This window comes from Erinaceus europaeus, chromosome 5 (genome assembly GCF_950295315.1).
Source record: "Erinaceus europaeus chromosome 5, mEriEur2.1, whole genome shotgun sequence".
Lineage (NCBI taxonomy): Eukaryota > Metazoa > Chordata > Mammalia > Eulipotyphla > Erinaceidae > Erinaceus > Erinaceus europaeus.
In genome coordinates this window covers 111,026,293-111,170,471 of record NC_080166.1, presented here as the reverse complement: position 1 = coordinate 111,170,471, position 144,179 = coordinate 111,026,293, and the positions used below count along the sequence as shown (strand labels likewise).

The 144,179-nt window shown below is 36.8% G+C and overlaps 1 non-coding gene and 1 pseudogene across 1 annotated transcript; one reads left to right on the top strand and one right to left on the bottom strand.

Annotated features, from left to right (window-relative positions):
- Positions 1-14,124: 14,124 nt before the first annotated feature.
- On the top strand, positions 14,125-14,231 carry LOC132538798 (U6 spliceosomal RNA). The gene has a single exon (XR_009550121.1). It is a non-coding gene; the product is annotated as a U6 spliceosomal RNA (small nuclear RNA).
- Positions 14,232-32,926: 18,695 nt separating this feature from the next.
- LOC103118780 (DNA-directed RNA polymerase II subunit RPB11-a-like) lies at positions 32,927-139,415 on the bottom strand (annotated as a pseudogene).
- Between the last annotated feature and the right edge of the window lie 4,764 nt (positions 139,416-144,179).

Here is a 144,179-nt window from a genome sequence, read left to right as displayed (position 1 = left end):
CACAATAGTGTAGTGAAACATCTGTCACATCATAAACTCTTTAGTAGCCTTATCAAACCACCAAAACACACTCTGTTGCCAGTTGGCAGCTTCCTCGGTTTCCCGTTTATTAATATGATGCAAACATTTCTAGTCTTTTTTGCAGCTTTAGATGAATTTCCCCAATGACCAGTGAAATAGAACTGGGCAAACTGCATTTTAAATGCCTGTATATTACCTAGTGATGGACAAATTTGCTTGCCACACAAAAAATCTGTTAAAAGCAGCATTGTTTCTTTGGAGAGGTTGCCTCTAAATAAAGTTATTGTATTCGTGGCACTGGAAAACAGGGCTCTTTTTCTTAATAGCAGTGAGCCTAACTGATTTCCTAAAATAAACCAGACATAGCATTGCCTTTGAATAGGATACTGCGCAGGGAAGCATTTACATTCCTAAGTTTAACTTTACCTTTAGCAACATTTTACATGTCCTTTTTGCTTTCTTTTGAATGCTCCCCTCTTCATTCTTTCTCTTTCTCTCAAATACCTTTGCTTTCTGTAGAGAATCTAGTACAGAGAACTATCATGTCATTGTTGATAAGCAAAAACTGCTATCGTTTGGTGATAAAGTATGTACAGTGTTTTGGGAAAAATACTGAAACTGCCTCTCCTGCAAAAGAAGCAGCCACCAAGTACTGATCATTGCTGAACTTCCTTCTGTTCAGCTTTGAAACCTTAAGCAGCTCTTCCACAGAGAATTCCTCAGTCCTCGTTTTATATGCATATAACAGTTTTACATCTCTCCTCATGTGCTTAACATAATGACTGGGAATCATTGGTGTGCGCATCTCCCTTTTTGCTAGATGATAAATCCCTCAAAGGCAAAGACTGATTTTTTTTTTTTTTCATATTTGTACCTAGAAAATCTCTGGGCACCTAGCAGCCCAGACAAGGTCCAATAGATGACAAAGATTATTGATTGCACTGAAGACAATATAAACTATGGATTCAAGAGTTTCTTTGCACTTATTATGAAAAACATCAATGTTGTTCTGTGTTCTTTAAAGCCAGTTTTACACACGCCAGCTGCTGTTCTAAGTGACATTATCTCATTTCATTGTGTTGACAACCTGTGGGGCAGGTGCTATGATGACCCGCATTGCAGAGTCAAGGAACGGAGATGCAGAAACTGAAGACCTCACTCAGGGTCACACAGCTCGTGAGCAGTAGGGCTCAGAAGTTATGGCTCCAATGACCATTTTCACTTATTTACTTATATTGCTGGGGTTTCACTGCTTTGAGTTTTTGTTTATTTGTTTGTTTTTGGGTTTTTGTTTGTTTGTTTCCAAAGAGAGAGAAAGAGACATGGGATGAAAGATACTGTAGCACCTAAGTTTGCTCTAGTGTTATTTATGGTGGCTAGGCTTGAACCTGGGTCGTATGCATGACAAAGCCAGTACACTATTCCAAATGAGTGGTCTTGCCTAGTCCCAGAGTCCCTGTTCTTAAGTCTTACACTGTATTTACTCTGTCTTCAGCAGATAATCTGCTCTCCAGTTAACTGTAGATAACTGTCATACCACCTGATCAGCTAGAGACTGCAAACCTAGCTTCCTGTTTGGCCCTATTCATTCACTAGATTGTTTTGCCAGGTTCAGCACTGCCTTTTAATATTACACATAATGGTCCACTTTCTATGTGTATAGAGGAAGTTCAAGATTTATTTCCTATTTATTTATACTTGAAAAATCATTTACAACTGTCATCCTTTCTTCACAAACTTTAAAACATGTTCCTTCTAAAAAGTCATAGATATTAGACTCTTCTGTAAATGTACACCTGGAATACACCAAATCATCAAGTTATTTTCTGGAGAACATTAGTTAGAATAACTTTTTACTATCCTGGTTTGGATTTAGTGCCAATGATCCAGAAATCAAAGATACTATAGAACATTTCACATCCACTAAGATAATAATTCTCTGAATCCATAAAGATTGAGGCTAAAGGAAAATTTGTTCATGTCTGTTGTCTTTTCATAGAATATATATGTTATAGTTGTATTTATCAAAAAATTTAAACTATGTATTTAACAGGTTAGGTATTCATTTTAGAATATCTCAACATAGTGCATAGTTATGTGAACTATACTTGGCCTATTTAAAAAATTATAAAATTCAGAAGAACCAGATTTAGGCATAGCAGTGGAACTGAATGGAAATTGCTATCATAATATATTGGAGGAGATGGTTCATCTTCATGGTTAATGCCACTGGCATGACATAGTATAAACTTGGGGCTCAACTTAGAAATAGTGCTACAGTATACATAGATGTACACTTGTACACATAGTCTTCAGATATATTCCCAGGAATGGAAATGCCACAGTATGTGACATGAATTTTGGGTTTGTTTTTTGTTTGTTTGTTTTAGAAAATAGTATACCTTTTTCCATAGGAGCTGAACCAGTTTACATTCCCACTAACAGTATGTAAGAAATTTATTTATTTATTTATATTGCCAGGGCTCAAGTGCCTGCACTAAGAATTTTTCACTCCTGGTGGCCATTTTTCCCTTTACTTTGTTCTTTTTCTAATTTTTTTTTTATTAGTCAGGACAAAGAGAAATTCAGAGGGGACGGGTAGAGAGAGAGAGGGAGAAAAAGACACCTGCAGATCTGCTTCACCATTTGTGAAGCAGACCCTTGCAGGTGGGAAGCTGAGTCAAATCTGGGTCCTTGTATTAGGTTATATGTGCGCTTTAACGGTTACACTACCACCCAGACTCCTGTAAGAATTTTCTTTCTCCACAACCTCACCAGAATTTGTATCTCAGTGATGTCTTGATTCAAATTTCCCTGATAGTAAGTGATAATGAGAATTTTTCATGTGCCTATTGGCTACCTGTATGTCCTCATTGCTGAAGCATCTGTTTTGCTTGTCTCCTAACTTTCTGATAGTTTTTGTTGTTGTCATTGAATATTGTGAGTTCTTTGTAAATCTTGGATCTTAGCCGTTGTCAGATCTATGTTGTGTGAACGTTTTCTTCTATTCAGTAGGATGTCTTTTTGTTTTGATGATTTTCACAAAGTCCAAGAGGCAGTTAGGTTTCCATTTTTTCCAAGTTTCTATGCTTTAGTTAACTATAGCCCACATGTTAGTGAAATCATCCAGTAGTTGTTCTAATACATCTCTACTTATTTCATTTAGCATAATTACTTCAAGTTCCATTCATTTTTGTTTCACATAATACAATGTCATCTTTTTCTGATTTCAGAGCAGTATTTCACTGAATATATATTCCATAGCTTCTTTATCTAGTCTGTCATTGGGTATTTATATTTCTTCCATATTCTGCTTTGTCATGCATAAATCCAGGCTATAACCTAGCCAGCCTCCACTGGAGGATGCTTTGGTGATTGGCTATCTTTCCTTCTCTTTCTTTGTTTCTCTATCTGAAAAAGAGGAGTCTGGGAGTGGTGACAACCAAGTGATGACAAACAAAGCAAAGGAAAGACAAAGTGGAACATAAACTCTCAATCTATGTTGTCAATATCAGGTTACTAAGGAGAACATGAGAAGGAGACTAAAAAGTAAAAAAGGGCCCCAAAATATAGGCATTTTGGTGATTATTGAAATGTGTTCATACTTAAGAAAGTATGAAATTTTACTCCTGTGATATCAACAATCATAATACAACATTTTAATTAAAAAAAAGTAAGTTAATTAGGGATGGCAAGCTAGCTCAGCTGGGAAGGTACCTGGAAATGAGATGGTAAATTTCATATTTCTTTTACCACAATTAAAATTTATTTTTAAATTTAGACAAGTTTTCTTTCTTAATAAGTGAGTGGGTGACCTTTGGCAAGTCACCTCCATAAATCCCAGCTTCTATACAACTCTCTAACAGGTATGTATGGCAGCTGTATCTGTCATAATGGACTAGTGTACGGGTGAGGTACTTGGCATAGTAGTAGTTATTATAAGTGAAGGTTACCTAGTGCTTGTATCACTGCAGGTGTCCAGATACTAATCTATTATTCATCAGCATGTCAAAAAATAATGCAGATGAGGACCAAGGAATTCAAAGTCAATATTTTAACTTATCTCACTGTTTTACATTTAGAACTATATTCAGTCTTGAGATAGTCTTGTATATGGGATCTTCAGAAGTACTTTCAATCAAAAAGCTCAAAACACTTGAAATAAACAAACAAACAAAAAAGCTATCTCTGTAAGAGAACCAAAACAGTGGAGAATTTTATTCTGATGGTTACGTGGTAAATGATTCTCATAAATTCCAAGAAGTAGAAGACATAAAATAATGGGTGACAGATGTTCCATAAAGAAGCATTCCTGTTAAGGTCAAGGAATTTCCCCTTATGAGATGCCTAAAAAGCAACAGAATGTGACTATTTAATGAGATATAGGCTGGGTGCCAGAGATTGTTGATGAGGATAGTGTAGGTAGCTCATTCAGAAGAGGAGGTGCTGCCAGGACCTACACCATCTGAGAAAATGAGATGAAGCTGAATTTGAAAGATTTGCACAGTAGAGATAAAGAGCTGGGTGGTGGGAAGAGAACATCTTCTGACTCCTACAATCCTTCTAATCAGTATAGTTTGCTCATTCAAAGCAGAGGCTGCCAGGATGCACACAGCTGTCCATTTTTGCATAATAATTCTTCTCATACAAATTCAAGGTAGAAGGTAGGGGAGATAGCATAATGGTTATGCAAAAGGACTTTCATGCCTATGGCTCCAAAGTTCCAAGTTCAGTTTCCCATACTAACTTAAACCAGAGCTGAAAAGTGCTCTGGTAAAATAAATAAATCAATAAACAAGCCATAAGCAAATCCGAGGTGGATGTACATGGAGGGAGGAATAGGAGAAAATAATGTAAGCAGGATCTACTAGTGCCAGGCCTCTTCAATGCTTAGTTATCCTGTGGCCTGAATTAATAGCTTGATGCTCAAGCCTCTGGAAATAGTCCAGAGGAGATTACCTTCTGAAAGCTCAGTTGGTCATGAAACATTTATGACTGTATAGAATTTGGAGAAAATGTTTTTCTCCTCTCTTATCCTTGAGTTATGGACATTTGGAGAAGAGACAGACTAATACAGTCCTATTCTTGTAAAGGTAATTGTTTTGTCATCTATTTCATTTAAAACACTATCTTTCCTTTTTGTTGAAATAATGGTAGTTTACAAGGCTTAGATTTTTACAGGTAGCATTTCAAAATGCATGTAACCACACTATGCCCCATCACACAATCAAAATTCACACATCTCAGACTGAAAATATAGTCACATACCAGAAAGTATGTGGCAGAGTAAGGAAGCAGCATGAAAACAATATTTATAAAGAAGAGATGAGCCTGGAGAGATGTAAAGAGTTCTAGGGCATTCTTGAGTTCCTGGGCTTGATCCTTGGCCCCATTTATGATGAGTGATGCTCTAGTCTCTCTCATTCCTTACTCATACTCATCCCCCTACTATAAAAAGAAAAGAAAAGAAAAGAAAAGAAAAGAAAATGAGAGAGAGAGAGAAAGAGAGAGAGAAAGGAGGGAGGGAGGAAGGAAGGAAGAAAGAAAGGAAGGAAAAGTAAAGAAAACAGGAGAGAGATGAGGACCTGTATCTAGGATTTGACCTGAACCATGAATGACTAGATGAAGCTGGAATTCATAAAGACTTCCCAGGTGAAACACATTAAGCACAATGCAAAGTGCTGTCTCTGATGGACATGATGGAGTAACCAAGCCAGATATACCATTTATCTGTTCACTCAATGACCACTTTGTGGTTAGCATCTGCATTAGGCAGAAGAGAAACAACCACCTCTGGATATGTGTGCTAGGTTTCTTCCTATATTGTTAAAATCTCAATGGAGGGGGTTAGAGTTAGATTCCAAAGGGGCATGAATGCCAACACAAGAAACCTACATATAGTTTGCTCTGTTTTTGTAACTGTCTCCCATTTCTTGATGTGAAGAACGGCATTACCAGATGTGTGTTTTGAAAGGTAACTATCAAAAATTCAAAGTAAAAGTGAGAACTTTGGTAAGACAGTTTGGGAAGCAGGAGAAAGCTTAGTTTTTATTAAATGTATAGAATCCAACTGGTGAGTAGTTATTGTAGGCAGATATACTGAAGGTAATGATATTTTAGTACAAGTCTTCATCTGAGCAAGCAGATGGCTTGACATTCCCCATTTCACATAATCATACCTCAATACACAACAGCAAGTACCTGAGGAGATAAGAAGCCATTTTTAGGGGAGTCGGGCTGTAGCGCAGCGGGTTAAGCGCAGGTGGCGCAAAGCACAAGGACCAGCATAAGGATCCCGGTTCGAGCCCCGGCTCCCCACCTGCAGGGGAGTCGCTTCACAGGCGGTGAAGCAGGTCTGCAGGTGTCTGTCTTTCTCTCCTCCTCTCTGTCTTCCCCTCCTCTCTCCATTTCTCTCTGTCCTATCCAACAATGACAACAATAATAACTATAACAATAAAACAACAAGGACAACAAAGGGAATAAATAAATAAAATAAATATATTTAAAAAAAAAAAAGAAGCCATTTTTAGGTTGATACATCATCAAATCTGTGGTATGTCTGAACTTCCTGAAGGTCAGGACATTATTGGTGAACTGGAGAAGCTCTAATCAGCCAGTAATTCTTCTGTGTCTGGGCACTGAGGTGGGACTTTCAGAGGGCTCTAGGTTTAGGGTGATGGAGGCCGCTAATGCCATGCTAACTCCCAAATGATCTTTTGGAGGTCTCTGAGAAACATACTCTTCCCACTTACTCTAGCCAAAAGTGCGGCTTTAAATATTTCCTACCTTTAACTCAAGCTGTTTTATCCAATTTTGAACCCAACAAAGATGGGAACATCTTCATTTTTCTTTATGATCTACCATACTGTTATAATAATCACATACCATCCTTTAATACCATCATTAAGTATTCTCCTCAGTCTTCACTTCTCTACAGATAATAATTTCAGAATTCAGAATTTATTGCTGTCTTCATCAGCACTACTTAAAAATCTTAGCGCTAGCTTTAAGATTTTTTTTTTTTCTCTAAAAATCTTGACTTTTGCAGCCTAATCATCCTCTCTGGAAAGTATGTTCTTAGGTAGCTTCTTGAACTAGAGCCAGAAAATCATGGCTTTCATTTAAATATATGGCAAATTGGTGGAAAGAGAAGGCAGGTTATTTATAACAATACACAATGTGTTATAATTTTTCCAGACATAAAATATAGATAAAAAATATTTGTCCACCTCATAAGGGACTGCAACATATTGAAACATGTTTCCGAAAGCAGCTACTATTATTAAATGTAATGCACTTAAAGAAATGATGATATTAATGTAATAGCTCTTACACTTCAAGAAGTGGATTTCAGGAATCTTTTTTCTTTCTTCCAGGAGATACCACTCCTTCTCTCCACCAGATTCTGCCAGACTCTTGACAGAATCTGACAAGAATAAAAGAGGAAGGATTCATTTTTTTATCCTCAGCAAAATATCTGATTAGCACCTACAATGTGCAAACATTATTCTAGATGTTTCAACTCTTCATTTAGGGAAATGTTGGATAATGATAGCTCATACATAGTATTTTTAATTGTTGCCTTATCATAAGGTTAGTTATGTTACAAAGTCAAAAAAAGACAGCAACTTAGAGCATGTTCATATGTATTTTCTTTATTTGAAAACCTTTAGAAAAGAAATCTACATTTTGCCAATACCAATTTTAGAAGAAATGGTTATTTTATCTATAATCTAAAATACATTCATTTTGTTGAAAGTTCATCTTTCCTAAACTCCACTCGGTGTAGGACGGAAATAGAGAAAAGAAAGCAATATTCTTGAGTAACAAATTTGTCTTAGGTATTTCTAACTTACTATGTGTACCTCAAATCTATTGTGGGTCTCCTGGTTATTACCTCTGCCATGAAGTTTGCAATGGATCAAACGCAGTGGTTGGTCTTTTCCTGTTGTGTTACTTAAAAAAAAAAATACCTTGACATGTGAATTAATCTATCATTGAATCCAGTGGAGAGAGGATGTTGTTATGAAAAGCTGGCAATATGTATGTTTTCCCCAGTGAACTAACTCTATGGGTATAGTTTCCCAGAAAGGCCAACTTGCAAATAAAGTACAAGAATTTCCATTTCTCTTTTACTCCTAAAATATTTGGGGGGGGGTTCTGCCACTTACTTTCTCTACCTTCATTTTACCCCTGGTTTCAGGAGGTCTTCCATTCCACCCTACCAAAACTTTCTTCAGTTGTTAGTTCTAAAAATTAAGCCCACTAGGGTTTTTATGGGACTCAATTCCGCCGCTCCTGTTTGATTTTTTTTTTTCCAGATAAAGGGGGAGAGACAGAAGGAGTAGCATCACAGCACTTCTCCACCACTTAGGGTATAGTGTTCCCATGTACTGAGCAGGCAGTAGAACCTGGACCCTTGCATATGTTAAAGTGTACACTCTTCCAGTGAGCTATCTCCCAACCTCAGACTCCAGATTTGACAATTACACCATACTCAGAGGTTTAAAATTTCTGACATACCTTAAGCTTAATTATAAGCTTTCCATCTGCAATACCATTTCAAGGCATGAAATCCATTGGCAGTACTATGAAAGATATAACTAGCACTTACTGAATAATTTACTGAATACTGTGGTAATCATGGCTTTAGTATTATTCCATGACTCTCAGCTTTGGTTAGGAGTGTACAAGATGGTTTGCATGCATTCTTTTTTCCTTTTTTTTGTCTCCAGTGTTATCGCTGGGGCTTGGTGCCTATACTATGAATCCTCTGCTCCTGGAAGCCAATTATTCCCCCATTTTAATTGCCCTTTTTGTTATGATTATTATTACTATTGGATAAGACAGAGAGAAATTGAGAGAGGAGCAGAATACATAGGGAGAGAGAATGATAGATACCTGCAGACCTGCTTCATTGCTTGTGAAGCGACCCCACCCACTCCCTGCAGGTGGGGAGCCCCTGGCTCAAACAGAGATTCTTCTTCTGCCCGTCCTTGTGCTTTGCGCCATGTGCACTTAACCCACTGTGCTACCGCCCAGCCCCCGGTTTGCATTCTTTTCCCATTTGTTTTGGGAGCGGTCACCACCACTGCGTTCTTTTTAGAAGCCAGGCATCATATATGGGAAATCCTAAGAATTTCCTTGTTTTCTGAAATCTTCAAAAGTACTTAATGAACCGTTACAATGTACTAGGTCCTATTTTTATACTGAGGATAATGCAATTATTTATAGGGGTCCCTGCCCTCATGAAACACACCTAATAACAGAGGAAGACATTTTAAAAAATCCTCTTTTGGGAGAAAAATAATAGTTTACAAAGCAGTTACTGTTATATAAGTAGGTTTTTTTTTCTCTCTCCTCATGTTAAGTTTCTGCCTGCGTATAACTCCCGCCATCACGGACACAGCCCTAGTTATCCTCTTTCCCCTATTAGAGTCCTGAGCTCTACTGCAGAGTGCAGCCAGTTTAAGTTTCACCTTGAGTTCTTTCATTTTTTTTTCCTCTTCTTTTTTCTCTCCACCTATGAGTGAGATTGTATTCTATCCTTCTTCTCCCTTCTGGGGAAATCTCATTTAACATAATTCTTTTTAAGTTCCAAATGTAAGAAAAGAAATGATTTCATAATTCCTTATTGAAGAATAGTATTCCACTGTGTATCTATAAATAGTATTCCATTGTATGTATACCACAACTTTCTTACCCACTCATCTGTCATTAGGCACTTGGGTTGTTTCCAAAGTTAAGTTATTAACAGTGCAGCTATGAACATAGGTGTACATATATGGATGAAATACACAATTTTATGTTCTTTGGATAAATCCTTAGGAGAGAACTTGTGAGATCACACAATAAGTAGAAAGCTGATCTCCAAGTTGTTTTCCACATAGGGTGAACAAATTTATATTCCCACTAATCATGTATATTCTCACCAGCATTTGTATCCTTTCTAAACTATGACATTATTGGAGGACTGAGGTGGTATCTTGTTGTAGTCTTAATTTTCACTTCTCTGAGTGTGACTTCGAGCATTTTTCTCATATCTGTTGATTGTTGAATATGTATTTTGGCAAATATTCTGTCCATGTCCTTTCTTAATTTTAATGTTTTTTGTTGCTGCTGAATTTTGGGAGATTTTTATATACTTAAGTTATCAGCCCTTTGTCTGACATACAGTGAATAAAGATGTTCTCCTACTCAGTAGTATATCTTTTAGTGTTGGTGATGGTTCCTTTGAATGTATAGAAGCTTTTCAGCTTGAATATAGACCCCCTGGGTTATTTGTGCTTTTGTTTTCCCTGCTACTAGATTCAAATCTTTGACAGCATTTTGAAGCAGACATTGTGGAATGTTCTGTATATGTTACTTTTGTATATTTTTAGGTTTCTGGTCTAACATTCATGTGTTTCATCCATCTGGAGTTGACTTTTTGCATGGTGACATGTGGTAGTCACTCTTCACATTTCAACACAATTTTCCCCACCACCATTTACTTTTTTTTTCTTTAATAGTTAACAGCTTATTTTACCCTCTATTTCCTAGGAAGTATCAACTTTTTTCCTCCTGTGGTGTTCCTCCTCTTGCCCACATAGGAGGTCTCAAATACATATTACTGCCGTGTATGATGACTAGAAGCTGGATCACCAAAAACAACAACAAAAACAAATGTTCTTTATCAACACCTCTTCCACAATTCTCTAGACGTGAATCTGTATCTTAGCTTGTTTTTAGTATTGTTTATGCTTTTGTTGGGAAATGAAGGAAACAGAGAGCTAACAACAGTCATTATATATAAAAAGTGTGTGCAAAACATTTAGCACAGACCTGAAGCATCAAAGCTGTGTACTAAATGAGAACTATTATTATTCAAAATTATCATTTTTAGCTCCACTGGATGCTCCTGGCTACTTTCTGATTTCACTACTTTTCACAGTGTTGGTCCCTTTTCCTGAAACATTTAGAAAAAAAATTACCGTATTAGATTAACATAATTATACAGATAAATCAGTTAATTTTTGGTAGCCAGCATTGACGGGCTGGTCAAAAAACCAGGGAGTAATTCATTGTGCTGCCCTATACTGAGATGATTCAACATGTGCCAGACATTCTGCTCTAACAAAGTCAGCTTGACACCTTTTCTGGCCCTCCTGAGTCTCCCAATCTGGCAAGAGAATAGAAGTTGAATGAAATAAATGTAATTCAAAATGCCACTAATTGCATATAGCAGAATGCAGTTGAAGACTAGTGTAATCAATTATGTCTTATAGTGGGTGGTGGGAGAAGAAAGATCAGGAAAGGTTACACAAAGAAGTGGAACTTGAGAGGATTTTGAAATATGACCAAAGGACAAATAATGGGTGGGAGACTCTGGCTAGAGGGAAACAGCATATGTCATCCATTTACTAGAGAAACACTAAAGTCAATGGCCCCAAAGACTAATAACAATGTGAGTAGCTTCATTACTCAAATAGAATTTTGAGGGTCAGTGATTTATATTACAGTTGTTGATACAATTTCTCATCTCCCCATAATAAGTATCTGCAGAACACACTCATCCCCAGCTTGGGCCTTTTCCATTCTCATGCACCAGGACCTCACATCATTTATTATACTTTCCTTCATTTTGTTGAGATATAGTTGACGTATCACATTATAATATCCTTAGGTATATAACATTAGTGGTTTCATATATGTATATACTGCACAGTACTATGATAACTATTCAATATATTATTACAAAATACTGTTAATCATAGCCACCAAGATGCATGTCCCTAGTATTTACTGATAACTTGAAGTGTGTACTTTCTGACTACCCTGGAAATTTTATTTCCATTCAGCAATGCAAATTAGAGTACCAGTGTCACTAAGTAGGTTGATACTGAAGTATTTTTCAATGGGCTACTTACTCATCATACTTAATTGACATGATATTAAAGGAAAATAAATTCGTGCACTGAAAATCTGGCAAATATTAGACTTGGGAAAATTGAAGAGCTTTCTTAAGTGTAGTATAACTCAGAGTGTTAATATGTCAAGAGAAAAGCTAGGAGGAAGAGATAGTACTCCAAGTTTTGAAATATATTTGATCATAAAATTATTTTTTCCACTAATCATCCAGAAATTATGTTCTAAAAAGCAGATATTCAAAACACAATAGAACCAAACAAGTTGCTTTTTTAAATAACTAATTAATTTAACTTCTAGCTCTTTTTGAGTCTTACATGTGGTTACTGAAAAGTAAACCTAGAGGTACATTCCTTCAACTTCACTCTCACAGTTGCCATAACAATCCATAATTTAAAAAAATATTCTTATTTATTTTATTTTAATGAGAAAGAGTATATGCAGAGGGAAAGATACTGAGAGAAAGAGCCCAGAACACTGCTCAGTTCTGGCTTATGATGGTGCTAGGGATTGAACCTGGGACCTCAGAGCCTCAGGCTTGAAAGGCTTTTGCATAACCATTATGCTGTCTCCCTAGCCCTATCCATCATTTTGTACTGTTACTGAACAGATTATCCAAGGAAAAAGACTAGGTAGTACTTCTTCACAGATGGGCTAACTAGTCCTGTGTATTAGTTGGAGAAGCTAGAAGTCAAAGATCAAGTGTTGGTTGGACTGATTTCTTCTAAGGTCCCTTTCCATGACCTCATCCCTGTGTTTTCACGATTGTCCCTCAGTGTATGTCTGTCTTACTTATTTATTACTGCCGCCATGGTTATGCTGGAGCTTGATGCCTATATGATGAGCCGCTACACCTGGCAGCCATTTCTTTTCTTTTCTTTTCTTTTCTTTTCTTTTCTTTTCTTTTCTTTTCTTTTCTTTCTTTCTTTTTTTTTTTTTTTTTATAGAGAGGGAGACACCTGCAGCACTGTTTCACTATTCTTGAAGCTTCTCCCCTGCAGGTGGGGACTAGGGGCTTGTTCAGGTCTTTGCACATGGTAAGGTGTACACTCCTGGGTGTACCACCACTTACTCCTGTCTGCTTCTTATCATCTTCTGTTAGGGATGCAGCAAATCATAAGAAATTAGGTCTCAGGCTGGTGACTTCTTTAAAGATATACCGAATAGTCAAAATGAAGGAAGTAAGGATTAGGACTTTAACATATGAATTTAGGGAATATACTGGTTGAGAGAACTACAAACTCATGAATTTTAGTTACACATTTGATTAGCATTTGTCACTTTCCAGTTAGAACGCTATATTCATTTCATTCAATCAATATTGAACTTCTTGGTGTATCATCATGTATGCTAGATGCAGAGATTCTAAGGCTATTAATACAAATGCACAAAAAGTTAAATAGCTATATCAGACAGAGTCCAGTTGTTGAATGCTGAGGGGCTATTACATCCACTAGGAATATCTGATAACTGGGCCATACATGCTTCTCTGCTGTGCAACCCAGAAATAATGCTGAGTTAACATTGATCTTTCTGGATTTTATCCATAGGCTTATTAGCTAACTTATCAGTAAGTTTACATATCTTATCACCTTAGTAGTAATAAGTATCTCTTACACCAAGATACTTCTACAGATACCTATTCAACACATTTTTGTTGATCTTTTATTACTTTAGTTATTAGATGGTGGTCATTCCTATAATCCCGAATTATATAGTTGATACATATTTATTTTCCAAAAATACTACTCATATATGTGTTTGTGTGTGAGAGAGAGAAAGAGAGAGAGGAAGACAGAGGGGAGAGAGGAAGGGAGAGATAATGGTTAAATTTAACTAATACTATTAAACTAATCATCCCAAAATCAATAAGGATTTTTTTTTCTTTTTATTGCCACCAGGCTTATCACTGAGGCTCAATACCAGCACTATAAACTCATGGCTCCTGGCAGCCTTTATTTCCATTTTTATTTATTTTATTTTATTTGACAGGGTAGACAGAATTTCGAGGGGAAGGTTGATAGAGAAGGAGAGAGAAAGACACCTGTAGACCAGCTTCACTGCTTATAAAGTGTGGGGAGCTGGGGCTTGAACCTGGATCCTTATGCATGGCGATATGTATGTTTAACTGAGTGCACACCACTGTCTGGCTCTAAGGATTTTTTTTCAGACTGTAAATTAAGGAAATAAAAGAGAGTGCTCGCTTCGGTAGCACATATACTAAAATTGGAACAATACAGAGAAGACTAGCATGGGCCCTGCACAAGGATGGCATGCAAATTCATGAAGCCTTCCATATTTTTGAGAAAATTAAAAAAAAAAAAAAAGAGAGAGAGAGAAAGAAAATTGATTCAATAGGATTGTTTCAGCACTTAGAAATGTACTTTGGTCACATCTTATCCTTCATACTACCAAATCTCACTTCCAGTTGTAACTATCCATATATTTTGGGCCTCTTTACTGCTTAGACCCAACATTAACCCCAAAGTATAGCCACCAGACAGCCTGGTTTTTCTGAGATTGCAGATACTATGGGTGTAGGGACCTTATCACTAAAATCAAGGAAGTCCTGGGGAAATTGGGAGGATTTGGTCATCCTACAAATATGCTGCATCCAAATGCCAAGGACAAGCAAGTAATTCTGCCTCAAATGCAGGCTAGGCCCCACCCCATTTTCTTCATGGCCTTTGTGACAGCTCAATTGTAATTTATTTTATATTTTCTATCTCACTTCCCCATCCCTAGTCAATTGCATCATTAAGGTCTCACGTGTCTTTTGCATTCGCATTCTGTTTATCTACACCCTTGGTTTCTTTCTCACAAGGTAAGATTTTCAGTGGAATTAACATACCTTATTCATATAAATCGCTTCAGTTGCCATCCAAGGCTTGACATATTAACGTTTACTTATACTGATGAATAAGAAAAGCTCTTTCTTAAACCTCTAAGCTTATTAAAATCACAAAAAACCTGGGCCAGAGAGATAGTTCATCAGGTAGGGTTTGTAGCCCAGATTCAAGCACATGGGAGGAGATGGAGGAAACTAATGCTCTTATCTACTTGAATGAAAAAACAGCCTGAGAGCAGTGAAATCATACATGCACAAGCCCTGGCTCCATGAAAATGAGTCTAGTCAATAAAGCATACACATATCTGTCTATCTATGTATGTATCTATATTAAAAATAACCGTAAAGATAATCGAATCCGGCAGCTTAACAGTGATTTAATCAGTAGATCAGGGCTCCTAGTCTCTTCCTTATTTCTTGAGCCTGCATAAACAAGTAATTTAGCCCCAGTAAGTCCATTTACTTGTTAGAAAAATTCCAATCATTTTTTTCCTCAAGATGCTGGAAACACCAAATGAAATAAAATTTTTAAATAGAGGAAAAATTTAGGGCACTAGACATGTGTCAGCCATTGTAATCATTACTATGACTATTATTTTCATTACTAGGTGAAGAAATACTGTAAATCTATAAAATAATCTTCAAGTAACCATACATCTTTTTCTAGAGTACATTCTGTCTGAATGAGAAACTCGTTCCATTCCTTCAACTGTTTCTCACAAAACACAGTCTCACTCTTCTCTAAATAGTACCTAGTATTTTGGGTCTCTCAGGCCCAGAATTGAGTGCAATAGTTCAGATGTGATCGGCATGGTAATATCCCCTCTTAAGAGTCTAGACTCCATACATCTATTAACTGAATCTAGATCCCATTAGCTGTCTTAGCAGTAGTTATATGACATTACTAACAACTCTGAGCCCTAACCAAAGAAAATAGTATCACCCTTTTAATTATTCTTTCTGGTACTCAGTGTCCTTGAGCTGTCTTTTCCTCTTCTTAAGCAATTTTAGAGCTAGTGAATGGAAAACCGTACAAAAATAAGACAGTAGTTCTTTGCCTTCTCCAATGCCAAGAGTAGAGGCTGAGTAAATGTTCTTTGCATTTCCCACATATGATTGGCAATACTAAGATTCACTTCCTTCACATGCTTGTTTTGAATGTACAAGTTTATCTGGCTTTAGGTTTGGAACACTCACTAATGCTTTGATGCACTGAGACACAGTTCTCACTGGAAAAGCTTTTATTACATGGACAGCTAGGATGTCACCGGCAAGATATTTGCACAGTACATTAATTTAGAGAGGAAAAGGTTTCTGTGTAACTTAACCAGCCTGAACAGCCATTTCCACTTTACCTGAATAAAGTATTTTCATGTTTTATCACACTAGTTTGCAACTGCAGAAGCTTCACCCAGTTTTTAAGAGGAGCTATGAACTGTCAGGATATATTATTTGGAATGAAGCCTGACAGCTCAAAGCTTGAAAGTAAAATACATTTTATTGCTTAAAAGCATTTCTCTGCCACCTCACCTCCATCCTCCTTCCCAAGCCCCACCCACTCCATAGCCCCAGATAAGCCTCCTCCACCCCATTGAAATGAGATTCACTTGAAATGGTTTAATCCTCATTAAATAACACTGCATGAAGGACAATCCTAAGGGGGTGGGGCATTTTCTTATTCTGAAATGAATAATAAGAATGAGAACAATGTGGTCTTGTGTGTATGAGAGGAACAGATTGCAGGGGAGACCTGGCACACATTGTAGTGTTGTAACAACAAAAAAGCCCTTGCTCAGTTAATATCCTGAGAAGGATTATTATCCCCCAAACTACATGATGCACCCTTGGTGTTTGGAATTTCCATAAGCCCTCTAGCCTGACAGCCCATCAGAAAAAGGCAGCACAGGGGAATCATTCTCTTTATAACACTAAGTTGTGGGACCCTCTAGTTTTTGAAATAATCTCTGTCAGGTCCCAGATTCTAAGGTTTGTGGATGAGAAAATTCAGTTTGCCAGAAAAGAGTTTGTAGGATCTTTGAAATCACAGTGAAACTCACACAAAACATCATTTATCTCTCTCACATTCTGAAGACCTATATTCTAGGCAAAAGCAGGAGATGGGATTTTTTTTTTTTTGATCAATGGCTGTTCTCTCAGAAATTGACTTCCTCCTTCCTTTTACTGTACTATCCCCATGAATGAGAAGAGGCAGACTTCTATTCCTAGAATTCATGACCGAAAAAAATTTATCTCACAAATGAAAATCTTTTGTTGTTAATGATATTTTGTAATAGAAGCCTAATCTCCTATGTGTATTATCATCTGGCAAACTAGTTACACATTTAATAAGATTTTTCTGTATAAATTATAAATGAAATAAACAATTCTGTCACCATGGTGTGCAATGAATACACCACATGTTATATGTAAATATATTAATCACTTGCCTTTTGTTTATGTGCCACTGAAATTCATTTTCTTTATGGTGAATTTGCTATTCCCAGTGGGTTCCAACCAAAGTCGTTTCAACCATACACATATCGGCCTTTAAAGTGGAATTATGTTGTTATTGTCATTTTTCTGCCCAGTTTTAATAACACCTGCTCTTGTGCCAGTTTCATTTACTGCTGCAAATTGTAATTCAACAAAGAACAACAACAAAAACAGAAAAAGAAAAAAAAAACACTCTAAGAGCAAACGTGACTCCAGAAAGGAGCTGTGTGATATATTGACACAATAGAGAAAACATATTGAAACAATTTTTATTCTCATTATTTTTCTGTAAAATTAAATATGCCACATAAAGCAAGTTTATGTATTTTGCGTAGCTGCCCCCACTCCAAGCTAAGCTCAGACATTTGTCTTTTAATGAAATAATTAAAAAAAAAAAAAAAAAACAGAATCAAGTGTTCAGCCTTTCTTTCCAGTGGTGGCATTTTTATTTTACTCTGAGAAGCATAAATGTATGAAGGATGCAAATATGGACTCTTTCTATGGCTCACCATAGCGTGACAGCTGTGGACAGGATGAAGACAAAAGCGGTGAGTGCTCCAAGAAAATGATGGCTTAGGCATCTCGAGCCCAATCAATAATCTGGCATGTTGAGGTCAACCACTTCATGGCCATATTCAGTTCAAGCCAGTCAAAGATTATTAGATTGACACCCAGAGGCTATTGCTTTCTAATGTGGATGGCAGAGAGAGTCTGTGCATCTCTTTAGAGCCAAATGGAGAAAAATCTATCTATTTATAACAACAAAAGTAGCAGACATTCTATATGTGTTAGGAATGATACTCTACTGTTTTTTCCATGTTGAGTAAGTCTTCTGAAAGTGTCACTAAACTAATTCTGTGTTTTATCCATTCAAAAAAAAAAAGCTCTTAAGCTCCTGCTATGCTTCAGGCCCTGATTTAGGGCATGAGGACACGAGGAAAAAATTTCTTTATATCTTATGGAATATATATCTTCTGAAAAGAAGATTCTTCAAAAGTGTTAATGCCTACCTTTTACCCCCAACCTTTACATCCCCATCCTTCTAATTTCACTTCTTCCAAATTTCCCACATGCAGTATTTATAAACATGTACTGAGGGGAGGGGGGCATTATTTCAAAATATTTATGGTCAACAGTATCCTGATTTGGGTAACCAGGTGATGGCACATGTGGTTGAGTGCACGTTACAATACGCAAGAATCCAGGTTTAAGCCCTTGGCTTCCACCTGCAGAGGGGAAGCTTCATCAGCAGTGAAGCACTGCCATAGGTGTTTCTCTCCCTATTTCTCTCTTCCCTCAATTTCTCTCTACCTCCAGTAAATAATAAATAATAAACATATATACATATTTTAAAAGTATCCTGATTTGGTCAAAAAGAATGGTTTCAAGTGATTCCTATAAAGCATCTTCACACTTGATAAGCTGCCAAGTGGGCACGAGAAGGGATGCTATTTCTTACTGGTCCCTAGCAATGAAATACACATTTGTTCTCCTACTGGAAAGTTCGCTTAAAGGTAGGGCCCACGGGAGTATATAGACCAGAGCCCTAGCTATCTGGTAGTTTACTGGTTATGTTTTACTGTTTCTCCTGAATAACATGCCATAGTGTAATACATCTCAGTTTGTTTATATTCTGTATCTGTATTTGCACTTTGGTGATTATATTTGAATTCATGCAAGATTCTTTTTTTTTAAGAACTCAAGTATAATCTTCTCATTAATCCTGTCCTGTTTGTCTGTTATTAATAGGCCACTGTACAATGTATTCTGCTGCAAAACTCCACCAGGCATGACTAATTCAGATAATTAATTTGCTAGAACATTAACACCATCAAATGAGCCTGCTAAACCGGTAAATTTAAAGTAAATTAAACTTAATTTGCAGGTTATTGCAATTAAGTCTGCCTTGTCTTTCTGAGGGATTTCAACATCCTCAGTATTTAAGAGGCAATCATAATGCATGCAAGTGGGCGGGCTTTTTGGCTAATTAACACGCGTCTAATCTGCTTTTCAATTAGGGTGGATGTTTATAATGTGCTGGTGACAGTGTTGCGATTCAGTGCAGCATAACAGGAGTGCATGGCATAATTATAGCTGAAAAGAAAAGCTCATGCCGGGCCTTTTTAGGGGTTAATGAGACATTGGCAGCTTCCAGCTGAGGAGATCGAGCCAGTTTAGTGTAGCTTCAAGAGGAAACCACCCATAGGGGTTTCCTTTGAAGTGTCAAAAGGTCCCCTTGTTCTGGGTGGCTTATGTTTCATTTGTCTGAGTGGCATATCAAAAATTGATGAGCTGCCAGCAGCAGTCCCTATGACATTAATTCACCAATTGTGTTTCTAATAGTTTCATCCTTAAATAAATTTGGGTGATGAGAATGGTAAAGTCAAGGTTCTGAAAACAATGAGGAGGGCCCCGCCAGTCACTGCAAAGAGTTTATCCAGCACAGACAAATGTAGCAGCAGCAAATGTTAAAGGCATGCCTGACCTCCTACACTCTGGGTTATTAGCTGGAGGAAGACAAAGATGTATTGTGCCTGTGCCTTCTGTTGAACAACAGTTGCTTGAACAGTGATAAAAATGTGACACTTGGCTGATACTCTGTATTGGAGAGGAATCTTAGACTGAAACTTCTGAAGGTGAAGCTTTCCCAAAGGTGAAAGAAAAAAAAAAACCCTTAATTAAATCGCCTTGACTCCTGCATTTGAGGTAAGGAAATAATACCACTGTCTTCATGCCTATCTGTAGGCACAAAACCAAGGAGGTGGTTTGAGACTTACTTTGAAACTGAGTTGTTGCAGGATATTGTGGAGAAGCCCTCTTCTAATATCTTTATGATTTAACTCACCAAGGTCATATGAAGTCATTGTACTTTGTAGCTTTGAAAGTTCTGCAGGTATATGAGGAAAATAAAATCTGGAAATGCAATGCTGTTTCTAGGATGAACACTATATATATGGTGTGTCCAAAAGTTATGTGGGTTGGGAGATCAATGTCACACTCTTCAAATATTTAAGTAAAGAGATGGAAAGGAATAACGTCAAAATCTATCAAACAGAAAAGTTCTCAGTATCCTGGCACTACATATTTTATGATTAAATTATTTGATGATTATAAATAACAGTAAAAGGAAGCCCATCAGGTTTCCAAGTCATATGCATTCTATAAGTTATACACTATTTCACAGATGTGAATAAAGCAGTCAAACTACTCCAGCTACTTGAAGAAAGATTATTCAAGTGAATGGAAAAACTCTCTCAAATAAGTAGCTATGAAGATAAACCCAAAGAAAGTCAAACGATAGTGAGTGCATAAGTGCTGCTAAATAGATGGATTACTTGCAGCCAGGAAGAGAGAACACTGAGCTTTAGCAACCTAGGAGGCCCCAGATTTAATCCCTCGCTACAAGACAGGCCAGACCTGAGCAGTGCTCTGCTCAAACAAAATAGGAAAACAAACAAACAAAATTCCTCCCTTCATTCCTTCCTTGAATCCATATCATATGTATGACATTATGCATAAGGTTAAGGCAATAAACTAAATATACAATGTTCCTATATTCATGGAATATATATACATAAATAAACATGAAACCAGCTATTGCTAAGTGCAGTGATGACAATAAAGCATGACAATGTGACAGATTTGTGTGTTGCTTTCAATTGAGATTAAAAAGATACTGAAAAGTTTGAGACAAATTTAAAAATTTAAAGACAGTCTAATTTAAAGTTTTAAAATTAATCTAAAATTTCAAAACATCAGTTTGCTATTTGGAAAACAGAAATAGACTGGTATGGCATTGTCTTAGAGATTGCTGATATGCTCCAGCCTGTTGATATAAAATATGGTTTAGAGGGGACTAGGCAGTAGTGCACTGGGTTAAGCTCACATGGTGGGAAGCTCAAGGGCCTGGCACAAAGATCCTGGTTTGAGCCCCTGGCTCCCCACCCTCAGGGAGGTTGCTTCACAAGTGGTGAAACAGGTCTGCAGGTGTCTATCTTTCTCTCTCTCTCTCTCTCTCTCTGTCTTCCCCTCCTCTCTCGATTTCTCTCTGTTCTATCCAACAACAGCAAGGACAACAATAACAATAAATACAACAAGGGCAACAAAAATGGAAAAAAAAATGGCCTCTAGGAGCAGTAGATTCATAGTACAGGCACCAAGCACCAACAATAACCCTGGAGGCAAAATAAATAAATAAATAAATAAATAAATAAATAAATAAATAAAGGTTTAGATATAGATTTTACAATTCACACTGTATTAAACACTGAAATTTTGAATAAATGATTAGACATTTAAGAGGCAATGTCAAGTTGAAATGTGAGTCTAGAAATGGAGACATTATAACTAAAGAAAAATAGGGAGGCACCATGCTTAGATAAGAGGGTTCCCAGGATTAAACTGCACTGGAAAAGCCAGCAAAGGAGGCAGACACTGGTAAAAAGAAGAAAATGTGTCAAGCACAATGGAACCAACAATAATATAGCTTAAATGCAATGTTAAAGAGGTAAATAGTTGGATTTAGCATTATAAAGGTCAGTCATCACCTTAATGGAGCCATTTCAGGCATGCATAGGGTTGGAAGGAAGGCCCTGTTGAGATGTGTTAAGTATAGAGCCCAGTCTATAGTGAATTACTAGGAAGTTTGATTCTAATGATAAAAGAAAAATGGAATTGTGACCAAAGAGGGAACTTAAGATCCAGGAAGATATTTTTAAATATAGGAGATAGCATGTATGCGTGTTGACAGCAATAAACTAAGAAATAATCAAGTTACAAAAACGTATGGGAATCAGTGCACATGAGGGAAACCTGGCCCTTGGTGCAAATAGATACTTTGAAAATGGAAGGAGAATTTTGATTGATTTGACTTCACATAGCATAATGTCTGTCCTCAAGCTTTAACTGTTATCTTACATTTGGCAGGAATTTCTTTATAAAGGCTAAATAGTACTCCTTTACATATGAATATTCCATTTTCTTTATCCACTCATCTGTCTGTGAACAGTTAGGTTGCTTCCCTCTTGTTTGCTACTGTGAATAATGGTTGAATAGGGATGTTAATATTTCTTTGAGATTAAAAATCTCAGCTACCTTCACTAAATACCCCAAAGTAGGATTGCTGAATTATATTGTAATTAATTAATTGTAATCAGTTTTTAATATATTTTTTAGTTTCCTTATTGGGGGATTAATAGTTTACATTTGACAGTAAAATACAATAGTTTGAACATGTGTAACATTTCCCAGTTTTCCACATAACAGTTCAGCCCCCACTAGGTCCTACTCTGCCATCATGTTCCAGAGCCTGAACCCTCCCCCTCTCCCACTTTGGTGCAATACACCGACTCCAGTCCAAGTTCTGCTTTGTGTTTTCCCTTCTGATCTTGTTTTCTTTTTGTTTTTTTTTCTCCAGGGTTATTGCTGGGTCTCAGTGCCTGCACTACAAATCCACTACTCCTGGAGGCTATTTTTCCCTTTTGTTGCCCTTGTTATCATTTTTGTAGTTATTATTATTGTTGCTATTGCTGTCGTTGTTGGATAGGACAGAGAGAAATCGAGAGAGGATGGGAAGACAGAGAGGGGGAGAGAAAAATAGACACCTGCAGACCTGCTTCACTGCTTGTGAAGTGACCCCCTGCAAGTGGGGAGCCTAGGGCTCAAACTGGGATCTTGCACTTTGCACCACGTGCGCTTAACCTACTGCGCTAGCACCCATCCCCTCTGTTCTTGTTTTTTAATTTCTGCCTATGAGTGAGGCCATCTCATATTCATCCTTTTGTTTCTGACTTTATTTTTAATAGTTTAAGAAACTTTTGTACTGCTAAAGCATACACTTGAAAATTGTAGATCTCATACTAAGTGACAAAATGAAGTTTAAATAAATAAATCAGAAACTTGAAGGAGAATCCAAGTGTAGGGAGAGACGTAGACAGGGATAACTTGTATCGAAGTCCATTGAGAGCCCAAAGAAACCAGTAACAGACTCAGTGTTAAACTTCAAATGTGCTTATTATGATGTGCTTATTACAAATATATTAAATATATTTGAATATATTCAAATGTGCTTATTACGAATATATTTTTATTAAAGAAAACTAAAAATACAGAAAATTGAAAGGAACAATTGCCCATAACCTGTAAGACATTACAGTGGCCCGATATTAATAATAAAAGGAAATAGGAGTGGTGAACTTACTTTTTACAATAACATGATGATATTTTTAAATCATGAATTTAAATGCCCCATAGTGACCATATTTAGGACACATTCAGACTAAGTTTATTTATAGAGTGTCTTTGATCACAAGTTACATGAGTTTCTATAATTTGTTTTAAACTCTTATTGTCTTTAGTGGGTCTCTATTACTTAGTGAGTTCTGTCTTCTTTATTTCCTTAGTTTTCAAACCTTCTCATAATTATATAAGTAGTGTGTGTGTAACATAGAGGTTTTAATCCTATTTTAAGAATGACATGTTTATAATAGTGCGTTTTAGGGTATTTTTTGTTTATTTTTTTTTCAAGATTGCAATGGGGAAACAGAATACCACCAAGGCTGGGGAAAGTTGAGTGCCTATGGTCCAACATCTAAGGAGAAGCCCAGTCTTGAGGTATAAAAGTGAGAACTAGCAGTCCTTATAAGTTGAGCCCTAGACAAACTCACCTTACCTTAGCCTAACCCTGATAGGCAGTTTCAGGCAGTTTCTCTCACCCACAAACTTTCTTTTGAAGTCACTGTTGAGATAGCTGTGATGGGTCACATAGAGCAGAAATGAGTGTTGGCATATTATTTTTTTCCTTTTAAATATTACTATATTTTTATTTATTTATATAGTGCTAGATTTATTATTCATTTATATAGTGCTAGAGATAAAAACTAGGACCTTATACAGTCATTCTGCTACTGAATTACCTCCTGGTCCAATTCTTCACTTTGTATTTTAATAAAATAAAGAAAGAAAGAAGGGGAGAGACATTGAAATATTGTTCCACCTTCCACTAATCTCCATCTGTCCATCCTTGGTACTCTTATGTGGTGATAAATGATACTTAGTTTCACATAAGACATATGTTTCTGTTTGAGAAAGATACCAACAAGAGCACAAACCTTGGAATCAGTTAGGCTAGTGTTTCTAGTCCATAGCTTTCCCTGTAATACTTTGTAAGTGACTTAATTTCTGAGAACATAGATCTATCTATCTGTGAAATGTAGACAGGATTGATAAAATCCTATACTACAAAATTGTATTGAGGATTAATGCTGTCATAGGTATTCAAGTACTTTTTAAGTTATAAAATCCTGTACACATGGTAGAAATTGTCATTATTAATATTAATGTGAGCAAGGAAGTAATAACCTTGAAGCAATTAGCAGCAGTTAATATACTAGACTGGATTTGCTTGTCCTAATGAACTATAGAATAGCTTTATTTAAAGGGCAAAGGCAATTGTTAATTTATTCAAGCATCCATTAAGCTCATGGTATGTAGAAGTTGCTATGCCAGTTGCAATATACAATGCAAGCAAAAAAAAATTAAAAATAGCTTCTGTCCTCAACAGTACTACCAGTAACAAGCTAAAATAAGACTACATTCTATGACAAAACCAAAAAAGAATCAGAATCCTATAAGATATTTAAACATGAAAAATGTACTTGCAACAAGAAAAGTTAGGAAATATTTTACTCAGGAGCAGGCAGAGGTAGAGCACAGAAGTTACTGTTTATAACACCCAAGCCCCCAGTCACCAGCTACAGGGAGGAAGCTTTGTGAGTAGTGAAGCAATGCTAAAGGTGTCTCTCTATCTCCCTCTTCCCTCTCAGTTTCTCTCTGTCTCTATCAACAAAAGAAAAGAATGAATGTCAAGAGTAGATTCTTCATATATGCACTAAGCCCCATCAATAGCTCTGGTGGCAATAAAGATTAATAAAAAAAAAAAAAAAGAATGATTGCACTAGAGGCTAGGTGATGGCACACCTGGTTAAGTGCTCACATTACAATGTGCAGGGAACCAAGTTCAAAGTCCCTGGTCCCCACCTACAAGCAGAAAGCTTCACGAGTGATGAAGCAGGACTGTAGGTGTATATCTCTCTCCTTCTCTACTTCCCCCTGCCCTCTCAATTTATCTGTCTCTATCCAATTATAATAAAAAGTAAAAAACATTTAAAAAAGCAACGTGAATGGACCCAGGTTCAAGTTCTCAGTCCCCACCTGCAGGAGAAAATTGCTACAAGTGATGAAGGAGGGCTGTAAGTGTCTCTCTCCCTGTCTATCTCCCTCTACCCTCTCAATTTCTCTGTCGTCTCTATCCAATGATAAATAAATAAATAACTAAAATGAATATAATGTTTTTAAAAAATGACTGCACTCAGGTGGTGGAAACTGAGGACAACTATGGAGTAAGGTTTCAACCAGAGAGTAATCGTAAGTGAAAGTATACCACTATTTAAATGAAAAGTCAACCCTTACTAGCTTTGCAATAGCCACACTAACTTCTAAACTTGCAGGACTGTAGTGAGGAATTCGAAGTCAAATGTAAGGGTGTGGGTCTGCACTGCAGATTCTTTTTTTTTTTTTTTAGATGCAAATTTTTTTTTTTTTAAGAAAGGATTAATTAACAAAACCATAGGGTAGGAGGGGTACAACTCCACATAATTCCCACCACCCAATCTCCATATCCCACCCCCTCCCCTGATAGCTTTCCCACTCTCTATCCCTCTGGGAGCATGGACCCAGGGTCATTGTGGGTTGTAGAAGGTAGAAGGTCTGGCTTCTGTAATTGCTTCCCCAGTGAACATGGGCATTGACTGGTCGGTCCATACTCCCAGTCTGCCTCTCTCTTTCCCTAGTAGGGTGTGTCTCTGGGGAAGCTGAGCTCCAGGACATATTGGTGGGGTCTTCAGTCCAGGGAAGCCTGGCTGGCATCCTGATGACATCTGGAACCTGGTGACTGAAAAGAGAGTTAACATACAAAGCCAAACAAATTGTTGAGCAATCATGGACCCAAAGCTTGAAATAGTGGAGAGGAAGTGTTAGGGAGGTACTCACTGCAAACTCTAGTGTACTTATGCTTTCAGGTATATATTTTTCAGTAGTTTATGGATATGTGTGAACATATGCTCTCTCTCACAGAAACTGGTGTATATCTAGGTTTTGGGACTCTGTTAGAAAGTGAACCACCTGAGATGAAATTAGAGTATATTATGAAAGGAAAGGTCTCACCCGAGTAATGAAGCTGAAGGGTTGTCATTCCACACATGAAGTCTCTGGACACAGTCTGAAGTGAAGCATGTTGACACACACTCAAGATAGTGGAGTCTATATATAGCAAACCTACAGCCAACATCATACTCAATGGACAGAAGCTGAAAGCATTCCCCCTCAGATCGGGGACTAGACAGGGCTGTCCACTGTCACCGTTACTCTTCAACATAGTATTGGAAGTTCTTGCCATAGCAATCAGGCAAGAGAAAGAAATCAAAGGAATACAGATTGGAAGGGAAGAAGTCAAGCTCTCACTATTTGCAGATGATATGATAGTATACATAGAAAAACCTAAAGAATCCAGCAGAAAACTACTGGAAGTTATTAGGCAATATAGCTAGGTATCAGGCTACAAAATCAATGTACAAAAATCAGTGGCATTTCTTTATGCAAACACTAAATCTGAAGAAGAAGACATCCAGAAATCACTCCCATTTACTGTTTCAGCAAAATCAATTAAATACCTAGGAATAAAGTTGACCAAAGAAGTGAAAGACTTGTATACTGAAAACTGAGTCGCTACTCAAGGAAATAGAAACTGATACCAAGAAATGGAAAGATATCCCCTGTTCATGGATTGGAAGAATAAATATCATCAAAATGAATATTCTCCCCAGAGCCATATACAAATTTAATGCAACACACATCAAAGTTCCACCAAGCTTCTTTACGAGAATAGAACAAACACTACAGTCATTTATCTGGAACCTGAAAACACCTAGGATTGCCAAAACCATCTTGAGGAAAAGAAACAAAAATGGAGGCATCACACTCCCAGACCTTAAACTATATTATAAAGCCATCATCATCAAAACAGCATGGTACTGGAACAAAAATAGACACACAGACCAGTGGAACAGAATTGAAAGCCCAGAAATAAATCCCCACACCTATGGACATCTAATCTTTGATAAGGGGGCCCAAAGGATTAAATGGAAGAAGGAGGCTCTCTTCAATAAATGGTGCTGCGAAAACTGGGTTGTAACATGCAGAAGAATGAAATTGAACCACTTTATCTCATCAGAAACAAAAATCAACTCCAAATGGATCAAAGACCTGCACTGCAGATTCTAATGCTGTAGGTCAGGGCAGAGTTAGAGATTCTACTCTTCTACGGGGCTCCCAGGTGACACTTATATAGTTGATCCCTGAACTGCATTTGAGAAGCAGGATGTAAATCCCTTTATACAGTAGCATAATACTGTCTGTTCAACAAATGATCCCACATCACGGACTGGTATAAGGCAAAATCTAAATATAAAAGTAAAATTATAGTATCTGTTCATTAAAGTTTTCCTTTAGATTTTTCATATCATATTTCTTTAAAATGAACAAATGATAACTCCTAATATCTTAAAGTATTTAATAACAGGGTCTTTGATATGGACTATAAATATTGTACATACAGTAATCAATACCATTCTTATTTAAATGATTAGCTCTTTAAGTCATAACAATCATTTGAATTTCTGTTTCATCTGAGTTTTAAACTATTTGAGAATAAAAATGTCAACAATAAAAATAAATTATATAACAAATTCATTAAAAATGAATTACTTTCTTAGATTCTAAGTAATACCAATTTTAAGTGAAAAGAATTTTATTTGGGGGGGTAGACGGTAATGCAGTGGGTTAAGCGCATATGGCACAAAGTGCAGGGACTGGCACAGATCCTGGTTCCAGCCCCTGGCTTCCCACCTGCAGGGGGGTCACTTCACAAGCGGTGAAACAGGTCTGCAGGTATCTGTCTTTCTCTCTCCCTCTCTGTCTTTCTCTTATCTCTCGATAAGCAAGGAGGGCAACAAGGGAGGGGGGTGATGGCCTCCAGGAGCAGTGGATTTGTATTGCAGGCACCAAGCCCCAGTAATAATAACCTTGGAGGCAAAAAAAAATATATATATATATATATATATATATATATATATATATATATATAGTGTTTGCTTTCCTATAACATTGCCCATTCTTATAACTACCATGTAACACTTAGGTTTCAAACATATTAAGATAGTCTCTGTGTTACTTCTAAAATATGTGCATATGCTTACTGTTGCAGTTGCTATAGAATATTACACTGATAAGCACATCTCTCTATACTTTCAGCACTTGAAGTATCTGGCACATAGTCACATAATAAGAGATTTCACACACTAGCCAGGTGGTATCCCCAATAAACTTGGACATTTTGGCTGACTTTATATGCATTCTTCAAAGCTGATATTTAATTATTTGCTTAGATACAGGAACTTGATGCTCTTATGTTATAAGAAAGAGAAAGTTAGCTTTCAAAAAGTGGCTGTCCCCCTCAGGCCCCACCCACAGGGGAAAAGCTTCAAAAATGGTGAAGCAGTGCTGCAGGTGTCTATTTTTCTCTCTGTTTGTATCCAATGAGTACATAAATAAACTGGTTCTAAAAAGTAGAATTAAATGGAGAGCTATATACAAGGAGAAATTCTATCATCATATCTTAACTAACTGAATGAGCATCAAATCCCTGATATGATAGTGTTTAATCAAAGAATGTTTTCCATAGCAATGCATCCTCTGTAATCCAAGAATAACAGGCATGGCCATCATAACACCTGCATATAGACGCTCTGTTGTAATGTGGGAGCTAAAATAGTTCTCAGAATCATGTTATGCAGATACAGGTCAAGATCACATAAAACTCCCTAGTCTAAATAATCAGCAACCCTGTTCCAGTCTCACTTTCCAAACATATTTTTCCTGAAATAGGTCCTAAATTATTTTTAAATGCTGCTATTTATAGAGAGCCTATTACAGTTATGAAGATGAAAATGATAAAAAGAATGTGATACGTACCTGAAAAACATAAAGCTACATAGGTTTTCCCATCCAACTGATTATAAGTTAGATGACTGAGAAAACAAACACATCAGTGTAACAGAGAAAATATTTAAGGTGTTCATGAAAGCATAACAATCGAGGTTTGAGGCTATTTACATTACAGTGTCATATGTTCCTTTGTTTTATGAGACAAGCTTTTAAATCTCAAAGAGAAATAACAATTTGGAAATTTAAAAAATCTCTAATATTTGGTGCATATTTTAGTAATTTTCTTTATTTTCTTCCTGAAAAAGCATGGTGTGAAGAATCTCCTAGAATACAAATCACCATAAATTCTGGCCTAGAAATAAATGACTAATCCTATTGTAGGCACAGAGGGTCATTTGCTAATCCTCTCACTAGAGCTCTGCACTAAACGATTTGCTCAGAGAGCAGTTGATGCCCCTAGAAAACTTTGAAAAATGTTCTAGTTAGAAACAACTTTGTCCATGTCACGTATTTTCTGTTTTTATCTCCATCATTTTTATTCTTTAGGACATTCAGATGAAAATTGCATTTATTTTGCTTTAGGGTTCATGTGCTCCTGCTTAGTCCTCACCTGAAACTGTGAGCTCACGGTGACAGCAAGGGATGCCAAATTAGGTGTCATGGATCACTGTACAGGACTCCACCCCACAGCCACAACGAATACGAGAAAAAAGGAAAAGAAAGGCCAGTAATCTGTCTTCAGAACATGAAACCCATTACTTATAAATTATTGTTAATTATATATTGAGATAAATATAGAATCATCATTCTACTGGCCTTGGAAATAGACAAGCCCTTAAAAATTTATTGGTGTCCTTAAGATTTGGGTGATATAAAACTATACATCACTGCGCAGCCATTTGATGTCTTCAAAAAAATGACTGCAGAATTACAAATACCAAACTTCTGACTGTGACTATAGCAGCAGCTCTATTCAGCTCTCCCTTATCTATTCCAGTGGGGAGGAAACATCCTTGTAAATAGTACAGAAACACTGTGCTTCCTCACTGCACTTTGCCTTACCCGTCACCCACCGGCAGCTCAACCTGCCCAGAAACCTCAAAGTCCAGTGTCTAATACTCTCATATTTTAGAGCATTACTGAATTCATATCTTTTAAAAACGACAAATATAATGAGTTGCGTCAAGATGGTGAAAAAAATGTTATGTAGAGATAAGCAAAATGGAATCTGTAAATGAGAAAAGCAATACAATTTGAAGTGAGTTCACAAGTAAGTTTTTAAATTGCCACCAGGGTTATTGCTGGGAATTGGAGCCTGCACAATAAATCCACCGCTCCCCATGGCCATTATTCCCTTTGTATTTGATAGCATGGAGGAGGTACACAAGGAGAAAGGGACATGCCTGTAGCACTGCTTCACTACTTGTCAAGCTCCACCCACCCTCCCACCTCCCACACAGGTAGAGACCAGTGGTTTGAATCCGCTTCTTGTACATGGTAACATATGCACTCAACCAGGTGTGCTACTTCCCAGGCCTCTACAAGTAATTTTGGAATGCCTTTAACATAGTTAAGAGGCTAAGGAGTAGTTCATCAGATAGCGTGTGTGCCTTGCCATGCAGGCAGCCTAGGTTTGAGCCCCAGCACCAAGAGAAGTTCTTATGTTGCAATGTAGTCATACATGTGCAAAGCCCTAGTTCTAAAAAAACATATCACTAAGATTATTAATGAGCAATATATAAGTATCATGCCATACTGGTAAAGGGGATAAATAATAGGAACTCATTACCATCTGACCTTCATCACAGTTTATTTCATATTGGCTGGATTTTCTTAAAATCTCAGTATACCAGGCAACATCACTTTGTAGATCTTTTTATTTTCAAAGGGGTGAAGGTGGAGGGCACCAGGGTTGTTGCTAGGGCTCTGCGCTTATATGATTCCTCTGCTTCCAGTGGACTTTTCTGGGTTTTTTTAGAAAGAGGGTAAGAGTCAGAGATAAGGTGAGACACTGTATTAATGCTCCATTATTCATAAAGCTTCCCTGTACAGACATTCCCATGTAGGGACTTGAACCCAGGTCCTGATGCAAGGGACAGTGTGAGCACTATCAGGTTAAACATGTCTTGATCTAAAAAACGAGTGAGAATATTAAAGCCAAAAAAGAATTTTTGCTACAATTCAGCTTTAACTATTGCCATCAGGGTTTCAGCTCCAGCACCACACAGGAATGCCAGAGAAACCAAGAAGCTCCAGAGACAATGGAGCAATGTTGAGGTCAGCCCCCTCCCTCTTAATATATATGTTAAGCTTAATTGGTTTTATTCTCACAACAATTATATTTTATTTTAAAGTTCAAGATATCAAGGCTCAGAGACTAGAGGACTCTACTTGGAAGCAGAGGAAACATACAGGTACATACCCCCAGCAATAACTCTGGTGCCCTCTACCCTCACCACTTTGAAAATAATATATATATATATATTGTGTGTATGACATGAACAAATCATCCCATAAACAGCAGAACTGCATATAACAAGGTCCCATAACCAGAAAAAAATAGACTGCTGTCATTATATAGACAGCAAGACCCTATATGGAGAATAGTATCCATACCTACACATACAAAGAATGGAACTTGGTCCTCCCCAGAAGGGCTGATGACCCTACTGGTGTAGATGACAGCAGTGTACATTAAGCAGTTGGATAACAGTTACTGTTGATAGGAAATCTATACTTAGAGCTGATACATGAAATTTGCTGTTAGTGATAAGTTTCATATATATAGAAAGAGAAAGTAGGGGAGTACCAGGAGCTTTGGAGATGACAAGACTTTGTTGGTATATCAGATCAATTACTAGCTGTGTTAGATTGAATAGTTTGTCTAAATTCTCTGAGCCTTGATTTCTTGAACACTAAAATGCTATTATTAATACATAGTAAATAATTGTTGTGAGAATAAAACCAGATAATGAAGCTTAATGCTTAGCACACCATATGGAATTTTATTCTGATGGATCAAAGATACAGGCCCTGTTGTCTAGAAGCTTACAAACTGATTAGGAAGATGAAACAATGCCTCTAGAGATGAAATAATACTGTGACAATGAAAGTGGCAATGAATCATGTACTGGGACCTACAGAATTAAGCAAGAGGGAGAATTTAAAGGTGGTATCATCATGGAAGAGTTTCCAAATAGAAGACAGAACTTGAGTGGTTATGGATGAGTTGTTATCAAGTAGAAAGATAAAGATAGGGCAGGAGATCCCAAAGTTAATTTCCTTCTTTCTTTTCTTTCTTTCTTCCTTTCTTTTCTTTCTTTTTTCCTTTCTTCCTTCCATCCTTCCTTCCTTCCTTACATCCTTCCTTCCTCCCTTCCTTCCTTTCTTCCTTTCTTTCTTCTTTTTTTTCAGACAGGGACAGGTTTTATTAAACTTTAAAATTTCTCACGAAGAGCCTGAAGTGCAGTTTGTGCGAAGGGTTTCCAGCTGCCCTGGATGGACAGGGGACCCCATGGGGCCATGGGGCGTCTGTGCCAGCTCAGTCTTGTACGGGGCACTGGCCCTAGGGTGGGTGACTCGACCGGGAGACCCCGTGGCCCGCTACTCGATGCTTTCCTGCTTGTCCTTGATGGCCACTTGGAAGCGCTCCTCCTGCAGCGAGAGGTCGCTTATGAGGTCCATGATGGCGTTGGTGAAGGCCTCCTGGGGGGTGTAGTCGGGGTGATCTGCACGTGGATGATGATCTTGTGATCCAGGAGGTGGGGGACCTTGCAGGCTGCAAACGGCACCTGTGGGTCCTTCAGCAGCTGCGACTTGATAATGTTGCCCAGCGTATGGTCTTCCTTGTTGATGGTGAACAAACAGGCATTGGGGACCTTGGTGTCCTTGTTAATGGTGTTGATCTTCTCACCCTTTAAGAGCAAGAATGATTCGAAGGCCGGAGGCGAGTTTATTCCGGCGATGCAGCGGTGTCCACACTAGCAACTGCTGCCGCCGCCGCAGCCACTCCGGACGCCCCCCAAAGTTAATTTCTTAATTAGTAGGTTTGATACATGTAGTCATGAGAGAAAGGGCTGAAGACAATGGCATGGAAGGTCAAGTGGAGATTAGGACAGTGTGAAATAACAGGATTTCTTGAATGAAAAAATGATTTATCAAAGAAGTGATTTATAAAATAATTCAATAATACAGACTGTGTGTGCATTTTTGTTTTCTTCCTAGTTAACCATAATTTTCTAAATCAAAAGAACTACACTTTAGTTTTTTTTGGCTAGCACAAGGATATCAATTAGGATAACAATAGTATGGTATATATTGTTTCCTGTTCTACTGAATAAAGGAGTCATTTATTTGTCTTGATTTTTACAAAACATTTATACTATACTTAACTGCAATAAGTAACATGTGTTGCTATTACAGTATAAGTTCAGGCTATATTCATATCCAAAAGACCTGACTTGCTAATGAATGTTATCATAAATTATATCAAATGTATAAATTTCACTAGTCTAACTCTTGCCTGATACCTTCCTATTCATTTGCATTAAAATTCCACTGTGAGTTGAGGAAATCCAGGGAGTTTCTGAGTACTCTGAAGACACATGATGGCTTGCTTATTCAATGATTTACCTTTTCTTCTCAGACATTAATGGGACCTCATAAATGTCCAGGGAAAACAAAAACTATCTTTAAATAATTCTGAATGGAATTTTATAGATTCCATTTTACCCTATATTTATCCATAAGTTATAATAAAGTTTTGGTAGTGGAAAAAGACCACAGAAAATTTTCAAGTTACTTGTCACCTTGAGGGCAAAATCAATTGTCCTTTCCTTAGAAGTCCCCTGCTACACAACTTCCAACCCAATAGTACAGTGTTCCAAGATGGAAGGTATAAAATAATAGTTATTAGCACAGTTCCTAGCACATGATAAGCACCGATTAAAAGTCTGTCACCCGACCTGCCAACACCCATGTTCAGCAAAGAAGCAATTACAGAAGCCAGACCTTCCACCTTCTGCACCCGACAATGATCCTGGGCCAGACTCCCAGAGGGGTAAAGAATAGGACAGCTGTCAAGGGAGGGGATTGGATATGGAGCTCTGGGGGTGGGCACTGTGTGGAAAGGTACCCCTTCTATTCTATAGTCTTGTTAATATTTTCATTTTATAAATAAATTTTTTTATTTTATTTAAGAAAGGATTAATTAACAAACCATAGGGTAGGAGGGGTACAACTCCACACAATTCCCACCACCCAATCTCCATATCCCACCCCCTCCCCTGATAGCTTTCCCATTCTCTATCCCTCTGGGAGCATGGACCCAGGGTCATTGTGGGTTGCAGAAGGTAGAAGGTCTGGCTTCTGTAATTGCTTCCCCGCTGAACATGGGCGTTGACTGGTCGGTCCATACTCCCAGTCTGCCTCTCTCTTTCCCTAGTAGGGTGGGTCTCTGGGGAAGCAGAGCTCCAGGACATATTGGTGGGGTCTTCAATCCAGGGAAGCCTGGCCCGGCATCCTGATGGCATCTGGAATCTGGTGACTGAAAAGAGAGTTAACATATGAAGCCAAACAAATTGTTGAGCAATCATGGACCCAAAGCTTGGAATAGTGGAGAGGAAGTGTTAGGGAGGTACTCACTGCAAACTCTAGTGTACTTCTGCTTTCAGGTATATATTTTGCAGTAGTTTATGGATATGTGTGAACATATGCCCTCTCTCACAGAAACTGGTGTATATCTAGGTTTTGGGACTTTGTTAGAAAGTGAACCACCTGAGATGAAATTAGAGTATACTATGAAAGGAAAGGTCTCACCCGAGTAATGAAGCTGAAGGGTTGTCATTCCACACGTGAAGTCTCTGGACACAGTCTGAAGTGAAGCATGTTGAGGTGGCAATCATTGCATTGGTTAGGTTGTGATCGGCGGATGCAATATTTTTTGATATGGATTGGGAGAGGCATACGGGAAAGTGGGCCTTATCCAAGGGTTCCAGGACTGAGGGAAGTAGGGGCTCTATAGTGGAGATGTGAGGTTCCTGCTGTCTTAGGGTTCAAAAAGACAATAGATAGTTAATGTTATCATCACATTATTTGGTAATTGGGTTAACTTTGAAAAGTCCTTTTGTTATGGTTTGCTGTACAGTACCCAGTATCTTGTATATAGCTGTGCTATTGGATGCTTCTGATCTACTTGGTCTAGGCTTTTGAGAGAGTCCGCATATCAAATACACACCCTATACATTAAAAAGATTCAGTTTGTGTTTTGAAAAACTTTGAGACATACAATTGATTTTCCCCCTCTCATATTAATTAACTAATGATTTATATGACTACATTTTGCTAGGAGTGTACATAAACACCATTCCCACCACCAAAAGACCGTGACCCATCCCTCCCACCCACTCCCACCCCCCACTGGCCCAGGAAGCTGCATGTCTACCCCTCACCACAGGGTTTTTACTTTGGTACCCTACTTACAATTTGGTCAGGTCCTGCTTTTAGTTTCCCTTTCAGATCTTCTTAGTCAACTTCTGTTGATGAGTGGGATCATCCCATACTCATCTTTATCTTTCTGACTTAGCTCACTTAACATAATTCCTTCTAGCTCTGTCCAAGGTGGGTCAGAGAAGGTAGGTTCACTGTTCTTGATAGCTGCATAGTATTCCATTGTGTATATATACCACAGCTTTCTCAGCCACTCATCTGTTGTTGGGCACCTGGGTTGCTTCCAGGTTTTAGCTATTATGAATTGTGCTGCTATGAACATAGGAGTACACACCTCTTTTTGGTTGGGTGTTATGGAGTCCTTGGGGTATAAGCCCAGGAGAGGAATTACTGGATCATATGGAAGGTCCATGTCTAGCCTTCTGAGAGTTTTCCAGACTGCTCTCCACAGAGGCTGTGCCAATTTACATTCTTTGATCCATTTGGAGTTGATTTTTGTTTCTGGTGAGATAAAGTCAGTTATCGTCAGTATTACTATTGAAACAAATTAGACTTTTTATCATAAATTTGCAAAGTAGGAAAAAAACCACATTCTTGTGAGGAACTACAACAGTGGAAAACTAAAAATATATATATTTATTTATTGCTGCCAAAATTACCTGGGGCTTTATGCTGGAAGGAAAAATCTAACCCTCTCTGTAGCCATTTTTTCCCTTTTTTTTTCCCCTTCTTTTATTTTCTTTGATAGGCCAAGGAGAGAAAGATTGATACCTACAGACCTGCTTCACTGCTCATGAAGCATCCCCTTTGCAGGTGGGGAGTGAGACCTGAAACTGGGTCCTTGAGTACAGAAATATATATATATATATATATATATATATATATATAAATATATATATATATTTATATATATATATATATATATTTGAGCAGGAGTACCACCACCTGCCCTTCCCCACCAAAAAAAGAGAGAGAATTATTTACAGAAATAAAAATATGTCTTTATCAAAACATTGCTCAGCTTTGGGTTATGATGGTAGCAGGACAGAGCCTGGGGCTTCAGGCATGAAAGTCGGTTGCACTAAAAATGTGACTATCTCCCTGCACTGATATTTTTATAGTGATTAACATGAAAGTAAAATTTATTCAGCAAAGCTTCACATTGAGTACTTTGTTCCCACCCACCAAAGTAGATACAAAGTACCCAATGATTAGCAAGACCAACTCCTTGCCCTCTGGAGTCTCACAGTCAATTGAGAGACAAATAAAAAGATATAAATGAAATCCAAGTAAGCAGATGCTATACTATAAAGAAGTTATATTCAAAGTGTCAGGTAGACTGAACATGATCTCAGAGGAGGACCTAGTGGGGGTTGAACTGTTGTGTGGAAAACTGGGAAATGTTACACATGTACAAACTATTGTATTTTACTGTAGAATGTAAGCTACTAACCCCCAATAAATTTTTTTTTAAAGTGTCAGGTAGAAAATGAACAGCATGGGGTGGGGAGTTGAGGGCTAATGCAGCGGGTTAAGTGTAAGTGGCACAAAGTGCAAGGACCAGGTTAAGGACCCTGGTTCGAATCCCTGGGTCCCCACCTGCAGGGGAGTCACTTCACAGGCAGTGAAGCAGGTCTTCAGGTGTCTATCTTTCTCTCCCCTCTCTGTCTTCCCCTCCTCTCTCCATTTCTCTCTGTCCTATCCAACAACAACCACATCAACAACAACAACAATAATAACTACAACAACAATAAAAAAACAAGGGCAACAAAAGGGAAAATTTTAAAAAAGGAAAATGAACAGCATGGTAAAGAAAATTTTATTTGTTTAAGGCAACAATAAGGCATAAAATATCTTAAATGAAAGTTTTATAGAATCAGATCTGTTATTTTCAAAAGAAAAATAATGAGCAATGTGTAGAAGAGACTAGGGATAGGTAAAAGTGAAAGCAAAAAAGGCCTTCAGGATGATATTTAATAGACCAATCAAAAAAGAGTGATAATCTGAATTATAACAGTGAAAACAGGGATAAATTCAAGGGATATTGTTTGATGATGAGTAAGAAATGGAACAAAAACTTCTTTGGAGAAACTCATTGCATTCTAATGAGCAAAAGTGCATGGACACTCAGGAAAAATGTATTAGACTCATTTGTCTAACTGCTAATAACAGTCACTTTTAAAATTTCAATAATTTGATAACTTGAAATGGGGTAGGATCACTGTACTTTACAAATTCACTGAGCAATTCAGACTTCCTCCATCTATGGTCTAGCCATACCCTGGGGTCATATAATTCTCTACTGGGAGGAAGACAGGGACAGAGAATGAAAGGTGACTGTAGATTTTTACCAGTCAGTCCTAGAACTATGCACATATTATTCATAAATATGTAACTAATCAGACTGTCACATGAATATATCTGGTTGCAAAAAGATTGGGAAGTGGAGTAAGAGGGATAGCATAATGGTTATGCAAATAGACTCTCATGCCTATGGTTCTAAGAGTCAATCCCCCATACCACCATAAGCCAAACCTGAGCAGTGCTGTGGTTTAAAAAAAAATTGGAATTGATGGCTCAGTGTATAACTAAGAGCAAGAAGAAAAAGAAGTAACCCAGTAATAAACTAGCCAATATCTGATATAAGATACGTAAGTCCAGAAAACAGGTTAATCTCTAGAATTCAAGAGAAGTCCTGATAGGAAACACAGAATTAGAAATCATAAGTATGGGGGTTCAGATGTTGGTGTACCTGATAGGGCACACATGTTACAATGTTTAAGGATTTAGGTTAAACCCCCTGGTCCTCACCTGAAGAGTGAAAGCTTCACTTTACCTCAAGGGGTAAAGCAGTGCTGCAGGAGGTCTCTGTCTCTGTCTCTCTGTCTCTGTTTCTCTCTCCCCACCCCATCTATATGTGTGTGTCCAATAAATAAATTATAAAAATATCATAAGTATGCAGAAGGAATATACAGCATAGTTAGGAGTTATAAGGAGCTACTATTACAAAAGTATCTACCACATAGACTGAATGTGAAAATTAAATACAACGATTAAATATGACAATTCTCTATCCTTTCTTCAGGGTCATAGCCTTTTGGAAAGCAAAGTAATATGATCATATTAGGTCGTAGATGTGTGAGAGTGTGTATATGTTCCTCTCATTAGTCCATCTACCTACCTATATATACACTTACATGTTGAATATTTGACATGGGAAAGACAGTTGGGATCTTATCGAAAAACCATGCTGGGATTCTTCAGATACAGAGAGTAGGGTCCTGTTTGTGTCTCAGGGTTGAGAAATGACCTTCACTATGCCGACGGTAATGAGAGGAAAGAGTGCACATGGAGTATCAGACATGCAGTGTTCATCTCACAGTGAAGTTCTGCCAAGTTATCTCTGCTGAATATGTCCCAAAGAATCTTTGTGCCTAGTCTCCTGCACAGGTTCACTGTCCCCTCTATTTACTAGGTATGTGTGCATATAGCTATGTCAAGTATGAACATCTTAAGGGTATACTTAGACATCATCAAGATATGCATAACTGAATAATCTCTCTCATGGTATGTAGACCACTCTATATCAGACTTGCTAACTCTAACTCTAATGATTACATCAGATTCTATGTTTATTCTAAAAATCCTGACCTCACCCTAAAGATCTAGGCATAATTCACAGATATCCAATAAGGCAGTTCATGTAAGCCTGAAGACCACTAGCTCTGTTTACTGATGTAGCCAAAACACTCTTGGGGACTATAAACAGAATTACAGAAATAACAATGAATTTTTTACGTGTCTGGTATAATACATAGTTGGTATTTAATAAAAATATTCACCAAGAAATAACAGACATTATAATTCAAGGGTCTATCAGGAAATCAAGGGTTCTCCAACAGGATCTAGCTGTGAACATAGACCTTGAGGAACAATTTAATTGTGATGAAAGGAACAAATCATAAACGCAGGATGAGGCAAGAATATAAATGGGTCTATGAACTTGTCTACATTGAACAGAGAGATTTGTTGAAAATTTTCATGTAGGTCACAGAGATAAACACAGTATAAACTCCACATATGAAGATATTGGTCCATACTTCCAGAGGGATAAAGAATAGGGAAACTTCCAATGGAGGGGATGGGATATAGAACTCTGGTGCTGGAAATTATATGGAATTGTACCCTCCTATCCCACAATCTTGTTGATCATTATTAAATCACTACTAAATTTAAATATACATATATATATGTATAAACCACTGGCAGACCCACCAAGAAAGTGTGAGAGAAAACTATAATTAAAAAAAAAAAGAATACAGAATTTGAGCTCAGACCTACAAGAATACAGAGGTTACATAGGCTCTTATGCTGAATATGGGCCCCAGATCAAATCGATGGGGTTTACAGTCAACAATATTTATATACTTTCCCCATATTGGGGAGCTACTCTTCCCTGATCCAGCTTTCTAACCCTTTTTCCAGCCATGACATCATCTCCCTAAACAATAACTTGGGTCTGCCTGTATATCAGAAGCCAGGCTCAGGAAAAAACTAGTAAAGCCATGGGCCCCTTGGAATATACCTAAAATAGACCTACTAGCTATTTCCAAAATAGAGATCCCAAATCTTCATCTGCAATATTCTTGGATTTAGGTTCATAATTAGTCAACAATTTGTTTGGCCTTATATGGTAACTTTTTTCAGCCACCAGGTTCCAGATGCTAATATGATGCCAACTGGACTTCCCTGGGCAAACAAACCCACCAATGTGTCCTAGAGGCCCGCTTCCCCAGAACCCTGCCCCACTATGGAAAGAGAGAGATAGGCTGGGAGTATGGATCGACCTGTCAACACCCATGTTCAGCTGGGAAGCAATTACAGAAGTCACACTTTCTACCTTCTGCATCCCACAATGACCTTGGGTCCATACTCCCAGAAGAATAAAGAATAGGAAAGCTATCAGGGGAGGGTATAGGATACAGAGTTCTGGTGGTGGGAATTGTATGGAATTGTACCCTTCTTATCCTATGGTCTTGTCAGTGTTTCCATTTTATAAATAAAAATTAAAATTAAAAAAAATAAGAAAACACACAAAAAATCAGTCAGAAATAAAGTGAAATTACAACTGATGATACAGAAATACAAAATATCATAGAAGACTATTATGAGTTTCTATTTATAAATAAATAGAACACATAGTTAATAGTCATACCACCTGCCAACCTGACCCAACCGGAAGCAGACAGCCTAAAGACGTCAATCATTACTTCAGAAATTGAATCAGTAAGCCAAAGTCTTCCCAAGAATAAAATCCCAGGTCCAGATGACTTCACTAATGAGTTCCATAAGACTTTCAAAAGACCCATCTTCCTCAATCTCTTTTAAAAATGAAATAAGAGAAAAAAATTTAAAAATGAAATAAGAGGAACACTCTAGGCATTCTGCAAGACTACTAACACTGATTGCCCAAAGCAGGAAATGAGTCTACCAAAAGAAAAGAAAAAAAATGTAAATAGACCTATGAGCATTAATGCAAAAATTCTCAATAACATTTTTGGCAAATCAAATTCCACTAAGATGAAGTGGAATTCATCCAAGGGTAGCAGGAATTGTTCATCATTTGCTAATCAATCAATCAAACATATGGTTATATCAACTGATGCTTAAAAAGTATTTGGCAAGATTCAATACCCATATATGATAAAGACATATTATTCAATGGAAAAAAAACTGAAAGTTTGTCCCTAAAATCTGGAACAAGGCAAGGATGTGCACACTCACCATTACTATTCAACATAGTCCTTACCAATACAGTCATGTTAGAAAGATATATTAAAGGAATCTGAATTGGAAAGGAATAAATTAAACTACCAAGACTTACTATTATAAGATCATATACAGATATTCCTATAAATGCCACACACACACATAAAATCACTGAAAACTGGCAATAAGTTTAGTGAAGTAGCATGATACAAAATCAATATACATAAATCTGTGGTATTTCTATGTACAAATGATGAGTCAGAGGAAAAAGTAATGAAAGAAGCAACCCTACTTATAAAGGAGGTCTTGAAACTTTACATCAGGCTCAACCTGACGCTGTTGACTGGCTACGGAAGAAGGGCAAACGCTAGAAGAAGAAGACTGAACCAAAAGAATGAAAGAACAAGGGAGTCAGGCGGTAGCACAGTGGGTTAAGTGTACATGGCTCAAATCGCAAGGACTGGTGTTAAGGATCCCAGTTCCAGCCCCTGGCTCCCCACCTGCAAGGGAGTCACTTCACAGGCAGTGAACCAAGTCTGCAGGTGTCTCTCTTTCTCTCCCCCTCTCTGTCTTCCCCTCCTCTCTCCATTTCTCTCTGTCCTATCCAACGACATCAATAATAAGTATAACAATAAAACAACTAGGGCAACAAAAGGAAATAAATATTTTTTAAAAAAGAATGAAAGAACAAATATTATTAACATGGCCATCTTACCAAAAGTAACTGAGGGACTCAGTGTAATCTCTATCTAAATCCCAATGACAATTTTCAAGGAAACTGAATAACTTATCCAAAACTTGCTGTGGGTTTGCAAAATCCAACAAATATCCGAAGCACTCCCAGAAAAAATAAGGCATCACATTTCCCAACTTCAGTTTATACTACAAAACAATAGTAATTAAAACAGTGTGATACTGGAACAAAAACATGCACTCAGACCAACAAAACAGGGTAAAATGCCCAGAAATAAACCCACACATATAAGGACATCTAATAGAAGAAGATATAGGGGGTCAAAAACATTCAATGGTAAAAAGAAGGCCTCTTCAACAAATGTCGAGAAAACTGGAGAGCAACATGTAGAAAAATGAAACTAGACCATCACTTAAACACTACACACCAAAATTAACTCAGAATGGAGCAAAGAATTAGATATAAGACCTGAAACTATAAATTATTTAGAAGAAAACATCATTGAAACATTTTGGGACCTTAACATCAAAGACATATTTGGAGATTCAACTTCTAAGACAAAGGAAACTAAAACAAGAATAAAGAAATGGGACTAAATCAAAATAAAAAGCTTCTACACACTGAAAAAAACTATACTACAATAAAAAAGAAAACCTAGAAATTTGGAAAAGATATTTGCACATCACACATCTGACAAATGATTGATAACAAACATATAAAAAACTACACAGTTCAATTGCAAAAAGATAAATAAAAGTGGACAAGAAATCTAAATTACTTTTCTATATATGTACATATGATCCACACCTTTGAGAATGGCCTCCATTAGTAAATCTAGAGATGATGAAAAGTATTAGAGAGGACGTAGAAAAAAATGTAACTGTATTGAAAATGTAAATGTATTGATATGCAATACAAACTTGTACAGGTCCTGAGGAAAATAGTATGGATTGTCTTAAAAAAAGAAAAATGGAAATAGCTCATGATCCAGCAACACCACTTGTAGGCATATATCCAAATGACATGAAAACACTAATTTGAAGGGACATGTTTACCCCCATGTTCATAGCTGCATTATTTACAATAGTCAAGGAGTGGAAGCAACCGACATGCCCATTGACAGATGACTGAGTAAAGGAGTTATAGGATATATATTCAATGAACTATTACTCTGCAATTAAAATTATGATATTGTATCCTTTGGGGCAGAACAGATGGAACAGGGGATGATTATATATTAGTGAAGTTAGGAGGTGAAAACAATTATCAGACAGCTTTACTCACTTGTGTAGTATAATTGAAACACATGAACTTTAAAAAAAAAAAAAAAAAAAAAGAGTATAGCCAAACTGTCTCTAAGACTTTGTGAGAACTATAGAGGTCATCTGAGATGGAGGGGTAGCATGATGACAGAACTTTGGTGTTGGGTACATTGTGAATTACACTCATGTAATTTTTTAAATTGCTACCAGGGTTATTGCTGATGTTCAGTGTCTGCACAGTGAATCTACTGCTCCCAGTGGCCATTTGCTCTACCACCCCACCCCCCACTTTCTTCTATTTGACAGGATTGAGAGGAAAGGAGTAAATGGAGGGAGGAGAAAAAGAGCTACCTACTTCTCAACTTGTGAAGCTTCCTATATGCAGGTAGGAGCCAGGGTGTTGAACCTGGTTCCTTGTACCTAGTAACATGTGCACTCTACATGTTGTACCACCATCTGACTCAGTATATTCCTATAGTTTTGTAAACTATTATTAAATTACTAATAAAAATGAAAGAAATGATGAAGGAAATATATTATATATTTAGATAAAGAATTACACATGCGAGGATTAAAAATGTCCAAATGAAAACACTAGCCTACTATGAACACAATGTGGTGTTAAATTTAAAGGGAAAAAAAGAGGTTTGGTCCTAACACCTAACAGTCTTTGATTTATAATAAATACTTTTATTCCTCTGAAGCTACTACCACTGTTTGAATGAATTTTGTCCATTGTCTTTCTTTCATGGTCACTGCCAATGATTCAATTCACACAGTACCTATTTTGGAAATAATAAAAGCAGGACTTGTTTCCTAAAGAGAAGTGACATAATGGCAAGCATATACTAGAGGTCCGGTGCAGTGCTAGGTACTGCCATGTCACACTATATACATGTTATCTTGGCCTAACAGACTTTATATTTGCACAAACTGTGAACTGGCAGTTGGTATTTATATCCAGTCTGTCCCCCAGGGATGACCCATGGGCATGCGAGTCTTCCAGAACTGGCAGCTCTCTATGAATGCTGATTGTGTAATGTATTTTTATAGAAACATAGCCTAATGTGTGTTTCAAACTTGGAGCTATCCGTCTATGTATTCTTCTTTTAAAATAAAACACAAAGATGTTTAGCTGTGCAAATAGCAAAGGTGTTTCCAAATAGGTTTCAACTTGGGCCACTCTTCATAAATCTCTTCTGATTTCTCTGCTTTCTGTTTTCAAGAGGGAATAAAAAACTACAGCAGTACTAGTATATTAGAGTTTTTGTTGGTTATTCAGAGTGTGAAATGAGTACCACTAAATAAAGCAACAGTTAGATAAATGCATTCTGGTTACAAAGAAAGCCCTCTGTATAACTAAAATCTAAATCTAATTAAGGAATTTCTAAATGCCATGTCTTTGAAACCTTCCAACAACAACAAAAATACATTTCATCTGGGACCTGTGAATCTCTGGCTTTAGACATAAAAGAAATAGCTTGTCCTAAAGCTGATCTTGAGTAAGTTAATATAAGTGAAAACTTCTCTGCTAAAACCTTTGCTTAGTAACATCTGTGAGCACTTGTCACTGCCAGTGAGTGGGCTTCCTCTAAGGGCTTAAATAAATATCATGCACATTCTGAAGCCATTGTGTTGCTTTCTATGATCAAAATCTTGTTTGTCACAGAAACTGGTTTCAATGTGTGTAACTAGGAGATGTAGACTCAAAAAGATATTTCAGCAAATGCTAGGTATACACATTTTCTAAATTTAAGATGGAAATCAGGCTGAAACTAGGACAACAAAGAAAGCTTCTCTGTGCTGTTGTGGAAAAGAAGAATCTTAGTATGTTTCTGCTTAACCAAAGAGCTGATATTTCTTTTCTCATTTTTCCCATTCTCTATTTTAAAAGACATAAAGAGAGAAGAACATTTTGCGACATTTCATATTAGTTAAAAATGCCCTCTGTTAAGAAAAACTGTTTAAATGAATATATTTCTTTTCAGAAATTTTAAGCTACGTATCTTTATATTCTCAGATGACAACAACAAACTGAAATATCCAAATGGGGTAAAAATAATTCCATTTACTCTATACTTGATTCACAAAAGGGTGAGACTATCTGGCATTCATAAAGCAACATAAACAAATACCACTAATTTCCTTTCCAACCACTTTATCACATAACAATAACTTAATAAAGATGCAATACTCTAGGACCTGCTTCTTTTACAATGAGTTTTACAACAATAGTTTCCATATTTCATAAGGAAAATTGGTTTGAGCTCTTGATGAGCTTGTGTGAATATACATGAAGTAAAACCTCAACTTTTAAAGATCATCAAGAATTAAATCTGAAGACTTAATATATTTTAAATTTTCTTTCCTTTCATATTACAATTCTAAATTTATTAAAATGTCACAGAATTTTATTTTACCAATTATTATATTTTACAATTTCAAACTACTATGCATATGTTATTTTTTGACAAGTGAAGAAAGTAGAAGACTTTGCTACTTACATTTAGCAATTGTCATGAACTTATGTCCATATAGATTGTATAGAGATTGATTCATGTGTGCAGTATAATAGACATGTATACTTGTTAAGATTATCTGGGAAAATATACACCTACAAACATACACAGGTTTACAGATAAGCACACATTCATACATGTGCGTTGAGGTCATGTGATCAGTAGTGAATATACTAGCTTGACCTTTTTTTTTTTTTTCTTTTTAAACAAAGAGCCAGATTTGCCTCTGGCCACACTACGCACTCTGTAGAACATACATAAAACTTCAAAAGGACCATGTAAGCGATGGGTTTTTGAAGCCAGGCGGAAAGCATATGTCTACATGCCTTAAGGCACAAGAAGGTCAGTGAATGCCCTTATGGTCACACAAAAGGTACATCTCTGTGATCTAACTAGTACAAAAGAGTCTCAAACTACTCAATCACATATAAGTGCTAATTTTAAGAAAAAAGAATCATGATGTTCCCTGTAAGACATTGTCTCCTGTAATAGCAGTTCATAGAATAAGCAAATGGTTTATGGAGTTCAGTTCTAATAGCAGTTCATAGCAGTTGGTCTTGAATAGATGTATACAGTAACCAGACACTCTTATTTTATATGCCCTTAATCCTTATGTGATAATGCTATTATTTTACTATTTGTTGATTTTTATATATTCAGTGTTGTCATATTTCTCTGAAACATGTATTAACATTATTCTAATGTATAGATAATGAAATCAATGCTTAGAAAAGTAATTTGTCAGAGTCACATAACCAATGAATGGCAAAATTAGGATTGGAGCCTAGGTTTTTGTATCTCCAAAGCTTATTCCTAAACAAATTTTAAATGATTATCATTTATTGAACACTTAAAAATGTGCCCAGCACTTACTAAACATTTGACTTCGATCATCTCTCTGGCACTAATAGCACACTATAAAGTCTAGATTACCATTGTTCTTATATCAAAGATGAAGAAGTTCACCCTTGGTATGAATCACCTGCCAATGCCCATGTCCAGTGGAGAAGCAATTACAGAAGCCAAATCTCCCACCTTCTGCACCCAGAATAGAATTTTGGCCCTTACTCCCAGTTGGGGAGGAGTGATAGGGGAAATGGCCTGAGGGCTCTGAATTCCAACTCCATCTGTACCTAGGCAGAGAAGAGGAAAAACGAAGGGACATTCAGAAGTAGTAGTCAATGTATGTGTGACATGGAAAGGAAGAGAAAACAGGACCATGGGGAAAAAAAACTGTCAAACAGTAGGGAAAGATAGAATCAGGCTGGGGGTATGGACTGACCTACCAAAGTCCATGTCTAGTGGAAAAGCAATTACAGAAGCCAGACCTTCCACCTTCTGCACTCCAAAAAGAATTTTTGGTCTATACTTCCAGAGGGATAAAGAACAGGGAAGCTTCCAATGGAGGGGGTGGGACACTGAACTCTGATGGTGGGAACTGTATGGAATCGTACCACTGTTATTTTATAATCTTGTCAATTATTATTAAATCACTAGAAAAAAGGAAAAGAAAGAAATGGGAAATATATACAAATATATACAGTGGTAGATATAATATTTAACTTATATCTGCAACCTAGGGACAACTACTGCTGTCTCCAATGGAGGGAACAGGGATACGGAGCTCTGGTGGTGGGAACAATGTGGAATTATACCTTTGTTGTCTTATAATTTTGTAAATCAGTATTGAACCTCAAAATATTTAAAGCAAAAAAGAGAGAAATTCACCCTTGAAGTGATTTTGATTCTCCATGTTTCCATGTTCTGCATCTACCATAGAATCTGTCTGCAATATTCTCATATGTGCTGGATACAAGAACAGAAAGCCCATTATAAGGTAGAATTAGAACCCAACCCATAAATTTCTGTTGAATCATTATTTCCCCAGGTCCTTTAATGAGAACTATTGGCAATTCACATTTAATCATCTTAAACCCTCAGCAAGAATTAAGGGTGAGATCTCAACTCCAGATCATCTTTCATAATCAACATATGAATGTACTTCACAACACTGCTGCTCCCATAAGCCCAGGCTTCCTGCTGTATGCACCTTAATCATGTCTGTGGCTAAAAATACAAACTGGAATAATCTCTTCCCAGGCTAGCCCTTCAAGGACCAAGTGCTCAGGTGCATACAAGTACTTTAGCTCAATATCTGGCACTTGAAGGATGCAAACTTTTGCATCTTTTACTGCATTCAAAAACCAATTTATCCTTAACACCATATGCTCCCTCTTAAAAGAATATGTTGAGAGCCACAGTGCTAATGTAGGAGGCAGCCTCTTTGTGTGCAATTATGCTGTCATCCCTCCAAACTCCACTTGAAAAAGTTGCCAAAGCTGTTCAACCCATCCTGTGTACAGCTTGTGGAGCCCATGGCATTCTCGGCACTGTCTGTTTAGTGTTGTTCCAGTCACCTGCCGGCTTTTCCCCACACAGTCAAGCTGTAGTCAGGTTTGGGATAACTGCTGCCCAAATTGCAGCAGGCTGGGCTCACACCCTTGCCCACTGCCAAGGCCTGGGGCTTCCCTGAGCTGAGTCCTTTAGTCAAGCCCCAGCAGAACACCTCCCTAGGGCTCTAGAGCTACAGCTGGAGTGCAGCACTGTACATTGCAGCACTGCAGAGAGAGGAAAACCATCCTTCTAGCAAGAGAGATGTCTGTGACAGTACAATTGGGATTGGCTTCACTTACCTATCCATGAAATATAGCCATATCAATTAGCCACACAGTGTATCAAAACTGGAGTCCAGAAAAAAAAAATGCTTCTCTCAGTGCTTTGCCTGCCCAAAGAAAGTAGTCCGCTATTTTTTTTTAATTTTCTTCTGCTATGATTCTTAAATGTCCATTGTTATGTTGACTAGCTATCCAAGTTTCATTAGTTATTACTAAAACCAGATGAAACACATCTCCCTCCTCTCTTTCACAAACTCCCATCACACAAAATAAACACTATATTTTACTTTTCCCTTGATACAGTACTGACATGTTGAAAATCACTAAGACCTTTTTGTCCACTGTAGGAAAAAATATTTTTAAATGTTTGTTTTTTATGACAGATAAGCCAACAGAGATCAGAGCACCTCTGAGGCCTGACAGATGTCCATGATGGAGCTTGAATATGGGACCTTTGGGACCCCAGGCATGCAAATCCTGTTCTCCCCAGCCTTATAATAGATTTCTTTTGTTGCCCTTGTTGTCCATCTTTGTTGTCATTATTATTATTATTGTTGTCATTGTTGTCACTGTTGCTGGACAGGACAGAGAGAAATGGAGAGAGGAGGGGAAGGCAGAGCAGGGAGAGAGAAAGATAGACACTTTCAGACCTGTTTCACCACCTGTGAAGCAACGCCCTTGCAGGTGGGGAGCCGAGGCTAGAACCGGGATCCTCAGGCCGGTCCTTGTGCTTTGCGCCATGTGCACTTCACCCGCTGTGCTACCGCCCAATTCCCCCCTTTTTTTTCCTTAATATGATAATTAATACTGGTTACAGTGAGCCCTCTTCATGATATATATTATTACACCTTAATCCAAGCAAGACTAGAACTACTTTTTTTTTTCTGTTGTTCATACTAGGGCTACTGAAGCTTTCTCAGTGTGGTAGAGGCCAATATTGAGCCCGGGTTGTGAACTTGGCAAAACAAGTACACTATCCAGGTATGCTATTCTGCCGGCCCAGGTTAGGGCCTCTTGGTTACACTGTTCTGAGTTGCTATCAAGTGAATAAACATTCATTAGAAATTCATTCAATTACTGATTTGCTTGACTCATGAGAAACAAAGATGGCATATACATGGTTCTAGCATTTGGATTTCAAAGCCTGAAAATAATATATGCAACATGGAAAAAAAAATAGCTCCCTTTTACTGAGATTTTAATGTGACAGACACCCCAACATAGATTATCAGATTCAATTTTCGCAAACTACAAAAGCAGATAGTCATGGTCTCATTTAGAAAGTAAGAAATTGAGGCTCAGAAAGATTACGTAACTTTTACCCAAGGTCACTCAGCTAGAGAGTAGCAACATCCACCTCCAGGCTCACACTTGTCCTGATGACCGCCAAGGCCAATGGTGGAGGTGGATGTGCTGTCCTGTGGGTACTGATATATGCGATAGTTAGAACAAGCTCTTAACTGTTCTGCTCACCTACTTTCCTCCCATGATTCCAAGCATTCTGAGATCACACCTTCCCTCCAGCACTTCCAATGGAAAATTTAGTGAAAGTCCTTTGATAAATAAACTCAAACTGAATGATCTATAGTTCTGCCAGCTTCTTATCCCACTAAAGTGAAACAAATAGGTAAAGCCTGCTGACAAAAAACTAAGGGAACATCCTTTTAGCACTGACCAATAATGCTATTGCTACTGAAAACCAATGAGGCAGGGTGAGGCAAACAATGTGGGGCTGGTGTGGTGAGGGATAACTGCAACTACACATTATTTCTGTGACAAGTAGGGCAGAGGCCCATACCCACTGGTGCATCAAATACTGTAGACTCTAAGAGCAACACTGATAGTTCAAGTTCAAAGATAAAAAAGATGGGAAAGAATAAAATCGGTAATGACACAAATATCATTGTTTGGCTGTTTCAGAGAATGGGCTCACTCATCTGGGTTTCTATGGCTATCAGGCAACTATGGTTCCTTTTTCAGTTTCAAATATCTATTAATAAAAATTTTAAAAAGGGAGTCGGGCAGTAGCGCAGCAGGTTAAGCACACCTGGTACAAAGCGTAAGGACCCGCATAAGGATCTGGGTTCAAGTCCCCGGCTCCCCACCTGCAGGGGAGTCTCTTCACAAGCGCTGAAGCAGGTCTGCAGGTGTCTTTCTCTCCCCCTCTCTGTCTTCCCCTGCCCTCTCCATTTCTTTCTGTCCTATCCAACAACAACAACATCAATAACAACAATAATAACTACACAATAAAACAACAAGGGCAACAAAAGAAAATAAATAAATAAAAATCTTTAAAAACAAAATTAAAAAAAAAACAACCTCTCAATCTTAATCTGCACAGCTACAGTTACTTTCTGTGTAAGTCCTTTCTGTCTTTGGGACCTACAAATTACATCAATAAAATAGATAAGTTAACAATTTTTTTATTTATTTAAAAGCAATCCTGACAACATAATCCTCATTAGGACACTAAGCATACTCCTTTGTCTGGGCCATGGCATATTTATTTGACTATACATTGACATCCAGTGATTTAAATGTTTAGTTCCTCATTTTTAGCACCTGAATGACTAAGGGTAAAAGATTTCACCCAACTTGGTCTCAGTTTTTCTACCTGTAAAAAAATAGAAAAATTATTTTTAAAAAAAGTAGCCAGATGGTTACTTAAAGGGAAAGATATGGGCTGGGGAGATAGATATTACTAATGCAAATAAATATTTAAAAATTAAATAAATAAAAATCAAAAGATAATCATAGTGTCTTACAACTTGGCCTAAATAAATGAGATAAAAATATAATAAAATATAATAAAAAATAAAATGATATGAAGTGGGTTTTGGGTTCAATTTCTGGTATGGAAAAAAAATGTAGTATGATCAAACTACGAATACTGCTCTTTCTTACGTTTCAGATAATGTGACATGAGTACAATATCTCCCTGTGATAGGTGTCTGCAATTAGGTTTGTCTGCTCAAGAAACATGCTCAGATCTTAATGACATTTTAAAAAATAATTTATCTGGGGATTGCATAAATATTAGAAACTTGATATAATTTCTGGTTCACATGCCATCTTTTCAGGCCTAATAATTTAGGAAGTAAACTAACTGCAGTGAACATTTTTTGTATAATCATAATTTAATTAAGTAACTAATGATAGTGTGTTTCAGATACCAAGAGCTATATAAAATATTAGTAAAGTGAAACTCCGGTACCCAACAAAAATACATTCCTGAAAATTGACATCTTCTCTTCTCTTATTTATATTAAATAAGTAGAGAGACCAGTACTGAATGATCCCTTATAGTCGGAACTTGGGAAATGAGCACAGTAAAGAAAATATTAAGGTGAAACTAAGACTGGGCGTGGTGTATTGCACTAAAGTGAAGGATGGAAAGGGACAGGATGAAGGGACACTGGGATCCTGTTGGGTCTCCTAGACACCTATCAAGAGGAGATGAGAGTTGAGCTTATATGTTAAAGACTATGCTGTAAACCATTAAATCCCTTGACTCCCCCCCAAAAAAAGTAGGAAAAACATACAAGAAAAAAAATGTTGAATATAGTCTTTTCCAAGTCTGAATTTCTTTATCTTCCCTAACACAAAAATTTGCAATACTGTCTTTACTACTATTACACTTCTACCTGATACTAAGCAAAGTTAGCTAAGCTATTTCTTGATCTCTTAGTCACAAATTATACTTAATGCACACCAGTGAAAGGACATAGTTTATATGAGGTTATCTACAGACATTGCAAATTTTGAACTGAGGATCCCTTGACAAAATGTATATATGGGCTGTGCCTACTGAGTTTGATATAAAACTGCAGAAGATAGAGGTCATAACTTCTAAAGAGAAAACTTTCTTTTTTTTTTTAACCAATATATCAAACCAAAGTTAGTATAGTACTTAATGTTCAAAATGCTAAAAGGTAAGGCAAAGATAAGATGCTTTTGTTTTTTTGTTTATTTTGTTTCTAATTTACAAAGCCAGGGCTAAAATCAAATGTGAAAACAATTCAGTTAGTACTAAATGCAGCTTTACTCTGGTGAGTACTAAGTACAGAGCATGTGGTTTTTACCATAAATATGCAAGTTATATAGCTATTTTTTTAATTGCCACCAGGGTTATCGATGGGGCTCAGTGCTGGCACAAAAAATCAACCACTCCTGGTAGCCTTTTTTCTTTTTCTTTTTCTTTCTATTATACTTGATAGGACAGAGAGAAATTGAGAGGGGAGGGGAAATGAGAGAGAGAGAGACAGCTGCAGATCTGCTTCACTGAAACAGATCCCGTGTAGGTGAGAAGCAGGGACTCGAACCTGGGTCCTTATTGATAATATATGTATTTAATCTGGGACTCTACCACCTAGTCCCCTTATATAACTATTTTAACAGTTCAAAGAATAATGAACTCTTCCTAGTATTATATGATCTTCACTGTATTTCACAAAGGCAGTCATATTTCTGCTGCTGGCAATATAGGTTGATGAGCCAATTTATTCATCTTGTTTGGTTTCTAATGACAGCTTTTAAATTAAGACACAGTTTTAAAGGATAATAAATAAATAAGGAAGCCCCAGTGAATAGAAAGGGTGTTACTCAAGATCCCAGCATGAAAAGCTCTCCTTGACTTCTGCAAAAGCAGTATGAAACAATTTTTAAAGTATACCCAAATCCTACTTTTCCTGAACTAAAGCCTAGTTTATTCCAATAAATGGGATGATGTGAACACGCCCTGGAGAGATATCCTAGTAGGTAGCCTGCAAGATTTGTGAATTTGAGGACCCAATTTTGATCCCCAGCATAACAGAGGGGTATTCTGCATGCTAGTACTCACACGCTATTGTTCTCGCCCCCTCTCTCCCTCTCTCCTCTCCCTCTCTCCCTCTTTCTGTCTCTGTCTCTGTCTCTCTCTCTCTCTCTCTCTCTCTCTCTCACACACACACACACAAACACACACACATCAAATAATTATATAATTTTTGTCATCACCAGGGGATAAATTATATCTCATTGCTTGGGATAAATGTTTAAGACAGATGTAGAGGGAGGAAAAGGCACCACTGTGCTGTAGCTTCCTCCACTGCAGTAGAGGTCAGACTCAAAGTAGGGCACTTTGCAAAGCAGGAGCACTATCTAGGTGAGCCATTTTTCAGCCCAGGAATTTTTTTGTCTTTATTGGGGGATTAATGTTTTACAGTCGACAGTAAATACAATAATTTGTACATGTATAACATTTCTCAGTTTTCCACATAACAATACAACCCCTACTAGGTTCCTCTGCCATTATGTTCCAAGAACTGAACCCTCCCATCCCAGGAAATTTTTAACAAGAAAAGAGTATCAAAGTGTCTGGAAAGTGACCATCTGGTAGAGAACTAATTACCATGCATGAAGACTTGGGTTCAAGCCCTACATAGGAGCACCTTGGGCAGGGGTACATCATAAGTGGTGGGCCAATGTTGTAGTGTCTCTTCTCTATCTCTGTTGCTCTAGTTATATGAAAGAAAAGAAAAAAATGACTTCTGGGAGCAGTGGATTTGGTCAGCACTGAGCCCCAGCAGTAACCCTGGGGTAAAAAGAAAGAAAATTAAATACTGACTGAAAACTTAACCATTTTCTAAACAAAATTTAGTTTTGTTCACACTTTCTTGCAAATACAGAACTTTATAGGAGATCCCTAAAATTTTTATTAGAATATTAAAAAAAAAAAAAAGATTTAAAAAAAATTGGCAAAGCAGAGTGTTTCTACACAATTGAGAAGAAACCCCCTCCTGTGTATTCTGTTTCAGTGATGATGATTAAGCTTAGAGATTGAAGGAAGTAAAGCATTATATACTATATAGTGTTTTTCTTTGCCAATTGCTTCTTTGCAACTCTCTTTTACTTCAGTATTCCAAAAGCTTCATTATTAACCAACTCATGGGTTATTATCATCTTGCCTCAGCAGTCCTGCCCCTTTCCAGTTTCCCTATCCCTGTTTTGCTTTAGGTTGTTTCACATTAGAGATTCTCCATGTTTTTCAATAGCCCCAGAAACACACACACAAACACACACATTTTTATATATACACCAGAGAACAGTCTACCACTAGGATTACTTCTGACATATGAGGATTTTAAATCTGTCCCTACTGATTAGCTTATTTTTATGTGTAGTTGGTCCCCATAGCCCTAACCAATCTCCTGTGTTTTAGGATATGCAGGTGTATATAATGAAAGGCAGCACTTAAGAACATCACAAAGAAAACTTAGCTATTCTACCAAAACCAGAGTGGCAATGTTAAATGACATGAGCACAAAAATAAATGCTAGAAAGAAAATTGAAAGAAGTCAAATCCTTGTCATGATATTCAAAAGAAGTAAACAGATGAGACACTTATAAGACATGTGTGCACAATCATAAACACTAGTGGTCCCATGACCTTCAGTCATTAGAGATTTGTAGTGACCCTCTTTATGAATATATTGAGCATAATGTCTTAATACAAAAGAGATCAAAATCCCAACTGAATTTTTTTCTTAGTATATTGCTAATGTTGCATTAAGCTAGAAAACTGTCACTTTTTTGATGAATACAGCAAAGAAATGCAAAATATCTGAGGCATTTCTAAGTGTAGTTGAACAGGGTGATTCATGTAACTATTATTACAAATGTTTTAGAAGCTCATCAACTTTTGTTTTATAGGTTAGAAAAAGATGGCAGTGGCCTACGGAGTAATTCTCAAAACTAACACCTAGTGCTTTATAATATAATATATAATACATACTTTATAATATCGTCAATATAAACTGGCCACCATCATTTTGTATCTAAAAATCTCTCACCTAATATAATATTTCCTTTTTCTATGTATTATTTTCAAATGTCAAAAATTAGTCTCATTATTTCAAAACTCCCAAACCTACGCCCTCTAGATAAGGTTACTCTTCCATATGTATACCTCTAAATTTATCCTTTAAGAGAAATTTCTGAGCTACAAACATATTTAGTATTGCTCATTGGGTCCCTTTATCCATTATCATAAGACAAATGCAAATTCATTGAGAATCATATGGCATTTAGCTGCAATGCTGTGTGTAGGTAAAAATCAGTTACTGCTGCCCTTTAGAATGCTGACCTATCAAATGACAATCACCAAATCATATCTATTAAAAATAATTACAATGGCTAGGAAAATGCTCCAGTTAGTAGAGCACACAGTATCTTTATAAACAAGGCTTTAGATTCAGTCCCTGACATCACATACTCCTGAGCAGTTTCTCTCTCTCGCTTCTTTATTTCTCATAATATAAATATTTAAAAGTAAATACAGCGATTATGACAGTTATACAAGTAGTAAAATCCGAGCCATGTTCAGATATTTTGAAACCCACAAAAAAAAAAAGGGAGGGGAGTAAACCTGGGGGAGGGATGAGACTCAAATTATGAATAGCAATCATTTTATGCTCAGAATTAATTGAAAGGTAATTGACCAAGTTTTTGCAATGAGTATATTAAGATTATTTCTGTGTTAAACATATTGAACAAAGTCAATTTTTTAAAAATATTTCACACCACAATTTATTTATGGAATTTTGTCACTTGTTATGTGATATATAAAAGACCTTATAAATTACTGAATAATACCCAATAGTTACCAAACTTGACAGCTTTCTAACGCTACATATAAAAGCATTCAAGTGTTCTGAGAACTCAGATTTTTGTCTCAGTAATGATGAAGACAAAATCAAATTTTGAATTAGAAAAGTCAACATTATCTATAAATATTTATTTATTTATTACACCTTCAGACAAGACTTTCCTATTCAAATAAAAACTCAATTAGGGCCCTAAATTAGGGAGCAAGTCTGTAAATCCTACCTACAAAAGAAGAAGTATTTGTCAGTCTACTTGGTGGAAAAAATGGTGGATTCTTTGCTTTCACAGAGATGAAAGGTATGAAAAAATGGTGCAGTAAAATAATGGGGCCATCACATTAAGCAGCTGGTAATTTTGTGAAAACACACATAACTTCCTAGCTAAAAGGAGACCCTAATATGATGTATAGAATTGATCTCATTCCAAACTTGAGGACAAGGGACTTTGTTGTGATTTACATGGGTTTATAAAGACCCATAAACAAGTGATTTTTTTTTCTCACCAATGGCTTTGAAGCAAGTGAAACAGAGAAAATATATTTCAGCTATAAATATATTTTTTTCTAAATAGGTTTTTATTTTTAAAAATCTAATCTAAATATTTTGGTGAGGAAGTTTACTCTATGTTAAATCTCCCATCTTTACTGAAGTATTTACAAATAAATGGTATAGACATAAGAATAATCTGATGTTATCATGAGATAATTGCTATAAATACCTAATTAACATGCCCATCATCACTTATCTATCTTGTCTGTGTGGGTCTGTGTAGTTGGTAAGTTTTAAGTATACAAAACACTATTATTAATAGTCACCATCCTGTATATTAAATATCCAAAACTTTTAGAATTTGCTTAATTGAAACTCTGTACTCCTTACCCAATATTTCTCCATTTTTCTCTCTTTTTAGCCTGACTACTATTCATTATTTTGCTTGTATGATTAACTTTTAGTATATACTCCAAACTCTACAAATCCAGTTTCCTAAGAAATTTATAAGGTACTTTTTTTTTTTAGAAAACCATCACATTTTAATGCTTATTCTTTAATTCAGCTCATATATAGGATACATTTCAAAATTAACACTGTGTATGAATTAATACACTGTGTATGAATTAATAGTAATAAGCTTCCTTGATTTCTTGATAGAAAATTGGTAATCATTATATCATACTAGCCAAAGATGGTTGATTTTCTTTTTCATGCCTTTTTGCATTTGCTGTTATTATATGTGAATTTATTTTTAAGGTATTTTTTCTTTTACTGGAGGTAGAGGGGGTAGTGATAGTACCTCTCCCTTCTCTCCTTTCCCAGAGTCCCTTGGTGCAACTCATATAAGGTATTGTCTAAGTGTCTGGAACATAGAAGATGTCATGCGAGAACCAAGCTGAAGGAATAAGTCTGGTTACAAAATAAATAAATTAAAATTAAAAGTGTTATCCTACTATCAAAGGGCTACCAGGAAGACACCACAAAATAATGGTCAGGGGAACTTGCTTTAGTCTGATACTTACTGTGCTGAAGTCATGTTCCAGCTCTGCCACTTATTATTTGTGGCCTTTAATGAGATTTAGTGAAAAATGAAAAGCATCTAATATATTTTTTAAAAAAGCACATGAAAAGCATCTAACTTATTACCTCACACAGAAACGTTCATGGTGATACGTGTGGAAATTCTTTGTTAAGTATTTGGATAATCTACATTGTCTTCATCTAAAAGTATAATCACAGACATAAAGCTTACAGGAAACTTTCTGAAAATAATCATTTTGTAATGACATATAAGCTAATGCAATAATAACCCTTTATCAAAAAATAATAATAGTAATTCCACAAGTGAAAATAAGGAAAGTTTGGCAGTGATATAACACTGTTTATGTGTGTATGACCAGTAAATAACCAAAGAAGTTATGGCTGGATGAAATAGTTGATTGCAGCCTGACAACTTTACTTTTCTTAAATACAAAATACAATTTCAGGGTTGTGTTTTCCAACATGAGGTTTACAAAAGCTAAGAGAACTATGCTGCTCAGCCACTGATTATATCAACAGTGCCACTTTTTCAGGTTCTATCGGACTAGGTTTGGATGATAATTACTTGGGAAGTGTTTGATCTCAATGATGAATACATGATTAGTTTTTCATGAAATCAGTCAACCACACCGCACAGCACTACTCATGTGAAACCTTGTTGATTTAGCTGTTAGAAAGCACACATCTCCCTCAGTTCAGATATGGAACATCAGTCTTTGGGGAAAAGGAGGTGGAAAAAGGGCACATTTATAGGTAATGATATTGCAGAGGCAGATTTAAGGTTTGCTAATTTTCTTCTCAATTATATTAATCTTTTAGCTACTACATGACCACAGATTCCATCTCAGTTCTGCAATATATTAAAAAAAAAAAAAAAAAAGACAGGTTTCACTACACCTTTGTTATCTCTCAACCCTTAGAGGGTTTTGCCCTGATGAATAATATTTTTTATGTGAAATGCTTATATGATTTTTCAAGGAGTAATAATCTTGCTCCTGCTTAACTTTGATGCATTGTAGTCTCTGGTTTTCTTCACTAAAGTGCTTTTACACACCCCTCCTATAAATTGGCTTAAGGAGTTAGAAATGGAACACTCAACACAACTTGGATACTCAACGGAAAAATGTCTAGGAGAGTATTTTATGTTTGGTTTGTATATATCACCTAAAATACCTGTGTTGAGTGTGCTTTGTTCATTTGTATGTGTGTGTTTCTGTGATATAAACTGTTTCTCTAAAACTCAATGTAACTTGTATTCTCTTAAATATCAAGTGATCTGATACTCAGACACCAGATAAAAGGGTTCAATTGTCAGTCTTTACACAGCATGCATTTGTATAAAGAGATAGAAGCATTGCACTTTGAAAGAAAAAAGGGAAAAATATTTTTATTTCCTCTGTTTTCCTGATCTTTTTGACTTTTAAAAATTAAAATAAAGAATTGTCCAGATTATTTTTAATGAAAATATGCTTTATAAAGAATAGGGTTTCAAACAATCAGCTTTATTCTCATAATTACAAAATCACTTTGAAGGTGCAGTACAAATACATTTATGTTTCATTTGAGTTACCATATTTTTATAAAAAGTATCCTTGATATGCCTGAAATATTTTGATAGAGATAAAAAATTATATTCAGAATTTTTGTGAGCAGCATGAAGATACAAGTTCATGTGAATATTTTCATTATTTCATAATTTATATCTCTGCATTAACACGAAAGCCAACTCCTAGTTACTAACTACAGTCTTTTCACTTTGTAATGAAGCAGTTCGGCTGCTAAACTTAGCATTCTGAATAAAAAAGGATAGAAAGAATACATTCATAAAGTATAAGAATTAAAAAAGAAGTCAGTTCATTTCAATGATAGAGCTTTAATAAATTTGATCACAATGGGATCATTATATGGATGTGATCTGCCTAAGAATATTTCCTATACTCCAGGAAAAGATATATCTTTACAATACTGCATATTACTAAATTGATAAAATGAGCCTTGGTCTAGGAAGTAGCAGGAGGATTTTTCTAGTGCTGTAAAATCCTCATCAACTCTTCACTCAACAATTATCTCATTTTTCTGTTTCAAAGAAAGAACAGGCAGCATAACAATGATTAAAGAAACAAAACAGGGAGCCAGGTGGTGGTGAAGGGAATAAAGCCCATGGAGGCATCAGGATCCCCATTTGATCCCCTGGCTTCCCACCTACAGGGGGTTCCCTTCACAAGCAGTGAAGCAAGTCTGCAGGTGTCTGTCTTTCTCTCCCCCTCTCTGTCTTCTCCTCCTATCTCAATTTCTCTCTGTCCTATCCAACAACAATGACAGCAATAACAACACCAATAATAACAACAATAACGACGATAAAGAACAAGAGCAGCAAAAGGGAAAAAACCTTAAAAATTAAAATAAAAATAAATAAATGAACCCATAGTGTGGTACAATTTCTTTCATATGAGCATTTCAGTATTTATTAGCAACTAATTAGTGACACAAACACCACTGATTTGGAGTCATACATTTTAGATATGGCAGACTCCTCTTATTAAAAGGGATTAAAATTTCATTTTATAATGAACTTAAGACCATATGAGTACCTGCTTTCTGTTTGTGTTAATAGAAACAGAAGCAGAGAAAGTAAAGGAGACCACAGCACCAAAAGGTCCTTCAATACAATGAGGGCTAGACTTGAACATGAGTCATGTACATGTCAAAGCAGTACACTATCCTAGCCAGTTATTTTGCCTCCCCCCTGGACTTTTGTGTTTTGTTTTTTAATCAGTCTGGGTACATAGTTGTAAAAGGAAACATACTGTACTTACTGTATTTGAGCCTAAAATAAAGTCATGGCAAATGGTTTTGTTTTAGTACTTTATATATATATATATATATTCAATAAGTATTTGTGATGTCCCAAGAGGTGACATAAACTCCTCACTGTGATATAATATATCAACCAGAATTTAAAATATTCTCTGTTGAATATCACATATGAACTATACTAGTGGCTATGAAGGTGACTCATGAGTAGAGTACAGGACTTGCATGCGTGAGTCTTCAGGTTTGACCCCTGGAATGGTATATGCTAGAGCAGTTATCAAATACGTATTTTTAAAAGAGCATCTTTGTTTAAATATTTTCTTTTATTTTAATAAGAAAAAGACCAAAGCAGTGCTTAGCTCTGGGTTATGATGGTGCTGGGACTGAATATGACACCTTGGAACCCCAGGCATTAAATAAAGTCCTTTGCATAACCACTATGCTGTCCCCCTAGCCCAAAAAAGAACATATTTTAAAATGCCTTTTACTAGATAAAAGGCAACTTTATTTATTTGTTATTGGGGCTTCACCACTCCCAAGTGACCTTTTTCAGGTAGAGAGAGACAGAGAAACAGAGAGGGAAAAAAAACCCCACACCAAAGTAGCCCCACCACCACCCCACAGCTGGATGTCAGGTTCAAACTTAGGCCAGACATGTGACAAAGCAAGCACCTTCCCAAGTGAACTATCTAAGAGCAATATTTTAGATTCAGGAAATTTTAATTAAATTGGCATATTTAAAACCAAGAAGATGAAGTGGATAGATAGTGCCAGTTTATCTACATTCCTTATCATTTCCAACCAATCTGAAATGCAGGTGAGCAAAGAAATTTCCTCAGTATTTACACATATTAAAATAAACAGTTAAATAAGGCTAAATATAAATGCTACCTCCCACAGTTTTTGAGATGGCATTCACCATTTCCAGTGAACATTACTAATCAACCTCAATCATATATTTAAAAAGCAAAAGAGTAATTGCACTAGCTTAGTAGAGATTACTATCAAAATTCAAATAGTTGATCATTTAACCATTTAAGCTAATCTTATCTAAGTCAGTATTATCAAACAAAAATATTTCATCAGCCATTCATAAATAATTCATTCTGGTGTGTGAGATCAATTTAAACATGGCACACATTTTAAAATATGTAAATAATGGAGTACTACTCAGCTATTAAAATCTCACAGATGGGTTCTAAGGAACAGCGAAAGACAATATAGGGTGAATCCTCAATGGACTATAGTCTGTCACAACAGATTAAGGTGCTGAGAAGGAGGAAGGGAGGACTACTAAGGGGAGGCTGAGGATCTACAGTGGAATAAAATGATGGTCTGGACGAGGTTGATATGTACTTACACATGTCTGGGGGAAATGTACTCTTGTAACAACAAAATTTATGTAAATCATTGTTTCCTTGATAAAGTAATACTGAGATTTTTTTAAAAAGAAGTAACTGCATATAGATCTGGCAGAAAATAATGAACCTATGGGGGCTGAGTGGTGGCACACCTGGCTAAGCACACACATTATGGTGTGCAGGGACCCAGGTTCAAGCCCTCGTTCCCCACCTGCGGGGGGAAAGCTCCACAAGTGGTGAAGCAGGGCTACAGGTGTCTCTCTGTCTCTCTCCCTCTCAATTTCTCTCTGTTTCTATGCAATATATAAATGAATAAAAATATTTTTTAAAAAATAATTAACCTAGCATATTATACATAATATGGCCATAGAATATAAACATGAATATAGACACACTATGATGAATTGTGAGTTATTAATATGAATTATTATGGATAATGACTATAAATACATAAATATAGTCACAAGAATATAATTATTTTACTGTCATCAAAATTCTATACTTATTTTCAATCTATTTAAATGTAAGATTTTTAGATAATTCATTTTCAAGTCGTGAAGGGTCATACTGATCTGGATCTCTAGATACCAGGAGATCTCTCTGCAAGATTAAATGGGATTACTATCAATTGGTCCATAGGGTGGTTGGTTTGAATTGAAATATAGAAACCTTATTAACAAAACTTGCATTCCTTCCTTAACCTTAATCTAATTTTGCTGGAATCACGGCCTCTAACAGACAGCAATTCTGCAGGATGACACATGCCTATAACCTATCTTTGTCATCCTAATCAGAAGTCCCTGATCACTCTGGAGGAAAAACAGATGCATGAATTTTAAACCTGTCATCACATTCACATTTTTAAATGTATTGCAAACCAATATTTTATTCATGAAAACATTAAATATTGTATTACTAGCAAAATATTTTATGGTGCCTAGGAATTTATTCCAAAATGGAGGTTTTATTTTTAGTTGTTGTTTTTTCTTTTGCCTAAGTGCTGTTCTTTAATTGACTAGCTGCTTCTTATTTCCCAAGTCCAATGACACCTTCATTCTTTAACAGGGACAACTTAACTGGCCCCTCTACAGACACTGCCTTAGCCCTAAGGAAATTCATTAATGATGAGAATATTAGACACTGGCATTGGCAACAGGCTTTGAGGGGAAGGCAGAGCAGTCTTGGACTTTCATCTTTCCCCACACATAATTGCTTTCACTGTCATTCACTGGAGCCAGGTCACAGAAGGTGGGGTGGGACTACCAGGTGAAATACAAAATCAATACTTTGACACATTCTCAATGGCCAATGTTTATTACATAGTCAAGGAAAATTCTTCACTCATGATCAAACAAATGAAATAACTAATGCAAAGCAGAGAGTCTGAGTCCAACAGGATTACTCACTCATTCATTTAAGTACTATAGGAAAATACATTCACAGTTAGTAAATCAAACTGTTATGACTCCCATTTAAAAAAATCACAGAAAAGTTTTGTTTTTGTTTTTTTAAGTTTCACAAATATACTCACCTGGAGTTTTGAACAAACTATTTTACCTTAGCTTTAAAGCTAAGAACAAGGTTAAAGATAAGATCTTTGGCTTGTTCCCTACAAAGGAGGTTAGCTTTATGTACTCTACTCCTAATTTGCGGTAAAAATAAGCAATTTATCAAGCTTAATTTTTTTCAAGATTGTGAAATTGAACACATATATGTACCTTAACAAGGAAGCAATTTTTTCCTATAGTATCAGTAGTACATGGCCCAATCCTTTGGAAATTATGTATAATGTCTGATTTTGGGTCAAGAATTTAGAAGAATATTTTTCAATATTGTACCAAAAAGCTGTAATTATTAAAATTTTAAAAATCTAAAATTGTAAAGGTGAAAGCCTCTGGCACCCCCATTTATATTCCAGGTAAACTCTGTCTATAGTTACCCCCCCAAAAAAATATATATATATGGTTATAGCAAAAGCTGTTTGGAAATAATATTATTAGTATTAATAATAATATTAATATTAATAATATAAAATAACAGTGTCCAAGAGAAATATAATACACATCACAGACGTGAGTCAAATTATAATTTAAATGTTCCAGTAGCCACTTAAAATTTAATTTTAATTAAAAAAATCATCTAACCCATTATGTCTGAAATTAACACTGTAACATATGATATAAAAAATTAATAAAACATTTGAAGTTTTTAACTATAACTAAAAAATATACTATTATATTCAAAATGCATCTGTATATTTATATCTACATTCATCTCGGTTGTTCTAGTAATCTTTCAGAGACTCAATAAGTCACAAGTGTCTAGTGGATGCTTTAGCAACAACTATAGTTGTAGAGTACAAACACATGCAATTTTTTTTTCTTTTATTTGTTCTTTCTTAATTGTCTTCCTTCCTGCTCCCTTTCTACCTATCCTCCTCTTTCTCCATTCTGTGTCTGTGCATACTATATGCTAAAGATAAAATATTGAGCAATATAGGCATGAACCCTCATTTTTGAAACCATCACATTTTTAAACCCTTCTACACTACTGGTGGGAATGCGAATTGATCCAAATCTGGTGGGAAATAATTTGGAGACTTCATAGAACAATAAAAATTCACCTAACCTGTGACTTGGCAATTCCACTTCTAGGGATATATCCAAAGGAAACAAACACAACCTATCCAAAGAGATCTATGTATACCTACAATCATAGCAGCACAGTTTGTAATAGCGCAATCTTAGAAACAGCCCAGATGTCCAACAACAATTTAATGCCAAAAAAATGTGGAATATCTCTTATCTATTAAAAATGATGAAGTCATCTCCTTTGCTTCATCCTAAATGGGACTTGAAGATACTATGTTAAGTGAGATAAGTCAAAAAGTGGACAAACACCAGATGGTCTCACTTCTAGGTGGCACATAAGTAACAAACTAGAAAAGAAAAAATACAAGGTGAAACTTGCATCAAAGCGAAAGACTCTGGTGAGGGAGGGGTTGGGTGGTTGTGAAAAGTATCTTGAGATACTGATGTGACCATATGCAATAACCATACTGTAAAGCACTAACTACCCAGTAAAATGATAAAGAAAAAAAAAAAGAAAAAGAAAACATTGCCTTAAAAATATTTAGAGTATTATTTACAAATACATAAGTTAGAAATGCAGAAAAAAGAAAAACATGACTACAAGATTTCAGACAACCAAGAGAAAGTAAAAGCATCACCAGTTGCAGAATTCTCAATAAAAACAGTCCAAAGTTGCTAAGATATACCCAAATTACTTGTTTCATAGGAGAACTATATGCTGAATATATAAATCTGGCTAAATGTTGAATGAATACTCAGTGTTGGACTGCTCTACAAAGAGAATGTATGTGATGCTTTCTCAGAATAAGTTAAGAATTAGATTATATTTTCTGATTTGTAACAAGCTCGGAATCAAAAGTCTACCAACCACTACCTCCTGATGCTTTCGCATAATATCTATCAGAAAAACTGACTTGTAAGGGCCAGCAAAATAGCTTACTTGGATAATGTGCTGCTTTGCCATACACCTGACCCAGTTTCCAGTCTGGCCCCCACCACATTGACGGAAGTTTTGGTGCTGTGGTCTCTGTCTCTATCTAAAAATTTAAAAAGAACCTGACTTTTATAAAATTGCTTGGGGGGGGAGTAGGAACAAGAAAAAATAAACTGTTTTTTAATATTCTATATATTTTATTCTATTTAAATTATAGAAGTTGGTAAGTCTTCTTTTTTACCTAGATATGAAAACAATTACTCTCTAACCCTAAATGATAATAATCATACCATGGAACTGATACAAAGACTCTATGAAATTAAAATCATGAAAACTCATTAAAAACTTAGTATAAAGGAAACACATTTCATTTCTAATCATCAATGATAAATGTCAGAAGAAATTTTATTTAAACACTGCTGACATTTTGCTCTCCCCACCAGCAATGAAAAGCAACAATAATCACCTGAAGGTTTAGCAATTGACAACCAGAACTCACCAAGCCACAGGTGAGCACAAACATGTGTGGCTCATGGACAGAAAGGGGCTGAGGGAGAGATTCCTGAGACTAAAAGACCTTACTTGAAATGGCTAGTGCGAGTCTGGGAGTTTGCCAGCTGAGGCACACCACTTCTGGATCTGAGTTTTAGCAAAAAAAAAAAAAAAAAGTTTCTAAAAAAGGGAGAAAACCACCCAAGAGTCACCAATTTACAGCAGTGGGTTCTAAGTCTCCATTGCTGTTGCCCCTCAAAGGCTGGAACAGCAGCAGGGAAATCCCGTATTCACATCAAGGGCACAAAACTGACCAGTGACTCAGGATAAAATCTACCCACCCAATGATCCAGAAGTGTGGATGTACAGTAGGAGCCTTTTCATATAGATCTCCTGAATGGGAAGAACCACCTGAAGACCCAACGGAGTACAACTGGGGTTACTTGGAGCACTTGCTAGGCTATGCAGCATTGCTCAGCTCTGGCTGGCAGTGGGGCAGGGGGTCAGACCTGGGACTTTGGACCCTTGGGTGTGAAAGTCTCTTTGCATAAGCACTATGCTAGCTATCCTCTATCTCTGTGAGTGATTAAGCTAAAAAAAAAAAAAATCTACTTACAGTTAAAAAGCCCTCTCTTGGCTCAGGCTCAGGTAACCCACAGGGAAGAGAAGTCTCAGACAACCCACTGTCAACATTAAGGTTTAACAGCCACTGTGCTTCAAACCAGGGATTGAAAAGAACAAATAACTGTTAAGATTTGCAACTGTGAACTCTTAAGTACCTATTTTAGACACAAGTCAATCCAGGCAAGTGTCATCAGTGGAATGAAAAGTAGTGAGTAGGGACCCTCTAGACTATCGAAGCTGTACCTTCAGCATAAGAAGGTACTGTCCCACTGTTCTAATCATCCACTTCTCTACTCAGTCGCTACTTTCCATCTTCCAAAAGTAACTGTATCCAATTGAACTGACAGCTCTATCCATTCTTGAAACACACCAAAGACTGAAGGTGACCAGCTTCAGGGATCCAGGAACCAACTGACCAGAAATCACCTCAGACCATATATAAACAGCAACGCCCACAGAATTTGTGTAAATTTCATAACACACCAAATATAATAGTCAGTCCAACAAGAAACATTGGAGAAAAGCTTAGAAAGAAAATTCCAAACATATAGAAGCAAATAAGAACGAGGACAACATTCAAACACTAATTGATGCAATAATCACAAGAGTGAGAAAAACTTTTGAAGGTAATATCATCAGAAATGGGAGCAACAACAACAAAAAGACCCCATCCAAAAATGGGTAAAGGATATGAACAGAATAGAATATTCACCAAAGATAAGATCCAAAAGGCCAACAAACATGAAAAAATGCCCCAGATCATTGGTTGTCAAAAAATGCAAATAAAGACAACCATGAGATACCACTTCACTCCTTTGAAAATGTCACACATCAGAAAAGGTAGCAGCAACAAATGCTGGAGAGGTTGTGGAGACAAAGGAACCCTCCTGCACTGCTGGTGGGAATATAAACTGGTCCAACCCCTGTGGAAGCAGTCTGGAGAACTCTCAGAAGGCTAGAAGTAAACCTACCCTATGACCCTGCAATTCCTCTCCTGGGTATATATTCTAAGGAACCAAACACAACCATCCAAAAAGATCTGTGTATATATATATATTTTATTTATTTATTTTCCCTTTTGTTGCCCTTGTTGTTTTATTGTTGTAATTATTATTGTTGTGGTTATTGATGTTGTCGTTGTTGGATAGGACAGAGAGAAATGGAGAGAGGAGGGGAAGACAGAAAGGGGAGAGAAAGACAGACACCTGCAGACCTACTTCACCGCCTGTGAAGCGACTCCCCTGCAGGTGGGGAGCCAGGGCTCAAACTGGGATCCTTCCCCCGGTCCTTGCGCTTTGCGCCATGTGCACTTAACCCACTGCGCCACCGCCCGACTCCCAGATCTGTGTATTTTTATGTTCATAGCAGCACAACTGATAATAGCCAAAACCTGGAAGCAACCTAGATGTCCAACAACAGATGAGTGGCTGAGCAAGTTGTGGTATATATACACAGTGGAACACTACTCAGCTATTAAAAAGTTAGTTATTTACCTTCTTTACCTCATCTGGGATAGAGTTTGGAGGAATCATGTTAAGTGAGGTAAGTTAGAAATAGATGAATGAATATGGGATGATCCCATTCATAGACAGAAGCTGAAAAACATGAACAGAAGGGAAAACACAAAGCAGAACCCAGACTGGAGTTGTTGTATTATACCAAAGTGAAAAACTTGGGTGGGTGGGGGGATTTCAGGTCCTGGAACATGATGGCAGAAGTGGACCTAGTGGGGAGTGAAATGTTATGTGGAAAACTGAGAAATGTTACATATGTACAAACTACTGTATTTTACTGTTGACTATAAACCATTAGTCTTCAATAAAGAAAGAAAGAAAAAGAAAGAAAACAAAATTGTAAACAGATAAGAAAAAAAGAAAGAAAAACATTGCCAACCCCTAAAAGTCTGCTATCTTAAAAACAAATCTTCTAATAATAAACAATACTGAAGAGTTTAAATTTATCTTTTAAGTGACACAAAGAGGAGATACTTGCTAATTTATCTATGAAAGTTCACAAAATATTTTGCCACATCAGTTACTTATACTAGAGGAACAGTGTTTTAAATTAGAATATGTATGTTTCTAGGGAGCTGGGATATGGTTCACCCAGTAGAAAACACACTTTGCCAAATGTTCTAGCCCCTTGCCACCACTCAGGAGCATCCTACAAAAGGGGATCTTCACTAGTAGTGTAGTAGTACTGTGGTGCCTCTCCTCACTTACCCTCTCTGCCTTTTACTCTATCTGAAACAAACAAACAAAAAAAACCAAACAAAGCTACCAGGAGAGTAATGTAATTCAGACATACATGAAGCCCCAGTGAAAACATGGCAGCAAGAAATATAATAGAGGTGAGAGGTAGATACAATCAGGAATATACTCAGAGGTACAACACAAGACTTACAAACATGAGGTATCAGGTTTCATCTCCAGAGGTCTAAAGGCTACAGTGATACTCTAATATTATCCAAAATAATAATAACAGTATTATTATTAATAATAATAATAATAGTCAAATTTAGAATAGAATGTTTAGGTAGGCTAACAAATAGCTCACTTGGAGAGTGTGGAGCTTTGCCATGCACATAATCCAGGTTCAAGCTCAGGTCCCACCACATTGGTGGAAGCTTCGGTGCTATGATCTCTTACACCATCTCTCTTTCTCTTTCTCTCTTTCTCTCTCTCTGTGTGTGTCTTTCTATCTGAAGAATAAAAAAAGCCATCCTAGAATGGTCAGGTCCTGGCAGTGATAAATAAAATAAATAAGTAAATAATAGAATGTTTAAATTCCAAATAAACTATTAAAATTTAAATCTCTGGGAGTCGGGCTGTAGCGCAGCGGGCTAAGCGCAGGTGGCGCAAAGCACAAGGACCGGCATAAGGATCCCGGTTCGAACCCCGGCTCCCCACCTGCAGGGGAGTCGCTTCACAGGCGGTGAAGCAGGTCTGCAGGTGTCTATCTTTCTCTCCTCCTCTCTGTCTTCCCCTCCCCTCTCCATTTCTCTCTGTCCTATCCAACAACGACAACAACAATAATAACTACAACAATAAAACAACAAGGGCAACAAAAGGGAATAAATAAATAAATAATAATAATAAATTTTTTAAAAAGCATTTAAAAAAAGAAATTTAAATCTCTAACCAGTTAATTGAGGCCAAAATCACAATTTCTTTAATATGCAGCACTACCTTAAAAATCAAGACTGCATAGAAGTATCTTTAGTATAGAAAGTTTAAGGACATGGAAGATGGTTTACCCAGAAGGAAGGGCACCTTCTTCGCCATGCCCATGACTCAGATTCAAACCAGGCCCTACCCACCTCCCTTGGGGAAGTTCTGTGGTTTCTTTCCCTTTCTCTTCTGTCTCTGTCTCTGTCTCTACATGTAAAAGTTGGCCTAGAGCAAGGAAGTTGCAATGCCAGTAAAAAAATTCTGTACAGAAGTATGAAATAGATTATCTTTCCAGTCATATAGAAATAACAATTTTAATAGATTTTAAAGTTTACAAAATTTGGCTAGTAAGGTCAATTTCTTGTCACCCCTTTCATCTCAAACACACACAACAGATTATAGGCTACTTTATATTGACTCTGGTTTCTTCCAAATGTTAAGAAGGTAAAGGCAAAAGAATTAGGTGAACTATATTTAAAAAAAAAATTAATCTTTATTTATTTATTGGATAGAGACAGCCAGAACTCTAGAGGGTAGGGGGAGGGAGAGAGGGAGAGAGAGACACCTGCAGCCCTGCTTTACCACTCACAAAGCTTTCCCCCTGCAGGTGGGGACCAGGGGCTCCATCCAATCCATCCATGGTCCTTGCGCAGTGCAACATGTGCATTCAGCCAGGCACACCACCACCTGGCCCCAAACTATATTTTTTAAAAACAATATTTATACCATATTCCTGCTATGTTCACTGGAGGACACAACTAAAACATCTAGTGTCTCTAAAGGATAAATGAAATGACTGAAAGTAGATTTATTGTTTTTAAAAAATACATATAACCAAGATACTAAGATAATAACTCACCACCCCCATAACTGAAAGGTCTTTATTTTCTTCTAAAGCATAGAAAGATCTCCAGAATACACAATAAGGTTAAAACTACTGTATGTAGTGTTGTGACTACACTTGACTGCAGAGGGAGGAGAATCATTTAATCTATCTTTGTTATTTTTTCTCATAGTATTATTCTGTTTGTTTCATTTTTTAATTTTTTAATCTTTTATCTTTATTTATTTATTGGATAGAGACAGTCAGAAATTGTGAGGGAAGGGGGTGATAGACAGGGAGAGAGATAGAGAGACAACTGCAGCACTGCTTCACCACTTGTGGAGCTTTCCCCCTGCAGGTGGGGACCAGAGGTTCGAACCTGGGTCCTTGAGCACTGAACCAGGTGCACCACCACCTGGCCCCTTATTTGTTTCTTTTAAAAACACTGACAACTGTAACTATTTAGTCTGAAATTTACTTTGTAGCTATAATCATAATCCATCAATATGAGCTGACATATAATGTATTTATGCATTGAATACATTCTAAAAATACACATAAGTATACAAAATTTTGTATATATAAACTCACCACCTACTTGTTAGAGAATTAGAATTTCTCTACAGACAAAAGGAATGCATGCAGTGACTTTTTTTTTACAACTGTCTCCTTTTTTTTTTTTCTTTCTTTCTTTCTTTCTTTTCTTTCTTCTTTTTTTTTTTTTTTAGGTTTTAATGGTCAAATAATGGATCTTACCAACCATTATAAGCTTCTCCCCATCTGGGGACCTATAACTTTTATTGTGGTCCATTATCTAGCCATTAGAGGCCACAAGTGTCCTCAGCACAATTGTGTAACATTTTGCTGAGGAAAAGGTGTGGAAATTGTGGAGGCAGCAGGTTTTCTAGTACCTGAAGCCACTGAAACTCCTAAACCTATATTACTATCATTTATTTTCCTTATGCTGAAAATTTCATAGTGTATACTTCTTGGATAAAGTTTCCTTCTCCAGCCCCACCAGGAAACCAAAGACTCCACCTAGTATTCAGACGAAACAGCCTCATTCTCTTTCTGGGAGCAGCTTCAATGCTAATAGGATTTGTTATATCTATTTAGCTTAGGAAGCAATATACTGGGGTTGTAGAGAATATTCCCTCTACCGGCATTACTATATATGGTGGGAGGGTCTCAAGAACAGCACTAAATATACAAGATCTTCCCTAAAATGTCTGCTGAAAAGAAAATGGAAACTCAAATAACATTAAGTGAAGTCTCATGTCTGTGTGAATTTCCTTATTGAAAGGAAACAAGTACAGCATTTGAGCCATTACCCCCATGGCTATCTATTGGCAAGCTCTTTTATACACTGACCAGTCAATAATCAATGTCATCATTTCTTTAAAATTTTTCCTTTAATAATTGTCATGTATTTTAATTAATTTTAAAAGCAATACTATTGGAAATGCTGAATGTGTTTGACGTCAACTGTAGCCCATCTTCCTCCCATGTGACTGGGAGGGCACACAATGTATTTCTTGAGCGTAATGTAGAATATATGTCACTCAGAATAGCTCAAGTGTTTCACGAGTAAGATAATGATAGTTGCCCATATCTCTCATGATTTATCTCCTATCCTATCACAATTTCAAAATGCTTTAAGGCTGTTTTTGTCCCACCTAATTCTTACATCAAACTTTACAGCTTCCATTAGCAGAAGCTTAAGTGGGAAATCTTTAAGTCAAGTCCATTCCCTAAAGCACCCTCTGACCTAAGGGCAGAGATCACTACTGAGATTACTTTAATGGTTTACTCCTCTTGTCTGCGAGTCTAAAAGTCTGGAACCTTAATAAGGAAAGAGCCAACAGATCACTTCATAGAATTCCCCAAGAGGGCACTATTTGTTCACTGCCAAATACCATCTACACAACAATGGTTATTCAATAATATTAATCAATAATATCTATTAAAGTGCCTACTATGCACTGGACCTTGTTTCAGATGTCAAGGATACTATGTTAATAAATTTATCGAAAATCCCTATTCTCAAGATGTTTCATTTATTGAAGCAAAGAAGAAAAATATAAATAAGAAAATATCAGGCAATTGATATGAAGAGAACAACCATATTATATCACTGAATGGACACTTCATGTTATGTGACTAAGAAATTACTCTCTTTGAGGTGCTGACATTTTAGGAGCAGCCATGAATGTTCTGGAAATGGCCATTCCATGCCTGCAGAAGGAAGGTAACAAAACTTCACTGAGCTTAACAATCCTTGAGGAATGGAGGGAACAGTAGTGTGTCTGAGAAGAAGAGACCAGATATAGAGTTATTAACAAAATGAGAATACTTAGTAGGGTAGATCTGGATGAAATCAGCCAGGAGGATTGGAGCCAAAATTAGTCTGGATTTTGCAAGGAAGAAATAACAGCACTGGAGCACAGGAACTGTATACCTGAGACTACACATGTTCATTCTATCCTTTTTTTTTTTTTTTAACTAGATGGTCAGATCTGGTCTCTGGTAGCACAGGTTATCATTACATAAGAGTCTCAGGCATGCAAAATTTATTATATAAACATTGTGTTGTAACCCTTACACAGCCATGTGCCAGAACTGAGTGGTACTCTGGCCTATTTCTTTCTCTTATAAAAATAAATAAAATTGGGGAGTCAGGCTCTAATGCAGCGGGTTAAGCGCAGGTGGCGCAAAGCACAAGGATCGGCATAAGGATCCCGGTTCGAACCCCGGCTCCCCACCTGCAGGGGAGTTGCTTCACAGGTGGTGAAGCAGGTCTGCAGGTGTCTATCTTTCTCTCCTCCTCTCTGTCTTCCCCTCCTCTCTCCATTTCTCTCTGTCCTATCCAACAACGACAACAACAATAATAATAACTACAACAATAAAACAACAAGGGCAACAAAAGGGAATAAATAAATAAAATAAATATTTAAAAAAAGATTTAAAAAAAAGATTTAAAAATAATTATAATAAATAAATAAATAAATAAATAAATAAATAAATAAAATTGGGACCAGGAGGTGGCGCACCTGGTTAAATGCACACTTTACAGTGCATGAGGACCCAGGTTCAAGCCCCTGGTTCTCACCTGCAGGGGGAAAGCTTCACAAGTGGTGGGGCAGGGCTGCAGGTGTCTATCTTGTCTCTTTCCTTGTCAGTCTCCCCCTTCCCTCTCAATTTCTCTCTGTCTCTATCCAATAATATAAATAAAAAATACATTTTAAATAAATAAATAATTTTTTAAATTTCAAATTGTTTAGTTTTTTTTATATAACTAAGTATAGCTGAAAGACTTAAAAGCAAGGTTGAGTTTAAGTTTATTTTCTGAAGACAAAAAGAGTTTTCTGACCACCTTGCGGAGGATTATTTATGTGGATGGAAATACGAGTTTTAGAAAGATGAGAGGTATTTTGGAGAACATTGTAATAATCTAGTACTAGGAATTTCATTCTGGTTTGAACTAGGGCAGAAGTGGCAAGAAATGTAAGAGCTCAGGATATATTTTCAAAGTAGAACTGAAAGGACTTGCTCAAGCTTTTTGGGATTTTAAAAGAAATAAGAAACCAAGTATGGCTTGTCTTTAGCAACTTAGCAAAAAGTTTACTAAAAAGGAGAGAACTTGTGGCTACAAATCATATGCCTTTAGAGCAATGTTTAATACTGGCATCCTGGCAAACTACTGCATAGAATGTGCTAAAGTTCCAGAGACAGAATGGGTTGAAAACAAATTTGGACTTCAAAAATATACAAAAGAAGAAATCAGAAATAAGTGAAATAAGTCAGAAACAGAAGGATGAATATGGGATGACCTCACTCTCAGGCAGAAATTGAAAAAAAAGATCAGAAGAGAAATCACAAGTAGAACCTGAACTGGAGTTGGTGTATTGCACCAAAGTAAAAGACTCTGGGGTTGGTGGCAGGAAAGTACAGGCCCTGGAAAAGGATGACAGAGGACCTAGTGGGGGTTATATTTTTATGTGGTAAACTGAGAAGTGTTATGCATGTACAAACTATTGTATTTACTGTCGACTGTAAAACATTAATCCTCCAATAAAGAAATAAAAAAAAGCCTTTCCACACACATAAAAAAAAGTTTTAACAGAAAATCAGTATCTTTATTTTTTTAAAAAGGAAATCCTATGATAAATCCTTTACCTTTCCACATTACAGAATCAAGCAGAGTAAAATGAGCCACAAATGGAAGCTGAGAAGCAGAAGCTAATGAAGTTAACAGGGCGGGTGAAATCAGTGTAAAAGGTAAACAGTAATGCTCCATGTTTCAACTAGAAGTGCCCACAAGTAAAAATGAGGAATTGTTGCCTCGCTAACCTCAGAAATCTGTTGTTTTTCTCCTACTTGTAGTAGCAAGTAAATTGTTAAAACCATTCATGTTAAGTATTAAACACTAAACTTAGCTACTTTTTCTTCAGTAAATGTTGAATTTAAAGGCTTTTGGAATGACAGCTTTCCAGAATGTCATATTCTTCAGAACAATTTATTGAAATTGGAGGATGAAGGCACATTTACTGTGGCTGTCAGCCCTTTCCTTATTTCGATCTGATTCTTTTAGCACCACATAAAGTACCAGTCATGTTTACAAATCTTTTGAGCAAATATAAGTGCTGACTAATAAAACATCAACACCAACATAGCAGTTAAACTTGGTAAAAGCATTATTAAGAAATTAATGCTTTTGTACCCTGGGTTCTGTTAACATCTACACACACAGACAAACACACACACACACACACACACACACACATACACACACACACACACACACTTATACATAGCTATATACAAACATACAGTTTTACTTTAAGGGCTTTCTGAACCCTTTCCATGCCTTATGCAATTCTAGCTACATTTTATTATGCATAATTATTACAGCTTAAAGATAAAGATGTTTCTAGAGAATACTTTTGATTTTCTATAAGAAAGTACACTGGAACACCAGGTTCTCTCATATTTAAATATCATAACTAGTTAGGTTTTTCAAAATCACCAGAGTGCTTTTCTAAAACATATATGCTATCATGTTCTCATGATTAAAGCTCTTTACAGTCTTATTATTGCCTCTAGGACCAGGTCCCAACCCTCTTATGTGTTTTCAAAACTCCTTCCTGACTTGGCTTCTGACTGCTTTTATAGTCTCTTCTATAACCACACAATGTATGTCCTACATTCTAGTTTTGAGCATCTTTTTTTTTCTTTTAATATACCAGGGTTATTGCTGGTGCTTGGTCCCCTGTATGTTGAATCAACTGTTCTCAGTGACCATCCCCTCCCATTTTTCACCTTTCTTTGTTAATAGAGAGAAACTGAGAGAGAAGGGAGAAAGACTGTTTCAGGCAGGGATTAAAAATATAAATATAAATATATATATATATATATGTGTGTGTGTGTGTAGGAAACAACTAAATTCACAGTATGTTTTCAGGTTAGAAAGTAGCAATTATATAGGAGAAAAGTAGCAAAAACTAGAAATTTAGGAGGCTAGGAGGAAAGGACTGATAGGGGATCCAGGCGTGATTGTAGAAGACTTTAGTTGATGGTAATAACAGGCTATAGATACCTATCAAGAGGAGCTAAGAAACTGAACTCATAAGAAAACAAATAATTTTTCCCTAATAAAATTGTTAAAAATAAAGAAAGTCAAAGAAACATTTAGAATGTTGGATTCAGGTCAGAATCTTAAAGACGAACTTGCCTCAAACATACTTACGCTTAGTTCTCACTATTTAGTGTTATCCCCAATGTTTATTTGTATACTGTTCTTTTTAAATTTTTATTATCTTTATTTATCTATTGGATAGAGACAGCCAGAAATTGAGAGGGAAGTGGGGGATAAAGAGGAAAACAGAGAGACATGTGCAGCACTGCTTCACCACTTGTGAGGCTTTCCCCCTGCAGGGGGGTGCCAGGGACTCGAAGCTGGGTCCTTGCACATTGGAACATGCACACTCCACCAGGTGCACCACCATCCAGCCCTTATTTTTATAATGTTCTATGTGCATATTAATCTCTATTCTTTATTTTTCTAAACTATAATTGAAACTTTATGAAGAGAAAAAAGGTCTTATTTAGCTTTCAACATTTTATTTATGCAGTGTCTCTAGATATCATCCTCTCCTGAAGCCCTACTGCCACCCAGCAAGAATTTTTTTAATTAAAAAAAACACCTTATTTATTTTATTTTAATAAGAGAATGATACAGAGACAAAGACACAGAAAGACCAGAGATCTGCTCAGTTCTAGTTTATGGTGATGCTGGGGATTGAAACTGAGACGCCTCAGGCAGAAAAGTCTTTTGCAGAACCATTATGCTGTCTCCCCAGCCCTCAAGAACTTCTTTGACCAAAAGTAAGGATGAATTTACACTAAAATGTAAATTTGAGTTAAAGCAGAAGTAGTCTATTTCAAAGTTTCAGTCTTTTCAATAGAGGGCCAGAGGCTATAAACTAAGCTGAACTTCAATACTGCAGTTTAAAGCTGATATGTTTTTGTTATGGCCACCTATCCCAAACAGTGTGGGATGCTTAGCAGCATTCTTAATCCTCTACCTTTTAGATAACAAAAACACTCCACATTAGTAACAGTCAAACATGTCTCCAGAAAGTGCCAGATAGTCCCTGCAGAACAAAATCATCTCTTGTTGGGAATCACTGAGTTATACAAATAAATCTCAAAGTAATACATATTTTTTTAATGTTTGGATAGCCCTGAGATCTCTTTACTAAGCAATGAGTGCATGTCACACAGATTATAGAGATCAACATAGCCTACTGACTGTCAAACTAGCTACAGCCAAAAGAGCAATAAAACTCAGTGGTTTTCAGTTGACAGGGTTTTTCAGTATCAGTTCAGATAGAAACAAATGTAAATGGACATTTTTTACTGACATCCCATGCATTATCATTGGGTTAACACCTGGGATGACAAGTTTAGCTAAACATTTGTGGTGGAAGATGCTTTGTGTAAAGACAAAGGGTTTTAGGCAAGACATGAGGATCTTTTCAGTATCTCCATGAGTCATAAATGTCTGAATTCTGATCTGACAAATATGAATTTAATATCAAATATGTTTTACTATGTCTTTAGGAAGTATTACCCATGCTTCTGAACATCAGTCTATTGGCTGTTGTTTGAGAAGTGCTTATAAATCTACTATTTTTTTTATTTCCTATAATTCTATTTTATATTTTTTGAAATTTGACACCCATTTTAAACGACTAATTAATATAAATAGGTATCAGAAGGAAAAAACAATTTCACTGTGACACTAGAATTTCATACCAGTAAACAGCAAAATTACATCACAACAAATATCACTAAAAAAAAATTAACCCAGGAAGAAGATAGCTAAATGGGTCACCTGGTAGGATGTGATTGCCTTACTATGTGAATGTCCTAGGTTCTAATCCCTGGCACACCACATGTGGGTGTCATGGCCTTGGGGAAAGCTCCAGTACTAAGGTATCTGTGTGTGTGTGTGTGTGTGTGTGTGTGTGTGTGTATGCATGCATGCATGCATTTATCTGTCTATCTGTCTATTTCTATCTGGAAAAAATAAGTTAGCCTGAAGCAATAAGACCATGCATGTGTGATTTCCTGGCAACACACACATACTAAGGAAAAAGCAACATCAACCTAGATACATTTTAAATAGTTTTAGCTTCTTAGCTCAACTTTCTGTTTCCTCCTTAGTTTAGTAGAGATATTCTGTAGCCTTAAACAAACTCAAATAAGTCACTTTTATGTAGTTTATATAATAAGTGTACCATCTTCTGACTACTGGGTATAATATACATTAAACTCAGTATTTTCTTTAAATCACAACAGACTAATAAGTAGGAATTATTGCAAATTTTAACTCCCAAACTAAAGATTTGGGAATTAAATTAGCAACCATCTTTTCTCCTGAAACTTAAATTTTAGATAGGCTAAATTTGTAGGACTTTACAAAAAAAATTACATTTTGAGAAAAATACAAAATGAAAAACTCAAATATGTATGCTAAGGAAATAATAAATATTCCTAAAATTGATTAAATCTCCCTCCACCACCACCAACCCCCCCACATACACACACAGTAAACAGACTTCTATCCAAACTTCAAGAGACACCCCCTGGTAGTTACAAGCACTGGCTCTAGCACCTGCTTCAGAAGCTTGAGTTCATATTCCAGTTGCACATTCAACAGCTGTATGATTTGAGATATGTTACTTAAACTCTGTCTTAAACTACTTGGTCTTATTATCAGTAGAACAATGAGTCTAACTGAATCTCCAGTGAGGATACATGATGACTAAAGGGACTGATCCATGCAATGTGCCCAGAATAATGGCCAGCACATTATCAGTCCTATATAAGTGTTTATTAATAGTTCTTGTTAAAAAGAAAATAGTGCAGTGTGCCTGAGAGGCAGACTGACATAAAGAATGCTTAATCTTGACATCTGAGCCAAAAAAACTATTTTCTCATTTACTTTGGGAAAACCATATGACCTTTCTGAGCTTCAGTTTCCTCATCTGTACTATAGGGATAATTATTGCATCTGCTCCTGGAAATTGAGAAACAGAAGTAATAGTGTACATAAAGAGCATGACAACATGTTTATCTCATTATTCAATAAAAGTTACTCATGAATGCTTTTATAGATACTAGAAATGGAGAGGGGGGAAAAGTTGAATTTATTTTCCATAACCATTTGGACACATATTTATTAGTGCTTCCTTTATGCCAGCTAATCAAGGAAACAAAGACATGACGGCAGTCTTACGGTAGTATTGGCACTGGCAGTAGTTCCCAAAGTTGTGATAAAGTGCTCTAAAATCTGACAGAGATAGTACTTGTCACAAAGTGTAGAAAGCTCTACCAGTAATATCTAATTTGTTCCTGGTTCTCCTTTGGGCTTCTAGTGCTTCTATTCATTTGTCTGTTCGTTTACTCCTGTGACTGATATTTATTGAACATCTGCTCTAGGCCAACACCTGCTCACAGTGCTGGCTGCTCAGGATCTATAACAGTGAGTAGGACAAACAAAGCCTTGAAGCCTAGGGAAATTAAAACCCAGGGAATATGAGATTGACTGAATGCATACAAGAGATTACTAGCAGAAAACAGGGATATTTGCAGTAGGAATATGAGTATGGCTAATAGAAATGTATGCTACAAAGAGAGAATGCAGAAAACATAAGCTTCTCTCCTTGCTAACTTTAGAAACATTGCAGTAGTTGCTGAAGTGGCATACTAAAGTATAGCAATTTAGAATAAAGTTACTTATATACTCAATAGCATTCAGTTACAAAAGCATCATTTGGGAGTCAGAACAGTTTCATTCTAACTGTGATAAGAACACCAGTCCAGGAATTAGTATCCCTGAGTTTTTACCCTAACTCTACCAGTAATCCTCTGTATGAGTCTAGACAAGCCTCTCTAAGTCCTTGCAGTATTATCCACATGGGATAATAACAACTGAACTTTCTGCTTCTCAGAATTATGAAACTTGATTTGGTACAAAGTTGATGGTGACACTGTATGTCTTTAAGATAGTACAAATGAGGGGGCCAAGTGGTAGTGCAGCGGGTTAAGTGCACATGGCACAGAGCAAGGACCTGTGTAAGGATCCCAGTTTGAGCCCCTGGCTTCCCACCTGCGGGGGTGGGGGTCACTTCACAAGTGGTGAAACAGGTCTGCAGGTTTCTGTCTTTCTCTCCCCTCTCTGTCTTCCTCTCCTCTCTTGATTTCTCTCTGTCCTATCCAACAACAATGACAGCAATGATAACAACAATAATGATAAACAACAAGGGCAACAAAAAGGAAAAGATAACCTCCAGGAGCAGTGGATTCATAGTGCAGGTACCAAGCCTCAGCAATAAATAACCTTGAAGGAAAAAAAAAATATATAGTACAAATGAAAACCACCAAAACATTTGAAAATATTTTATTACTAATTTAACGATGGTTTACTGCCGGGCTTTCATTGCGGGAGAGAGACCAGGAACTCATGGTGGCGTAGTAATACAATTCTTTATTCATGCGGGAGCCCCAGAGTCGGGTGTGAGCAAAGAGGGTTAAAGCCACGTGGCTGGTATCTGCCTCCCTGTCTGCACTCCTGCCCTCCTCCTGGACATGGAAAGCAAAGAAGAGAAGAAGAGAGAGAAACCAGAAACAGAAGTGGCTTTATAGGATAAAACCAGAAGTGGCAAGTTGGAAAGGAAATGGCTAGAAAGGGGGTGGAGAAAGGCAAAAAGCATGCTGGGATGGTGGAAGTTTCCTTAGCAACTGTTGCAATGGTTTTAACTGGTGGGATTAATGTTACCCTGCAGACAGGGCAGGTCTCAAGGTAGAAAGAAGATCAATGAGTGGATATCTTTCAGGCAAAACAATGATTATGTAAATAGGCCATAGTATCAGCAATGGGGAGGGGGGGCTGGCTTAATGCCTGACAGTTTACAGAATTGTAAAATTTCAGGGGTAGAGTTTCACACCACACCCACCACTATAGCTCTGTATCCTGCCACTTCTGATACTTTTGTTCTCATAAAGTCTGAGAGACCATTTGATTAAATTTTTCCAAGCTTCTAAATTTTATCATTATTTTAGATAAAAAAGCAGAGAGAGAAAATGAGACCACAGCAACAAAGCCTCCTTCATTGTGGTAGAGGCCAGCTTTGAACCTGAGTCAAGGATATGCAAAGCAGCACACTATTCAAGTGAGCTATTTCACTGATCTGCTTTGATTCTTCATCATCTTTTTTAACTGCAGAATCAAATTTCATTGGCTATATTGGATTGTCAGAAAAGTCATGACATATTTTTTTTTGTTTTATCAAACCAAAAATGCATCATGACATTTGCAATAATCCAATATACCCCATAATTTTTTTTTAATTTTCTGCCACCAGTGTTATTGTCATGACTCCATGTCTGCATGGAGAATCCACCACTCCCAGTAACCATTCTCCCTCGATTTTTTTTTCCCTTTCTTTTATTTGATAGGATAGAGAGGGAAGGGAGGAAGAGAGATAGTGAGATGTGGCACTATGTAACCACTTATGAAGATTTCCCCATGCAGGTGGGGAGCAGGAAGATTGAATGTGGGTATTTGCACATGGTAATGAGTGACCTCAACCTGGTGTGCCACCACCCTGGCTCTTATCCCATGACTTAAACCAGTCATCTTCAAATGGTCATTGAAGTTGCTTCCATACCTTGACAATAGTGAGCACTGCAACTATGAACAAAGAGGTACATATATTCCTTTGAAATAGTATGTTCATGTTCTTACACCAAGACATTTTTAATTACAAAGGTCACAGAGCATGCAAAGATATCCCTTTAAAACAGGGGTGTGGAACACTTTGCCTGCAGAAATCACTTGGTCTGACTTTGCAAAGGCAACTGTAGGCAGCACCTGAAATTCAATTTAAATCTGGGAGCTTTTCTCATAGCAATATTAAGTATCAATTTTAAGCTGATCATTTTGTATGGACCATAAATGATGCCATAAATTTCCAAATGGTATAAAGTAGAAAGATTGTTTAGTAATCAGGAACCTAAAGGGAAGAACATAGCAGATGAGATTTGGGGTCTCTATTTTGGGAAAATAAGGAAGTCTATTTTAGGTATATTCCAAGGGGCCCATGACTTTATTAATTCTTGCTTGAGCCCAACAGCTAACATGCAGGTAGGCTAAAGGTATTATATAGGGAGATGGTGTCATAGTTGGGAATGAGACTAGAAAGCTGGATCAGGGGAGACAGTAGCTCCCAAAAATGGGAAAAGTATATAAATATTATTAACTGTAAACCCCTTTGATCTGATCTGGGGCCCAGCCCTACTTCATTAGGGAAATACAGAAATAGGCTGGATCAACCTGGATCCTGCCAACACCCATGTCTAGCAGAGAAGCAATTACAGATGCCAGACCCTCTACCTTCTGCACCCCATAATGATCCTAGGTCCATACTCCCACAGGGATAAAGAATAGGAGACTTCCAATGGAAGGGGTGGGATGGAAAACTCTGGTGGTGAGAATTGTGTGGAGTTGTACCCCTCTTATCCAATGGACTTGTTCATAGTTAAATAATAATTTTTAAAAATTCCAAATGGTCCTTGGCAGTAAAAAGTTTCCTTACCCCTGTTTTAAAGAAAAATAATTTTTCAAATTTAGGTAAATTGATTGTCCTTAATTTAAATAACATGTTGATGATTGTTTTCTGCAATGCTTTGTGGCCAAGTATTATATTGCAGAGACTCTTTCCAAGCCAGGTAAGGTTTGTGCTTCCTTTAATGGAGGAGACAGCAGTGATGATACTGCCAGGCCAGCTTTTGGGATGCCAAGTAATATTAGCAATCTTCTTTTCTTCTCTTCTCTGAATCTTGAGTGATCTGGGATAAAAAACTAACAAGCACCTGTCAAATCTGAAGCCTCAGCTTTTCTGACAGAGGGTCCACTGGACTTTTTTATCAAGAGAGCTTTTAAAAGGAAATGGAATCTTTCTCTCTCTCCAAAAGAAAACAGAGCTCGTCAGAATTTCTGGACCCTTGACTTAAGAGAGCATACTGTCTCTGGTGAAGGTCTTTTGATCAGGGAGCTTTCTATTCAGATTTGACTTCACATTATGGCTAATCAATACCTCACACTGTCCAAGCCCTCAGTCAGACACACGTCTCTCCATCAGGCAGGGAGGCCTCCTAATTGAGAAAAAGTCAGAGACCTAGGCACTAAGCCCTCAGGCCATAGTCCAGTGCCCACTCTCTTTTCCCAGCATTCCTAAGATGGTGGAAATAAAATTTAGAGACATGACAGGCTCAGCCAAGGAGGATCAATTCCTGTCACTTGCCACCAGTGTTTACTGCTTCCCTAGGTCTTCAGAGGGTGTTTTTCTTTCATTGCTTAGGGGAACTTAACCTTTTAAAAATGGGAAGATGGTTTCTTCATGAATTTTAAATTATTTTATCTCATATGTCTAGTACTACTGATTAGATTAAAATGATTATTTGTCTTCTCCCCCAAATACCAAATTTTGTTGAGTCATAGCTGGGGGAAAATATAAATTGTAGTGCAGGTATTGGTGATTATAGACTGAAGGCAATATATTAATAATAACCTCTGTGATAATGCAGCTAAGAAAAATAGTACATTCTATGATCTCATTTTTGGACAAGAAGTAGAGACAAATTTTTATTTTCAAATTTGTCATTGGCATTAACCAAACCATTTACTTATATATAATTGACTAAATGAAGTAAGGTGTCTTAGTGAAAATTTTAAGTATCTATCTGGTCATTACTTTGAGGTGTTTTTTTTTTTCATGTTTAAACATCATATACATAAAAGTCAACAAAAGGACTTTTTGTTTTCATTTTCATTTTCATTAATTGTTTGAAATTCCTTTATGCACAGTTAACTTCTTTGTAATTAAATTAGCAGAAATAGTACAAGCCTGAAAGCATTCTGAGACATTTACATATAAATTCCTGGATCTATCAATACAAGTCTGTGGTTTCACCATATTGGTTCATGACCACTTAAATAATTTTTATAAGTACTAAATTTCTCATTGGTTACACAGCTTTACAAATACAAGTATAGCCAGTAAGTGTAATAATTCTGTCAACTCATACACGGTATAGTTTAAAATGAGCATGTTTAGCTATGTTCCATTCCTTTAGCCATACACTTACACACATGAAATTGACTAGATGATCTGGGTACTGAATGAGAACAGGATCCATTCTTTAATAGTATACTGAAAAAAAAGTTTAATATTCATTACACAACTTGCCTTTTAAAAAAAACAGAATTTGATATTGAATGAAATTAGTCAGGCTGTTTAAAGAAGTAAGTATCTAAATTTCTGGATCAAGTGTTTGAATAGAGCTATTCTTCCACCCTCCCCACCTCCAGAGAAGACTTTCTGGTATGAGATATTTCTAAACCATGCCACACATTTCTGGCTTAGTTAGAACAGTGTTCTGAACAGAATATATTTTTCTTTGATGAATCATGAAAGACTTCAAAGTCCTTTGGGCCTCAGGATCATTAATTTTAACATCAATTCTCCCTGAACAACAACAAAAATATATGTGAGGGTATAAAGTTCTGGAAAGTATAATAGCACTGATCTCAATTCCCAGGAGATAGCCCCAAACTTGTTTTGCTTTTATTAAAGCCTTGCCATCCACTAAATTTCTATTTGCTTCTTTCTCCTAGGTTGAATAATAATAATAATAATAATAATAATATTCAAGTGAAGTCTCTAGTTAACTATGTACTTACCAACTGAGACTTTTCCTGTGTTCTGTCTATATTTTAACCAACATTCCTGTGAGCTGAGCAATTATATACATATATATTTATGTATATATAGAGAGAAAAGAAACCAACTTCAAAGAATCCTGACTCTGTGCTAAACAAAATACCTGATGGGGAACAGAATTCTCACTGACAGGAGTCGGGCGGTAGCACAGTGGGTTAAGCGCAGGTGGCACAAAGCGCAAAGACCAGCATAGGGATCCTGGTTCGAGTCCCCAGTTCCCCACCTGCAGGGGTGTCGCTTCACAAGCAGTGAAGCAAGTCGGTGTCTATCTTGGGACCGAGTGGTGGCACACCTGGTTGAACAAACATGTTACAGTGCACAAGGACCCGGGTTCGAGCCCCCTGGTCCCCACCTGCAGAAGGAAATCTTTGCAAGTGGTGAAGCCGGGCTGCAGGTGTCTCTTTTTCTCTCTCCCTATCTTCCCTACCCTCTCGATTTCTGACTGTCTCTATCCAATAAATAAAGATAACAAAAACAATTTTTTTAAAGAATTCTCACTGACATATAATAGCTGACCTGCATACCCTGTTACAATGATTCATTAACAATACCCATACTTAATAGAAACTTATCTTCTTGAAGTACTGGAATAGATTATCTGCTTTCTCCAGGTTTAAAGAAGATGTGTATACTCACCACAATGGCTATCATTACTCTCCTACAGAAACTTATACATGATCTTTAATTTTTGGAATTGTTACTGTGAAGAAGAGTTGGGGGGCTTTGACAATGAAGTGCTATTCAATATGGCAGCTCTTGCCACCTCATCACAGTGTGGTTCTTATAGGCAGTCCCCTATTTAACTCTAGGATTTGGAAGGCCAAATTGTATTTTGGGGCTCTTGCTATACCTGTCTGTCTTTTTCAGTAAGATTCCATTAATTACATTCCATTCTTTTCACTTTGATATCTCATTAAAATCTTATAAATGATCATGCAGTGACCTTGAAGGCTATGCATAATACATGAAAGTAAACCTGCAGTAAAATGTATTCTTTCACTCCTGACTGGCTACATCCCATGCCTTTTTTTTTTTTCTTCTCCCAAGTGACTTCAATTGGAAGAGCTTTGCTAACTGAACCAAGGTATGCAGGGATGCACACATCTCCCAGATCCAGCATCTTTCTTAGTCATGACAGCTGCAATATGTTAATGGCTTCTGTTTGAATGTGATGGCCCAGTTAGTACTTAGGGCACTATGCTAATTAACATAGGATGGCAACAACAGGTGCAAATGTCATTTTATATCAGCATCATGCATGTACAAAGATAGCTCTCAGCTGAGGAGCTAGTCAAGAAAATGTTAACTTGAGTCAGCAGCCTTGCAATCGCTGAACAGATCTTTAATGCCTATGATTAAAGGATTCATAAGCTAGCTCCTGATTCCCCCACCACAGAAAGAATGGTGTTTCTGAATGTACAGAAATGTCTCCATAAGTTTTAAAAGTTCTCCTTCAACAAAGTGCATGTCTATGACAGATCAAGTAAAATTCATAAGGCCTGTATTTATAAAGGCTTCCTTATTGAAGAATAGTTCTGCTGGACCACACTTACTGCACAAAGCACCTTAAAGGACATTATTCTGCCAAGAGTACAGTCAGATAAATTGGGATGAGATGATTTTCCCCAATGGATTTACTGCATTTGACTTATGTAGATGATACTTGGAGATTGGCTCTTTTAGAGTCATTTTCCCTCACATTTTAATGAAATTGAAAAGTAAAGAAGGAGGAGGAGGAGGAGGAGGAGGAGGAGTAGGAGGAGGAGGAGAAGGAGAAGAAGGAGAAGAGAAAGAAAAATTCCTCTTAGTTAAGTATTTAAGGCATTATTGCATAAGTTTCATGTAGTGGTAAAGTGGAATTTTTCAGGGAGTTGGGTGGCAGTGCAGCGGGTTAAGCGCAGGTGGTGCAAAATACAAGGACTAGCATAAGGATCCCGGTTTGAGCCTCAGGTTTAAGCCCCTGGCTCCCTACCTCCAGGGGAGTCCCTTCACAGGAGTGAAGCAGGTCTGAAGGTGTCTTTCTCTCCCCCTGTCTCCATTGCTCTCTGTCCTATCCAACAATGACGACATCAATAACAAAAATAATAATAACTACAAGGGCAACAAAAAGGAATAAATAAATATTTTAAAAGTGGGATTTTTCTAAATGCAGCAAAATGAGAAACTCATATGCTGAAATCTTAAATAAGTAAAAGACATTTAATCTCTAAAACATAATTTATACCTCATGAATAAGGATTGTTAATATACTCTATAAACTGTAACTCAAAGTAGATTTGTTCATTTTCTGTAAGAATTTGAAGTCTTTGAAATCCATATACATATTATTATTGAAGAACACCAAAAGGGGAAAGGTGAGGAAATTATGATGATAACAAAGACAAAGCTGTGGATTGAACTGGCTCCCTTCATCCTTCATCTCTAGATGTGGAGGCTTTGCCACCCCACTTCCTTTATAGACTTCAGGTTTCTTATCCATAAAATGAGGATATTGGAAATATTTCAAAGACATGCAAACTTTGGAGATACTCCAAAAATAGAACTTTGCCAGATTTATTCCTTTATAGCCAATACTTTACATTTTATTAGAGCAGTAAACATTTCAAAAAATAAACTTCACAGATTTGTAAATTAAAACAAAACTTTGTTCATGGTTCTCAATTTTTTTCATTCCAGAGCCCAAAGTGCTCTTGGTTATATTTACTTTTACATATAGTACTGGGAATTAAAGTTGAAATTTTTTTAATATTAATTTATAAGTTAATTTAAAGAAAAGTAGTAAACTCATCAATGATTTATTTTTCTTAAAAACTTTCTTATCCAAAGGGGATAGGGGGACAGCATTTACTTTTCTTCAAGTCTCTTTAACTCTGAGTAAAAAAGATTTTTATGGATCCTTACAGATACCTCTGGGCAAATTTCAAAAATAGTTGAAGAGATTCAAAGAAATATCTGGTGTAGGGAATGGATAATGGCACACCTGGTAGACTGCACATATTACCATGTGAAAGGAACCAGGTTCAAGCTCCTGGTCCCCACCAACAAGGTGTAAGTTTCAAAAGTGGTGAAGCAGTGCTGCAGTTGTCTCTGTCTCTCCCTCCCTGTCATTTCATCCCCTCTCAATTTCTATCGTCATCAGAAAAGGGGCACCTTCATTGTGCAGGCATAAAGTCCCAGAAAGGATCCCAGTGGCAAAAAACAAACAAGCAAAAAGCACTTGGAATGTTCAAAAAGTATAATTAAGAAAACTTATGCTGAAAACTTATACAAATTTGCCTTTATATCACATCAATTTTGAGGAGCCCAGAGTGTAGAAAAATTTTGTGATGTACACTTATGTTGTTATTTCTTGGATACCAATTCTATTTGTGTATGTCTCTGTTTTGTGTTTTTATTCCAATATCATGCTGTTTTAACTACTACCTCTTTGTAGTGTAAATTGAAGTTGGGAAGCATGATGCCTCTATATTTTATTAATGTAGTCACGACAGAAAACAACATGGATATTCCTTGCAACATTCATATTATCCAATTAGCTCACTTCTAAATATTTATCCAAAGAATGCAAAAGCTGTGGGCCGGGTGATGGCGCACCTAGTTAAGCACACATAATATAAAGCACAAGGATCCTGGTTCAAGGCCCCAACTCCTCAACTGCAGGGAGGTTGTTTCACCAGCGGTGAAGCAGGTCTGCAGGTGTCTTTCTCTCTCCCACTCGATCTTTCCCTCTCCTGCTCAATTTCCTTTGTCCTATCCAAAAAAAATGGAAAAAATGGCCACGAGAAGCAGTGGATTCATAGTGCTGGCCCGAGCCCCAGTGATAACCCTAGAAGAAAAAGTAAACAATAAAAAAATGGAAAAGCATGTACCTTCCTGTTCATTGCTACGTCATTTACAATAGCCAGAAACTGAAAATATAAGTGTCCTTCAATGGTAAATATGTAGAGGAAATGTGGTACAAATACACAATGGACAATTATTCATCTGTTAAAAACGATGGGTGGGGGTGTAGCATAATAGTTATGCAAAGAGACTTTCATACCTGAGGCTCTCAAGTTCCAGGTTCAATCCCCCACACAGCCAGAGCTGAGTAATGCTCTGGTAAAGAAAAAAAAAAAAGACGATGAAATCCTGTCATTTGCAGGGACATAGACACAGAGATGTAGAGCATATTATGCTAAGGGAATTATGCCAACTGGAAAACAACAAACACTGTAAGATTTTACTCATTTGTGATATATTAAAAAAAAAAAAAAGAGAGAGGGAATGAACTAAACTAAAGGAAAAGAAACTATTAGACTATGAGAACAATTAGTGGCTACCAGAAGGAAAGGGACAGATAGATCAGGACAAAAGGGGATAATTAATTGCATGATGAAGAGTAAAACTGAACTTTCAGTGGTGAACTTAACTACAGTGCTTACTCATTAACGTTGAAATCATATACCCTGAAACTTATATAATGTTCTAATGCAAAACTACTTCAGTAAAAATAAAAGAATACAGACTTTAGTAATGAATACAAATGGTTTCCTCTAGCATAGAGGCCTTGAAGTAGTCACTGTTACAGGGTAAGTCAAGGTTTAGAGTGTCCCAGCCAGCAAGTCAGAGCTGCATTATCTCTTCTGACTGAGTCTCAGAAATCACAAGCTTACCCTGACCCATAAGCAGAAGAATTTGAATATGGCTACTGAGTAGGTAGTATCAGAGCTCTAGAAGAGTAAGCAAGGCAGAAAGCGTCAGCATGCTGCAGTCCCGAGAACTGTTTCCACTATAGTGTGTACATGCCTACGAGAAAACATTGCCTGTGCACCAGACCAGAGCACACTCAGAATGCCAGGGCCTGCACAGTTGCCTGCAGGCCTGGCTATTCAAAACATGTAATTTGCTGCATGTATTCAAAACACAACCAGAGAGTAAGTAATGGGAGGAATTTATATGAACCATTTTACATGATGACATATAATTCCAGTCAATTAATTTTGTTTTACATAGCCATTTCTTGGCATCCTGAAGATCCAATTTAAAAAAAAAAAATTCCCGGGAGTCGGGCGGTAGTGCAGCAGGTTAAGTGCATGTGGCGCAAAGCACAAGGACCGGAGTAAGGATCTCTGTTCGAGCCCCGTCTCCCCACCCGCAGGGGAGTCGCTTCACAAGTGGTGAAGCAGGTGTGCAGGTGTCTATCTTTCTCTCCCCCCTCTGTCTTCCCCTCCTCTCTCCATTTCTCTTTGTCCTATCCAAAAACAAGGACATCAATAATAACTACAATAATAAAACAATAAGGACAACAAAAGGGAATAAATAATAAATATTTAAAAATATTTTTTAAAAATCCCTTTGTCATATATACATATATATATATATATGTATATATGTATGTATGTATGTATGTATGTATGTATGTATGTATTTAATTTAAATAAGTTGTAAATTAAATGCTGATGTGAAGTGCCGGGCTAGCTTCGCCAGCAGGAGACAGATGACCAGGGACTCATGGCTGAGCTGAGATGCAGTTCAATTTTTATTGACTAGCAGGGATGCAGTGCAAGGTAGCTATCTCTAGCCACAATCCTGTCCTTATATATCTCCTGAAGTGGAAGTGTCAGGAAGAGTAAGTACATAGGATAGGGGGTGGGGAGAAGGAAAAAGCAGGAACCAGTGGGGATTAAACCAATGCGAACAAAACAATGATTATGTAAATAGACCACAAACAATGCAACAGAAGGGGTCTTAGAAGCAGAGTTTAGAAGCAGACCAACAGTGAAGTGTACCAAAGAAGTAAAAATTCATTAACACTTCAGATAAATTTGTTGTGGAAATACAAACTGAACTGAACAACACTATTTTAAATTCTTATGTCTAAATCACAGAAATGAGATTTAGGCTTTTTTTTTTTTAGCAGAAAACTAATCAAGCAAACTGCTTCTAATACTTGTGAGAACTATGGTGTTTATGGTGAGAAGATGGGATGTAGGACTTTGGTGGTGGATGTGGTGCAGAACTATGCAGTGAAATCTTACAATCTTGTAACCTACTATTAATAACAAATAAAAAAGAATCTGCTAGCATTATGATTATAGGCACTTGGAAGGTACTCAAGTTCATTCTTTAAAGATGTGGCTAGAAGATTTTATATTAGAAGAAAGTGTAGATTTTTCAAAGTATAAATATATGTATAAGGATAGTCATAGGGCATGTTTTAGAATCCTGCACTAGTATAATAGTAAACAGATTCCCTAAAATGCTGAGATATTATGTGTTCTCTAAGAGGAAGCATGGCTCCTGTAATTACTAATACCTGCTAACTTTTACAATCTTTTGCTTTTAGAATATTAATTTGCATATTACCCTAAATATTTGCTCTCCCCTTTTTGTTTTTCTTAATCATAGAACCACTGAAGCAATAGTTTCAAAGGCAACTGAAAGTCTTGGTCTGCATTTCATGCTGTAACTTTTCTGTAAATACCTCAAAGCCAAAAGTTAGCTAATCCCACACTGTGGTAAAATGCTATTCTTTAAAGTATTATGCAATTCCTAACCCTATATACACATATTCTTCCAAGGGGCAATTTACCTAGTGGAATTACAATTCTCCATGCCTAAGCTCTTAGTGTGTGCTCACTGAGGGAAGCTATTTCAGAAATCATGCGGCATTTACAGGGCTTTTAACTCTAAAAATCCAAACCCTGGCTAGATCCACTAATACTGAGCACATATTATTTTCATGCACTTCCATTTGCGTGTGCAAATATCTATATTTGCTCATGGAAATTGCACAGGCAAGCAGATGATAATTTAGAACAAGAACAACCCTATTCAGCATGCACCAGTGCGTGAAGAAACGTGTGCTTTCAGTGCATGAATGTTGCCCAATTTGTAGGCACTTCAAGAAGGAAAAAAAATGTTCTTATAATCATGGCCTGTGAACTGAAAAACTAAGGATACTCTTAAAGAGTTTGTTAAAGATGAGCATTATTTCATAGTAGTTTTAGTCTAGCTTTGCTTATATAGTACACTGTCACTTTTCAGTTTGAATAAAAACTAGGTTCAAGATAGCAATTACTCTATTTCCTCCACTTTAATTTCCAGTATAGGTTTTCATGGTTATTTTTGCTCTTTTTCTGCCTCTTGTGAATACATGTATGTGGATAACTTTCTTTTTCGCTCAGTAAAAATAGATTTGTCAATATGATAACCAGCTTCTCTAATTTTTATTCTCATAATTACCTTCATTAATTCTGTTGGCTTTAAATTTTTTTAATATTTATTTATTCCCTTTTGTTGCCCTTGTTATTTTATTGTTGTAATTATTGTTGTTGTTGTTGTTGTTGTTGGATAGGACAGAGAAAAATGGAGAGAGGAGGGGAAGACAGAGAGAGGGAAAGAAAGATAGATACTTGCAGACCTGCTTCACCACCCGTGAAGCGACGCCCCTGCAGGTGGGAAGCCAGAAGCTCAAACCGGGATCCTTACAATGGTCATCCTTGTGCTTTGTGCCACCTGCACTTAACCCCTTGCACTACCACCCGACTCCCTCTGCTGGCTTTTTTCCTCTTATACTTCATGATTGTCAAGGTGCAACCTCTTTATTCAATGTGGCATTCATTATTCCTTCTCCTTAAATAATAATACTCCACAGAAATGGATTGGGAACTAAAGTACTGAGGCACGGTACTATAATTGTATGCTGCCTTTGTGAACATGACTTTCTTCAGAGGCCACACTGAAGAAAGTGCAGTATATTTGTATTAGTACCCCAAATATCATTACTCTTTTCCGATAAAGTTCAGAATTTTGCAAAATCATTCATTTCTATGTGTAGTTGTAGATGTTTCACAACTCTTGGTGCTAACTTACTAATGTTTCATCGAGTCATTTCTAACTGATGGCAAATAAAATTATTCTAGTCACTTTTTCAGAGTTAAGTTTTAAAAATAAGAAACCGGAAATTGTCTCTTTAAATCATCTTTTCTTGGGGCGGGGTGGTACACCTGGTTGAGAGTACATATTTATTATCATGGGTAAGGACCTGGGTTAAACCAGGAGGAAACTTCACAAATGTTGAGGCCTCTGTTTCTCCCTCATCACAGTTTCTTTCTGTCTCTAAACAATAAATAAATAAATAAATAAATAAATAAATAAATAATTTTTAAAAATATATTTTTTTAACTTATCTTTCGTTTCCTCCCTTTCCTTTTTTCTAGGATTTAGCCACTCTTGGTTAGCTTTTTCAGACAAATACAGAAACAAAGGAAAAGAGGGAAAGGTACCATAGACTCAAAGCTTCCATGATTGTAGTAAGGGTTAGACTAGAACCTGGGTTGAGTACATGGCAAAGCAGGCTCACTATCCAGACGAGCTATTTCACTAGCCCTTTAACGTTAATTAATCCAATAGTAACTGTCCATTTAAAACCTATCATGATCAAGTAGGAAGCTAAGTGGTAGAGTTGAGGACTTGCTGAACTGATGCTATTCTTCTCTCTTGTTAATTATTTATTTAAAAAAAAAAAAGTCACAAGTCTTGGTCGCTCACAAGAGCGACTAGAAGCCCAAGACTAAATCCCAGGTACCACATGTACTGAAACTGTGCTCAGGCCTCTTTCAGAGATAAATTTTTTAAAACTTACATTGATATGTGTCTGCCTAACAATCATTGCAAATTTCTATGAGTGAAATTGATGGTTATTTAAATTGAACATAATTTGTTCTGACTTTGATGAATTGTGTATGTGTGATTCAATAAACTATCTTCTATCTAATATTCAGATTTGAACTAAACAAGGAACACATGACTAATACTACAGAATAAAACTATAAACAAAGGGAGTTGGGTGGTAGCGCAGCGGGTTAAGCACAGGTGGTCCAAAATGCAAGGACAAGGGAAGGATCCCAGTTCGAGCCCCCAGCTCCCCACCTGCAGGGGAGTCACTTCACAGGCAGTGAAGCAGGTCTGCAGGTGTCTTTCTCTCCCCCTCTCTGTCTCCGCCCTCCCTCCATTTCTCTCTGTCCTATCCAACAACAAAGACATCAATCATAACTACAACAATAAAACAACAATGGCAACAAAAGGGAATAAATAATAAAATAAAAATATTTTTTAAAAACTATAAACAAAGCTTTACCAGGCTGACAGAATAGCAACAATTCAGTTAGGCCAGTGAAAACCCCTAGGCTTAAGACATTTGCAAATGTAAAACACTAGCAGTCAGCAGTCTAGTCACTCTGACTATCAAAAGAAAAGGCTTGTACACCTGGTAATTGAATAGAAGGTAACTGAATAGGAAGGAAATCTGCCAGACACCAATGTGGCTAGCAACATACTGCTTCCCATAAAATGCAGTTCCAGCTGAAAAGTATATAGCCAATGGACTCCTGCCTAGCAAAGGATGCAATTGACTCCTGCTCTTTGCTGACATGCTTCCTTCCCTCTGTCTCAACTTTGAGGTAAATGGCTCTTTTTACTCTCCACCCTTCTCTTGGTGACTATTTCTTAACTTGTACATTCCAATAACTTTCTGTAACTTTGGCTGACTTATTCTCTCCCAGATCCCCAATGCATCGCTGGCCAAAAGAAGACACAAGTATGTCTTCAACTAATAACTAGCCCTCAACAAATGGAAAACTTATTCTATGCATGAGAATGTTTTCTAAGTAGGAATTCTTTAAAATATATATGTTATCTGTTACATTACATATATGTCATGTGTTATATGTTACTTATCTATTTTATGTTATTTATGTTATGTGTGTATTATATATTACTAATTTAATTTGAGAGAGAGACACAAAGACTGAGACCAGAACACTGCTCAGCTCTGGTTTCTGGTAATGCTGGGGATTGAATTTAGGTCTTTAGAGCCTCAGGCATAAAAGTCTTTTGCATAACTATTCAGCTATCTCCTCTTCCACCACCAACACCCACTTCTCGCCCTGGAATTCTTTTTATATAAAAGTTGTTAATTAAAAGACACTATATATATTTTTAAATTTATTTCTTTATTGGGGAATTAATGTTTTACATTCAACAGTAAATACAATAGTTTGTACATGCATAACATTCCCCAGTTTCCCATTTAACAATACAACCCCCACTATGCCATTTATCATCCTTCATGGACCTGTATTCTCCCCACCCACCCACCCCAGAGTCTTTTACTTTGGTGTGATATGCCAATTACATTTCAGGTTCTACTTGTGTTTTCGTTTCTGATCTTGTTTTTCAACTTCTACCTGAGAGTGAGATCATCCCATATTCATCCTTCTGTTTCTGACTTATTTCACATAACATGAATTTTTCAAGGTCCATCCAAGATCGGCTGAAAATGGTGAAAAAAAAAAAAAAGACACTATAAAGGACTGGGGAGACAGCATATGCAAAAGACTCATGCCTGAGGCTCTTGGTTCCCAGGTTCAAATGGCAGCCCCACCATAGGCCAGAGCTGAGCAGTGCTCTGGTCTTTCTGTATCTCTCTCTCTCATTAAAGATAAAATTTTAAAAATCTTAAAAAGAGAGAAAAAAAAAGACACTATTATTCCCCAATTTTCCATTAATTCCCTTACACGATAACATATCAAATATTTAGTATATATATATATATCTTTATCTTAATATACAGCATAACAAGGGACTCAAATAAATGTGGGTATTTCACTTCTTTTTCTTTTTTGATTTTCTTTTGTTTTGCTTTCTTTTACCAAAACACTGTTGAGTTCTGGCTTATGGTGGTGTGGGGATTGAACCTAGGGCCTCTGGTGCCTCAGGCATTACGTCTTTTTGCATAACCATTGTGTGATTTCCCCAGCATGGGTATTTCACTTCTTTAAAAAAAAAAAAAAATGCTGAGACATGAACAAGTCCAATCATGTTGAATTATTTTCAAACATTGAAAAGAATAAGCTGTGATTGCTCTCTGTTAAGACAGTATACTTCTTCATTTTTCAAATTTATCTTCCTCATTTGTTGTTGTTAATTAACAATGTTAAAAATCATTCTCTTGTCCAACTCATTCTGTAGTAAATTGGTTACTTATAGAGCACCTTTATGTCTAATTACTATGTGTTACCTCAGTCTTTGTCCTACTGTTAAACTTAAAAAAAAAAAAAGTAACAGGGTAATTTGTTGATACTACAATATAGTCTTTATTTCTTTTCACTTGAAGTATGTTTGGCATGGGTAAAGGTTAAGAAGCTAGATAAACATTAAAAGAGAGGTAACTGTCAGCCAGACTGTAAAATCTGAGGAACAGTCCCACATACCCTTTTTGTAGTTTATTTTTCCTACCTGTGTAATGGATGTTGCAGAGAATCATGATTTAAACTCATTATGAAATTTATTTTGATAAGAACCTGGCCAATTTTTTAAGATTTTCCTTTAAAAACCTGTAAAACACTAAATATAGATAGAGAGAGACAGACAGACAGACAGAGAAGGGGTGGAGTGAATGGCCTAGAAAAGTATTTAAAGTACTAAATGAATTTTACCATGGCCTAATTTCAGCTACCACCTAGCCTAAGTAACATGAACAGAAATCAGGACTAGTCTTTATGCTTGGAGGGTTATGCTTGTGTTGTTTTACCTAGATTGGCTCTTTCATCTAAGTTGTTCTACAGTCATAACACATAGGACTTTTTTATGTCTCCCCTGATAAGAGCAAAAGTTAACCTATAAATTCAGTTTTTGACCTAAGAAAACACAGGGAACCATTTTCTTTAAAAGTCATCTTACTTGGCAGACATGTATTTCAGGTTACAGCAAATCTACTTAGACCTGCTATTTGGGTATTCATAAGACTTGAGTAAGTTAAATTTACTCTCTGGCTGTTTTAGCCCTCAATCAATCTTCAGAATTGCTTTATTTCTTTTCCTCTTTTAATATATTTAGGGATAGCAATGAAATGGAACCCCTTACACATACTATTTAGGTTCTTCTCTCTTTTGTAATAAGTGAGTAAATCAAAATAGAAGCAAACATTTTCTGTATTTTTCCATACTCACCCCTTTCACTTAACCACCTGACAATATTTACGAAGTACTTAAACTCAATAAACAGCTTACTCCCCTAAATACTATAAGTGGAATAGTAGATTATCCTCTTTCTGTACACTGAAAACAAAAACACAAATTTCATAGCTGCATGTAAAGCTTCTAAATAGTTATACAATGAATTGCACCATGTATTTCCAACATGAGATAGTGCAGACTTGCTATTAGAATCTAAGACAAAATCAAGTTTTGAATGCCTTTTTAAAGTCTGATATCCAAAAAGATTCTCATACAGAAAAAAGAAATAAAAAAATATATATCTAATGCTAAGTGCTAAGTGTTTCATATGAAAAAATAAAACTAAAATGCAATTATTGAAACTGGTAATTTACCTCATTAAGTTATAGTTTACATACAGTAAAAAAGCAAGAGGTAGGGAGTCGGGCGGTGGCGCAGTGGGTTAAGCGCACATGGCGCAAAGCGCAGGGACCGGTGTAAGGATCCCGGTTCGAGCCCCCGGCTCCCCACCTGCAGGGGAGTCGCTTCACGGGCGGTGAAGCAGGTCTGCAGGTGTCTATCTTTCTCTCCCCTCTCTCTCTGTCTTCCCCTCCTCTCTCCATTTCTCTCTGTCCTATCCAACAACAAAGCAACGTCAACAGTGGCAATAATAACCGCAACGAGGCTGCAACAACTAGGGCAACAAAAAGGAGGAAAAATGGCCTCCAGGAGTGGTGGATTCATGGTGCAGGCACCGAGCCCAGCAATAACCCTGGAGGAAAAAAAAAAAAAAAAGCAAGAGGTGTTCTAAAAAAGTATATTGCTCAAAAGGAAAAAAATATAATAATCCAATGAAAGAACCGAATAGGCTGTTTTCTAAAGAAGAGATAAACATGACCCACAGACACATGAAGAAATGTTCTACTTCACTTATGTGGGTTGTTGCTCTGGGGACCCCCTGGGAGTCCTGGGGTGGCTCTGCATGTCAGGGTTGATGTAGGCTAAGAGGCAAGAGTCACACCAGACTCATCCAAATCCAGGAGAGGCCTCAGAGAAGAGGACGATTGAGAAAGCAGGCACCTATACCCATTGCACAGGGAAAAGGTTAAGGTAATCATTAACCCAAACACAAAGCAACACAATGCATAGTCACATTTTGACCTACAAACTATCTGATCACAAGTGAAGAGTTACCATACAAGGTTTGATCACAGATCACAATGCAATTTTCCCTGGGGGGTAAATTCTAGGCACTTCAGAGGAGGGCGAGGAGGGGGGCAGTTAAGTAGCAAGATGTTTGCAGTCATTTTCAAATTTGGCCGTACACAATGTATAGTAATTCCAGGCCTTTGTTTTAAGGGGAGAGAAGGGGTCTATGCAGAAAGGTAGCCCCCCATCCAGAGAAGCCATCCATCATTAGTTCACAAGGTAAAGGGAACCTGCCATTGTCTGGATCTGGACTTCCAATGGCCTGGACTTCTGGGGCAGTGGGCCCACTCTCCAACACACTTATCAATCAGAAACGCAAATTAAAACTACACTGAGATTCCACCTCACATCTGTGAGAATGGCCTACATCAACAAAACAGGAAATGATAGGTGTTGGTGGGCTGTGAAGAAAGGGGGAATTTATTACAATGCTTGTGGGAATGGAAACTGATATAGCCACTCTGGAAGACTGTATGGAGAGTCCTTAAACAAAAAGAAAGAAAGAAAGAGAGAGAGAGAGAGAGAGAGAGAGAGAGAAATTAACCTATGATCCAATAATATCACGTGTAGGTATTTACCCAAATGACATACAAATACTTATTCAAAGGGACAGATGCACCCCTATATTCATAGCTACATTATTCACAATAGCCAAAGACTAGAAGCAGCCTAAATATGACTGACTAAAGAAGTTATGGAATATTACTCTGCTGTAATAAATATTGTGTCATTCAGGACAAAATGGATGAAACTGAAGATGATTATACATTGCACAATAAGTAAAGACGTGAAAGACAACTACTGGATGGTTTCACTCATATGTGAAATCTAGAGAACTGGAATGCACAACTCTGCAAAAACAAACAAATTAAAGCACAGAAAGTCTCAGACTTTGTGAGAGGAACAGTGGTTACCATTGGGAGGTTGAGAGCACACATTTTGTAGTAGGTATGGTATGGAACCCTGTAGCCCCTACAATATTGTAAACTACTACTGATCACAAAATAAATAAATAAATAAATAAATAAATAAATAAAATAGTATATTTAAAAAAAGAAAGAATTCTATAACTCTTAGGAGCTCTGTCCCAGAAACAGTGCCAAAGTGAAAGCATTTATTTCACAAATAAGATCAAAGTCCTATATATATTTCACACACAACTGCCACAAAAAAAAAAAAAAAAAAAGCATACTGCTCGATGGAGTTTTACATGTACATACATCTACTGCAACCAACACCCACAACAACAGCTAGAAGATTCCAGTACCCCAGAATGCTCTTGTTTCTTTCAAAGAGACCAATGTGAAGAAAAAGTTATCTAGTATGCTCGAAGAGAATGAGTATTTAACTCCATAAATACCTGAAGATGAAAATAAGAGATAAGCTGACAGCATTATGGGCAGTCAGAGGAGATATTTGCATATTCTCCTCTCCCAGACTGGTGCCACTTATTACACCAATAACACCAATTAATTTCCTTTCCCTCAAGAGCCAGCTCAGAGATCTTTTTTTAGAAAGCCTTTTCAGTCTCTGTATTGAAAGAGAACTAGGTACACCTCACAGCTTCCTCCACTTCACATTATTAAAATTATGGTCATGATGTGTTGGTAACTACTTAGTTTTAAAACTGTTTCTTAGGAGATAGAAACTTACTTGATTTATTTTTTAATTTGCCAGCTCTTAGCAGATATATGCAAACTAATATATATGCGCAACATATTTTACTTCAGACTGAATAAAAAAGTACCGAAAGTTAGTAATTAAAAGATTTCATTCAATAATAGTTCTCATTCTTCCACCACTACAGGGAGACTTTTTAAAGGAGGCACACTTTTCCTATTTTCTCCTTTTACTCATATTTATTAAAATTCGATGATTCTGCTCACTGATGTACTTTCAGGATCTGGACTACTTCTTGGCACTTAATAAGCCCATAATAGATATTTGATGAATAATCTGAGTGAATGAATGAATAAAAACCTTCCTTTACATAAGTATTATGATATTATGCCTCTTTGTCTCTCAATTCTGCATCTATTTAAATTAAAAAGGCAGAAAATACCTACTTCATAATATTTGAAATACACAATGAAATAATGAAAACTGAATTTTATCATTATATAAAGAAGAATTGTGCTTTCTTGCATCACTATCATTGCATTAATTTATTTTCTATGCTGCCAAATATTATGAGTGAGCAACACTGTATACCTTTCATAGGAACAAGCCATGCTTTAAGGAAGAATCAGGACTAACAGAAATGGTCACCTTTCTTAAATCCCCTGGTTGGGTTTTCATTCTTTCTCCTTGTCTTTCTCTCAATTATTCCTTTTCTTCTATAGGTCAATTGGTATTTCTCAACTTGATTCTGTAGATCTTTTATGCACACAATGCAATTTCTCTCCTTACTACCGTGGCCAGCTTCACATGTATTTTATTCTGATCCTGTATGTCATTCCCCTGCCCCATCCTGACACACTGTATCTAGAGTCTAGTCTAGGCCTCTTGGGAATTTCTACTCCTCTGGGGAAAATGTAAATTAAATCTTCAATAATAAGAATCATCAACTTAGTTTAATTGATAGCCATATTCCTGGTTCTTGTGCAAGGTTTTTGTTTATTTGTTTGCTCTTACATCTCAGATTTCTGAACCAGGAGCAGATTTAAGAGTTTCTCTGCACCCCCCGCAATCTGGTAATTTTTTCTAGTTTCATGGCACCAGTCCAGTTCTCAAGATACACATGACAGCTAAAGTTTTCATTCTCTGTCACCTCCAATTACTCTTCCATCTGCTGTTATGATGAGCCCAATTCTGAATCCTGGTCAAGTTGAAACAGCAATCACACTTTGATATATTCCAACCAAAATATAGAATAATTTGATTTTATATGCAGATAAAGATTTTTCCCAGATATTTAGGTGCTTTCTGTGTTGATGGGTAGGAGACAGACAGATAGTAGATAGATAGGACATAAGAGGGTAAAAGAGAGGATATGATCTATATAGGAGGAGCTGTGACAGAGCACAGGGATACAGCCGCAATGATCAACAAGAAACACTGACATTTCTGCACCCCCCAAAAAATTATATAACATAACAGATGAATAGGAAAGTGAAGGCTGAGTAATCCTGGATATAAAAATTAATATCCGACACTCATTAATTCATTGTTAAAAAGACAACAAACTATAACATTGGATAATAAGAGCCATGTTGAGCAACCCAGTTCAGCTCTGGTAAATTAAGACATCAAATTTGATTTTAGAACAATTTCTTCACATATAGCATTAAATGTACTTATTTCATCTACAAGGTTTGTTACACTAACAGCACCACTGAGAATGCCAGATTCCCAATTGCACCTGAAATTACATTGGAACTGTGGATCAATATGAATTTCCTAGATTGATAAATAAAAGACAACCCAGTAAACTACTGAATTTTTTAGCATTTAGTTCTCATAGTTAAATTATTTCATATTTCCTTTTGCCTGTGTGCAGTTGAGAATTACAGTTCATTGAAAAGCAAATTACTATTAGAGTTAAATTTCATCCCCTATAGAAATAAATAAGAGACATTTTCACAAACTGAAGAGTAGATAAATATGCCAACTTGTAGGTTGCTATACTTTATTTTCTGTATGAATCTTTTAAAACTCCAATAACCATGAATCCTGAGGATTAGGTTTAAATGTGCAACTACCTATTAACTTATTTTTAAACCTGTTTTTTGCTTAATAGTTATAACTATTAATGCTCAAAGTATTTACATATAAACATATCTTAGCCTATAGCATTTAAATGAATAAGAGTTTTTAATTTCATAAATGCCAATGGGTGAAAATAGAATAGATATATAACATAATAAGGATGCTATTATCACTTCTTTCCAACATTTTTCATAAACCTAAGCATCAGGAAAATATGTAACAGAAGAAGGAATAAGATATTTATATATAGCACAGTTATAAAAAACAGAATATTAATAATAATATGCTTTAAATTATTAGAATTAAATATGAGTTCAGGTCAGGCAGTTCAAAAGCTAGTACAGTTGTTGAAATTTGAGATATTTGCTACTTATTTCTATTTTTGCAAGTATGAAAGTATCAATAACAAAATTTGAGGGGGAAATGAAAAGTACAATTCCTCAAAAAAGGCTAATATGCTAGTGACACAAAATATTAAACATATAATCTGCATTATCACTCAATTATATAAAATACCTAGACATAAGTATGTGAATACAAAATATCTAATCAGGAAACTATAAACTGATGTTGATGGAAAAAATTTTAAAACCTAAATGCTGGGGGGCAGAGTCAAGATGGTGGCTTGAGGACAACACCTGGCCTACTCTGTAAAAACAGCTACTCTAAGCCTGTAAATTCCAAGTGAGAACAGGATTTCCAGGCAGTAGGAGAAAAAATATAGAGAAAGGGACAAAGTGTAACCATGGTGGAACAATTATAACTCATCTACAAGTTGGCAAAAGGCTGCTGAAAAGGACAAAGTAGAATGGAGGGGACACCACCAAGTTTCAGATGCCACCATGATACCAACCTGACTTCCCTGGACAGTTAACCTCAACAATATGTCCCAGAACCCCACCTCCCCAGAGCTCTACCCTACTTGGGAAAGAGAAACAGGCTGGAGGTATGGATTGACTTGTCAATATCCATGTCCAATTATGAGGTCTGGCAATTATAGAAGCCAGACCTCCAACCTTCTGCTCCCCATAAAGATCTTTGGTCCATACTCCCAGAAGGATAAATAGGAAAACTTCCAATGGAGGGGAGGGGATATTAAACTCTGGTGGTGAGACCTGTATAGAATTGTACCCTTCTTATCCCATGATCTTGTCTATCATTATTAAATCACTAATCATCATCATCATCATCATCATCATCATCATCATCATGCCATCAGGGCTGGCAAAATAGCTCACTTGGACAATGTGCTGCTTTGCCAATGCCAATGTGTGCAACCCAAGTTCAAGCCTGGCCCCCACTACAATGAAGGAAGCTTTGCTGCTGCAGTCTCTCTTTTTATGCCTCTGCCTCTAACTAGAGAAATAATAAATAAATGCCAGCAGGATAACTATGGATTAAAGAGTCAGTAAACATGTCAGTTCTCCAAAAGGGGGGGTGGGAGGAAGCCTTTAACAATGGAATCAAAATCATTCATTTGAGTCTTATAAACTACAGGAGAAGGATGAGGAGAAAGAAGAGAAGGAGGAGGAAAAGCCATCATCAGACATATATTCAATGGAGTACTATTTAGCAATAAAAAAGACTTTATTGTGTCCTTCAGGACAAAATGTATGGAAGTAGAGGTGACTGTGCTTAATGAAGTAAAGAAGTAAAAAAATTCTACCTGATAATTTCATTCATATGTGGGGTATAGAGAATGTAAACATATTAATTAGAAAGAACAAAGAAAGTCAACCCATTTTCTAAGACCTTGGGATACTATGGTTGTTATCACTGGGGGTGTGGAGGCACAGAACTTTGGTGGTGGGAATGATATAAAACTACGCCCCTATGATCTTACAATCCTGTAAATCACTGTTAAATGACTAATAATTAAAAAATGTCAGTTCTCCAAATGATCTAAAGATTTAATGTAATGTCAAGTTCCCAATAACTGTGTGTGTAACCTGACACACTGATTCTAAAAATACTATTAAACTTATATTTAGAAACTGAATGTAAAGAAGTAAAAGATTTGACTCTGTTGGGTATCAATCATTATTATAAAGCTGTAACAAGATGGTATGGTGATGGTAAAATGACACACAAATAGACTAAGGGAAAAAAGCAGAGTGCACATAAGTAGTTCATAATACATATAGACATTAACTTATAATAAATATGACACAGCAGAGCAATGGGAAAAGGATAGTCTTTCAATAAATAGTACTGCTATAACTAAATAGAGTGAGATTATCTCTACATACCATTGATAAAGTTGATTCCAAGTGACTTGCAGATATCAATATTTATGCTAGCTCTAGTAATGATTATGGTGTAAATAGGATAGAAGAATAATCTATGAATTTGGGAAAGGAGTTTTTAAACAAATCAGTAGTGGAAAGGATGATGAATTATGCTATATTAAAGTAAAGAACTTCTATTGATTGAAATAAAAATAACACCATCAGGAGTACAAAAAGGTAAGCCACAGCATGGAGGAATCATATAACACAGAGGGAATGATTTACCAAAAATCACAGTTATTTATGTAGAAGCTAAAACAAGAATCTCCAAGAACTGATGACCTCTATTTCCAAATTCTTCACTTTGTTCTACATTTCAACAGCTTATCAAGATTCTAGTATTTCATCCAACTCATTCAGGACAGAATAACCCTGCAGGCAGTCTATGTAAAACTTTCCCTTAGTAAAGATATCAATCAGATGAAAAGATATAGGTTTAAAAAAAAACTATCTGCTCTATTGCATATGTGGCTACCCTTTTCACTCCAGTGAAACTTTCTTTTTTTTCTACTAAATATGTATTGCTTGTTATTTGTGATGCCTACAGCTATGCTTGCTCATTTACAAGAAAGAACCTTCAGGTCTGTATGGTGAAATGCAGAAGCTCTGTTGTCTGAACTTCAGTCATAAAACTGTACTTGACCCAGCTAGCAAGAGTAGTTAACACTAATACACTCTAAGCAAATATCCTATTTGTATTATCTCCTGCTGTAAATAAACAGATAATTTCAAAGTGTTCAGGCTAGATTTCACCGTTGGATTCTTGACTTTCACTGACATCAATGAGAGCTGTGAGTATAGTTATGAAAGAAATTTAGATTTTTTAGATTTAGAAAGAATAGAGGAAATTTAAAACAAGTATTCCTGAATTAAATTGAGAATAATCATTTGTTCAATTAGACATCCTTTTCCAACAATATCAAAAGCTTATATTGCTCAAAATTTGTTGGTCTGTTTCAGTTATGATAAACAATTGGAAAATTAGAGTAGGGAACAAGGCAAAGTACTCAATTCTGAGACAAGAATGCACTGAGAAAAAAATGAGATAGCTTTGTGATCATAAAGATTTTTGATTATACGACTGGGTGGTAGTTCATCCAGTAGAAACCAAAGGTTTCTATGCAGGGGGACTCAAGTCCAAGCCCCTGGTCACTATCTGCAAGGAGGAAGCTTCAAAACCAGTGGAGCAGCAATACAGTTTTCTCTCCCTCTCAAGATTTCTGTCTCTCACTTCTATAGACAGAAAGAAAGGAAGAGAGGGAGGAAGAAGAGTGATGAAAAAAACTGGCCATCTGCTTCTTGCAATTAATCCTGGTGACAAAAAAGAGACCTGTGATTACAAATCATATGTAAGAAATTATTATTTGTGTGCCCTTAATCCATATTCATGAGTGTGCAATCATTTAATGAGTATGTTTTATATATTAGACATAGTCTAAACACTTCACTAAAACCTAGTATATCAGTACTACTATTAGTCTCATTTGATGAAAACTGAGGCTCATAAAAATACTACTATTAATTGTAATACAGAATATGGTAGAGTCAAAATTCAGAACCAAACAGTTCATTCTATTTCCCATATTATTGTTTTTTATTAATTAAAACTTCAAAACTAAGTGTATTTTTCAGCCAAGAAATCAGCATTAAGCACCTTGCAGAGACTATTATTTATGCTAACTGCAGCCAATTAAAGTTGAACATGTGCTGATCTTTGAAGCACTCGTTTTTTATTATTGTTATTATTATTTAAAAAAAAAATTTTGCCACCAGGTTTATTTCTGGGGCTTGGTGCCTACATAATGAATTCACCATTCCCAGTGGCTGTTTTTGTTTGTTTGTTTTTGTTTTGTTTTGTTTTGTTTTTGTGAAACTAAGAGAAGGGGGAGAGAAAGGGGACCAGGCCGGGTGGTGGGGGTGGCACAATGGGTTAAACACACATAGTGCTAAGCACAAGGATCTCACCCATATGCTATAATATACTGGCTTATTGTCTATATTTTTTATTAAAAACTGAGCTTCTGATTCCAAAAGATATTTTTGACAGATGAGTGAAGAATAAAAGCATTTTTTCAAGTAACTATTTTTTGGAACTGACCACTTACTCTCCACAGCATACGGTGGGAAAAGTGGATTAAAATTCCTGTATTCAATATTGCTATTTCTCACATTATATAAACTAGCTGTTACCCACAACCTTACAAGAAGGAGGAGAAAGTGGGCTTGAGTTACTCATGCAGAGTGGTGTGCCCTGCTAACATCCAGAGAGTCTGGGGGCCCTCTAGAGCTAGAAAATGTGCTAAAACAATTAAGCTTTGAAAGTGACCTAGGAAACAGATTGATAACACATGCCCTTGAGTCCTGGAGGGCTCCTGGAAGGGGGCTCACAGAACATTTTCCAAAATGTTAGGAGGCAGTCAGGGATCATAAACAAGAATTTTTTTATAACTGTTAATTTGTTTCATTTTTATCATGTGTAGGGAGTACAAAAATCCCCCAAATCTATGTTCATTCCTCTTTGTAAGATTCAGTAGTCCTGGGAGTCTGGCGGTAGCACAGCGGGTTAAGCGCACATGGTGCGGAAGTGCAAGGACCTGCATAAGAATCCCGGTTCAAGCACCAGGCTCCCCACCTGCAGGGGAGTCGCTTCACAGGCAGTGAAGCAGTGAAGCAGGTCTGTAGGTGTCTATCTTTCTCTCCCCCTCTCTGTCTTCCCCTCCTCTCTCCATTTCTCTCTGTCCTATCTAACAACAACATCAGTAACAACAACAATAATAACTACAACAACAATAAAAAAACAACAAGGGCAACAAAAGGGAAAATAAAAATTTTTTTAAAAAAGATTCAGTAGTCCTGTAATTTCAGAATGTCAAAGTAACCCATACCAATCCTAGAGAATTGTCTTCTTTAGACATTTCTGCAGTTAAAGTTTCAAGAATGGCTATGGAACTGAGAATTCTAGTATTGGACACTCAGTAGTCACTCTGAAAATTTATTGAAATGTAGTGTCTATCTTCAAAGAGAACCAAATTAGTTTTAGCTCAATTAAATTATTAAATATGAAGAGAATGGGGTAACTGAGTTTAGAGTGGTCATCAAAGGCTTCACTGTGGGATTTCAGTTGAATTTACTCCTGGTGGAATTAGACAGGCACCAAATAGACTAAGAATGTAGTGTTGGCAAAAGAAACAGCATGGACAAAGGTATATGGGAGCATAGAAGTTTCTAAGGGGGAAAGTTTGTTTTGATAAAAGGTAGCCATGGGAGATAAAGCTAGGGAGCAGTACACTGTCCAATTAAAATCAATGTTGAGGCAGAATAAGACCAATAATAAGGGTTTCCATGTCCAATTTAAGACTTACTTAGGGAAATAAGACACTGGTCAAGATGCCTGCTCTTTGGGGCCAGGTGTTGGCATAGCCAGTTGAGCAAACATGCTACCATACATAAGGGGCCAGGTTCAAGCCCTTATTCCACACCTGCAGGGGTAAACTTCATGAGCAGTGAAACAAGCCTGCACCCCTTTCTCTCTTTCTCTCTCTCTCTCTCTCTCTCTCTCTCCCTCCCTCCCTCCCTTCCTCCTTCCTTTCCTCCCTCCTCCCTAATCAACTTCTCTCTGTCCTAAGAGGAAAAAAGAAAGGAGAGGAAAAATGATCCAAGTGCCAGCAACAACTCTGGTGGTAATTAAAAAAAAAAAAAAAAAAGTCTTCTGATCAGAGAAACTAAGAGAATGAATTAGAAACAGGGGTCTCTCTATATCAGCTTGAAGTACCCACAACACCAATAGCAGAACCATAAGGATAAAGTTTCTTAAATCATATGAAAGGAAGCCCTGCAAAGTAAAGAAACAGGTCAGTGTTCTGGCACCAAAGATCTTAGACACAGCAGCTTCCAAGAAGTCACTCAGGTGAAGGTCCTCAGGCTCCATGTCTTCTTGAACTCTGACTAGGTATGCAGTAAATTGTATCTTTTTTGCCCTGAATGGATGAAAAAAGTCTCCCTTTGTTTTCTTCAGTTCCCCACTGGTTCTGGATTCATTAAGAATCAGAGACAGTTGCTGGAGCTTCCCTGAAGCTCACTGCCTTGGCTTTTATACTTAGTCTCTACTGCAACACAAGTGGCCTGAGGTTTCCTTCTGTATCCAGCTTATAATCATGCTAAGAAGTTCTTCTTGCCTTTGGAAAACTCACCCTACTAGCAGAACCAAATGAGACCTACCTTGTAACTATTGCTAACACACACAGACAACAATTACTCTAACACTTGAAAGTATATTGTCATTGTTTCATTGTGATCTCTTCATTAATTCCTATGTTTCAAACTGTTGGGTTGTGGAACAGTCATGATGTATTATTTTCTCTGTTTTTCTATGCACAAATGCATCATGACTTTTCCGACAACTCAATTTACTGGGAATGTCACAAGTTTACATGTTATTTCTGAAAAATAGATAACAGTTCTGGCCTCTCTGGTTTGCCTTAAAATAGGGTGCAGATAAAAAAGAAAAATAATCTATTGACACATCTGTCATGGAAACATAGGTGAAAAGTTTAAACCGTACATTATTCTAAACAAAGCATGAACATTTTACATTACATTAGCTACATGTCTTCCAGAATGAGGAGTGCAGGGGCAAGAACTTTAGAGTAATTTTCACCTCCTCTTTCTTTTTAACTACAGAACCTGTCAGTGGCAAAATCACACACACAGTTGTAGATATATTAAGGCATTCTAGGGAGCATGGCACAATGTGAAGAATCAATGGATTCTTGGGAGTAGACATGGTCTAAAGCCTGCTACTGATTAGCTAAGTAACTTGTGTAAGTACTTTGGCTTGCCTGCGGTTCAACTTCTAATAACTATAAATAGCTTTTAAGGCTTGGAGAAACTGAATTAGACAATGATTGATGCAGATTCTCCAACAAGCAGCCCTTAAGTTCCTATGTAGGATCTAATGCTATCTAAAGTGTCAGAATTGAGTTAAATTGTAGACTACCTAGCTGGTGTCAAATAATTGTTTGCAGTGTAGCGATTTCCTTCCAACTCTCATATTTCACTTTGAAATTGATGACCTGAAGCCTTAAATCTCCATATAAACCTGGCATCAGATTTCAGAGCACAGCAAGAGATCAGAAAGATATACTCTCCTGGCTACCACCAAAAGAACATCACAAGAACCTGGCATTCTAGCTGCATATAAAGTTAATCAATAGAGGGGTTGGGTGGTGGTGCAGCTGGCTAAGTGCATATATTACTATGCATAAGGACCTGCTTGGTTCAATCCTTGGGTTCAGCCCTAGCTCCCTACTTACAGGGGAAGGCTTCACAGTTGTTGAAGTAGTGCCACAGATGTCTCTCTCCCTCTGTATACTGCTCCCTCCCTCTCAATTTATATTTATTCTACCAAATAAAATATAGTTTTAAAAATAAACTTTAAAAAAGTTAATAAATGTACTCTCCCATCATGTGTGAAATATCTTATTCATAGGCTGAATAAAGATATTTCAAGTCAAATTTCAAATGTAACTGACTTTCAACTGATAGAAATACAGTATACAAATTGATAAACATACAAAGTTTAAGAGTGGCATTCTTCATCATAAATATAATAAGAAGATTACAGGTTACATCTCCTCCAGCAACACAAGTTTTCCTCTCGCATTTTTTTTTTTACCCTTTTTAAAAACATTTTTATTAGGGAGATTAATGGTTCACTGTAAATACAATTGTTGGTATATGTCAAACACAAGTTGTTGTTTTTTTATCTCCACTCATCAGCAAGAGCAGAGATCCAAGACAGCAGCATCCTGCCAGCATCTGTAGTCCAGAAAATATAAATTTTCAGCCAGTTTACAAATTTTGTGTCAAAACCAACATGTTTTCAAAAAATACCTCCCTGTTTGCTTAGGTTCCAAGTGTTATTAAAGTATTTAATAACCTAACATCTAGTACAATCATAGCTCCTCCATCCTATGTTACCATAGATCCCAATCCAGGACAAATCAAACTTGAGGTTATCTTTCATGTTGATTAAAATTTCCCTGTGAAAGCACTAGTTTGCACTTTTGCATTTATTCAGCTCACTGTTATTCAGCCAAATACCTTGTTGGGGAAAAGGTAATGTACATAGACTTGTTTGGCAGTATCCAGGAGTCCCTGAACTACACTCTTACTAGCTTTTTGACCTTGGGAACATTATGCAGCCTCTATGAACCTTGGTTTCTTTCTTCTTCTTCTTTTTTTTAATTTGCTTTTTTTCCACCTTTTGTTGTCCTTGTTGCTTTATTGTTATAGTAGTTATTATTGTTATTGTTATTGATGTTGTTGTTGTTGGGTAGGACAGAGAAATCAAGAGAGGACAGGAAGAGAAAGACAGACACCTGCAGACCTGCTTCACTGGTCACTTCACTGCTTCACTGGCTGTGAAGCGACTTCCCTGCATGTAGGGAGCCGGGGGGCTCAAACCGGGATCCTTACACCTGTACTTGTGCTTGGCGCCATGTGCGCTTAACCCACTGCACTACTGCCTGATCTCCAACCTCGGTTTCTTCATACACAGAGTTTAAATAACTGTATCTGGCCTTGATAAACTGTCATATGGTTTAGAGACAATATGTAATATGTAAATTACACAGAATAGTATGTAACAGGTGTCCAATAAGTCACAACTCAATGTTCTCCACTGTAAACTTAGTTCACAATAGGAAGAAAAATTCAAAATCATGTACTAATGTAGCACCACTATGTTGCTTTAGCAAGTCATCTGCCATCAATTCTTATTGTATTAAAATGTAATTTTTAATTATTCATTTACTTTTATATTACAGAATTACATGTCAACAGGGGTTTGAATAAAATGTTGCATTTTTAAGAAAAGTTTTATATACAAGGTAGAACTTGATATTCTTGTGATATGCTAAATAGGATACAGTCTGTGCTTCTCCCCTACCAAAATTAAACAACACTTAAATCAAAAAAAATCAAAATCATCTCATAATACCTTTTCTAGCCTCTTGTCTATAGTAACTTAAGTAGGGGAGTCGGGTGGTAGCACAGCAGGTTAAGCACACGTGGTGCAAAGCGCAAGGATCATCTTAAGGATCCTACCTGTAGCCCCTGCTCCCCACCTGCAGGGGAGTCACTTCACAGGCAGAGATGCAGGCTTGCAGGTATCTATCTTTCTCTCTCCCTCTCTGTCTTCCCCTCCTCTCTCCAATTCTCTCTGTCCTATCTAACAGCAATGACATCAATAACAACAACAATAATAACTACAACAATAAAAAGTAAGGGAAACAAAAGGGTAAATAAAAAATATAAAAAAATAAAAAATATTTTTAAAAAATAAACTTAAATAGAAAGATGTCCTTTTACCCCTTTCCTCCCCCCCTTCCTCTTTCCTTTCTGAGCTATGATCTCATGTATATGTAGTTTCACTTCTTCCAACTCTTTCATCCAGACAGAGACAGGAAGGGAGAGACACCACAGCACTAGAGCTTCTCCTGGTGCCATTTGGTACTTTGATATGGTTCAGTGCTCAAAACTGCAATGTGTGCATGGCAAGCCACACACTCACATTACTCAATAAGCTATCTCTTTTGTCCCAGGAAAATTATTCTTATATGCACTGTAAAGTCAAATATAACTTACTTAAAAACTGTGCAACAATAAACTGTCACAATAGTTAATCTCATTATAACTGTTCAGCAGATCTATGATGATAGGTTAACATATAGCTTGAAATAGTTTACCTTAAATTTTAAAATAACTTCCATAAAGTAAGAGTGTTCTCTGCTTGGACTCTTACAATGGATACATATAAAATTAGATGATAAATGTTACCAAATGTTTCTTATCAGTTGCTTTAAAGTATCTTGTAGATAAAAGTCAGATTAATATTTATAAACCAGGAGGAGAAGCAGAATATCACCATCTGGTATTTTCTATATCTTCTTAATAGTTTCTTAATTTATATCATGCTTTGATCTTGCATACCTGAGTCCAACTGTACACTTCTATACATCCAAATTGACTTATTCTTTCCCCTAGGAAGCAAAGCCTTCTCTGAAATATATGGATCCTATCCTGCCAAGAAAATAAAAGTTTTTCTATCTTAGTCAGGTCAAGGAACCTCTTTGCTAGGCCCAGAGGTTACTCAGCAGTAGCTGGTACAAAGAATGAAACCAGCTCTGCAACTGTCTGTTACCATGGAGACATGCAAATTAGTGGATGATGAGAAAGCAGAGGAGTTCAGGGTCTATAAAACCATGGGAAAGAAAGAGAAATGAGTGGGAAAATATGGATGAAGAGAAATTAGGGACCATGTGGGGCAAATTATAGGAAGAGGAGTCTTGGCATGAAAGGGTCATAGTGAAAAAGTGGAAGAGGTTTATGAGGTAAGAATATCAATGACAAAGAAGGGTAAAGACTGTAACATATGAAAAGAAATGGAAAATTCCAGTTCTGCAAGCGCAAAGTCAGAAGATCACAGAATGTTAAAGAACTGAATTTTACAGGTGTTGAATGACAGGATTATTTTTGTCTAAAGGGAAAGAAATTTGACATCGTGGGACATCAGACGAGATTATAAGTCTCTGCACACATTTCTGTTATAACTTTAATTCACATTTGCCAACCCATCATAACTTGCTGGGTGGAGTGTCAATGTGCCAATATGTGTCCAATTCTTTGAGCCAAATGTGCCCTTGGATTTCTATACCCAGGCCTCCAATGAATAACAGTATAGAAACAGAACATAGCTGTGAATTTCAGGAGTTTTGTTTCAAAGAGGTAACAGGGAAATCTGCCATGCTTACGGGCATATGAGTACTTATAAACCTTGTACATTTTGAAAATTTCATTAAGTGATAAAGAGCTAATTAGAAGAGATTTTCTAAAAGAGTTAATTTCATATTAATATAAATGCTTTCTATGTTTTACTATAACACTAGTATATGTTACTGACATACTACATTTGACCTCAACATATTTTGAGAGATTTGCTTTGTAAATACAAATATACTGCTGATATTATGTTATCTAAGCAAATTACCTATGAAAACCAAGGTATTATGATCAAAATTAGCTCGGCTATGAAAGAAAAATACTAGTCCATTATGTCCACTAGAGAGAGAGTCAGTTGAGTCTCATGTGCAGAGTTATCCTGATCTGTCTGCCTACAGAATTCACAGATCTTCCTTTATATATGGAATTCACAAAATTCTACACCTTAGAAAATCCATCCCCAACCTGGGATTTCCCAGCTCTCATCCTTCTACAAGTACCTTCTACCCAGACTGACTTCTACCTTGAAGATTTCTTCACATGCTTCAAATCCAATTCAAGAACCATCTAATAAGTAGTGCCCTACCAAGATATTCACAAATAATTAGCAGTATCCTTTATTATAAAATTTTAGAAGTCTTACCCCTATATATGTTTATGTATACAACTCATCACCTGCACCACTGAAGTTCCTCTACCAACATATCAAATGAACTCCTTCATCATGTGTGTATTTTGTCATCACTCGGGATTCACTGCTCTAGGCCAACTTTTTTTTAGATAGACAGAGAAAAAGAGAAAAAGATACTACAGCACCAAAACTTCCTTCAATGTGGTGGGCTCATACGTATGTGGGTAATGCCCACAACAAAGCAAATACTGTCCTGTGAATAAAGGCTCCCTTGCCAGCCCAAAATCCTTCATAAGAAGGGTTAATTAGGGAGTTGGGCGGTAGCACAGCGGGTTAGGTGCAGGTGGCGCAAAGCACAAGGACCGGCGGAAGGATCCTGGTTCCAGACCCCGGCTCCTTCAGGTGAGTCACTTCACAAGTGGTAAAGCAGGTCTGCAGGTGTCTTTCTCTCCCCCTCTCGATCTTCCCCCCCCCTCCATTCCTCTTTGTCCTATCCAACAATGACAAAATCAACAACAACAATAATAACTACAACAATAAAACAACAAGGGCAACAAAAGGGAATAAATAATAAATATTTTTAAAAAGAAGGGTTAACTGTACTCATATGTCAATGACTACACTGTAAAGCATTAACTCCCTTAACAAAAAAGATTCTTGATCACATGAAAGTTTATAATTCATTTAGCCAAATCCTCAATCTGCGCTTCCAACAAAATTTTGGAATTTTGTGTGTGAACAAAAGAAGGGTTTAGAGGAGAAACAGGACACTGGCTTGTCAAGCATGAGATCCTGAGTTCAGTCCTCATCTTTGCATGTGCCAGAATGATGCTGTGGTTCTCTTTATCTTGTATTTTTTAATAGATATTTTAGAAAGAAATACATAAAAGAAAACATTGGCAGAACACTTTATAATATATACTTCAGAAATGTATCTGAGGATTCGAGTCCAACAGCAAGAAAAATAAAAACAAAAATAAAGCAATGGGACTACATCAAACTGAAAGGCTTCTGTAAAGCAAAGGGGAACCATCACCAAAATAAAAAGACACCCTAGAGAATGGGAGAAGATATTTATATAATAAACAACTTAGCAATAAAAATAAATAAATAAAATATAGGAAGAGGACATGGACAGAATCTTCACCAAAGAGATCCAGACAGCCAACAGAAATGAAAAAAAAAAAAAAAAGGTCAAAGTCATTGATTATCAGAGAACTGCAAATAAAGACAACAATGAGATACCACATACTTGTATCAGAAAGGATAGAAATAAGTGTTGGAGAGGATATGAGGTGAAAAGGACCCTTCTATAATATTAGTGGGAATGTAAATTGGTCCAACCCCTACGAAAAATAGTTTGAAGATTCCTCAGAACACTAGAACTGGATATACCCTATGAGCCAGCAATTTCTCTCCTGGGGAGTAGAAGATTTTCCAAAGGAAGGAAAAAAAATCTATCCAAAGAAATCTATGTACACCTAACTTTATAGCAATACTTTTTTTTTTTCTGTCCATAGTGCTGGGGCTCGGAGCCTGCACTACAAATCCACTGCTCCTGGAGGCTATTTTCCCCATTTTGTTGCCTTTGTTGTTGTGCTTGTTGGAGTTGTTATTGTTGTCATAGCTGTTGTTGTTGTTGGATAGGACAGAGAGAAATGGAGAGAGGAGAGGTAGATAGAGAGGAGGAGAGAAAGATAGACACCTGCAGACCTGCTTCACCACTTACGAAGCGACCTCCCACAGGTTTCCACCAGCCGGGGGTTTGAACCAGGATCCTTAGACCGGTCCTTGTGCTTCGCACCATGTGACTCCCATAACAACACAATTTATGGCAAACCAAACTTACAAGCAACCCAGACACACACACACACACACACACACACACACACACACACACACACACACTACTACTCAGCTGTTAAAAATTATGAAATTGTCTTTGCCTTGTCTGGGATGGAATTTGAAGGAATCATGTTAAGTGAGATAAGCCAAAAAGTGAAGAACAAATCCTGGAATATCTCACAAGTGGAACTTAAACAAAAACAGAAGGGAAAACACAACATGAAATTTGAACTGGGGGTGGTATATTGCCCCAAACCAAAAGGACTCTGAGGAAGGTGAGCAAGGGAGAGGGCATTAGGATCCTGGTACATGATGATGAACATGGACCTAAGTTGGGGGCAAGATTCTCTTATAGAAACCTATCACAAGGAGATGAGAAATTGTACCCATGTGTCAACTGTCCGGTAAAGCATTAATCCCCCAATAAAATGATGTTAGGAAGAGGAAAAGAAAAAAAAAGAAGAACCAGTATCTTTCTAAATGAACCTAAAACTCTTTGTTCCTGCCTCTTTTATGGAGTTTAATTCCTGATATTTTGGTAATTTGTTCACACCACTATCTAACCCAGATAGTAAATTCTTCAAAGATTCTATGAATTTTTGCATTCTTCAGTATCCCTAGCACAAAGCACATTGCTTAGAATATGGCATAGACATATTAAATTTTTGGATGAGTAGAGTAAATTATTATTAACAGCTAATTTGTCTATCAGTTTAAATTAGCATAAGACTTTTTGCACCATTTCAATGTAAAATCCTTAACTGTTCATGTCTTTTTTGCTCACCTCTGTCATTAGTATATTAGCTCAACAGATACTTATGAACACTTACTAAAGAAGTATTCAGATCTGGAACTATTCAGAACCCTGTTTTCTTTTCACAGTAATAGTTTCTTAGCAACATTATTATGCCTAGCAACGTCTACCCTCAGTAAACAGAAATCAAACTCTGCCAATACATATGTACTAAGTTTTTTTTTTTTTCACTGAATTTTCGTCTGGAGCTGACAAATGGCAGGAATAAATTATCTAAAAGTTACAAAGGGAAAAAACTGAACAAAACATCCTTATACTCTAGTCATTTGGGCCAGCAGAAGGCCCAGAATTGTTTCTAGGTTATAACACAAGGGGGCACCATCTCAAGGTGAGACCAGGCAAAATGGTGCCCAGCTGACAAAGAAGAAATAATATTGATCCTCTACTCCTCTTGACTCTATCTCTAAAATCTCTTAATAACAGTGCTAAACATTGCCATTTCAATGGCTATCACATTGAAAATATTTTTGCAAAGCTCAATTTGAGAGAGGGAGCATTCTGGGTGTCAGGAAGTCAGAGGTCCTTCCTACTTGATTCCAGTCCATATTTCTTATTTGGCCAAGTACTGGATTTGCAGGCATGACATACATAACCAAATCACTTGCCACTCTTGAATACGTTTCCATCAACCCTGCAAGAATATTTGACTTCCATAAGACTAATCTAGGAGAAGAATTTAATGGCTCACATGTTTTTATTTTTAAAGAATTTATTTATTTATTAATAAGAAAGGAGGAGAGAGAGAAAGAACCAGACATCACTCTGGTACATGTGCTGCCGGGATTGAACTCGGGACCTCATGCTCGAGAATCCAATGCTTTATCCACTGAACCACCTCCTGGACCACTGGCTCACATGTTTTTTTTCTAAGATTCCTGGTAGCACTCTCCCTGTAAAAATACAAATAGTGGAATACAAAAAAGATCCCTTGGAAGGGGCTGGGTGGTGGTGTACCTGGTTGAGTGCATATGTTACAATGCCAAATAAGAAATATGGACTGTGTTTGAGCCCCTAGTCCCCACCTGCGGGCCTGCGTGGGGGGGGGGGGATGCTTTGTGAGTGGTGAAGCATTATTGCAGATTCTCTCTCTCTCTCTCTCTCTCTCTCCCTCCCTCTCTCTCTCTGTCCATCCCTCCATCCCTCCCTCCCTCTCTATCACTCCCTTCCCTCTCAATTTCTGGCTGTCTTTACCCAATCAGTAAAGATAATAATAATAATAAAGAAAGAAAGATTCCTTGGGATCGGTAAAGGGAAAGAGGTGGTATACAGGGCCCCATAATTGAGGGAAGATAGAGAAGGAATCCTTCATGTAAGAGTCTAAGCAAATGGTGAACTTGAGAATATCAAGTAAATGAGGACAAGGTTGTAGATTACATAAAGGAAGGGAACCAGAAAAGGAAACTAGAAAGTGTCAGCACAGATTAACTTATCATATAGTTCTGACTCAGGACAACTATAGTGAAAATCAAAATGAGGTCATCTTTCTCTAGGTCCTTACACATAAAAATATGGTTTGATCATCTCTGACTATGTACTACAGTGCTGTACATCAGACTATCTCCTATTACCAAAATATGTGGTACATATTTATAAATTTGGTGTGTGTATGTGTATGCACAAGTGTCTATTTAATGTGCACACTCAGGTGATAAGCCTAGCAGTTTTTATAAAGAAGACTAAAGTCAGAAAGTCTTCTCACAGAGCTTTAAATTAAATTTTTTTTATTAATTTCTAAATTTCATTTCCATGCATTTAATTTATTTCATATGCACAAATGTACCTCTGGCCAGATGCTTTTAGAGACTCCCAAATAGGAGAATACAAATATATCTAGGCAGATCCATGGCCTCAAAGCTTAAAACCTTGAATTATCATTATTAAAAATTTGGATTATTATAATAATAGCAAAAACATAGCATCTCTATGTATGTTAGATTATGAAGAGACCAGTTTATGATCACCAAGGTATGACACAACTTCTTCAACCTCACATAACATAATTTTGAATTTTTTCTCAGAGCTACAAGAGATTTATGTTTATGATGCCCAAGATATATTTTCAGATAAAGTTATTTAGTCTTATAAATGGATTTATTTTTTACTATGTAATATTTCTCTCATTTTGAAAAAGCAAAATACTGCTAATTCATGAAGCCTTAGTCGTGTGTGTGTGTGTGTAATATAGAGACAGAGAGAAATTGACAAGCAACTGGGAGATAGGGAGAGAGATTCTGCAACACTGCTTCACCACTGGTAAAGCTTTCCCTCTGGGAACCAGGGGCTTGAACCTGGGTTCTTGTACATTGTAATATGTATGCATATTACAATAGGTGCACTACCACCCACCCCCAAAGTCTTAAGTCTTAAGTCTTTTTGAGCTACTATAACATAACGTAACATAATGTAACGTAACGTGACATAACATCATAGAGTGAATGAATTATAAACAGCAAAACTGTATGTATTCCTCAGAGTTCTGGAGGCTAGAAGTACAGGACCAAGGTATTATGGGGTAGCAAGGACGTTTTCATCTCACAGACATATCAATGGGTCGTCGCATGATGGGAGTGGTTATGGTCTCTGTTGGGCCTCTTATTTTAGAGCAATAATTTCATTCATGAAAGTTCCATCTTCAGGAGGTAATCACCTCTCAAAGGTCCTCCTCTTAATACCATCACAGTGTACCAATTAGGATTCCAACATGTGAACTGAGAGAGCTGAAAATACTCAGGATATTCAGTGTGCAGGCACGTAGCCCCAGGAATAGCCATGGTGGCGATAAAATTAAAAAAAATTGGGGGTTGGGGAGGGAGAGAGAAAACACTTATCTACTATTATTAGAGTGCAAAATCTTTCAATAATAATTTTGGAGAATAATTCGACAGTAATAAGGTTAAACATTCAGGTATTCTTTTGACTTACTAGTTATTTGCCCAAAACAAATGAAAAGATATGCCAACACATAGACTCCCAGAATAATTTTTTATAAAAACTTTATAAATACCAAATGTCTATAAACTGATAAATGGATAAACTGTTAAAACCATACAGGGACTATTACTAAGAAAATGAAAAAGGAGCAAACCATTAATACATAAGAACAATACATTTTTGAAGCAATAAGCTAAATCTAAGTGAAAGAAATTGTGTACAAAAATATACATATGTTTAAATTTATATGGTATTCTGAGAAAAAAGCAATGTTATGAGGATAGTGTGTATATATATATATATATATATATATATATATATATATATATATATATATATCTGTAGTTATATGGGACTGGGACTGGGAGTAAGAAAGGGATCTATTGATAAAACCAGCCAAAGAAAAATACTTCATGGGTGACAAAATGATTCTATAGCTAAACTGTAATGGAAGTTACATGACTGTATACTTGTTTTCAAAGCATGTGAGATATGATTTTTAAAGGAATAATTTGTACCTAGTATAAATTATATCTCAATATGGATTTTTCCAAATGTAGTGAGTGTGTGTACATCCCTGTACACAAATACACAATAGTCAACAGCTTGTTTACCAGTGGTGATAACAACTGTAGAAATGATCACCTGTTATGTGTCACAACTGCATTCCATTTTACTAGTTGACTCTGTCATAAAGGCATTTTTAAAAGGATTACTATCAACTGCTATGAATCAACACTGTCCCATCTTCATCAAGTAACCAAGCTTTTCACATTTTGTTTGTTTTGACTTTTTTCCTTTGAAATGTTAAATTGGTGACCCAATCACCACTCCCATTTGTCCTAATATGTTTCTCATGTCACTTGATAGGATGTTTAAACTTAACCGGAGTCATTTTCTACAGGGTGATAATGGAAATACTATGGGAGGATTGCAGTACACAAGTGCATAGTAAAGCTTTTTCTTAAATGGAATCTACCCACAACAGTGGGGACCCCAATATCAACACAGCAGGATCATGACAGTGATGACTACAGAAAAAAAATATTATCAGGAGGATCCATTTCCACCTTACTTTAGACCTTTTGCTGTAATTCCTTACATAAAAATATTTTTTTCTTGACCATTAATACAGATAATTATATCTGTATTTCTTAAGAATATTATGAGTTGCCATTTCTGCATAGTAGCAGATTGAATTTATTCACCTTACGGATATATTATTATCACAGATAATAACTGCAGCATGATAATTATCATTAATTATTCATTTGGATTAAGAGGCAAATAGGCTTGTATTCAAGGGTCTTCCAGAACACGGTTCATTGTTCTCAAGCTCTGTATGCCAGTGTGACTAATTTGTACTCTTTTCTGAGCCCCTGTTGACATCTGACAGGTCCCATATGTATTTATTTTAAGATATAATAAAAGAAATAAGTGTGCTGTTTCAGGATGGAGTCACTAAAATAAACATATTTTTTCTTCTTTGCTCTTTAAGTGAAGGTATGCAATTGTCTGTTAAAATCAGGCCGCTTTGAGCACTGCTTCAATAGATGTGTATGTATTTTCTTTCTTTGCATCTAGCCTCAGTACTTAAGCTCATATAAGCCTGTATATTTACATAATAGCTTTCTGTGAAAATAATAATGTGGTAAGTCATATGCTTTAATACTTCCTTTAAAAATCTGTAGAGAAATCAAAAAGAGGGAAACAGAAAAGAGAATGATGCACCTAAGAACCAGAATCAGGAATGCCTTTTTGGTGATTTCTTTAGCTCATATTTCTCAATTATATATGCCAAAATTGAGATATGTATACTCATAAAGTATATTCATAAAGTTTATGTATATTCATAAAGTTTCTTTCCTCTTTATTTCTTCTCATGGTCTTAGTCCTCATTTTTTTTTTATCATCTGGCATTCACATTTGTACTTTTAAAGTAGCAATCAAATGACTTTTTCCCCCTTGTTGTCATTGTTGGATAGGACAGAGAGAAATGGAGAGAGGAGGGGAAGACAGAGAGGAGGAGAGAAAGATAGACACCTGCAGACCTGCTTCACCGCCTGTGAAGCGACTCCCCTGCAGGTGGGGAGCCGGGGCTCGAACCGGGATCCTTATGCCAGTCCTTGTGCTTTGCGCCACCTGCACTTAACCCGCTGTGCTACAGCCCGACTCCCCTGTCAATATACTTTGTATGGTGCCATTTATTTTTTTTTCCTCATGACATTTCACTGAGGTGCTACAGAGCAGCTAGCATCATTCCCATATGCAAATGAGGAAAGTGAGGTATCAGAATATTAATTGGTGCTTATCAGTACAGACAAATATCTCATCAGGAAGGGCAAGGGACTTGCCATCACATTGCCCAGGTTCAAACCCTAGAACTACATGGGTTTGTCCCAACACCAAAGGAAGCTCCGGTACATTGGTGCTTTTCCCTCTCTGTTTCTTTATCTGAATGAAAAAGTCAGTCTTGGAATGGTGAAATCATGCATTTGTGAGACTGAAAAATTCTGAAAAAAGAATGCATTAAGTCAATAAAAAGTATTCATGACTGTAAACCATTAATTTCCCAATAAAGAAAAGAAAAAAGAAAGAAAAAGAAAAGGTGTTCACCTAGAAGCACATAGTGATGGCTTCTCTGAGCACAGGTATGAATTGTATGATGAGGATGACAAAAAAGAAGAAGAAGAAAAAAAGATACAGGGAAGTACCTTGGGAAGAATCTAGCAGATGGACTTGTTCCAAATTCACAAGAGTGAGCTGTGGTTGCGAGGTTCTCTTGATCTTTCTCAATGTAGCTTCTCTCAGAGCTGATAAGGCTGTAACTACTTACTTACCCTCTTCCTGTTTTTCATACTAAGAAAGTATAGTTATTTAAATCTGACAGAGGAATGATGGTTAGTGACACTTTTCTAAGCAATACATTTATGCTGATGTAATTTGATCCGTATTTTTAATAGAAATCTCACTTTTATCCATCAAACAATGGCAAATAACAATTAGTACTTAATTCATATTTAGTATATGTCAGAAACTGTACTAAGCAAATTCCAAACATCTTCTGCAGAAAAACAAATGCCCAAGCAGCTTTACCTTATGGAGCTGTTATGAAAGAAATCGCAATCTATTAGAAATTGGTTCATCAACAGTTAAAGTAGTAGAAGACCTTTAAAACAATTCTTGGAAAATTTTTATCTTAATTTTGCTATTTATTCATTCCACAAGTATTACTGAATACCCATCATGTTACCAGATTCTACAAGTACCAGGGGTATAATCCTAATAGTGCTGCTATGACAAAATAGCACAGCCTGGTGGTTTATTATTTTTTTTAAAGTATTTCTTTCAGTGTGGAAGCTACAAAAATCACAGCACCCCTTTCTGGTTCACAGAGAACTGTTTCCTCACTGTGTTCTCAGATGTTAGAAAGGATAGGGGGGAAAGAGTTTTGGGACTCTTTTATAGGAGCACTTATCTTAATCATGAGTCCTCCAATCTATGACCTAATCACCTTTAAGAGCCTCACATCCTAATGCCATTCCAGTGGGATATGAATCTCAATAAAGGAATTCTGAAGGAGCATAAACATAAACATAAACCTCCCTCTCTGCCCTCCAGCATTGTATATTTCAATGCAGAAAAAGATGATACATGCACATTTCATATACATCACAGTGAAAAGTAATATGTAGAAAAATAATGTCAAATGCACTAAGTACTGAGGGTCACTCCTTAAGATGGAGAATTGAGAAAAGACACAGTTAGATGTGAAATGAGCAAAGATGTTATTGTAGGTAGAGTCTTGGGAACTTCCCAAGCAGAAGGTTTGCAAAAGCAAAGGGATTTATATGAGTGAGGCTTCTCAAAAGTAGAATCAGAATCCATAAAACATCCTGCACCAGATAAAAACGTTATTTCTAACAATTTAATTTGTTGTCAGCCTCTGTAATTTTCCTCTGAACATTTTTTCTTCTTTTGCACTGAATATGATTCTCTTCTGATTGAGTCTCTTTGATCTGGTTATTTATATATTTCTTTTTGGTCATGTTATGTTGATATTTCTGTCAGCCCTCTAAAATAAGATTCTAAAAACAGAATATTTTTCTAATAGTCATGCTCACTTGAATATAAAATAACCTGGCACATGAAAAAAGCAAAATTGTGAATTATAGTTGCTAACAGTAAGTTGTTTGGTGAGTTGGAGAAAGGGGTCAAATTATATGGATTCTCTTTCTTGATGTTTTCCATTTTTCTAAAAGGAATACTGAACTTCAAATTAATTACAAAAGTAGTTGCTAAATATTTTAAAACAAACGCTAAACTTATTGCTAAGAACTAGCATTTCTTGAAAGCCCAGATTAGGCACTGAAGCTTTTCAAATACTATCTCTATTTCTTTTTTTTTTTCCTGATTTTTTTTATTGGGGAATTAATGTTTTAAATTCAACAGTAAGTACAATAGTTTGTACATGTATAACATTCCCCAGTTTCCCATATAACAATATAACCCCCACTAGGTCATCTGAATCCTTCTTGGACCTGTATTCTCCCCACCCACCCACCCCAGAGTCTTTTACTTCAGTGCGATACGCCAATTCCATTTAAGGTTCTACTTGTGTTTTCTTTCTGATCTTGTTTTTCAACTTCTGCCTGAGAGTGAGAGAATCCCATATTCATCCTGTTTCTGACTTATTTCACTCAACATGATTTTTTCAAGGTCCATCCAAGATCAGCTGAAAACAGTGAAGTCACCATTTTCTACAGCTGAGTAGTATTCCATTGTGTATATATACCACAACTTGCTCAGCCACTCATCTGTTGTTGGACACCTGGGTTGCTTCCAGGTTTTGGCTATTACAAATTGTGCTGCCAAGAACATATGTGTACACAGATCTTTTTGGATGGATATGTTGGGTTCTTTAGGATCTATCCCCAGGAGAGGAATTGCAGGATCATAGGGTAGGTAGGTCCATTTCTAGCCTTCTGAGAGTTCTCCAGACTGTTCTCCACAGAGGTTGGACCAATTTACATTCCCACCAGCAGTGTAGGAGGGTTCCTTTGACCCCACACCCTCTCCAGCATTTGCTGCTGTTACCTTTTCTGATGTATGACATTCTCACAGGAGTGAAGTTTCTTAAAGTAATCCTGTGCAGTAGGCATTATTACCCTCATTTTCATGGAAAAGGAATTTGAGACTTTAGCAGGCTTCAACTATCCTGGTATTGTATAATCCAGTTTTCCTTGCTCCAAAGTTTATGCTTTTAGCCATCATATCCTATTTGCACTTGGAATAGGGCAAGAGTTTCTAAGCATGGGGGTACATAGTCAGATTTTAAAATAAAAAATTTATCTGGATGCAATATGGAGCATGTATTCCAAAGGGATACACTGAGAGTTAGAGACAGAAGTAGAAATATGCCACTGAATGATCCAAATAAGTTGGCAGTACATCACAACACTCCAGAATCTTGACCAGTTCTCCTTAAATGAATACCGGCTTCAGTTCCCTTCCCTGACAGAAATGATGAAGAGATTTTGATATGTTTATACAATTACACAATCTCCAAACTTTATTGAAAGTATTAGCAACTGTAATTCAGTTCCCTAATCTAAATCACCATGAGAAAACACTGAAAATACATTTTGCCTTGCTCTTGAAAATACAGAATAGTTATTAAAATAAATGGTTTCTGTTTCCTTCACGTAAAAAAGGCATTATATACCTATAAGTCAAACAGAGTATAAAACAGAGATAGATGCAGTGTAATAATGATAAGAAACCATAATATCTGTGTGGAGGTGGATACAGAATTGCCACTCATTACTCCAGTGGGGAGAAAGTTAGTAGGCAATTAGCAACAGCAAATGCCAAGTGGAAGGGTAATTTGTAAGACAACAATAAAGATAGTCTACCCAATGAGACAGAAAGAAAGAGGGAGCAGAAAAGACAATAAAACAAGCAGAACAGCCACAGGAAAGACTGTATTAGCACAATGAGAAAATAAAGTGAATCTTCCCCATTCCTCATCATAACTTCCAGTTTCAGGTTTTCTGTTTGTTCTGGACTAGCAGTGGTAATAGCCAAGTTGAGAAAATTATAGTAATAATAAGCCACATTATGTGAAAAATCTTGCTTTCAGACAACTAAATACCGCTAAGACTGTTCACAGAATGAGGCAAGCTCTTCTAGAATAAAAAGGAACAGTAAAAATAGAAAGCATGATTCAACCCTTGAAAAATCAAAGAATAACTGTGCAATCAGTGAAGAAGGACCTGAGGGATATAAACCAGTCCACTCAGCTACATTCATAATCACAGGAAATAATTACAGTGAAGAATTTTCTAAATTAAGAAACAATGATTTAAAGGATAATCTCAGAATCTCTAACATACATACTAACATTTAGTATTCTCCTGACCTAAAGCCTTGCAGACTAATTAATTTGTGTCTTCTTAGTTCCAGTAATCTTTGGAAAAATCACTTTTCTTCCATAATTTGCATACTCTGTAGAGAAGTTTTTGTACATGTTTAGATGTAACAATTTATGTGTGTCCTATATACAGTGGAGGAAGTATGTAGTATATGTGAATATTTCTTTAATGGTTTATGAAATTCTTGAATGTGTACTTGTTTAATTCTCAACAGCCCTAAAAGATGATGGGTACTATTACTTCACGCCTTTATATGATGTAACTGAGTTTTAAAAGTTAATGTATTGCTTAAAGTGAAGCTGGAATTTTAAACTTAGATGTGTCAGGTTAGGACAATATGAATTATAGTTATGAGGAACATATTGGAAAATAGCAAGTGGAAGGATAACTTATAAGACAATACTAAACATAGTATAACTAATGAGAAGAAAAAAATTTATAATCCTGACTGTGTCACTCTCCTATTTAAGATAATTTAACAGCTAAGTTTACTCACTCCTCACAATCACCCCATGAAGAGTGATGATGATGAAGAGATGGGTAGTAGTGATGGGTTCTACTAATAATGGTAAAGATAATGATAATGCTCATTTTACAGACTGGAAATATGAGGAGTTAGTCTTTCCTACTCAGAATCACCTAGCTAAATGTAAACCTAAGATTATCTTGACTGCAAAGTCTATGACTTTTGCTATTCTACTTAAACTCTGCAACATCCTTACCCAACCTAAGCACTACCTACCACTCACATCTCAGCTGCATTAGCTTTCTCTTGGTCCATAGCAAATTACCAGAGACTTTGCTGTTTAAAATATCCATCGTCTATTTCTCAGTCTCCAAGAGTCTGAAAGGTGACTGCAATCTACCTAGGTCTCCTGCTCAGGGTGTCACCACACTGCAACCTGGATGACGCTGTGCTATATTGTTTTCTGGTGCTAAGGGTCCCTTTAAAATACATGTTGTTGTTGGCAGAATTCAATTTTTTTGTGGCCATAGACTGAGATTCCTGCACAGATGCCCTTGATTTCGAACTTGCTCCTATTGAGGAAGCTCTCTCAGCTTCCAGAGCCCCCTATAATTCTTAGTCAGTTAACCTAGTCACAAACCCTCTCACAAATGGCAACTTGCTTTTTCAAAGCCAGGATGCCAAGTTCTCCATCTTCTAGTTTCTTTAGAGAGCTCATCTAATTAAGTGTACCCACTCATGAAAATTCCCCTTTTGGTTAACTTAAAAGTCTGTTGCTTAGGAGACTTAATTACATATGTAAAATCCCTTCATCCTTACCGGAGAATAAAATGTAACCATAGGAGTAGTAGCCTATAGCCTTTGCCATACTGCATGTATAGAAGTTACATGGAGGTTATACCAAGTCCTGATTCATGGGGACTCACACTTATGCATATGGTAGCATTTTAACATTATGATGTTTATTTCCGACACTAGTTCTCAACATCTTCTAGTCAGATTATTTTGTTTTATGCACTTTGGTAGTCCCAGTAGCCTTCTCAGTGACTGGTACTTTGTAGGTAAAATATCACAGAAACATATAGTACAAGTCTATACTATATGAGCAAATAGTAAATATAATAAACATAATATTTTTCAAACCATCACCAGTAGCAGATATCTGATTAATTTTTACTGTTTTCTGGGAGATATTCCCATATTTGCAATGTGAATTATATCTTCTAGTTTCATGATGCTCAATTAAGAAAGCAAAACTTCATGTTAAAATCATTCAGTATTATACAAATGGATAAAAAAAAAAGTATCCATTCATGACTTAAAGACTGAAAAAAAATCTAAATTTCAGGGTTACATTCTTGGAAACTGTAAGCCATGAAAGACTATATTATCACAATGGTAGAAAATAACAAAAGGCAAGGAAAACCAGAGTATTTTGTAGCAAAGTAAAGGGTAAGGTTGAAGTGACAGAAAATACAGCCAGGGAGAAAAAATATATAAAGTTCCCAGCCATAATTCACCATGGCTTTACTCTAGATAAGCACCCAATACTCTAGTGGAAACTATAAAAATGTATTTATCAGGAGTCGGGTAGTAGAGCAGCGGGTTAAGTGCACGTGGCGTGAAGCGCAAGGACCAGCATATGGCCCAGGCTCCCCACCTGCAGGAGAGTCGCTTCACAGATGGTGAAGCAGGTCTACAGGTGTCTATCTTTCTCTCCCCCTCTGTCTTCCCCTCCTCTCTCCATTTCTCTCTGTCCTAACAATGATGACATCAATAACAACAACAATAACTACAACAATAAAAAACAACAAGGGCAACAAAAGGGAAAATAAATAAGTAAATAAAAAATAAGGAAAAATGTATTTATCATTATCATTCACTTATAAATCCACAATGTTATATCATTCATGGGTCATTTAAATTCTATCATAGTACTCTTGAAAAAATGTATCTGAAATGTATGTTAACTTTTTCATAAATAAAGACAAAATTATTCATTATATTTTTGTGGGTTATAGCTGAAAAACCTTAAAGTTGTTGTTACGCATGAGGACCACCATGTCAAAAATATTTTATTTTAAGACATTTTTTACCATGTTCCTGGGTGACTTTATCACTGGCATAGTCACCAAGAAAATGTGTAGTCCCATAACTATTAAGGCTGAAGTAGATATGCACAGAACTGGAAAGACATTCAAATTATTGCCAACAGCAGTCTTTGTTCAAAAGTTCTGAGACTCCATACCAGTTTACTGATCTATTATACAAAAGTATATCTTGACCTGACTTTAAGAATCTCTTTTAGTCAAACACTTATTTTCAAAATTTCCAAAGAGAAAGCTTGTAAATCATGCATGAAAACAAATGTGAGTTCAAATGCTCTGGGATGCTTGTGAGGAAAGAGAAACAAAGGATGGAGAAGAAATCTGGTTTATCTTTTAAAAGTTAATGTAAACTAAATAGCTCAAAGCCCAGGAGATAGCACAGTAGATAAAGCCCCACCACCACCCCAGCACCACATGTGCCAGAGTGATACTATAGTTCTTTTTCCAGCACTCTTTCTCATAAATAAGCAAACAAACAAGTAAGTAAATTATTTAAGCCATTTTTATTTGTGATTAATAGTGTTATAAATATTGTATTTACTGTCAAATGTAAAACATTAATTCGCCAATAAAGAAATTAAAATATATATATATTTTAAAAGACTAACAAGCTGTGGCTAAAATATTAGAGTTTATTGCTTGTTCTGTGCCTTATCTGCGTCTGCATTACATCTGAAGTAGCCTTGTAGTAGCCATTTGTATATGGTTTCCTTACTTGCAGAAGAGAAAGGAAGCTCAGGTCAAAAACCGTTTGCAGATAAAAGAGAAACTGGCAGTACAGTGGTAGCTCAGATCTATATTTATCAGTCTCTTACAGTAAATTCTCTTTCTATAGTCTATTAATAGTTGGAGCTTCTGCAAATCCATAGCTCAAAGACAGTCAATGTCCATAATAATGACCTGAGGGCTGCAAGAGCTTCCTGCCCCAACAAGAAAGGTCACACGTTCTTTGTATCCTGAGCTCCAGTCATTCCAGACAGGTTTGTACTCTTGTATCACATGCAGGGTGCAAGTTCCAGGCCTTTCTGAGTATCCATTGTAATAGTTCAGAAATCCTTCCCTAGCAGGGCATTATACTCAGAGAATAGCTCATCACCAAACTTGTTACATGAGTGAATAGAAATCATGGCTACAGGACTTTTCCACTTCAAGTTATTTTTAACTCCTCAAACTATGTGTATTGATAAACATGATGACATCATGCATGTGTACCGATGATTTCCTTCTGAATGCTTCCAGACTTTATCTGCTCCTACAAGTCCTAGACAAATTTAATACTGTACTCTAAACGGAGATCTCTTATACTTTGTTCTGTATATAGCCCTCTTTTATACTCATTCTCATTGCGTATAGCAAGATCTGGCTACAGGAGATGCTAAGTAAACAGCTGTCAAACAAGTTAATCAATAGTCTCTATCACAGTGCCTTCCCTGGAATACTGTGAAAGGCTCTTCACAGGATCCTTTACTTACTGACATATAAGAAACCGCTTCATACATTATTCCCCAGACATGTTACATTTTTCTCTGTTGTTCTGTCCTTCCTAAATCTCCTCCATGTTTAAATTCATCATGAATATTCTTTCTATTCTCCAAGGCCCTGATCAAATCTCCCTTTCTCCAGAGAGTTTTCCCTGATGCTCTTGGCATTCATTCCTGCTGACATTCTGACACTACTAAGTTTAGTTCTCTACTCCATTATTTCTCCTCACAAAGAAGCCATAAAATTCAAAGTATTAGGAAAATGTTATTTGGTAATTCCAATACTTATTGTTTAATATTCAGTAATTATGGTGGAGCAATGCTGCAAGTGTTTCTTTGTGTCGCACTCTATCTCCCTCCTCCCTCTCAACTGCTCTCTGTTCTACCAAAAGTAAAAAAAAAAGAAAGAAAATAAGTAAAGGAAGGAAGACAAAAAGGAAGGAAGGAAGAAAGAAAGGAAATAATGACAGCAAGGAGTAGCAAATTAACAGTGCAGGTACCAAGCCCCAGAAATAACCCAGACAGCAATTTTTTTTAAAAAAAGATTAATTAAGTTATATATAACCACAGAAATTTCAGAAGTTTTGAGATAAAACTTTTTTCTCTAGTAAAGGTATAAAAATTAAAAAGTGAATATATCAGGTTTACCTGAAGGTTTGATATTTATTTCCAATGTTACATAATGACTAAAAGCAAGTTAATTGTAATTAAGAAAACAGTAACAGTTGTAAAAATTGTGAGAGAATTTGGTAACTGACTGAATTTAAATTTTAAAATAGCTTCCCAAAATGCTAAACAAAGACCTACGTTTGGGATTTCTGGACAAATAGTGTAGTTCTTCATGTGTTTGAAATCATCCTATCGATTCGATTAGTGAGTGCTTCTTACAAGGTTTGTAAACGGCATGTGCAACAAGGGTTGTTTTTTCCCCATGATAACCCAGTTAGGCTTGACAGCTTGTTTACAATAGTACCCTGAAGACACATTCTACACTACTCAACTATATAAATATACATTTGAGATACACACTCTGGCTCATAACATTTGTTAAACATCTGAAATACGAAGTCAATCTGGTTAGTGTGTTCTTTATACTTCTTTAAATAGTATGAAGGAAATGAGTCTCCAGACCTTACAACTGTATCTATATACCTTGACAATAATAAATAATAAATAACAAATAATAACAATAGCAATAAAATGTAAGCATTACTTGAAACATAAATACTGACTACCACATCATAGGTTCACAAAAAGGCTTCAGATGAACTGAGAAACCATATACAACTGTATCTATATACTTCTACTTCAAGTGGCATGTACCATTCAAAGTAAGAAAACAATCAAATACACCAGTAAAGAGGAAGAAGTGGGGGATTTTAAAGAGACATTCTGAAAATACATAGCAAGGAGAAACGGAACACCAGTATGAGAAATATGACACGTACAAGGAAACAAACAGTCTTTAGCTAAGTATCCTGCAAATTCTAAATTTCTACCATTAAGAATTCATTCCTTTGCAGGGGCAGGGTGGTGGTGCACCTGGCTGAGTGTACATGCTACAATGTACAAGGACCCAAGTTCAAGCTCCTGATCCCCACCTGCAGGGGGAAAGCTTTGTGAGTGGTGAAGCATTGCTTGCAGGTGTCTCTCTGTCTCTCTCCCTCTCTATTACCTCCTTCACTCTCAATTTCTGGCTGTCTCTATCTAGTAAACAAATAAAGATAATAAAAAAATTGTAAAAAAAAAAATTCATTCCTTTAGATCAAAACACTCCATAGGAAAACCCTGCTAACACTGTTTGAGTCCTATACTCCCGTGACACTGGGACAAGCTTCAATAGTGTAGTGTCTCTCTGCTTCTGTATTTCCCTTTCCATGTAGAGAAAAAAATGGTCAGATTGATGAAGCCTTGACAATAATAAATAACAAATAACAAATAATAACAATAGCAATAAAATGTAAGCATTACTTGAAACATGAATACTGACTACCACATCATAGGTTCACAAAAAGGTTTCAGATGAACTGAGAAACCATGAAAAAAGAATTTGGTTAAAGACTTGTTAACAGTAATGACAAAAGAGAATGTTCATGGATATACTCCCACCAATTTAAGAAATTCAACTCTCCTCAAATTCCATTGAAGTAGGTCTGGGAGTTGCCAAAGGTGACTTTTCTCTGTTTAAAGAGCATCTACTCCTGGTTACCAAGACTTTTCTAATAGTTTCCTCATGTTGTAGATGCAGATAACTAAAGGGGAAGCTTTATTATAAAACCACCAAGAGCTCTATGAAGAAGATCTCTGTCATAAAAGATGACAGCTCTAATGATAACACCTTAGAACCTATGATTACCGATGCCCGACATGGAAGGTATTCATGTCTTTACTAATATGCCATCTTTATTTTTTAAAGAATTTATTTATTTACTTATGAGAAAGACAGGTGGAGAGAAAGAACCAGTCATCACTCTGGTACATGTGCTGCTGGGGATCAAACTCGGGACCTCATGCTTAAGAGTCTAATGCCTTAGCCACTGCACCACCTCCAGGACCACAATAAGCCATCTTTCTTATCCGCCAGAGTTACAGATAAACCATGCTTCTTGTGCCTTAAACTTTAATGAGTAGACCTCACAATTTTGTTCATTATTATATTATAATCTCAGGTCTCTGTTTTGACTCACTGGAGATGAATCAAGAGGATAAGCTTGGTAAGAGCCAGATAGAGACTCTAGCCATTTCCTTCTTCTGAAGCTGGGTTTATTCATCTTGGAAATACCTTGTTCTCTCATATAGAGAAAAATCAAGAGAATTTCAGGGAAAAAATAGACTAAAACATACCTTTATTTTTCTTTCCTAAAAACCCACTAAAAGCACAACAATTTGCATAGTATAATCAACCTTTATTCTGATATTCAATGTTACTATGAAAGCTGGCCCACTTGTATCCTTAGTACTCTGTAATAGGAATGTGTATGGGTGGGATTATTCATGTTGTGGTAAGAACATTTCAGGAAATGCTCTCTATCCTATAAAACTTGATAAAGATAAGTCACTAGTGCTGAAGAGACAAAAGAAAGTCATCTTAAAATACGTAGTGTCTCAAAAAATATTTCCAAAACCATAACTAAGGAGTAACATAAAAAAGATAACAAAGAGAACTAGGAATAAGAGGTATAATTCAATGAGGTAAGGGGAATCAGGTTCAAGCCCCTGGGTCTCCACCTGCGGGGGGTGGGGGGTGAGGGGTTGCTTCACAAGGGGTGAAGCAGGTCTGCCTGTGTCTATCTTTCTCTCTGGCTCTCTATCTTACCCTGCCCTCTCAGTTTCTCTCTGTCCTATCCAAAAAATTGAAAAGAAAAAAAAAATAGCCACAGAAGCAGTGGATTCTTAGTGCAGGTACTGAGTCACAGCAATAACCCTGGAAGCAAAAAATAAAGAAAAAAATAAAGAAAAGAAACATAAAGAAAAATGAAAAATGAAACTGATGAGTAGCAAGACAGCTGTGTACATGTACACAATGAATTATTACTTTGCTATAAGAAATAATGAAAAAATTTTTATTTTTATTTATAAAATGGAAATATTGACAAGACTATAGGATAAGAGGGGTATATTTCCATGCATTTCCCACCCCTTGAACTTCGTATCTAATCCCCACCCTTGATAGCTTCCCTATTCTTTATCCTTCTGGGAATATAGACACAGGATCATTATGGGTTGGAGAATGTTGAAGGTCTGCCTTCTGTGATTGCATCCCCATTGTACATGGGCATTGACAGGTTGATCCATACTCCCAGCCTGTCTCTCTCTTTCCCTAGTAGGGCAGGGATCTGGGGAGGTGGGGCTCCAGGACACACGGTAGAGTCATCTGCCCAGGGAAGTCAGGTTGGCATCACGGTAGCATCTGAAGCCTGGTGGCTGAGAAAGAGTTAAGATATAAAGCAGAACAAATTGTTGACTAATCTTGAACCTAAAGGCAAAAATATTGAAGATGAAGACTTGAGGTGTCCATTTTGGAAAAAGCTAGTAGGTCTATTTTAGGTATATTCCAAGGGGCCCATGACTTTACTAGTTTTTTGCCTTCACCTGACAGCTAATATGCTAGTGGGCTTAGGTTATTGTCTGGGGAGATGGTGTCATAGTTGGGAAAAGGACTAGAAAGATGAATCAGGGAAGAGAGTAACTCCCAAATATGGGAAAAGTATATAAATATTGTTAACTATAAGCCCCATCGGTTTGATCTGGGGCCCATATTCCACACAAGAGCCTCTGCATCCCTGTAGGTCTGAGCTTGCATTCTGTGATCACTGCTAGAAACATACCAGGGTGCACTAATTTCTTTCAGGACCCATCTTCCTTGGGTAGTAGGTAGAATACGTTGCCGAACCTCCCTTTAGAGAATGGAACATTCCCTACCATTGTTGATCCACATTCCAGGCAAGGTCCTATAGTGGCCCACACAGGGGTGCATTATGTTGTTTATGATGGAGATGACCTATGACAATGGCGAGAGGGTTCTGCTAGAGGTCTAGGCCCATCATGTCTGTATGGAAAATCCCAGAACTCCCTGACTAGTGTCCCAGGTAATGAGTTGGCCTGGTAGTGACTAAAGAGTCATCATTAGAGTATGCCAGTCTCTTGCCCTTATTCAGCTTTTGTAGTCCTTACTTTGTCTAACAAGGTTAGCTTTGGCGTATTTGAGGGATGTGTAATAGGAGGTATGGAGGAGGGTAGAAATAATTAAATTTAACTTTTTTCCATACTTTAGAGCCCTCTAGTCATATTTCCCTAATCTCTCTCTCTCTCTCTCTCTCTCTCTCCAAAGCAAATATTCTTTATGGGGTGCAAAAGGTGAAAGATCTGGCTTCTATAATTGTTTCTCAGCTGAATATGGGCATTGGTAGGTGGATCCATACCCCCAGCCTGTTTCTATCTTTCCCTAGTGGGGTAAGGCTCTAGAAAAGTTAGGTTCTGGGACACATTGGTGAGGTCATGTGCACAGGGAAATCAAGATAGAATCATTATAGCATTGCAACTTGATGGCTAAAAGGTGATAAGATATAAAATAAGGCAAAACATTTAATAAAGAGGAACCAAAAAGTAGGAAAATAGCAGATGAGAAAAGGGATCTTAGGATTAATAGAAGCTAGTAAGTCTATTTCATGTATGTCCCTAGGCACTCATCATGACTTTAGTAATCTTTGTTTGACCTTGATAACTAACATGCAGGTAACCTAAAAATATTATCTGAGAAGATGGTGTCAGACTTAAGAATAGGACTAGAAAGCTGAATTAGGGCACAGATAGCACCCAAACTTGAAAACACATAAATGAAATTAACTGTTTACACCATTGATCTGACCCAGAGCATATATATATATATATATATATATATTTGTATTTAGTGCCAAAGCTTGTGTAACCTCTGAGTTTCTGTCAATCTGAGCTTGCAGTTCTTGGTCACAGCTGGGAACATACTGGGCTGCACTCATTTCAGGACCAGTCTTTTTCAAGTGGCAGGACAGGATGATCCAGCCTCCCTTAGGAGAATGGGTCAGTCCCTATCACTGCTACTTTATAGTGAGGGTACAGTCCTGAAGAGGCCTACACAAGATGGCTTATGGTGGCATTCCTGATGGAAGTGATGACCAGTAATGGTAGAGAAAAATGACCTATTAGAGGTCTAGGCCCTATTATCTATGTGGGAATCCAAGCATTTCCTGACTAGGGCCCCAGATAATGGGGAGGCCTGGTATTAACCAAAAAGACCATCATTAGAGAAGCAGTCTTTTGCCCTTTTCCAGCTTTTGTAGTCCTTTTTTATCTGATGAATTTAGACTGTCTCCCAGTTGTTAAAGCACTGAGTGTCATTTATTGTATCCAAACTGGTATTAGGTTTATGGGTTTTGGCCTCCAGTTAGGGAGGAAATACACCTCAGATTTTAGTGGGGTCTAAGTTAATCTTGAGTTTTAATATATTTACTTGTTTGTAATAAATGTTATAATAGAGACAATAACTTTCCTTTAGTTGATAAAGATTTTTGCCATATGTTACTGCCCTCCTACTTTTGATCACAGTCCTGGAGGATAGACATTTTCACAAATAAGAACACAGAGACTCTATGACATTCAATTATTTATTTTGAGATCAGTATTCATTTACTTACTCAATTTTTTTTTTATGGATTGTCCCTTCTGTACTAACCTAACAAGATTTGATCAGTTTGGTATTTTTTGTTTTTTTTTTTTTAACTCAAGCATCTGTCTTCTCTCCCTTATACTACTCTTTCTCTCATGAAAATATATTTCTGAAACTAGAGAAATTCCCTGGACAGACTCTTTAAAAGAATATGATTTCATAAGAAATGGGAGGTTTTAAAAGGTATAAAGAATTCTGACAATGCAAGTGAGACTAATTTAAGCGAGAAGGAAATGAAAATGAGGGTCAAAGTACCTAAAATAGCTACAAAATTAGGTCCCTTGTGAGCTAAGATTTTTAAAATATATATTAAATAAGCAAGAAAGAGTTCATAGGCAATGAAAAAGAAAAAATATATAGGCTCCTATCTGTAATATTTAAGTTAGAATGATTGTAAATTATTAGAAGACGAGATTTTTTGAATGTTCAAGATCACAAAAAAATGACAAGGAACACAAAAAGGAAAATCATGTGCTTGCTATACAAAGATGTCGATGAAATATTAATCTGGTCTTTAATTTGTTTCCATAGTCTTCATCATGGATTTCTAAGGTTAAAAGCTTGCATCTGGTTATTTAAATAAGGAAAATCTTTGATAGCAGCTTGCATCATGAGTAGAAAACATGCTTTTTAAGATCTGCATGTGGCACAAGAGCCAGATGGAATAGCTGCAATTCTGGAAGATCAAGATGAGAAGTAGTTTCAGGCAGCCAGGAAGACCTCAGAAAAAATTATCTTTGAGCTGATAAAGACAGAACAGTGTCTATGTCCCAGGTAATCATATAGCTATAATAAGAAGTGGAAGTACTGACCTACCAGAAATTTGTGAGATATAGTCATCATTATTAGATAGTATAAAAACAAATTTATTGCCTCCTGCAACTAAAATCATCTCCTTACTTTTAGCTATACCAGTTGAGATGCAGACTTAGGTGGGTGATGGTATCATGCCACCTTATGATTAGACTAGAGTATCTGCTTCTAAGAGGGATCATACTCTGGGAAAGGTGTTGTAGGATTTGTGAAGAATTCTAAAAACTTAGAACATATTATAATAGATGGTTAAGGGAAAATACTGCTCCATAAATCAGGAAGGTAAATTACTTGAGATATTCAACATGGTCTTAAAATATTTTGAAATGAATATGCAATAACTGTTATATTCATTTAAAAATGGTATAAGTGTCCTGCCCCACTAGGGAAATGTAAAAGAGGCTGGGAGTATGGATTGACCTGTCAACATCCATGTGCAGCAGAGAAGCAATTACAGAAACCAGACCTTCCACCTTCTGCACCCCATGAGGAATTTTGGTCCATAGTACCAGAAGGACAAAGAATAGGGAAGTTTCCAATGAAGGGAATGGGACACGGAATTCTGGTGGTGGGAACTGTATGGAATTGTCACTGTTACCTTACAATCTTGTTATTCACTATTAAACCACTACTAAAATTTAAAAGAAGAAGTACGCTCTAAGTAACAGGGTTGGGCTGCACAAGTGGAGGTTGAAGAAGGGAGATTCCACTCCAAGGTGAGATATGCTTCTACCAAAGAGCCACACTGTCCTTTCAGCCTAGTATCTTGTAAGAGAATCATCTCCTTAGCAAAGGAGTGACTCAGCATATCAAGCTTGACCTTTTACAAAACATAGAAAAGATGTTTTTCCAATGGAAGGTTGCTGTTACTAAGGTACTTTCTGGCTCTCAACACAGTGATGCTAAGTCAGGGGAATGTCTAGAGACTCAACAAATATACAGCTATATTTAAAAACAGAGACAGCATAAGTTAAACTGTTTTCCAGTTTGTATGGAGACTTACTTTTGTGGACTTATTCTCTGTATAAATAGTGGAGATGGTATACGTAATATTCCTCATAAAAAGTTCCTATTATCCTTGATCAGGCTACTTGGCTGTTGATCACAAATGCACAAACAGATATAAATTTCTTAGCAAGGAAACACTTGATATTGTTTTTCTGGTTTATTTTTAAATGTATATTTATTACTATTATTTTAAGCAGAGCACTGATCAGCTCTGGTTTATGGTGGTGCAGGGATTGAACCCATGACTTCAGACCATCAGGAATGAGAATCTCTTTACAAAACCATTATGCTATCTACCTTTACCCTCAACACTGTGTTTATATACGCTAAATGTTGTTTTTCTATGCTATATCCTGCAAGAGCAGAAGTTTCCAATGATTAGATAATATGAATGACTAAATTGAGAACCTCTGCCCTAATGAAAGGAAACTGTGATTATGTTTTCCTGGCAGCCATTAGTACTTCTCACTACAAACCTTTCTTCCATTCATCCTACACATACACACACACACACACACACACACACACACACACACACACACACCATGAGGTTTTTCTTATAGGAGTCAATTGACTATGACTGATGTGTATTAATTGATATCTTTATCCTAGCACTCTCACTAAACATGCCCTGGAAAAAATGTTTTTATTAATAAACTAAAAATTTAATGAGAGCCATATCTTTAAAAAACTATCTACTCTCTTTTTTACACTAAATTTATAATGAGCCTTTGGGAAATTTCTGAAGTTCTTATACACGTATTAATTCTCATTAATTAACTTAAAGGCTAAAATGCAAATAAAAGTTCTTTCGATTTTTAGAAAGGGGAGGGTTCAGAGAAGAATTACTGACTCAGGACATTTTCCATGCTCAAGTGAGCTGCTGCCTTCTTCTTGAGTCCAGTTTCCTACTAAGACCAACAGAACAAGACTTAGTGGATGTTTCCTGAAAAAGAAAGTCTTCTCTCCACAGGAGCACATGAGGTTTTGAAAGACCACATGGCCTAACTTCAAATCCCAGTTACACCTCTTATGACCTTACCTAGTTATTTATTTTAATGTGAAAACAAAGAGAGCTGTACCACAAGAGCTGCACAAGTCAGTAGTAACTAGTAGATGCAAAGGCATTTCCCAGAAACGACATCCTATTAACTTTACAAGTATCTAAAACATCTCCGAGCTCCATCTAAAAATGGCATGTGCGGGGGTAACAGGAGAGTTACAATTTTTCTAAAAGCTCAACTTTTAGAAAAATTAGTGGGAAAAAAATCAAAGGGCTTCTCCCCAAGCATTAAGTTCTAAGAGAGATGGACTACTAGGTTAAAACAAAAACAAAAACGAAACAAACAAAAAAAAGCTACTATGTTCATGATGTAAAGACATTATGTTTTGCTAGGCCTTAGGACTTGTGGAAGGGGCTGAAACAGAGCACTCTTCTTACTTAGCAACACCACCCTACCACCACTAAGTCACGCAAGTGTTCCTCCAACATTACAAATGGCCACATTAGAATTTGAACTTGGCCTTTGAAAGCTGATACTTGGACACTGCTAAACCCTTCCTCCAGTATAATAGCCTCATGGAAGGAGGTTGCTGGCAGGCATTCTTCATCATCTGGCCTCTGAACACTGCAGCTCTCTGGTAGTCCTACAGGAAGCTCTGCCACACCAGGGGAAGTCATTATGTGCCCAAGGAAAGTAGAAAATGTACTCCCTGTGTTCACAGCACTGGAAGGGATTACAAGGAAGAGTGCTGTGCTAGAACAAGTTTCTGGCAATCCACTCTGAGGTGACGGCACAGAGCCCTGATACAGCTCAAAGGACTGCGGCCAAAAGGCAAAGGTTTTCACTGCTTTCCTTGGGAGTCCAGAGGAAAAGCCGGCATGAGAGAGTAGGAAGAAGAAAAGAAAACTGAAGTTTTTTTTTTCTTAATAGAAAGTAGCTACAAGTTAAAAGATTGCTTCAGGAGCACCAGGGAAAAGAGAAACATATACAAGCTTAATTAATAGGATTCAGATGAAAGAAGGGTGAAGTAATTAAATTTTCATTATAGATCCTATGTAACTATGATAGAAAACAAATTCAATTCAAGGGTGCACTGGAAAAACAAAAAGTTTAAGAATTTGGAAGTCATAAGAAATAGCATGTTGTTCAAATGAAAATGTCAGTGTGTGTAGGTGAAATTTGTTCCAAGGACTTTCTGTGTATTTGAAAGCTTTGTAACCGAACTGAGTTAAGTTGGTAGTGAGAGTCATTGTAGAGCCTTAAAATAAAACTGGACAGGAGGCTACTTCTGTGTTCAGTTAACTTCTTGATGAGCCAAATAGTTAATTCTAGATTTAAAAAAAAGCAGCTGAGGAATAGAATATAATGATGATGATTACAATAATAAACGTAGCTGACATTTTGCATAATGTTCTCAGTGCCTGGCGGTATGACATAAAATTTAAATTAATTAATTAATTGATTATTAAAGTTTTGGTGCTAGGCTTTATGCCTGGTTGATTCTATTTCTCATGATAAACTTTCTAAAAACCTTTTAATCCCAGAGTATAAGAGAGAGAAGGAGAGATACTATGACATTTCCCCTCAAGATATTAATATGTGATCAGAACTGAGCAAAGGATCCAGTCACAGTATCTAGAAATATCAGTACTTTTTGGATGAAAATATTGACTACCCTACTTCCATCTTCCTCACAGGTGCACTTTGGGACTTATTAGTTCAACTAACATTATTTCAACTATTATTATTTCAGGTGTTCCTAAAGTAGTTGTTTTAAAATTTATTTACTGGACAGAGACAGGGAGAAACTGAGATGGAAGGGGAAGACAAAGAGGGAGAAAGAGAAAAACTGGTACCTACAGCATTGCTTCACTGCTTGTGCGACTTTCCCCTTGCTGGTAGGGACTGGAGGCTTAACCCAGGTCCTTGAGCACTGTGTGTGCTTTACCAGGTGTGCCACCACCTGGGCCTCTGAAGAAGTAATCTTTTAACTTAAAGCTGCTTTCCATTAAAACAAACAAATAAAAAACTTCAGTTTCCTTTTCTACCTTTCCCTTCTATCTCATGCTAGACTGTGAAGGAAAGCAGTGAAAACCCTTTGCCTCTTGGCTACAGCCCTCCAGACAGTGTTGGGGGGTCTGTTATCACCTGGGAGTAGATTGCTAGACATCATGAAGCTTCCCCTGGGGCCATGCACAATGCTTCTATCCTGCGGGCTCAAATCTGGGTCCTCAAGCATGGTAAAGTGTGTGCTTTTCTGGATGAGTTATCTTCAACCCCGTAATTATTATCTTACATATTCCTCCTAACAACACTTAAGAAACATATTCTATTATCACCGCATTTTATAGGTGAGGGAAAATAAATCCAATGATATAAACTTGTTCAAGTTTACAAAAAGTATTGAGTGCCAGAGAAATATTTGAACACTCTATGTCTGCTTTAGTGTCTCAGAGAATAATACTTATTGGGTTGTCAAAAAAGTAGAGATGTCATTTTCTATGCAAAACTATGCCATGGGTGGGGGGTGGCTGGACGGTGGCATACCAGTTTAGGTGCACATAGTACAAAGTGCAAGAACCTGCACAATAATCCTGGTTCGAGCCCCCGGTTCCCTGCAGGAGGGTCACTTCACAAGTAGTAAAGCAGGTCTGCAGGGGCCAGGTGGTGGCGCACCTGGTTGAGCGCACATGTTACAATGTGCAAGGACCCTGGTTCAAGCCCCTGGTCCCCACCTGCAGGGTAAGTTTGTGAGTAGTGAAGCAGTGTTGCAGGTGTCTTTCTGTTTCTCACCCTCTCTATCACCCCTTTCCCTTTAGATTTCTGGCTGTTTCTATCCACTACATAAATAAAGATAATACAAAAATTAAGGCTTTTTTTTTTTTAAAGCTGGTCTGCGGGTATCTCTTCCTAGCTCTCTCTCTCTCTCTCTCTCTCTCTCTCCCCCTCCCCTCTCGATTTCTCTCTGTCCTATCCAATAGAAAAAATAGCCTCCAGAAGCAGTGGATTTATAATGCTCGCACTGAACCCAGTAATAACCCTGGAGGCAAAAAAAAGTTTTAAAAATGTGTATATCTTCCCAACAACACAAGATACAAAAGTTTAGTAATTGTATACTCTGTGTATCTTAAGCTTCTCTCTCAAGTCTATCTAGTACATATATATTTACAGTCAAGGTGTCTTTCCTTATATTTCAAAGTATATATAATTAAACATAAAACTGAAAACCTCATAAAGTATGAGGAGATGTAGGGGTCCTAGCACCTAAAAGAGGGGCTGAGAACCTGTTATGAGTTTATATTTTAAAAGATTAGGAAAGTTTTCCTTTGATTTGCATTTTTATCAGAGCTAATGGATGTTTTGGAAAATTCAGAGTATTTCAAAGTGCTAGCCCTTTCAAGTTGAGGAAAATCTTCTCAAATTTCCTCCCAGATCACTCCACTACATCTCTTCAACTCTCTCAAGACATTAATATGTAATCACCACTGAGCAAAGGATCAAGTTGTAGAACCAAGTAACATAAGTGCTTATTAGACAAAAAGATTGATCACCCTGCTTCTCTACCTTCTTCAGAGCTGCACTCTGGCATTATTTTAAGTAATCAAAGAAACAAGTATTCAAAAACAATGTGGTGTTCTCTGTGTGTTTTTAATTTGGAAAAGAAACACACTTTCCCAGATTTATGGGTCAGGAAGCTGGTTTTCCCAAAAAGAAAAAAAAAAAAAAACCAAATATTAAAGTGAAATATCTCAACACACTTCATTAGAAAACAGCTAGGATTTCTGATAAATGGGGGGGGGGGATGTTACTGTCTGAAGTCTAGTGATTGTGTACGGACAGTAGAAACAAGAAGGGAGAGAGTGAAAAGACTCAAGCTGAGAAGTGGTGTTACACCTGTCACAGGTGCCTACTATGCATTTGTTTTAATCCACAAAGTGGATTTAAAGGATCCCCATATAATTGCTCAGGAATTGCACATTTAGGAAAAAAGACTTAGAACAACTGTTTAGAACTGTAGAGGCCGGCCCAGGAGGTTGTACAGTGGATAAAGAACTGTAGAGGCCATCCAGGGGAAAGAGGGAACTCAACATTGTACCCTTTTGGCAGCAGACAAGCCAATCAAACTCCAAGATAACTCAACTACTGTAGAGATCCATAGTGAACAGGTTATGGCTGCCCTGCAGATGAGAAAAGTTCCTTTAACCTTATAACCTAATTTTGAATTTCAGGAGGCAGTCTGGAAAGAGGAGGATGTCAAGATCTCTCTCCCCCACCAAAAGGGATCTGTTTAAGGGGCATCATGATGATGCCATAATACTACATCACTTTGTGTATGCGTATGTATGTGTGTGTGCATGTGTGTGATTTACAAGATTATAAGGGGGAGTCAGGCAGTAGCACATAGGGTTAAGCCCACCTGGCGCAAAGCGCAAGGACCTGTCAGGATCCTGGTTCAAGCCCCCGGCTCCCCACCTGCCAGGGAGTCACTTCACAAGCGGTGAAGCAGGTCTGCAGGTGTCTCTCTGTCTCTCTTCCTCTCTATCTCCCCCTTCTCTCTCAATTTCTCTCTGTCTCTATCTAATAACAAATAAATAAATAAAGTTTAAAAAAACCTTTAAAAAGATTATAAGATAATAGGATATGATTCCAAAACACTCCCACAACCAAAGTTCTATAACCCCACCTTCCTCCAGTAGTAACCACCATAGTTCTTCTAAGGTCATAGATATGGATTGACTATATATATTTATTTTATTTTATTTTCAAGTCCATGTGTTTAGATTCTCTATATTTCACATATAAATGAAATCATTCTGTAGTTGTCCTTCACTTCCTTACTTGACTAAATGTAATCACTGCCAGTTACATCCATTTAGTCCCAAAAGACATATTATACTCTTAACTGCTGAGTAGTACTCCATTGATTATATGTCCCATGACTTTTTTGTACTTAGAAGACTCAAATTAGGGATTTCATTCCATTGTTAAAGGCCGCTTCCCCCCACACCTAGCTCTATCTAAATAGTCCTCACAGCCCGCCTTCCAACTCCACCCAATATTTTAAACATTCAGGAGAGAAAATGAAAAGGCATGCACTAGAGAAGCACACAGGCCATTTGGGCAAAGATGACTGATGCCATTTGGAAGCTGATGCTCATTTTTACTCACTTCTAAGGCTTTGCTTTCACTTTCTTTCTAAGCTACATCTGTACCTATTACACTTCTGAGTGTCCTACTTTTTCCCTCATCCCTTTCAGATAAGGGAAGTAGCATCTGACTTCCTTATGTATTCTCCAGATTCTCTTCCCTCTCAACGATGGAACAAAAACAAAGGCTCCTGGTCACAAAGCTTTGCGGTACATGGGGAACTGGAGTTCAAAGCCCTTTGGTCATCCTCCCCTAACATTTCTTCCTCTGGGAGTAGGGAAAAACATTCTTTA